The 144,179-nt window shown below is 38.8% G+C and overlaps 3 protein-coding genes across 7 annotated transcripts in view; all 3 read right to left on the bottom strand.

Annotated features, from left to right (window-relative positions):
• Positions 1-17,616: 17,616 nt before the first annotated feature.
• Positions 17,617-60,272, bottom strand: cdca2 (cell division cycle associated 2). 2 transcript variants are annotated; one of them, XM_062051600.1, is made up of 16 exons: positions 59,916-60,272; positions 54,422-54,581; positions 54,191-54,327; positions 49,326-49,491; positions 44,522-44,664; positions 44,208-44,357; positions 40,161-40,284; positions 35,024-35,349; positions 34,793-34,844; positions 34,626-34,700; positions 30,469-30,590; positions 30,304-30,366; positions 28,221-28,289; positions 25,137-25,290; positions 18,690-19,358; positions 17,617-18,428 (listed from the first exon to the last, which is right to left on the bottom strand). In XM_062051600.1, the coding sequence occupies exons 2-16, from the start codon at positions 54,579-54,581 to the stop codon at positions 18,382-18,384; spliced, it is 2,457 nt and encodes an 818-aa protein (XP_061907584.1). In that variant the 5' UTR covers positions 59,916-60,272; the 3' UTR covers positions 17,617-18,381. The 2 variants fall into 2 exon arrangements, with proteins under 2 accessions (XP_061907584.1, XP_061907583.1); XM_062051599.1 differs by having other exon boundaries at positions 17,619-19,358.
• A 1,744-nt stretch (positions 60,273-62,016) lies between these two features.
• On the bottom strand, positions 62,017-105,949 carry LOC133651675 (uncharacterized). 4 transcript variants are annotated; one of them, XM_062049688.1, is made up of 10 exons: positions 105,552-105,941; positions 97,393-97,418; positions 96,020-96,176; positions 95,823-95,938; positions 86,626-86,722; positions 79,295-79,449; positions 73,513-73,680; positions 70,936-71,065; positions 66,538-66,866; positions 62,017-63,134 (listed from the first exon to the last, which is right to left on the bottom strand). In XM_062049688.1, the coding sequence occupies exons 1-10, from the start codon at positions 105,574-105,576 to the stop codon at positions 63,009-63,011; spliced, it is 1,329 nt and encodes a 442-aa protein (XP_061905672.1). In that variant the 5' UTR covers positions 105,577-105,941; the 3' UTR covers positions 62,017-63,008. The 4 variants fall into 4 exon arrangements, with proteins under 4 accessions (XP_061905672.1, XP_061905675.1, XP_061905674.1 ...); XM_062049691.1 differs by lacking the exon at positions 97,393-97,418 and having other exon boundaries at positions 105,901-105,949; XM_062049690.1 differs by lacking the exon at positions 97,393-97,418 and having other exon boundaries at positions 105,686-105,941.
• Positions 105,950-115,460: 9,511 nt separating this feature from the next.
• Positions 115,461-144,179, bottom strand: part of sema4c (sema domain, immunoglobulin domain (Ig), transmembrane domain (TM) and short cytoplasmic domain, (semaphorin) 4C) — a 103,581-nt gene continuing 74,862 nt past the window's right edge. Inside the window, exons 10-13 of the mRNA XM_062051808.1 lie at positions 131,332-131,447; positions 124,539-124,696; positions 122,337-122,428; positions 115,461-117,339 (exon numbers count right to left, since the gene is read on the bottom strand). Of these exons, the coding sequence (XP_061907792.1) occupies positions 116,438-117,339; positions 122,337-122,428; positions 124,539-124,696; positions 131,332-131,447 (1,268 nt within the window). The 3' untranslated portion in view covers positions 115,461-116,437. The remainder of the gene's footprint in view (positions 117,340-122,336; positions 122,429-124,538; positions 124,697-131,331; positions 131,448-144,179) is intronic.

Below are 144,179 nucleotides of genomic sequence, written 5' to 3' on the forward strand. Positions count from 1 at the left end.
GGGGAAATTGCCAACTTCCTGTTGGTTTTTGCCCGAAGATGTGAAATTATGAATTGTAGGTCTAAATGAGACCTACATACAGGTTTTTGTTTCATGTCTCTACGACCTTCCTAGTGGGAGTTACAGGCAGTTTGTTTTTATTTTTTCCTAGGAGGCGCTAGAGCGCAATTTTGATTTTTGGGGTTTGTTTTTTTATTAACTTGCAATTTTCGCAGGTCCTGATGTGTGTGTCAAATTTGGTGAGTTTTGAAGCATGGTAAGTGGGTCAAATTAGAGTTTTTTGTGGCGGCGGAAGAATAATAATAAACATTACAATAACAATAGGTTCCTTTGTACAGGGTACAGGGCGGACCCTAATAATAATAAACATTACAATAACAATAGGTTCCTTTGTAACCAGTACAAAGGACTCCCTGTGGGAGTCCTTTGTACTGGTTACAGGGCGGACCCTAATTAAAGCTGCAAGCAGCGATGGACGGGACCGACTTTGAAGGCTCATAAAATCCAAACCGGAGCAGTAATTAAAACTCTTTCATCAACTTTTAATCAGAAGGGTTCAATCTCTCTCCTGTGCTAATTTGAAGCCGACACGATTAACGCGCTCAGAGGAGATAATGTTTGAAAAAAGGTGACTTTTGTTTTGAGGGGGAATTGCAAACTTCCTGTTGATTTTTGCTGAGGGTTGTCAGTGTATGAAATCTAGGTCTAAGTGAGACCTACATAGAGGTTTTTGTTTCATGTCTCTACAACATTCCTACTGGGAGTTAGAGGCAGTTTTGTCTGTGTTTTCTTCCTAGGGGGCGCTAGAGCGCAATTTTGAGATTTGGGGTTTGGTTTTTTGATTAGATCGCAATTTTCGCCAGTCCTGATGTGTGTGTCCAATTTGGTGAGTTTTGAAGCCTGTTAAGGGGGTCAAATTACAGATCAAAGAGGCGGCGGTATAATAATAAAACACTAGCAATACAATAGGGACTCGGTCCCTAATAAATAGGGATGTCCGATAATGGCTTTTTTGCCGATATCCGATATTCCGATATTGTCCAACTCTTAATTACTGATACCGATATCAACCGATACCGATATATGCAGTCGTGGAATTAACACATTATTATGCCTAATTTGGACAACCAGGTATGGTGAAGATAAGGTCCTTTAAAAAAAATAAAAAATACAAAAATAGGATAAATAAATTAATTGAATAAAAAAGAAAGTAAAACAATATAAAAACAGTTACATAGAAACTAGAAATTAATGAAAATGAGTCAAATTAACTGTTAAAGGTTAGTATTATTAGTGGACCAGCAGCACGCACAATCATGTGTGCTTACGGACTGTATCCCTTGCAGACTGTATTGATATATATTGATGTATAATGTAGGAAGCAGAATATTAATAACAGGAAGAAACAACCCTTTTGTGTGAATGAGTGTGAATGGGGGAGGTTTTTTTGGGTTGGTGCACTAATTGTAAGTGTATCTTGTGTTTTTTAATGTTGATTTAATAAAAAAATAAAAAAAATAAAAAAAATAAAAAAACCGATACCGATAATTTCCGATATTACATTTTTAAGCATTGCCGATATTATCGGACATCTCTAATAATGAACATAAATATATGTATCATCATGTCCTGTCATTTATCTTTTTATACAATACAGTGAAAATGGGCATATTTCACAGATAATTATGAATAGTGATTAATCACAATTAACATATTTTCCGGACCATAGGGCGCACCAGATTATAAGGCGCACTGCTGATGAATCGTCTATTTTTTAGCTTTTTTTTATATATAAGGTGCATCGAATTATAGGGCGCATTAAAGGAGTCATATTATTTTTATTTTTTTTTGTCATAAAGAAATACAATCATGTGTGCTTACGGACTGTATCCCTGCAGACTGTATTGGTTTATATTGATATATAATGTATATATTGTGTTTTTTATGTTGATTTAATTAAAAAAAAATTAAAAAATTAAAATTTATTTTATTTTATTTATTTTTTTAAATTTCTTGTGCGGCCGCGGCCCAGTACCAATCGGTCCACGGACCGGTACCGGGCCACGGCCCGGTGGTTGGGGACCACTGGTCTACATAACATGTGATGGTGGTTCTTTGGTCAAAATGTTGCATAGATGATGTTTTACAGATCATCTTCAAGCCGCTTTCTGACAGTCGCTTCAGGATGCGCCGTTTTGTGGGCGGTCTTATTTACGTGGCTCACCTTCGACAGCGTCTTCTCCCCCGTCATCTTTGTTGTAGCGGTGTAGCGTGCAAGGACGGGAGTGGAAGAAGTGTCAAAAGATGGCGCTAACTGTTTTAACGACATTCAGACTTTACTTCAATCAATAACGGAGCAGCATCTCCTCATCCGCAAACAACAACAAGGCCGGAACTCTCTAATAACTAAAGTTCCTTGGGTGAATAATGTCAACTCACTACACCGGTATGTTTTAGCGCTTTCATGGCGAGTTTACTGACAGATATAAGTAAGAACTTTACACTACTTTATATTAGAAATGGCAACAGCGGAGGATGAATGTCCCATAACAAGAAGATAGAGACAAAGAAGAAGCTTATCGACTACAAAGGCGGACGTGCGCAATTTTTCAGGATTTATGCAGATCCCAAATACAGATCAGCAGGTACCAGAAGGTAAGAAAAGTTGCTTTTGCATAATATTGCGAAACAAAACGCCAGATAATGTCTTACCTTATACACACGCCATAATAATACTCCTATGTTGACGCACATCAAATGACGCAGTCTGCACGTATCTCTTATGTTTGACTGCCATCTACTGGTCACACTTATCATTGCACCATGTACCAAATAAAATAGCTTCGAGGTCGGTAAGCAAAACCAGAATTATTCCGTACATTAGGCGCACCGGGCTGTATGGTGCACTGTCAAGTTTTGAGAAGAAAAAAATATGGTAATTAATTTTAAAGGTGTGATTATTCATTTTACAGCTATTTTTTTAGTGCGACTTCTGCAAATGTGTTTGTATTCCAATGACAAAATGTGTCTTTTCCTGGGAATTCACGCCAATGATCACGAGTCATTCATTTGTCAACCAATCTGATGAAACATTTCAATCATTTGAGAGCCCTAATGGTTTTTATTGCAAAAGCAATGACAATTGATGTATTAACGATTGTAAATATGATTGTAAATATGAAGCCTGCTTCAAAATGATGCACCTGCTTCAGTTTCAGCAGTGATCATCCAAGTGATGGAGGAATGCATTTGCAGGTATCTTCAGTTTTATTATCAGTTCCTGGAACTGCCTTTTTAAAAGCTGGTATTGATGGCTTTCCCAAGGAAGCGCTGACAGGAGTGGAACATTTCCCACGTCTGTCGAGAGTGTTGCGTTCAGGGATGCTAAAACTCTAAAAATGGATACACACACAAACAAACAAATATATACACATTTATACATACAAACCCTGTTTCCATATGAGTTGGGAAATGGTGTTGGATGTAAATATAAACAGAATACAATGATTTGCAAATCATTGTATTCTGTTTATATTTACATCCAACACAATTTCCCAACTCACATGGCAACAGGGTTTGTATATTCACATGCATATGTATACATACACTTGTAAAGAACATAGTGGATCTAACGTAATAGTGAGAGAGTCCAGTCCATAGTGGATCTAACATAATAGTGTGAGAGTCCAGTCCATAGTGGATCTAACATAATAGTGTGAGAGTCCAGTCCATAGTGGATCTAACATAATAGTGAGAGTCCAGTCCATAGTGGATCTAACATAATAGTGAGAGTCCAGTCCATAGTGGATCTAACGTAATAGTGAGAGAGTCCAGTCCATAGTGGATCTAACATAATAGTGTGAGAGTCCAGTCCATAGTGGATCTAACATAATAGTGAGAGTCCAGTCCATAGTGGATCTAACATAATAGTGAGAGTCCAGTCCATAGTGGATCTAACGTAATAGTGAGAGAGTCCAGTCCATAGTGGATCTAACATAATAGTGTGAGAGTCCAGTCCATAGTGGATCTAACATAATAGTGAGAGTCCAGTCCATAGTGGATCTAACATAATAGTGAGAGTCCAGTCCATAGTGGATCTAACGTAATAGTGAGAGTCCAGTCCATAGTGGATCTAACATAATAGTGTGAGAGTCCAGTCCATAGTGGATCTAACATAATAGTGAGAGTCCAGTCCATAGTGGATCTAACATAATAGTGTGAGAGTCCAGTCCATAGTGGATCTAACATAATAGTGAGAGTCCAGTCCATAGTGGATCTAACATAATAGTGAGAGTCCAGTCCATAGTGGATCTAACGTAATAGTGAGAGAGTCCAGTCCATAGTGGATCTAACATAATAGTGTGAGAGTCCAGTCCATAGTGGATCTAACATAATAGTGAGAGTCCAGTCCATAGTGGATCTAACGTAATAGTGAGAGAGTCCAGTCCATAGTGGATCTAACATAATAGTGTGAGAGTCCAGTCCATAGTGGATCTAACATAATAGTGAGAGTCCAGTCCATAGTGGATCTAACATAATAGTGAGAGTCCAGTCCATAGTGGATCTAACGTAATAGTGAGAGAGTCCAGTCCATAGTGGATCTAACATAATAGTGTGAGAGTCCAGTCCATAGTGGATCTAACATAATAGTGAGAGTCCAGTCCATAGTGGATCTAACATAATAGTGAGAGTCCAGTCCATAGTGGATCTAACGTAATAGTGAGAGTCCAGTCCATAGTGGATCTAACATAATAGTGTGAGAGTCCAGTCCATAGTGGATCTAACATAATAGTGTGAGAGTCCAGTCCATTGTGGATCTAACATAATAGTGTGAGAGTCCAGTCCATAGTGGATCTAGCATAATAGTGAGAGTCCAGTCCATAGTGGATCTAACATAATAGTGTGAGAGTCCAGTCCATAGTGGATCTAACATAATAGTGAGAGTCCAGTCCATAGTGGATCTAACATAATAGTGAGAGTCCAGTCCATAGTGGATCTAACGTAATAGTGAGAGAGTCCAGTCCATAGTGGATCTAACATAATAGTGTGAGAGTCCAGTCCATAGTGGATCTAACATAATAGTGAGAGTCCAGTCCATAGTGGATCTAACATAATAGTGAGAGTCCAGTCCATAGTGGATCTAACGTAATAGTGAGAGTCCAGTCCATAGTGGATCTAACATAATAGTGTGAGAGTCCAGTCCATAGTGGATCTAACATAATAGTGTGAGAGTCCAGTCCATTGTGGATCTAACATAATAGTGTGAGAGTCCAGTCCATAGTGGATCTAGCATAATAGTGAGAGTCCAGTCCATAGTGGATCTAACATAATAGTGAGAGTCCAGTCCATAGTGGATCTAACATAATAGTGTGAGAGTCCAGTCCATAGTGGATCTAACATAATAGTGTGAGTCCAGTCCATAGTGGATCTAACATAATAGTGTGAGAGTCCAGTCCATAGTGGATCTAACATAATAGTGTGAGAGTCCAGTCCATAGTGGATCTAACATAATAGCGTGAGAGTCCAGTCCATAGTGGATCTAACATAATAGTGTGAGTCCAGTCCATAGTGGATCTAACATAATAGTGTGAGAGTCCAGTCCATAGTGGATCTAACATAATAGTGTGAGTCCAGTCCATAGTGGATCTAACATAATAGTGTGAGAGTCCAGTCCATAGTGGATCTAACATAATAGTGTGAGTCCAGTCCATTCTGGATCTAACATAATAGTGTGAGAGTCCAGTCCATAGTGGATCTAACATAATAGTGTGAGAGTCCAGTCCATAGTGGATCTAACATAATAGTGTGAGTCCAGTCCATAGTGGATCTAACATAATAGTGTGAGTCCAGTCCATAGTGGATCTAACATAATAGTGAGAGTCCAGTCCATAGTGGATCTAACATAATAGTGAGAGTCCAGTCCATAGTGGATCTAACATAATATTGAGAGTCCAGTCCATAGTGGATCTAACATAATAGTGAGAGTCCAGTCCATAGTGGATCTAACATAATAGTGAGAGTCCAGTCCATAGTGGATCTAACATAATAGTGTGAGTCCAGTCCATAGTGGATCTAACATAATAGTGTGAGTCCAGTCCATAGTGGATCTAACATAATAGTGAGAGTCCAGTCCATAGTGGATCTAACATAATAGTGTGAGTCCAGTCCATAGTGGATCTAACATAATAGTGTGAGTCCAGTCCATAGTGGATCTAACATAATAGTGAGAGTCCAGTCCATAGTGGATCTAACATAATAGTGTGAGTCCAGTCCATAGTGGATCTAACATAATAGTGTGAGTCCAGTCCATAGTGGATCTAACATAATAGTGTGAGTCCAGTCCATAGTGGATCTAACATAATAGTGAGAGTCCAGTCCATAGTGGATCTAACATAATAGTGTGAGTCCAGTCCATAGTGGATCTAACATAATAGTGTGAGTCCAGTCCATAGTGGATCTAACATAATAGTGAGAGTCCAGTCCATAGTGGATCTAACATAATAGTGAGAGTCCAGTCCATAGTGGATCTAACATAATAGTGAGAGTCCAGTCCATAGTGGATCTAACGTAATAGTGAGAGAGTCCAGTCCATAGTGGATCTAACATAATAGTGTGAGAGTCCAGTCCATAGTGGATCTAACATAATAGTGAGAGTCCAGTCCATAGTGGATCTAACATAATAGTGAGAGTCCAGTCCATAGTGGATCTAACGTAATAGTGAGAGTCCAGTCCATAGTGGATCTAACATAATAGTGTGAGAGTCCAGTCCATAGTGGATCTAACATAATAGTGTGAGAGTCCAGTCCATTGTGGATCTAACATAATAGTGTGAGAGTCCAGTCCATAGTGGATCTAGCATAATAGTGAGAGTCCAGTCCATAGTGGATCTAACATAATAGTGAGAGTCCAGTCCATAGTGGATCTAACATAATAGTGTGAGAGTCCAGTCCATAGTGGATCTAACATAATAGTGTGAGTCCAGTCCATAGTGGATCTAACATAATAGTGTGAGAGTCCAGTCCATAGTGGATCTAACATAATAGTGTGAGAGTCCAGTCCATAGTGGATCTAACATAATAGCGTGAGAGTCCAGTCCATAGTGGATCTAACATAATAGTGTGAGTCCAGTCCATAGTGGATCTAACATAATAGTGTGAGAGTCCAGTCCATAGTGGATCTAACATAATAGTGTGAGTCCAGTCCATAGTGGATCTAACATAATAGTGTGAGAGTCCAGTCCATAGTGGATCTAACATAATAGTGTGAGTCCAGTCCATTCTGGATCTAACATAATAGTGTGAGAGTCCAGTCCATAGTGGATCTAACATAATAGTGTGAGAGTCCAGTCCATAGTGGATCTAACATAATAGTGTGAGTCCAGTCCATAGTGGATCTAACATAATAGTGTGAGTCCAGTCCATAGTGGATCTAACATAATAGTGAGAGTCCAGTCCATAGTGGATCTAACATAATAGTGAGAGTCCAGTCCATAGTGGATCTAACATAATATTGAGAGTCCAGTCCATAGTGGATCTAACATAATAGTGAGAGTCCAGTCCATAGTGGATCTAACATAATAGTGAGAGTCCAGTCCATAGTGGATCTAACATAATAGTGTGAGTCCAGTCCATAGTGGATCTAACATAATAGTGTGAGTCCAGTCCATAGTGGATCTAACATAATAGTGAGAGTCCAGTCCATAGTGGATCTAACATAATAGTGTGAGTCCAGTCCATAGTGGGTCTAACATAATAGTGTGAGTCCAGTCCATAGTGGATCTAACATAATAGTGAGAGTCCAGTCCATAGTGGATCTAACATAATAGTGTGAGTCCAGTCCATAGTGGATCTAACATAATAGTGTGAGTCCAGTCCATAGTGGATCTAACATAATAGTGTGAGTCCAGTCCATAGTGGATCTAACATAATAGTGAGAGTCCAGTCCATAGTGGATCTAACATAATAGTGTGAGTCCAGTCCATAGTGGATCTAACATAATAGTGTGAGTCCAGTCCATAGTGGATCTAACATAATAGTGAGAGTCCAGTCCATAGTGGATCTAACATAATAGTGTGAGTCCAGTCCATAGTGGATCTAACATAATAGTGAGAGTCCAGTCCATAGTGGATCTAACATAATATTGAGAGTCCAGTCCATAGTGGATCTAACATAATAGTGAGAGTCCAGTCCATAGTGGATCTAACATAATAGTGAGAGTCCAGTCCATAGTGGATCTAACATAATAGTGTGAGTCCAGTCCATAGTGGATCTAACATAATAGTGAGAGTCCAGTCCATAGTGGATCTGACATAATAGTGTGAGTCCAGTCCATAGTGGATCTAACATAATAGTGAGAGTCCAGTCCATAGTGGATCTAACATAATAGTGAGAGTCCAGTCCATAGTGGATCTAACATAATAGTGTGAGAGTCCAGTCCATAGTGGATCTAACATAATAGTGTGAGTCCAGTCCATAGTGGATCTAACATAATAGTGAGAGTCCAGTCCATAGTGGATCTAACATAATAGTGTGAGTCCAGTCCATAGTGGATCTAACATAATAGTGAGAGTCCAGTCCATAGTGGATCTAACATAATAGTGACAGTCCAGTCCATAGTGGATCTAACATAATAGTGAGAGTCCAGTCCATAGTGGGGCCAGCAGGATACCATCCCAAGCGGAGACAGGTCAGCAGCGCAGAGATGTCCCCAACCGATGCACAGGCGAGCGGTCCACCCCGGGTTCTGACTCTGGACAGCCAGCACTTCATCCATGGCCACCGGACAAATAGTGGAGCACGTGAGCTGCGCCTTAGGGCGTAGGTTGGAACTGTAACTGAGTGCACAGCCCAATACGTCTCTCCTCATTGAGCAAAATTGAACCCCGTCTCTGCATGATTCCTTGCTTCTTGTCTTGTTTAATAAATGTCATCCGTGTTTGAACCTGACACTCACACACTATTTTGTTAGTTCCCTCCCCCTGAGGTCTTTATCCCCGCAGGAGAGATGCCTGAGCAGTCATCAATAATGGAGGAAAGCACCGAGGCGGCGTGACGACTTAAGACCATCGCAGCTACTAATTTACTAATTGAAAGGCCGAGCAGTCAGTAAACGGGCGTGTTGGAATAACTGATGAACCCTCCTTTGCGTCTGAAGCCCGAAGCGCTAATCCCGGTGAAAATGAGACGTCGAATCAAACGTCTCAAATTTGTCAAGATGGACAAAACGATCAAGAATGGACTGATGTGTCTTGAGGAGTTTGAGGGTCGGTCAAAGAGACTTCACACACATGGCGAGGACAACAGAGTCCATTTTTGTCCTTCTCTACAGCTGTCAGGCCCCAGTCCGTGTCCCATGGGGGGGTGGGGGGGGGGGGGGTTGCCACGGTGATAGGAGGCCACATGTCTTAGAGGGTGTCGTCTTGGTCAAAGGACCCAATTGTTTAGGCGCTAAGCCGTCCTCATCCTGCCCGTCTGCCAGGGACGCGGCCTTCAGCCTCACACCGCTTCTACAAGGGTGTGCGCCATTCTGACATCTTGGACTATCAATGTCCTCGATGGAGACTAAAACACGTCCGATCGAGTTGTTTTGAAGAGTAATAAACCATTGTCTCTCACACTAAGTTATCCCTTTGACTACTTCCTGCTGCTTGGTGGTGGATGACAGCCAGAGTCAAGTCAAGTCAAGTCAACTTTATTTATAGAGCACGTTTTCAACAACTTTTAGATTGAACCAAAGTGCTTTACAGGTTTAAAAAAAATAATAAAATAAAATAAAATAAAAAAAAGGTGGGTAGGGTAGCCAGAAATTGTACTCAAGTAAGAGTACTGTTACTTTAGAGATGTATTACTCAAGTAAAAGTAAGGAGTAGTCACCCAAATATTTACTTGGGTAAAAGTAAAAAGTCTGTTGTGAAAAAACGACTCAAGTACTGAGTAACTGATGAGTAACTTGTTCGTTTAATGACGACGGCAACAAATTATGCACAAAAACATAAAAATAGCAATGAGCAAATTCAGAGCCAGGAATATCTCTTAAGCAACTAAAACAATAATATATATTAAATAATAATACATTTACATTAAAAAAAATAAGACAAATTGAGCCACAATAACTTAACAGCACCATAGGCTCAGTAGGCAGAGATTACAAAGGAAAATAACAAGTTAGCCTTTACGCAAACCATAAACTGATAGGTGTGGGCTGCACCTGACAACACACTGTGCATGTGTGTGTGTGTGTGTGCGACTATGTGTGTCTATGAGGCTGCAGTGCGTTAATAAATGTCCCCACACGGTGTACATTTGACAGTGATTCATAGCAGGGAAGCTAACATCAGCCTACGGTGACAGCCAAAATATCTACTCACGTTACTTACCGCCATGTGCTTCCTCAAATTTGACGTTGAGTTCATGTAAGCTTAAGCTTGTTGTTGTTTTGCCGCTGAAACATAAAGAAATTATTTTTTTAAATTTAAACGGGGATAGCAGATCCATTCTATGTGTCATACTTGATCATTTTGCGGTATTGCCATATTTTTGCTGAAAGGATTTAGTATAGAACAACGTCGATAAAGTTCGCAACTTTTGGTCTCTGATAAAAAAAAAAGCCTTGCTCCTACCGGAAGTAGCGTGACGTTGTCAGTTGTTCACTCCCTCATATTTTCCGATTGTTTTCAACGCAGCTAGAGCTATTCGGACCGAGAAAGCGACAATTACCTCATTAATTTGAGCGAGGATGAAAGATTCGTGGATGAGGAACGTTAGAGTGAAGGACTAGAATGCAGTGCAGGACGTATCTTTTTTCGCTCTGACCGTAACTTAGGTACAAGCTGGCTCATTGGATTCCACATTTTCTCCTTTTTCTATTGTGGATCACGGATTTGTATTTTAAACCACCTCGGATACTATATCCTCTTGAAAATGAGAGTCGAGAACGTGAAATGGACATTCACAGTGACTTTTATCTCCACGACAATACATCGACGAAGCTCTTTAGCTACTGAGCTAACGTGATAGCATCTGGCTCAAATGCAGATAGAATCAAAATAAATAAATCCCTGACTGGAAGGATAGACAGAAGATCAACAATACTATTAAACCATGGACATGTAACTACACGGTTAATAATTCTCAGCCTGGCAAAGCTTAACAATGCTGTTGCTAACGACGCTAAGGCTAACTTAGCAACCGGATCTGACAGAGCTATGATAAAAATATTAGCGCTCCACCTACGCCAGCCAGCCCTCTTCTGCTCATCAACACCCGTGCTCACCTGCGTTCCAGCGATCGACGGCGCAACGAAGGACTTCACCCCAACACAGATGCGAAGGCGGCTAGCATCGGCTAGCGCGTCTGCTATCCAAGTAAGTCCTTCTTGTTGTGTTGCTACAGCCAGCCGCTAATACACCGATCACACCTACAACTTTCTTCTTTGCAGTCTCCATTGTTCATTAAACAAATTGCAAAAGATTCACCAACACAGATGTCCAGAATACTGTGGAATTATGAGATGAAAACAGAGCTTTTTTGTATTGGATTCAATGGGGAAGCCATACCTCTCTTCCCCGGGCTACGTCACGCGCATACGTCATCCTCCAAAGGCTTTTTCAACCGGAAATTTAGCGGGAAATTTAAAATTGCACTTTATAAGTTAACCCGGCCGTATTGGCATGTGTTGCAAAGTTAAGATTCCTTCATTGATATATAAACTATCAGACTGCGTGGTCGGTAGTAGTGGCTTTCAGTAGGCCTTTAAGCAACTAAAACAATAATATATATTAAATAATAATACATTAACATAAAAACAATTAAGGCAAATTGAGCCACAATAACTACCATAGGCTCAGTAGGCAGAGATTACAAAGGAAAATAACAAGTTAGCCTTTACGCAAACCATAAACTGATAGGTGTGGGCTGCACCTGGGAACACACTGTGCATGCGTGTGTGTGTGTGTGTGCGACTATGTGTGTCTATGAGGCTGCAGTGCGTTAATAAATGTCCCCACACGGTGTACATTTGACAGTGATTCATAGCAGGGAAGCTAACATCAGCCTACGGTGACAGCCAAAATATCTACTAACGTTACTTACCGCCATGTGCTTCCTCAAATTTGACGTTGAGTTCATGTAAGCTTAAGCTTGTTGTTGTTTTGCAGCTGAAACTTTATGTTTCAGCGGCGAACCATAGGCTCAGTAGGCAGAGATTACAAAGGAAAATAACAAGTTAGCCTTTACGCAAACATAAACTGATAGGTGTGGGCTGCATCTGGGAACACACCGATTGGTGTTTCTATGCATGCGTGTGTGCGTGTGTGTGTGTGCGTGTGTTCATGTAAGCTTAAGCTTGTTGTTGTTTTGCCGCTAAAACTTTCTGTTTCAGCGGCAAAACAACAACAAGCTTAAGCTTACATGAACTCAACGTCAAATTTGAGGAAGCACATGGCGGTAAGTAACGTAAGCTTAAGCTTGTTGTTGTTTTGCCGCTGAAACTTTATGTTTCAGCAGCGGTCACATGTCCAGGCGGTCATGTGACATAAAAAAATACAATCATGTGTGCTTACGGACTGTATCCCTTGCAGACTGTATTGATATATATTGATATATAACGTAGGAAGCAGAATATTAATAACAGAAAGAAACAACGCTTTTGGGTTGGTGCACTAATTGTAAGTGTATCTTGTGTTTTTTATGTTGATTTAATTAAAAAAAACGATATCGATAAAAAAAAACCTCGATACCGATAATTTTCGATATTCAATTTTAAAGCATTTATCGGACATCTCTAATTCCATCCATCCATTTTCTACCGCGTATCCCTTTCGGGGTCGCGGGGGGTGCTGGAGCCTATCTCAGCCGCATTCGGGCGGAAGGCGGGGTACACCCTGGACAAGTCGCCACCTCATCACAGGGCTAACACAGATACACAACATTCACATTCACACACTAGGGACCATTTAGTGTTGCCAATCCACCTATCCCCAGGTGCATGTCTTTGGAGGTGGGAGGGGCTTATCCCCAGGTGCATGTCTTTGGAGGTGGGAGGGGCCTATCCCCAGGTGCATGTCTTCGGAGGTGGGAGGAAGCCGGAATACCCGGAGGAAAACCCACCCAGTCACGGGGAGAACATGCAAACTCCACACAGAAAGATCCCGAGCCCGGGACCTTGGTATTATGATGTTGTATGTTGCCCTAATTATATCAATATAATATGTACATATATATGTATATAACCATTTTTGGACACCCCTGATGGAAGAGGACTACTCTGAGGCAAGCAGTACCTCCTAAGGACCACCAGGTGGCATGCAAGGCCCACTGTGTGCCCTAACAGGAAAGTGAAGAGACAAGACCTTGGCAGCAAACCTCAAGTCCTTCATCCAAGTGACTCTGGTTTGATGTCAAAGTGAGGATCAATAACCACCAATGATGGATTGATCACGTGTCCTCATCTTTGCAGCTGTAAGAACTGAATCTAAAACTTTTCATTTAGCAAACAAAAGGATGGAGGATTAACTATTTTTACCCCCTGAGATTGTTCTTTTTGGGGTATATTCAGGGTTAGCTTACTTATGTTTCCCTGTGATGAGGTGGCAACTGAGGTAGGCTCCAGAACGGGACAAGCGGTAGAAAATGGATAGATGGATGTTTCCTCAAGGGCACACACCCTCCCTTGCGCTCACCAAATTACCAGGCAGGACACATTCACACATTCGGAAATGACAACACTCTTAAAAAATGAACGGTGTTAAGAGAAATGTTCAAATCTCTGAAGGGCCCAACAGGAGGATCCGTGCACTAAGTAAGACCCTCCAGGAGTTTGTTGGCATTTTTGACAGAAAAAAAATAAGACTAAGCCTTAATTTGCAGCAAAAATACCCTTTTTCCCCCCCCAGAAAATATATTGAATTATATTAGGAATGTCTCAAGGTTTTAAGTGTTTCTTTAAAGCATAGGTGTCAAAGTCAAGGCCCGAACGATCTATGGACCCCCCTGGATGATTTTTTTGATTAGTATTAGAACCGGCCCGCAGGCCACAGCCACCTGCTGCTGTTTTGCACGCACCAATAGAATAGAATTTTATTGTCATTATTACAGTGAACAGGTTCAAAGAACAACCAAATTGGAGCAGATCCCCTAAGGTGCATACACAACCATTTGGTAATATAAATAGTAAAAAAGAAGATATGTATCTATATATATATATATATGTATATATCAACATACATATGCATATATATACATACACACATTATAGTCCGGAAAAAAATACTCCATTACTCCATCAGTGTTGGTGCTTGGAATTTTCAAAAATGGGGTCCCAGGGACCCCATCAAGTCATAAAGATGGGGTCCCACGGTAAATGTTTGGGGTCCCACTTTTTTGTAAGCGTTTGGAAAACAAATGATAAAAATTATGCATTATCCTGTTATGTCTCACATTCTATATTGTTTTGGAAAAAGGTTGTCATAAACGTTACTTAATTCATGAAAAATAAAACAAATTTTTATGCATATGTAAATTTATTGTTATATACTCATTTTATTATTTCTTTCATGGATTTAAACTTTACCGCTGCCGGTACCTTTTTTATATTTTTATTGTAATATTTTCAGAATGTGTTTGTTCTATTTTTGGCCAAAGTGAGACAAAGAAAACAATCTAAAGTTGTCTTTATTTTTTTTGTTTTAATGCCATGATTTTAATACCCACAGAATTTTCCTCCATGCGGCCCCTGAGCTAAAATGACTTTGACACCCCTGACTCATACACTGTACATACCACCATATATACACTCATACACTGTACATACCCCCATATATACACTCATACACTGTACATACCACCATATATACACTCATACACTGTACATACCCCCAAATATACTCATACACTGTACATACCCCCATATATACACTCATACTGTACATACCACCATATATACACTCATACTGTACATACCACCATATATACACTCATACTGTACATACCACCATATATTTGACAGTCAAATTCTGGAGACTGAGTTGCCAGGTATTAATCGTAAAATACACAGATTTATATTTACAGTCTATGTAAAAATATGTATTTAACAATAAAATGCATATGCAATTATTGTATACTAATGTAAGGCAGATCCTTACACGTTTATATTCATAAATGATCAACTGTTACAAGTGGCCCTCCAAGGGGAAAGCCATATCTCAATGTGGCCCTCAATAAAAATGAGTTTGTCATCCCTGCTTTAAAGCTTAACCAGTCTGTGGAACGCCCTCCCTGACCACCTGAGGGCACCACAGACTGTGGATGCTTTTAAAAAAGGCTTAAAAACCCTTCTTTTTAAAAAAGCCTTTTTTTTTTTTTTTTTTTAGATATATGCATACTAGTTTTAGCTATTTTGCTGTTCTAGTTTTTTTTTTTTAAATATCTTATTTTATTTTTTTAATACACTGTAGCACTTTGAGGTTGTTTACTCAATGTAAAGTGCTTTTTACAAATAAAATATATTTTTTATTAAAGAGCAATGGATTTCAAGCAAATTGTAACACAAACCCTGACTGTATACTGATCATTTTACTCTTTTATGCCAGACTTAAAAGTAGACAGTAGATGGCAGTAAAAGCACATGATAAAATGTCAGTGACAAATTACTGTACTGTTTTAATGAATTATAACAAGTTACTATAATAATTATAATTATGGCAAGTAATTGAGAGACGAGATTATCATCGCACAACAACATGAAAATCTCTGCTCTTTGTATAATTTTCAGGGATTGGTTTGATTTTGCATGACTTGGTGCAAAAGCGACATCCTGGATGGACTGTAGTACTCCAAACCCTAAAATATGCCTTTCATTGTTTATAAAAATGTTACATTCAGTTGTCGTTATACAATTACAGGCATACAGTAATACTACTTACAGAAACATAGGATAGGACTTTATTGTCATTGCACAAGTACAACAAAACTGTTTTCAGCACAAACCCGTTCAAGATTAGACAAACAAACAGTGTAGAGGGTTACAGAACAGGAACGCTGATGGGTCGCCACGAGGCGCCCCGTAAAAGGTGGGAAAAAGGTAAAACGCTGGGGACGAAGAAGAGTAAAAAAATACAATCTAGACTGGGCTCCTAAGGGGGCCTAGTCTGGAGTGGGAAAAAACCTCCATGCCATGCACACAAACACGTTACATTTAATCACGACAACTCGCAACAGTTGTTGGGACCCTGGAGGTCAACTGCTGCTATGAAGCTCTGCCAGCCATCCATCACCCCGAAGGGCAATCAAGCGGTGGTGAAGGCGTGGGGTGGGGTGGGGGGCGGGGTATATGCCCATTGTCTTGGGTGTGTTGATGTAGTGTTCAGGTTCATAGGCCTGGGGCCGTTCTGCATGAAAGCAAAAGTTCGACTCCAGGTGTCGTTGAGGAGGGAGGGAGGTCAAAAGCGTCCATCATTGAGGTGTCCTCGGGGGTGTTTTCAGAACAGTCTGCTCCTGTTGTTGCAGCGTCAAGGCCATTCGAGGGAGTCAAATCGTAGATTAGGATTTTTGTTTTTCCGCGAGCAGACATTACAATAGCTTGTCTGTTCTATTCGTCCATGCCTTATATCCAATTTTTCCCTTACCAGCTTTTCCATGTGATCCATCTTGCGATTCAGTTCAGTCTGTGATCCCACAGCTCGGCCCAAACTTTCCGTTGCGACGAACAGCCTTTGGGCTCCTTGAGTGGCTGCCATCGTCTTACGAATTTGACGATACACCAGAGCAATGCCCAGCCCAATCTGCAGGTGCCCCGCGATCACGGTTCCAAATAGGTAGAGGTCTTCCACGTCCTCGATGGAAGACTGAGAGGCACATGATTCTCCATTTATCCCAGGAATCTCTCACGTACCCCGCAGCAATGGTTCCATCAGGGCAGCCGGGCTCCCCAGAACCTCTTTTCCTCGTCGAAAAGATTTTGTCAATTAAGTCGAGAGTCCAGCTGATCATTTCCATGTCTGATTTGGAGGACAGCGCTAAGAAGCTCCTGCCTATCTTGCCGATTGTATTGTACCATATGTCCCGGCAAGAAATCTGCGTTCAAAGAACTCCGGCTCATTAGTGATTCCCAGAGCCCAAAAAAAAGTCTGCGGGCTATAGAGCGTTTTCTATTCGGGCTCCAATACTATGGAATGCCCTCCCGGTAAAAGTTAGAGATGCTACCTCAGTAGAAGCATTTAAGTCCCATCTTAAAACTCATTTGTATACTCTAGCCTTTAAATAGACTCCCTTTTTAGACCAGTTGATCTGCCGTTTCTTTTCTTTTCTTTTCTACTCTGCTCTGCTCCCAACCCGGGGTGGACCGCTAGCCTGTTCATCGGATGGGGACATCTCTACGCTGCTGACCCATCTCCGCTCGGGATGGATCCTTCTGGCCCCACCATGGACTGGACTTTCGCTGATGTGTTGGACTTTCACAATATTATGTCAGACCCACTCGACATCCATTGCTTTCGGTCTCCCCTAGAGGGGGGGGTTACCCACATATGCGGTCCTCTCCAAGGTTTCTCATAGTCATTCACATTGACGTCCCACTGGGGTGAGTTTTCCTTGCCTGTATGTGGGCTCTGTACCGAGGATGTCGTTGTGGCTTGTACAGCCCTTTGAGACACTTGTGATTTAGGGCTATATAAATAAACATTGATTGATTGAAGAAAGAGGCTTCAAAAAAGTGTAGACCGGACAAAACAAAGAGAGCAAGCAGGGAGAAGAAGGGAGAGGGGAAAAAATGCGACCGCCCTCACCAGAGGCAAGACAGAATGAAAACATGCAGTCTTTATTAAATTCACAGCCGAAGCCCTCTTTTTCCACCCGCGGTGTGCGCCATCAAACCACTTTCTATTTAACATGAAACAATCCTAAAAATATTTACAGAAAAAAGGAGAGAAATGAGTGAACACGCATGGATGTTATGAGACTTTTACCAAAAGGCAGCTTTGGTTTTCCTGCAGTCCAGAAACAACAAATTTAAACAACGTATTCCCTGAATGTACAGTATCGGTATTTTATTTGAGACAGGGTGTCTTTGGGGCAAAACACAGAACAGTTTGAATGAGACCCAATGCTATTTCCTCTTGCTCACTTAACAAAAAAAAATGTAAATCCAAAACATTTCAGTAAAAACTAACAATGTCCACAATTCTGGCCCTGTATTTATTTGGTATTAAATCAACGTCAAAATTTGCGGAACTACCCAACTCTAAAATATAGTCATTATTCTCAAAAATGATTCAACAGAATTACCTTTTGTAGTAAACAATTAGTGTTCTCCTCCATTGTTGTTTGTTTGGTCCAGCAGCTGGGAAGCTAGCCTGACAGAGGGCGACCGCACTAAGGCCGTCTTCATCTATCCGCTAAGAGAAAGTATCGACTGGTTGAGTCTCCATCCAGCGACTGTAAAAGCGAGGCAGGAAAGTGTGGTTAGATATTGATTGAGAGGAGAAGTGCTCTCGGTGTATTGATTGGCTTGCTTATGGAGACTATAGCAATTATTGGTTAAGGACAGTCGTGTCAGCTCTTTGTTGCTCATGAAACAACAAGTGTGTACTCTGGAATGAATTATATTTAATGGTGGGGGGTCTGACTGTAGCCCACGTGATCACTCGAGTACGTCTTCAGACAAGAGAGGTTGTACGGTAAGTGGAAGAGTAATACCGCATCTACGCCTCAGTGACCTCCTGATGGATTCTCTCCTCCTTTCAGGTGAGACTCGAGGAAACCAGGCCAGGCCTGCGTCGTCTCCGTCCTCCGCCAGGCTTTTTTGGTTCCTCAGGCTGCGACGCACAGACCGCTGCCCTCTGGTGGCGACAGGTTTGAAAACATCCTCAAAATTAAAGTCAGCCTGCCAGGGAGCCAGGTCCTTCTGTCCAGGACCTGAGCTGCCGGGGTCAGGCTGTTCCTCTGTCGGGTTCACAGAGCTTCCTGACACAATTTGGGCCTGCTGGGACGTCAAACCAACTTCTACGATCGTGTGGTCATCATCAGTCAAAGGGCATTCTGCCATTGCGGTTGCTGTGTCGGCAGCTGTTAGTGCGCAATGCGCTTCAGTGCCATCCTGATCTGGCACAGACGAGACTTCTATTGACACGCCTGGAAGTGTCGCCATCTCATCCTTGTGGTTCTCACTTATTTCAAGCTCCACGCAGAGAAGGTCACTGTCTGAAACATTAACCTTCCTCTTCAGTTCCAGCTCTTCGACTCCGGTTCCTGGAGTTCCCCTGTTCTTCTCTGTGGTTCTTTTGCTAATGGACATGGGGAATGTGCTTGCATCTTGAGCCTCTGCCTTCATCGGCCCACCGGCTGTGGACAGGTTCGGACTTCCGTCTAAGAGTAGTGGGAAGGAAACAAACAGCAGGAGAGAAAATTAGGGAAATACATTTACTATTTCAGGCTTTACAAATGTTATAGTTTAAGACTTACAGGTAAGGGTGTAACGGTACACAAACATTTTGGTTCGGTACGTACCTCGGTTTGGAGGTCACGGTTCGGTTCATTTTCGGTACAGTAAGAAAACAACAAAATATACATTTTCTGGTTATTTATTTACCAAAATTTGTAAACAGTGGCTTTATCCTTTTAACATTGCTTTAAAATAGCTGTGTGTGTGATGGATGTGAGCCACCACTAGGCTGATCAGTGCAACAGCAGGCAGTCATGAATGCTAAGCATAATAATAACATACATATACACACAGGGTCCATTGCCAGGGTTCATGCGGTCAACATATATAAAATAAAAACTAATTAAGATAAGGCTCAGAATTGGTTTCTTAACAAAACCTTTCTACATATAAAGTGCAACATTTCCAGGATTGTAAATAATGTAAATAATTCAATGTGATTATCTTGTGTGATGACTGTATTACGATGATAGTATATATCTGATAGTATATATCTGTATCATGAATCACTTTAAGTGGACCCCGACTTAAACAAGTTGAAAAACGTATTGGGGTGTTACCATTTAGTGGTCAATTGTACGGAATATGTACTTCACTGTGCAACCTACTAATAAAAGTCTCAATCAATTAATCAATCCACATATAAAGTGCAACGTTAAACTGCTTCAAGTTGTTGCTCGGATTAAATAAAATGACAAAACTTTTCTTCTACATACAAAAAGTGCAACATTAAACAGTTTCAAGTCAACTCAGCCTCAGATTAACTTTACTTCCCCCCCCCCAGCCTTTAACCCTGGTGACTTTCACTCAATTTTCATGTTTTTTGCCAGAAAAATCAGTTTATCCACATTGTCTGCAGAAAGAGCAGACCTGCTTGCAGTTAAAATGTCTCCAGCTGTGGAAAATACCCTTTGGCTGGGCACGGATGTAGCAGGTATGGCGAGGTAGTGCCTGGCTAACTTGGCAGTAAGAGAATATATGGGCTCATTGTTCTTCCACCATAGAAGTGGGTCAGAATCTAGTTTTTAATGCAATATGGTCTTAAATCTGCTGCTATAAAAACATTTGTTATTGCTTTAGCCCTGCCCGACTCGCCGAGGAGAAGCTGCTTGAATGCGGTGGGAGCTGTGTTTGTTCGTCTTTCTCTTCGTTGAAGCGATGTTATCCATTGTTGTATCGCACCGCGAAGCCGAAATGTTCCCAAACGGGAGATCTTAACGGGGCAAGAGGGTCTTCCAGCTTTGACTTTTTCATGTTGTCGTAGCCCGGTCGTTGCTAGCATGCCATGCGTTGTGCCTCGGTGTGCATTGTTTACACGACATGTGGTGCGCTACTTATTATGTCCGTGCGGAAACTCGTTCGGTACACCTCTGAACCGAACCGAATCCCCCTTACCGAAATGGTTCAATACAAATACACGTACCGTTACACCCTTATGTTCTACGTAACATTTGTCTGCGGTGTTTGTTTTAAAATTAGAGGTTGAGGTTTGATGCAAAAGGCTTACAGTGCAATGCCATAGACTGGTCTAGTAGTACAAAGTTAATCAATATTTGTTTCCACGGTTTGGTGATAAGCCTGTAAACAAAAAGATTTCTTTGTTTTATGGTGATTTTGTTCTTCCATAATTTAACTCATTAAATAATGGTAAAAGTTTAAAACAATTGCAATGCAAATCGTTGTTAGTCTGTCATTGGGATTGTCCATTGTATGACATCATTAAGGTAGGGACAACCTTTATCGTGTACAGTTGCATTGATTTTAAAACATTTTTTCTTCCAAACTTTATTGTTGATTTAACATGCTTCCTTTATGCATGTGCATTTGTATATTAATGTGACTTAATATGCTGTCAAGACCTTTATTTTTGGAGACATGTTCTGTGGTCTGACGAAACTAAAACGGAACGGTTTGGCTACCGTACAATGACTATTGTTACGTTTGTATGGAAAAGAGGGACGCTTGCAAGCCTGAGAACACCATCACGACTGTGAAATACGGTGGTGGCAGCATCATGTTGTGGGTTTGTTTTGCTGCAGGGAGGGACTAGTGCCCTTCACAAAATATATAGCATCATAAAGAAAAAAAAACCTGTGGAAATCCAGAAGCAACATCTGAAAACATCAGTCAGGAAGGTAAAGCTTGGGCACAAATGGGTCTATTGAATGGACAATGACCCGAAACATGCTGGCAAACAGGTAACAAAGTGGAATACGGTGAACAAAATCAATGTTCTGAAGTGGCAATTACAAAGCTCTGATCTCAATCCTATTGAAAATGGATAGGTTGGAGCTGAGAAAGCATGTGTAGGCAAGGCAGCCTACAAACTTGTCTCAGTTACATAAGTTCTGTCAGAAGAAAAGGGCTAAAATTCCTGCCAACTACTGTCAGAAGCTTGTGGAAGGATATCCAACACGTTTGACACATACAGTTTAAAGGCAATGGTACCAAATGCTAATGAAAGGCCTACTGAAATGACATTTTCTTATTTAAACGGGGATAGCAGATCCATTCTATGTGTCATACTTGATCATTTTGCGATATTGCCATATTTTTGCTGAAAGGATTTAGTAGAGAACATTGACGATAAAGTTTTGGTTGCTGATAAAAAAGCCTTGCCTGTACCGGAAGTAGCGTGACGTCACAGGTTGAAGGGCTCCTCACATTTCCCCATTGTTTACACCAGCAGCGAGAGCGATTCGGACCGAGAAAGCGACGATTACCCCATTAATTTGAGCGAGGATGAAAGATTTGTGGATGAGGAACGTGAGAGTGAAGGACTAGAGTGCAGTGCAGGACGTATCTTTTTTCGCTCTGACCGTAACTTAGGTACAAGCTGGCTCATTGGATTCCACACTTTCTCCTTTTTCTATTGTGGATCACGGATTTGTATTTTAAACCACCTCGGATACTATATCCTCTTGAAAATGAGAGTCGAGAACGCGAAATGGACATTCACAGTGACTTTTATCTCCACGACAATACATCGGCGAAGCTCTTTAGCTACGGAGCTAACGTGATAGCATCGTACTTAAATGCAGATAGAAACAAAAGAAATAAACCCCTGACTAGAAGGATAGACAGAAAATCAACAATACTATTAAACCATGGACATGTAACTACAAGGTTAATGCTTTCCAGCCTGGCGAAGCTTAACAATGCTGTTGCTAACGACGCCATTGAAGCTAACTTAGCTACGGGACCTCGCCAAAGCTATGATAAAAACATTAGCGCTCCACCTACGCCAGCCAGCCCTCATCTGCTCATCAACACCCGTGCTCACCTGCGTTCCAGCGATCGACGAAGGACTTCACCCGATCATACATGCGGTCGGCGGCTAGCATCGGATAGCGCGTCTGCTATCCATCTCAAAGTCCTCCTGGTTGTGTTGCTGTAGTCCGCCGCTAATACACCGATCCCACCTACAGCTTTCTTCTTTGCAGTCTTCATTGTTCATTAAACAAATTGCAAAAGATTCACCAACACAGATGTCCAGAATACTGTGGAATTTTGCTATCAAAACAGAGCTTTTTGTATTGGATCCAATGGGGTCCGAATACTTCCGTTTCAACCATTGACGTCACGCGCATACGTCATCATACATAGACGTTTTCAACCGGAAGTTTCGCGGGAAATTTAAAATTGCACTTTATAAGTTAACCCGGCCGTATTGTCATGTCTTGCAATGTTAAGATTTCATCATTGATATATAAACTATCAGACTGCGTGGTCGGTAGTAGTGGCTTTCAGTAGGCCTTTAAATGTACGTCAACTTCTTACTTTGAAGAAAGTAGTAAAAATAATCTGTCATTATTCTGGCATTTAGCGACTATATTGTAAATAATTTTGGAAATCAAAAAAAACAAAAAGTGTATTTTGATTTCATGCCAGACAAGTGAGAAATAATGCATACCGGTATGTATTTTTATATAGTGTATGTACATTTCTTGTTTCAACTGTATGTATAATGTTTAGCCGCAGCCTCGTTAAAAAAAAAATCATGCAAATATTATCGGACATCTCTAGTTAAGATGCCTTTAATATTTACGGCATGTCTTAAAGGCCTACTGAAAGCCACTACTACCGACCACGCAGTCTGATAGTTTATATATCAATGATGAAATCTTAACATTGCAACACATGCCAATACGGCCGGGTTAACTTATAAAGTGACATTTTAAATTTCCCGGGGAACTTCCGGTTGAAAACGTCTATGTATGATGACGTTTGCGCGTGACGTCAATGGTTGAAACGGAAGTATTCGGACACATTGTATCCCAATACAAACAGCTCTGTTTTCATCGCAAAATTCCACAGTATTCTGGACATCTGTGTTGGTGAATCTTTTGCAATTTGTTTAATAAACAATGAGGACGGCAAAGAAGAAAGTTGTAGGTGGGATCGGTGTATTAGCGTCTGGCTGCAGCAACACAACCAGGAGGACTTTGACTTGGATAGCAGACGCGCTATGCGACGCTAGCCGCAGACAGCATCGATGATCAGGTGAAGTCCTTCGTCGCGCAGTCGATCACTGGAACGCAGGTGAGCACGGGTGTTGATGAGCAGATGAGAGCTGGCGTAGGTGGATAGCTAATGTTTTTAGCATAGCTCTGTGAGGTGCCGTTCATAAGTTAGCTTCAATGGCGTCGTTAGCAACAGCATTGTTAAGCTTCGCCAGGCTGGAAAGCATTAACCGTGTAGTTACATGTCCATGGTTTAATAGTATTGTTGATTTTCTGTCTATCCTTCCAGTCAGGGGCTTATTTCTTTTGTTTCTATCTGCAGTTAAGCCCGATGCTATCACTTTAGCTCCGTAGCTAAAGTGCTTCGCCGATGTATTGTCGTGGAGATAAAAATCACTGTGAATGTCCATTTCGCGTTCTCGACTCTCATTTTCAAGAGGATATAGTATCCGAGGTGGTTTAAAATACAAATCCGTGATCCGCAATAGAAAAAGGAGAAAGTGTGGAATCCAATGAGACCTTGTACCTAAGTTACGGTCAGAGCGAAAAAAGATGCGTCCTGCACTGCACGCTAGTCCTTCACTCTCACGTGCCTCATCCACAAATCTTTCATCCTGGCTCAAATTAATGGGGTAATCGTCGCTTTCTCGGTCCGAATCGCTCTCGCTGCTGGTGTAAACAATGGGGAAATGTGAGGAGCCTTTCAACCTGTGACGTCACGCTACTTCCGGTACAGGCAAGGCTTTTTTTTATCAGCGACCAAAAGTTGCGAACTTTATCGTCGATGTTCTCTACTAAATCCTTTCAGCAAAAATATGGCAATATCGCGAAATGATCAAGTACGACACATAGAATGGATCTGATATCCCCGTTTAAATTTTAAAAATTCATTTCAGTAGGCCTTTAAGACTCTATGCGTTTTCATCGTGGTACATAATCCTATTCTAAAGACGACGTCTTTCCATGACAATCTTTTCACATTTTGACGCCCGAGCAGCGTTCCTCCCTATATTTGTTTTAATATTTTCACAGTAAAAGTTAATAAAACAGCAGATAAGAACAAGTGTTCTGTGTGAGCGCAGGCTGGGTGGAAGGGGGATCACGCCCATGTACAGAACAGTACGGACGGCCTCATGCGAGTACACCATAAGGGTCAAATAACGTTTGTCTGGTCAGCTTTTATTCCAAGCTTCAGATCCTAAATACATCTTAGCCATCATATATTGAAGCATATTTTACCTTCGCAGCGACCAATAGGCGTGTGCTGTGCAGCTGGAAACTGGTTTAGGAAGGACTCTGCGATGGGACTCAGGGAAGGATTCTTGGAGGCATATTCCCGACATCCGTACAGAGAACGATTCACCTCCTTTTTCCACCGACGTGCAGTTGCCAACTGTGGTGAGATCATTAGGGATCATACAATTTCCTCATCAACACAAACATACTAACTACATAGGAATCTCTTAATTGTTGCTTTCTGCCTCATTGCGCAAAAACACAACGATCACTGTTCCAAGTCTGTAAAGTGACAACACCACAATATTTTCAGACTGACACGAAAATTTGGTATTTTAAGTAACTGACACAATGAAATTCAGAGTTGATATCAGCAGGTAAATTGCGCAACTTTAACTACTGTATTTTCCTGACAATAATCCGCTACTTTTTCCCTGCGTTTTGAACAAAACAGTGTGGTTAATTTACATATTTTTTTTCACCAAAGGCCATATTTTCAGACTGTCACGAAAATGTATTATTTTAAGTACCGTATTTTTCGGACTATAAGTCGCAGTTTTTTTCATAGTTTGGCTTTGGGTGCGACGTATACTCCAGAGCGACTTAAGTGTGAAATTATTAACACATTATTGTAAAATATCAAATAATATTATTTATCTCATTCGCGTGAGCGACGAAGCAAATGGCAGCCATCGTCACACACACACGTCAACAATCGTCCTTTACACGTCAACCAATAAGAATTCGCCGGGGGCGGGTCATGGCAGAAGTGCATTGTGGGTTTTGTAATGCTAACTGCTATATGCTATATGCTACTGCCGGAGCTATTAAAATGGATCACATCAACGTTGGCGGTAACTTATAAAAACTGAGAAGGACCGAACTAAAATGGCACCGAAAAGTAAATCATATACTGCAGATGACAAGCTGGACGTAGTGAAATATGCAGCGGAAAACGGCGATCGAGCAGCAGAAAGAATGGACGCTAGCGCCGCATACCAGGAGCGACACCGAGGAGGAAGATTTGATGTTATTTAGCGATCGGTAGTGACAGATTGTTTGGTAAACGTATAGCATGTTCTATATGTTATAGTTATTTGAATGACTCTTACCATAATATGTTACGTTAACATACCAGGCACGTTCTCAGTTGGTTATTTATGCCTCATATAACGTACACTTTATTTATTTGAAATTGCCTTTCAAATGTCTATTCTTGGTGTTGGATTTTTTCAAATAAATTTCCCCCAAAAATGCGACTTATACTCCAGTGCAACGTATATGTTTTTTTCTTCTTTATTGTGCATTTTCGGCCGGTGCGACGTATACTCCGGAGCGACTTATAGTCCGAAAAATACGGTAACTGACACCGTGAAATTTAGAGTTGATATCAGCAGGTACCGTAATTTCCGGACTATAAGCCGCTACTTTTCCCCCTCGTTCTGGTCCCTGCGGCTTATACAACGGTGCGGCTTATACACGGCCTGTTCTTCTCCGACACCGACGAAGAGGATTTCGGTGGTTTTAGTACGCAGGAGGAAGACGACGACACAATGATTAAAGACTGACTTTTCATATACCGGTAGGCTGGTTATTTTGATAACGTACAGGCGGGCACTTTGTATTACTTTGCACCGTTGTATTATTTGTACTCTGCACGAATGTTGTTCGCCATGTCAAAGATGTGAAAGTTTGATTGAATGATTGATAGATTTATTGTTAATAAATGGGACGCTTTGCGTTCCCAAACAGTCATCTCTGTCCCGACAATCCCCTCCGTGGTAGCAGGAACCCCTATATACTACGCTAATTACACATCAAAACCCTGCGGCTTATAGTCAGGTGCGGCTTATATATGGAGCAATCTGTATTTTCCCCTAAATTTAGCTGGTGCGGCTTATAGTCCGGAAATTACGGTAATTTAGCAACGTTAACTACCGTATTTTTCGGACTATAAGTCGCTCCGGAGTATAAGTCGCACCGGCCGAAAATGCATAATAAAGAAGGAAAGAAACATATATAAGTCGCACTGGAGTATAAGTCGCATTTTTTGGGGAAATTTATTTGAAAAAACCCAACACCAAGAATACCGTAATTTCCGGACTATAAACTGCTACTTTTCCCCCTCGTTCTGGTCCCTGCGGCTTATACAAGGGTGCGGCTTATATACGGCCTGTTCTTCTCCGACACCGACGAAGAGGATTTCGGTGGTTTTAGTACACAGGAGGAAGACGATGACACAATGATTAAAGACTGACTTTTCATATACCGGTAGGCTGGCTATTTTGATAACGTACAGGCGAGCACTTTGTATTACTTTGCACCGTTGTATTATTTGTACTCTGCACGAATGCTGTTCGCCATGTCAAAGATGTGAAAGTTTGATTGAATGATTGAAAGATTTATTGTTAATAAATGGGACGCTTTGCGTTCCCAAACAGTCATCTCTGTCCCGACAATCCCCTCCGTGGTAGCAGGAACCCCTATATACTACGGTAATTACACATCAAAACCCTGCGGCTTATAGTCGGGTGCGGCTTATATATGGAGCAATCTGTATTTTCCCCTAAATTTAGCTGGTGCGGCTTATAGTCAGGTGCGGCTTATAGTCCGGAAATTACGGTAGACATTTGAAAGGCAATTTAAAATAAAGAATAGTGAACAACAGGCTGAATAAGTGTACGTTATATGAGGCATAAATAACCAACTGAGAACGTGCCTGGTATGTTAACGTAACATATTATGGTAAGAGTCATTCAAATAACTATAACATATAGAACATGCTATACGTTTACCAAACAATCTGTCACTCCTAATCGCTAAATCCCATGAAATCTTATACGTCTAGTCTCTTACGTGAATGAGATAAATAATATTACTTGATATTTTACGGTAATGTGTTAATAATTTCACACATAAGTCGCTCCTGAGTATAAGTCGCACCCCCGGCCAAACTATGAAAAAAACTGCGACTTATAGTCCGAAAAATACGGTACTGTATTTTCCATAGCGGCATAGATGACATGAGACGAAGGTGAATTGACTTTTCTGAAAAAACTGATTTGAAACATTTGTTCGTTAACTCACCTTAAACTTCTCGGATGGCTGGGTGGCAGAGCGGGTCAACCTCTTGACAGGTTTGCTCTCTTCGGGCAACTATATGAAGAAAATGATATACATGATATTATCTTTTGAACAATCATAAAGTGTATACACAGAGAGGCAGCTGCATTTGCATTTCATGGATTTAACCGAAAGGTATCAGACGTATTAAAGTGAAGGAGCAGTGAAGGCAAACTTTTTTTTTTTAGCATCAAAAGCCAAAAACTGACAGTGTTAAAAAAATGTGTGAAGAAGAGAAAGCGTTTGCCAACATCAGTCTGCTGAGGAATACTGTGGCTAAGAGGATTTTGGAACAATCATCAGAACTGGTCAGCCAATTGAAACAAAGTCATATCTAACAAATCAATTGTAACTGATGAGCGCACCGACATCGCTTAACAGTCCATATTTATTTGTGGAGTTAATGAGACATCGACCGTCACTGAGATGTTCCCTGACATCAGCTGTAGTGCACACATGTCAATAAACAACTTGCACAAACTTGTCTTAGGAAATCTGAGGTTGTCCATGACATGTTTTGTAAAAGTACAGTGCATAACTATAAGCATTTTCTTCATAGGATAGGGATAGGACTTTATTGTCATTGCACAAGTACAAAAAAACTATGTTTTCAGCACAAACCCGTTCAAGATTAAACAAACAAACAGTGTACAGGGTTACAGAACAGGAACGCTGATGGGTCGCCAAAGGCGCCCCGTAAAAGATAAGAAAAGGTAAAACGCTGGGGAAGAAGATGAGTAAAAAAAATACAGTCTAGACTGGGCTCCTAAGGGGGTCTAGTCTGGAGTGGGAAAAAACCTCCATGCCATGCACACATAAACACGTTACATTTAATCACGACAACTCGCAACAGAGGGGCGGGGAGTTGGGGCCCTGGAGGGCGACTGCTGCTATGAAGCGCTGCCAGCCGACCATCACCCCGAGGGGAAACAAGCGGTGGTGAAGGCGTGGTGTGTGTATGTGCCCATTGTCTTGGGTGTGATGATGTAATGTTCATAGACTGAGGCCGATCTGCATGCAAGCAAAAGTTCGACTCCAGGTGTCGTTGAGGAGGGAGGGAGGTCAAAAGCGTCCATCATTGAGGTGTCCTCGGGGGTGTTTTCAGAACAGCTTGTTCCTGTTGTTCACAGCGTCAAGGCCATCCGAGGGAGTCAAATCGTAGATTAGGATGTTCGTTTTCCGCGAGCAGACAATACAATGACTTGTCTGTTCTATTCGTCCATGCTGGCTGCTCTCATATTCAATTTTCCTTTTCAGCAAGCTTCTCCATGATGTGATCAATCTTGCGATTCAGTTCAGAAATCGCCACAGTCTATGATCCCACAGCCTGGCCCAAACCTTCCGTTGCGACGAACAGCCTTTGGGCTCCTTGAGTGGCTGCCATCGTCTTACGAATTTTGACGATACACCAGAGCAATGCCCAGGCCAATCAGCAGGTGCCCCGCGATCACGGTTCCAAATAGGTAGATGTCTTCCACGTCCTCCATGGAAAGGACTGAGAGGCACATGATTCTCCATTTATCCCAGGAATCTCTCACGTACCCCGCAGCCATGGTTCCATCAGGGCAGCCAGGCTCCCCCGAACCTCTTTTCCTCGTCGAAAAGATTTTGTCAATTGCGTCGAGAGTCCAGCTGATCATTTCCATGTCTGATGTTTAGATTTGGAGGACAGCCCAATGAAAGTGGCTTCAAAAAAGTTCAGACAAGACAAAACAAAGAGCAAGCTGGAAGAAGAAGGCAGCGGAAAAAAATGCGACCGCCCTCACCAGAGGCAAGACAGAAGTTCATGTACTGCTTGGTACTAAAACAGAGAAAAAATATGGACTCTTGGTAATTATGCTATGATTTACTGGTTCCAGCCCACTTAACACTACTAATTGTAAGTGCACTCTGATTTAAAATTAGTTTGACATTCCTAATTTAAACAATTGATCAGACAGAAAATGTTATGACCCCCGACTAATAAAAAAACAAAAAACTTACACAACTGCTGGATGGCACTTTCTACAAGTAAGATGAATGTGAAAGCATTTGGCAGGCGTACTACCTTTCTTTTCCGACTCCTGGGGCTCGCTCGGAGTTCAACAATGGATTTGGGCTTGGCCACGTCCTGCAGTTGGAGAAACGGAAAGATTTGTGCTAATCCGTTAATTGGCCATAATCTATCCCAGTAAGAAAAATACAACTGAAAACACGATCGACGTGGGCATACCTTTTTCTTGCGGTTCCTTAATCTAGATGGAGCTTCCGAGACGGCTACAGGCAGTGCCTCTTCTGACAAGGACACCGTCTCATTCAGGACATTCACATGAGTGGCTGGATTAGTCCCTGATTCTAGGTGGGGCGTAGGGGAGAAACAAAGTTTTTAAGATTACTTCTATGCACCAAGAAAGACAACCGTGCTCCACAGCAGAATGGTTATGTGCAAAATAAAGAAGCCTTGTTTCCATTACTGAGAGTTGCAGCCAAAATGTTTAATGCTGGCTTCATCAGAGCAGAAAATCACACTTTTCATAGTGTGGTAGTCCTTCAGCGCTAATTTCTATTTCACAACATTAGGTTTAGAAAAGTGGAGGACTGCAGTGGTGGGAGTGGGTGGATTATTATTATTTTGCACTATTTATTTTGTTCAAACATTTGACTATAAGAAAGGGAAAATGTGTATTAAATATTGTTAAAGTGTTCACAAATAAATCAGTTCTAAACGTGTTTGTGTCTGCCGAAAATCTTTGTGCTGTGTTTTATTGGGGTTATTATTCATGATTTTGAACAATTTTAAGTAAAATGTATCGCTTTTGGCTTCAGCAATACTGGCCATATATTCACTTGTTTTGCAGCCCTAATGGATATCCCTTAGGGCAGGGGTCACCAACGCGGTGCCCGCGGGCACCAGGTAGCCCGTAAGGACCAGATGAGTAGCCCGCCGGCCTGTTCTAAAAATAGCTCAAATAGCAGCACTTACCAGTGAGCTGCCTCTATTTTTTTAAATTGTATTTATTTACTAGCAAGCTGGTCTCGCTTTGCTCGACATTTTTAATTCTAAGAGAGACAAAACTCAAATAGAATTTGAAAATCCAAGAAAATATTTTAAAGACTTGGTCTTCACTTGTTTAAATAAATTCATGAATTTTTTTACTTTGCTTCTTATAACTTTCAGAAAGACAATTTTAGAGAAAAAATACAACCTTAAAAATGATTTTAGGATTTTTAAACACATATACCTTTTTACCTTTTAAATTCCTTCCTCTTCTTTCCTGACAATTTAAATTAATGTTCAAGTACATTTTTTTTTATTGTAAAGAATAATACATAAATTTTAATTTAATTCTTCATTTTAGCTTCTGTTTTTTCGACGAAGAATATTTGTGAAATATTTCTTCAAACTTTTTATGATTAAAATTAAAAAAAAAAATCGTTCAATTAAGTGTAAATATCATTAATTATTAATAACATAGAGTTAAAGGTAAATTGAGCAAATTGGCTATTTCTGGCAATTTATTTAACTGTGTATCAAACTGGTAGCCCTTCGCATTAATCAGTACCCAAGAAGTAGCTCTTGGTTTCAAAAAGGTTGGTGACCCCTGCCTTAGGGTCTGCCGAAAATCTTCGTCCTGTGTTTTTTAGGATTATTATTCATGATTCACCCTAATGGATATCCCTTTGGACTTTTCATTCATTTCCACACAGGATGCCTCAAACTCAGCCTGTCCCCCACAAAAGCTCTGGTCTTCGGATTGCCCACTGTGGTCTGGCGCAGGTTACCTGGACGTAATTATGGTCATGGGACGATTTAGTGCTGCATCATTTTGGAGCCTTTTCCCAATCCTTTCTCTGATTTGATCAAATTGAAATTAACACAAACAAAATGTTAAGTCTCAAAAAAAAGTTTGCAGGAAAAGAAAGGACAAACTTCACATGTCACACAGGGACAGTGTTCGGACTAACGTGTTACTGTAACGCCGTTATTTTCAGCGGTAACGAGTAGTCTAACGCGTTATTTTTTATATTCAGTAACTCAGTTACCGTTACTACATGATGCGTTACTGCGTTATTTTTTATATAGTATCGGCTAGAAACTGAGAAGATCTGAGTGTGTTTTATTGGAGAGTTGCAGTGTCGTCCTTCTGATTCTTCCTGTGTCACAAGAAAGAGAAGAGGCACGACAAGACATGGCGGAACCGAAGCCGAGTTTCTTAACATGGAGATATCCTCACTACTTTTCTTTTGTTGAGCACAAAGAAAAGAACATTTTAGTTAAATGTAAATTGTGTCTTGGATCAAAGATCCCATCTACTGCCCAAAACAGCAATTCAAATCTGCTGAAACAGCTACAAAAGCAACATGCTTCGGCGAAGCTAGTAAAGAGAGACACACCTCACCTAAGGATTTTAACGGAGGGACTGCTAGCCAGGACAACATTGATAGAGCCATTGCAGTGTATGTGGTAGAAGACACGCAGGCTATTTCTACAGTGGAGTCACCCGCTTTCAGGCAGCTAATTAGCATGATACCGGGCATCAAACAGCAAATGGCACAAAAACATTTTGGCACGAAAACATTTTGATATCGGAATCGGTAATTGAGAGTTGGACAATATCGGAATATCGGATATCGGCAAAAAAGCCATATCGGACATCTCTAAAATGAAGTCAACTTGTTTTTCCACTGTACTGGTACTTAAAGGCCTACTGAAAGCCACTACTACCGACCACGCAGTCTGATAGTTTATATATCAATGATGAAATCTTAACATTGCAACACATGCCAATACGGCCGGGTTAACTTATAAAGTGCAATTTTAAATTTCCCGCTAAACTTCCGGTTGAAAACGTCTATGTATGATGACGTATGCGCGTGACGTCAATGGTTGAAACGGAAGTATTCGGACACATTGAATCCAATTCAAAAAGCTCGGTTTTCATTGCAAAATTCCACAGTATTCTGGACATCTGTGTTGGTGAATCTTTTGCAATTTGTTTAATGAACAATGACGACTGCAAAGAAGAAAGTTGTAGGTGGGATCGGTGTATTAGCGTCTGGCTACAGCAACAAAACCAGGAGGACTTTGACTTGGATAGCAGACGCGCTATCCGACGCTAGCCGCCGACTGCACGGATGATCGGGTGAAATCCTTCGTCCTTCCGTCGATCGCTGGAACGCAGGTGAGCACGGGTGTTGATGAGCAGATGAGGGCTGGCTGGTGTAGGTGGATAGCTAATGTTTTTAGCATAGCTCTGTGAGGTCCTGTTGCTAAGTTAGCTTCAATGGCGTCGTTAGCAACAGCATTGTTAAGCTTCGCAAGGCTGGAAAGCATTAACCGTGTATTTACATGTCCATAGTTTAATAGTATTGTTGATTTTCTGTCTATCCTTCCAGTCAGGGGTTTATTTCTTTTGTTTCTATCTGCAGTTAAGCCCGATGCTATCACGTTAGCTCCGTAGCTAAAGTGCTTCGCCGATATATTGTCGTGGAGATAAAAGTCACTGTGAATGTCCATTTCGCGTTCTCGACTCTCATTTTCAAGAGGATATAGTATCCGAGGTGGTTTAAAATACAAATCCGTGATCCACAATAGAAGTAGGAGAAAGTGTGGAATCCAATGAGCCAGCTTGTACCTAAGTTACGGTCAGAGCGAAAAAAGATGCGTCCTGCACTGCACTCTAGTCCTTCACTCTTACGTTCCTCATCCACGAATCTTTCACCCTGGCTCAAATTAATGGGGTAATCGTCGCTTTCTCGGTCCGAATCGCTCTCGCTGCTGGTGTAAACAATGGGGAAATGTGAGGAGCCTTTCAACCTGCGACGTCACGCTACTTCCGATACAGGCAAGGCTTTTTTTTTTTTTATCAGCGACCAAAAGTTGCAAACTTTATCGTCGATGTTCTCTACTAAATCCTTTCAGCAAAAATATGGCAATATCGCGAAATGATCAGGTATGACACATAGAATGGATCTGCTATCCCCGTTTAAATAAAACAATTTCATTTCAGTAGGCCTTTAAATGTACTTTTGAGCGCCGCCTTCTTGCTTTCTTTGGCATGGAAAATAGTAACATTACTAAAAGGCAAACCCGGCAGAGTCCGCTCTGAGTGCTTAACTGCTTGTTTTCCGGCCAACTGCTTGAGCCGGTGCTGAGGGTGCGGACGGATGAGACATCGAGTGCAAAAAAAAGGTATCAAAATATGGCACTGCTTGATTTGACGACCGTTGGTCGGTAACTATAGTAGTACCAACTTTGGTACCCATATTTAATGTCACAGCAAAGTCTGAATACCAGTAATGTGGTATTTCAGCTTGTCTTTTCAGATACATGTCGAGGCGTTCCACGTTACTGAAAGTTGATTGACCAGTAAACAAAAGAGACTTCACCTGTCGTCTCCACTGTAGAAAGAAGTTCCTCATGGAATGCATTATTTAAATTCAGCTGGGTCGTACAAAAAAATTCTGTGAGGAAAAAAATGAAAATCAAGTTATGCATTTTTAGCATTTGACTGCACACTGTGAGCAATCGGTTTCACTCCAATGCAATAACCAACCTGCATCGCTAATTTCTGCAAAGTCACTGTCTTTTATGAAAGGAAAAAGGTTCTAGAAGCAGAAATAAAAGACACAATATGAATAATGTGGACCAAATTGCGCCAAGGGCAATGTATGCCTATAATAAATCTTGCTGTCATAATGAACACTATACTGTGTGACATTTGCACTATAACAATCTCACCGGTATCATATTATGTTTTAATCTTAATAAATGGCAGGTACCATACCTTTTCGCTCTCGTTCGCTCCATCTTCTTCTATATAGATGCATTTGCGAGGTATTGCAAGAACCGGGGAGGCACCGAACTCAATGGGACTGCTGAGGTCTGGTTGGTCTACTGGGGTGTGACGCTCGTTCCTCTGAGGTGTTTTTAACACAGAGCACAGTTTTAAGACCCCACCTGGTGTGGGGCCTCGAACTGGTGTCCCTCCTTTGTGCAACGGGGTGCTGGGAGGCAGGTTTCGATCGTAAACCTCAGGAGAAAGAGCACCTCCAAAATGCACTCGCCTCTTGTTCTTCTTTGCAGCAGGGGTCCCGGAGGAGTTTTCCTGTCCTGTGCAGCCAAAAAACTTGAATGAAAGACTCAGTGGCATGACACATGTCATATGTTATCTTTTAGGGTTGGACAATTACTACAAAATACTACAATCAGAAGAATCCACTGATGAGCCACGCAACGTACGCACAAATTCCTGAGCTAGTCACAGTGAAACGGCTGAAACCTTAATTGTTAGAAATCCCACTGTTTATATTAAACATACTTCACTGATGAGTATTTGACGAGTGTTGTTTTGTCCTACTAATTTCAGTGATCCTTGAACTCACCGTAGTTTGTTTGCATGTACTACTTTCTCCGATGCTGCCACAGAAACACGTGTTTTATGCCACTCCTTTGTCTCATTTTGTCCACCAAACGTTTTATGCTGTGCGTGAATGCACAAAGGTGAGCTTTGTTGATGTTATTGACTTGTTGGAGTGTTAATCAGGCATATGTGGTCAATGCATGACAGCAAGCTAATTGGTTGTTAACATGCTAAATCGGCTAGCTGTATGTACATATTGCATCATTATGCCTCATTTGTAGGTATATTTGAGCTAATTTAATTTCCTTTACTTATGTCCTCTGTGTATTTAATTTATTTTTGCATTTCTGTGTTGTTTGTGTGCCATGTTGTTCCAGACCACAGCAAACGTTACCCAGCTTGCAAAGATTGTAATAAATCCATTAGAAGAAGACAGAATGGCGTTTCTTTAAACTTGGACACACACATCTATACCTTTGGCCATTATAAGCCAGTAATTTCCAGAAGTTATCTCATCCTGTGAAAAGTCTCCATTTTACTATTGATTTCCAATGTTGCAAACATTTGTAAAATAAAAATACAACATTTCTGTCAACGAAGATTTGCGTCAGCCTTTGACAGTAGGCTAATATAGTTAATATAGACACTTACATCATGTGTTGCCTTCATTATAACACTTATATAAGGCTTTTAATTTTTTGCAGCTCCAGACAGATTTTTTATTTTTATTTTTGGTCCAATATGGCTTTTTCAACGATTTGGGTTGCCGACCCCTGGCCTAGTCAATAATCACTTAACTCAACAAAAAAACTAAGGCCATATGATTTCCGTGTCAATGTAACTGCGGACGGAGCCATAGAATTGGCCCCAAAACAGAATCCACTGTTAAACGCAGAATATCACCAAAATGTACATAAATGTGACTGGAATGCGTTCATTGTGAGGAGAAGGAACATTTGTTCGGGAAAATTATGTATTCCACTTTACAACTCGTTTTTGAAAATTATGCATATTTTGTGTTCTCCCATCATAAAAAATGCTTGTTTTTTTGCAAAAAGAGCATAAGACATATAAAACAATACCACTATATAAAAACTGTATATCTATGGATAGGTCAGAAGCTGTTGAAGATTATGACACTGACCATTTTTCGGCTAAATTGGGATAGTGTGAATTTTTGGGAAAAGCTCCTGGTTTTTCACCAATTTAACATGCTAAAATTAACAAAGACAGCACCATTTGAAGAACATTTTTTTAGTGTTTAAAGACATGAAAACATCATTAATAGAACATACATAACCCAATTATCCTAATGAGTCACTGTATATGGTTCAGTCTCAACAGTATTTAGTCACTAATATTTACATCTTGTGTTCATTTCACATCCACAGGTGTCACATTGATCAGTGTTATTATCTACAGTTTATTTACAGTATTACCACATTACTTCAGTTCATGTAACAGTTCCAAAAATAATAGTGCATAAAATGAGTGTTGTAATGAATGATTGACATACTAAGGGCTGTAATTACCTCGTCTAAAGTATTCCACTTTGCAACCCGTTTTTATTTTCGGAGTATAAGTCGCACCGGCCGAAAATGCATAATAAAGAAGGAAAAAAACATAAGTCGCACTGAAGTATAAGTCGCATTTTTTGGGGAAATGTATTTGATAAAAGCCAACACCAAGAATAGACATTTGGAAGGCAATTCAAAAATAAATAAAGAATAGTGAACAAAAGGCTGAATAAGTGTACGTTATATGAGGCATAAATAACCAACTGAGAACGTGCCTGGTATGTTAACGTAACATATTATGGTAAGAGTCATTCAAATAACTATAACATATAGAACATGCTATACGTTTACCAAACAATCTGTCACTCCTAATTGCTAAATCCCATGAAATCTTATACGTCTAGTCTCTTACGTGAATGAGCTAAATAATATTATTTGATATTTTACGCTAATGTGTTAATAATTTCACACATAAGTCGCTCCTGAGTATAAGTCGCACCCCCGGCCAAACTATGAAAAAAACTGCGACTTATAGTCCGAAAAATACGGTATATAAATATATACATTATATATATAATATATATATGTATATATATATATATATTATACATATATATATATACACACACACACACACACACACACACACACACACACACACACACACACACACACACACACACACACACACACACACACACACACACACACACACACACACACACACACACACACATACATATATATATATATATATAGTTTTGAGCGGGACCATTTTTCGTCGCTTTGGAGAGATAGTGTGAGTGTTTTGGAAAAAACTGTCAAAGTTCCAAAAATAATTCATCACAATCAGTTTTGTTATGAATTATTGACTTATTAAAGGCTAAAATTACCTTAACTAAAGTATTCCACTTTGCAACTTGTTTTTGGAAATTATGCATATTTTGTGTTTTTTCCACAATAAAAACGTTAGTTTTTTTTAACAAAAAGAGCATAAAATATAAATAGAAAAACAATACAAATATAGAACAATTTTATACCCATGGATAGGTCTGACGCTGTTGAAGAATTTAAAGCATAGAAAGTTTAAAAAAAAAAAAAAAAAAAGGTTTATAACACTTTGAGCGTGCCCATTTTTGGTCGCTTAGGAGGACTGACAGTTTTGAATTAAGTCGACTCCAGGGTTAAAATAACAGCACTGTGCGCAACATCCAATCTGATTGCGCAAACAAAAAAAAGTTTAAAAAAATACCTTACACAAGACAAATTTACTTAAAGCACATTGATACATTTACAAAATTATTATGCTTTGAATTAAAATACTGGCCAAAATTGTCATAAGATGTATAATATTGCAACAATAAATGTGAGGATTTTTGCATTTGAGTAACAAACATATTACATTTTATTTATGACACAAATAGCACACACTCACGGAATTAAAAAGAAAAAGAAAAAACTGGATTCTATTTTTTTTATATTGCTATCTGTGGGGAGGCGTGGCCTGCAGACCTGCAGCGAAGCGGGGTGTGCCAGGACCGGCTTCGAGATCAGCGACAGGTGCGTAGATGGCCCATCTGGGCGCGTTTATCTAATCACCTGTCGCTCTGTTAAAGGCAGCAGCCGGGAAGGAGTGAGGAGAGAGTTGTTGGTGGATGACGAGCACGAGACGAGACGAGAGAGAGCGAGATTGACAGATACGAAAGACATTTGCTGAAAAGCATAAAAGAGACGGATATTGAGAAATAAATCTAGTGTTCTGAAACCTGAATGTTGCTGTCATGTCGCTGATTGGTGGTCCGAGGAACCCGGAGGAAAGAGTACTCCACACTATCATTTTAATTTATTGATGTAACTATTATTTTTTTATTTGACTTGTTTGAGACTAATTTATATCAGCTGTTCTTTTAAATTATATCTAAAGTTTAACTTTGATGGTAGAATAAAGACTTTTCAAATGAATGAATTATCAGGTTATTAATCGTGATTTCAATACTGTAAAATTGTTGATAGGGATGTCCGATAATGGCTTTTTGCCAATATCCGATATTGTCCAACTCTTTAATTACCGATACCGATATCAACCGATACCGATATCAACCGATATATGCAGTCGTGGAATTAACACATTATTATGCCTAATTTGGACAACCATGTATGGTGAAGATAAGGTACTTTTTAAAAAAATAAATAAAATAAGATAACTAAATTAAAAACATTTTCTTGAATAAAAAAGAAAGTAAAACAATATAAAAACAGTTACATAGAAACTAGTAATTAATGAAAATGAGTAAAATTAACTGTTAAAGGTTAGTACTATTAGTGGACCAGCAGCACGCACAATCATGTGTGCTTACGGACTGTATCCCTTGCAGACTGTATTGATATATATTGATATATAATGTAGGAACCAGAATATTGATAACAGAAATAAATGGGGGGAGGGAGTTTTTTTGGGTTGGTGCACTAATTGTAAGTGTATCTTGTGTTTTTTATGTTGATTTAATAAAAAAAAAAAAAAAAAAAAATAAAAATAAAAAACGATACAGATAATAAAAAAACCGATACCGATAATTTCCGATATTACATTTTAACGCATTTATCGACATCCCTAATTGTTGACAAAATTTTATGATGGTCAGATTTGTGCTGCTAACAGGATGTTGAACAGATGACCCTAAAGTATTGGATCTCTAAAAAAGTCATTGTACTGTTGTTGTAGCCTTCAAAGCCCTCTAAAACAACTTCAAATGCCTCCATCAATGTTTTATATACACACTGCAAGTACATATATATAATGTAGTAACATATACGTTCATATCAATATGTTAGACTGCAAAATTTTTTTAAAAAACATATCTTCTTGTCTATCATGTGGATTGTGAACAATAGGCACAATTCCCCTTTAATTAGCAAAAGAAAAACAATTGAAGTGGCCTGATTTTCACATCGCATTCTGTCTGGATGCAGCCTCCGAGGCGAGTTTGAACTCAGATAAAACACAGGTTACTGGCGCATGACTAACAGAGGAGTGGGTGTTTTACCTGCTGGCTTCATCTCCAGTAGTGGCGGGAGAGATGAGATTTGGAAAGCAGAGGAAGACTCATCTGTTGAATCTGAAGTAGGGTCACAGCTACCACGGGGGATTTCAAATTCAACAACGTTGTCCTGTTGAGAGAATACGTGACTTTTAGGAGTTCAGATGTCTTCAAACACATGGGTGTGCAAACTTTTTCCACCGAGGGTCGCATACATTAGAATACCGGTAGCTAAAACTAATCCAGTGTGGCTCAAAATAGGCTTAATCCAGCTAAATAAAAAAAACAACCATCCACATTTTAGCTTTGATTTATTGATGACAAAGCAAATTAGTCTAATATCTACTAATATATCTAATACAATACGTAGAGTCTAAAAAAAAAATGGGCTTGGCTCTCGGTTGACCCCTGACATACCAGCTATACAGCACACAGTGCAAAGGTCGTAGGTAGGGGTGTAACGGTACGTTTATTTGTATTGAACCGTTTCGGTACGGGGGTTTCGGTTCGGTTCGGAGGTGCACCGAACGAGTTTCCACACGAACATATTAAGTAGCCGCCTCCGCTTCCTTCTGCCTCTGTTTCTGTCAAGACTCTACACAGCACCCAGCATTGTCCCACCCACACAACCATCTGATTGGTTACAAACAGAGCGGTAACAGCCAATCAGCAGTGCGTATTCAGAGCACATGTAGTCAGTGCTTAGCGTTTAGCAGGTAAGCATCAGGCAGCGGACTCTCCCCAAATGATAATAAACACCTCCCAGTCAACTACTAGTAACATCACTATGAGCCCGTTGACCTTCTAGAAATATAAAAGGCAGCTCAGCTCGCTCGCAATTTTGGCTTGAGGTGAAGGCTAATTCGCTTTTAGCGTAACGTTAGCTCATTTTGCGGTGTGTGTGTGTGTTACGGACAGCAAAGCCCCGTCTGTCTGATATTTCACTTTACCTTTTTCTGTGTTGATTGAGCTGTGTTGAAGCAGCAAAAAAGGACATTATGTTAAATGAAGAGTTTCTGTCTCTGATAGTTGATATAATAATGTAACTGCATCATTAAGCCTTTGATAAAAATATAACATTTACATAATAAAAATCAACTACAGGCTTCCCAAATGCTGTAATAAAGTAAGCATGATGAGTTGACTTGAAACTGTTTCATGTTGCACTTTGTATATGTAGAAGAAAAATGTTGTGATTGTATTTAATCTGCGCAACAACTCGAGGCAGTTTAATGTTGATTAACGTGGGCAGAATTATTATAGTGTTCCCAAAGTTAAAAGGATAAAGCCATTGTTTACAAATTTGGTAAATAAATAACCAATGTATATTTTGTCGTTTTCTTACTGTACCGAAAATGAACCGAACCTTGAGGTACGCATCGAACCGAAATTTTTGTGTACCGTTACACCTCTAGTCGTAGGTCATCATGCTGTAGTAATCTTCATCAAAACCGCACATTGTAGGACAGAAACAGTTTGGGAGTTAATGCAAACCCAATCTTGATTCAAATGTAAGACTAGAGGTGGGTACCGATACTCAGTGCCATTATGGTACCAACATCAACGGTAATCACCACAGTGAAAAACTAAGTAGCTCAGAGTCAGAATCAGAAAGACTTTATAAATCCCGAGGGGGAATTAAGATTTTCAGCACAATTCCATTCAAGAGCAAACAAACATTACAGGGAGACAGAACATGATCGCTCTCAGTGCTTTGTTTCGGTATTAAATGACTGCAGACTCAGCCAACAACAGCAAGTGCTTGAAGGTAACGTTGTAAAAACATCTTGTAAGTAATATAGCATACCGGCAGAGGCAATCAGTCGGACACTCTTTATTGCCAGCCTTAAAGGGGAACTGCACTTTTTGGGGGTGGAATTTTGCCTATCGTTCACAATTATTATGAGAGACAAGAACACACGTTTTTTTGTTTATTTTTATGATTTTAAAGATGATAAAAAAAGGTTGGAAGATGCGGCTAATGGGAGTCACCGTTGTAGCCTTCATAGCCCTCTATACCGTAGTTTTCGGAGTATAAGTCGCACCGGCCGAAAATGCATAATAAAGAAGGAAAAAACATATATTAGTCGCACTGGAGTATAAGTCGCATTTTTTGGGGAAATTTATTTGATAAAACCCAACACCAAGAATAGACATTTGAAAGGCAATTTAAAATAAATAAAGAATAGTGAACAACAGGCTGAATAAGTGTATGTTATATGAGGCATAAATAACCAACTGAGAACGTGCCTGGTATGTTAACGTAACATATTATGGTAAGAGTCATTCAAATAACTATAACATATAGAACATGCTATACGTTTACCAAACAATCTGTCACTCCTAATCGCTAAATCCCATGCAATCTTATACGTCTAGTCTCTTACGTGAATGAGCTAAATAATATTATGTGATATTTCACGGTAATGTGTTAATAGTTTCACACATAAGTCGCTCCTGAGTATAAGTCGCACCCCCGGCCAAACTATGAAAAAAAACTGCGACTTATAGTCCAAAAAATACGATACTAACTGCAAACCCTCCATCAAATTGTCCAAAGCTGTATTGAATCAATAAATGTGACAGATTTAGCATTTAATTAACAAACATTTTACACAATTTTATTTGACAGAAAAAGCACACACTCTATGATGGTAAAATAAGTGTAAAAGTAAGAAATGGAACTAAAAACAATTACAATGCAAAAACTGCATTTTATTGTTTTTTATATTGCCATTGGTATTTTAATTTATTGTTGCTATTATTATTTTACTTGTGGTTTATTTGTTGATAATTTATATCTGGGTTTTTTTTTTTATTTAACTATAACTAAAGTTGAGTTTTGATGGTACAATAAATACTAGAGATGTCCGATAATATCGGACTGCCGATATTATCGGCCGATAAATGCTTTAAAATGTAGTATCGGAAATTATCGGTATCGGTTTCAAAAAGTAAAATGTATGACTTTTTAAAACGCTGCTGTACGGAGTGTTACACGGACGTAGGGAGAAGTACAGAACGGCAATAAACCTTAAAAGGCACTGCCTTTGCGTGCCGGCCCAGTCACATAATATCTACGGCTTTTCACACACACAAGTGAATGCGAGGCATACTTGGTCAACAGCCATACAGGTCACACTGAGGGTCGCCGTACAAACAACTTTAACACTGTTACAAATATGTGCCACACTGTGAACAAACACCAAATAAGAATGACAAACACATTTCGGGAGAACATCCGCACCGTAACACAACAGAACAAATACCCAGAACCCCTTGCAGCACTAACTATTCTGGAACGCTACAATGTACACCCCGCCAACCTCAACCTCCTCATGCTCTCTCAGGGAGAGCATGTCCCAAATTCCAAGCAGCTGTTTTGAGGCATGTTAAAAAAAAATGCACTTTGTGACTTCCACAATAAATATGGCAGTGCCATGTTGGCATTTTTTTTCCTTAACTTGAGTTGATTTATTTTGGAAAACGTTGTTACATTGTTTAATGCATCCAGCGGGGCATCACAACAAAATTAGACATAATAATGTGTTAATTCCACGACTGTATATATCGGTATAGGTTGATATTGGAATCGGTAATAAAGAGTTGGACAATATCGGCAAAAAAGCCATTATCGGACATCTCTAATAAATACTCATGTTTTCAAATAATGGTGTAATTAATCGAGATTACAATATCAATCAAAATAATTGTGTTGTGTATTGCTGTTGGTTTTCAAGTGGTGATTATGATTAATTGTGCATTTTATTTCATATTGGTGAATTTATTACTTATTTATAATTTTATCATTGTATTTAAGTTACTAATCTTCTCGATTTGCAAGTCAAACAATTACAAAAAGTAAATTAAAAAAAACATACTTTTGGAAGAAACTGAATTTTTGCCTTTTGTTGGTCCCCTGCAGTGTGAACATAGCTATGGAGTAAAGATTGGAACATAAAAATGACCGGTTTGTTGACACAATTAAAAAGTGAAGATTGTCACGACGTGTCTCTTGCGCATTGTATCAAAGTGACTGGAACAGAATATCACCTGTCGATGTGGAGTGAAGAATGTGGGTGGCTTATGTTCAATATGCAGCAGCGGGGAAAGAAGCAGAGGACGGGTGGCTTCAGTCTCGCTTGATGGCAGTCCCTCTGTGGTGACGTCATCACTGCATTCTTTCACTGCTTTCCTATTGTCCTATAGACATGAGAAGATTTAACCAGTGGTAGAAGAAGGAAAACATTTCAGTGCAAAGAATAACACAGATTTAAAAATACGGTATACCTTCCATTGACTTAATGGCCAAGAGGCAGAGACTGAGCCGTCAAGAAAGTGTATAGTCAGAGAGATAGTACAGGTACCTCCTTGTCACGTAAGCTCAAGTAGAGGTATGAAGCATGTTCTTCTCCAATCTTCACTTGACAGCCCACACGCCGCCTCTTGCTGGGCGTAGGTGACATTACCGGAGTGTGGTTCTCTTTTCTTTCTTCCTGGTCGTTCACGTCTGAGACAACAGAAAGCGCCAATCAAAAAACGCACGTTAGAAAATTGCTTTGTGCTTAGCTTAAACCTTTTAAAATGGTAAGAGAGCAGCATGAGAGGGTAATGGTCAACATTTTTCTTTTATAATCCATTAGTTGCAAAGAGAGAGGTAAGCAGTTCATCAATTAGAAGGGGAGATTAAAGGCCTGCTGAAAGCCACTACTACCGACCACGCAGTCTGATAGTTTATATATCAATGATGTAATCTTAACATTGCAACACATGCCAATATGACCGGGTTAACTTATAAAGTGCAATTTTAAATTTCCCGCTAAACTTCCGGTTGGAAACGTCTATGTATGATGACGTATGCGCGTGACGTCACGACGGCAACGGAAGTATTCGTACCCAATGTGTCACCATACAAACTGCTCTGTTTTCATCGAACAATGCCACAGTATTCTGGACATCTGTGTTGGTGAATCTTTTGCAATTTGTTTAATGGACAATGGAGACTGCAAATAATAAAGTTGTAGGTGCGATCGGTGTATTAGCGGCGGACTACAGCAACACAACCAGGAGGTTGTGTTTGAGCTGGATACAAGACGCACTACCGTGAGTACAGCTTTGGCTTCCAAACATTTGATCGCTTGCCCGTACGTGCGTGTCGCTATGTGCATGTCACGTACGTAACTTTGGGGAATTATATGTTTCTTGCCGACCCTGATGGCGGCCGGGGTGTCGTCGAAAGCTACAACGCCCGCCGCCACAGTTAGCTTCAATTGTTAAGCTCCGCCAAGCTGGAAATTATTAACCGTGTATTTACATGTTCATGGTTTAATAGTATTGTTGATCTTCTGTCTATCCTTCCAGTCAGGGTTTTTTATTTTATTTTGTTTCTATCTGCATTTGAGCCTGATGCCATCACGTTAGCTCCGTAGCTAAGTTAGCTTCAATTGTTAAGCTTCGCCAAGCTGGAAATTATTAACCATGTATTTACATGTTCATGGTTGAATAGTATTGTTGATATTCTGTCTATCCATCCAGTCAGGTTTTTAAAAAAAATGTTGTTTCTATCTGCATTTGAGCCCGATGCTATCACGTTAGCTCCGTAGCTAAAGTGCGTCAACGATGTATTGCCGTGGAGATAAAAGTCACTGTGAATGTCCATTTCGCGTTCTCGACTCTCATTTTCAAGAGGATATAGTATCCGAGGTGGTTTAAAATACAAATCCGTGATCCACAATAGAAAAAGGAGAGTGTGTGGAATCCAATGAGACCTTGTACCTAAGTTACGGTCAGAGCGAAAAAAGATACACCCTGCACTGCTTCTCTAGTCCTTCACTCTAACGTTTCTCATCCACGAATCTTTCATCCTCGCTCAAATTAATGGGGTAATCGTCGCTTTCTCGGTCCGAACCTCTCTCGCTCCATTGTAAACAACGGGGAATTGTGAGGAATCCTTCCTCCTGTGACGTCACGCTACTTCCGGTATAGGCAAGGCTTTTTTTTATCAGCGACCAAAAGTTGCGAACTTTATCGTCGTTCTATACTAAATCCTTTCAGCAAAAATATGGCAATATCGCGAAATGATCAAGTATGACACATAGAATGGATCTCAGTGTTTCCCATAAACTGCCAACATACCTGTGGCGGTGGGGGCGTGGCTATGGGCATGGTCACCATGACATCAGAGTAATTTGCATAACTTACTACAATGATACGACTTTCTCTAAAAAGGCTCAAAAAATGTATACTTACTAATTAATAATAACAGTTTTGTTTTAAACGTCCATCCATCCATTTATAATATAATTACAACACTTTATGTACATATTTATATACAGATTTGAACAATAACTTATTCACTGAAATATATTTATTAATTGTGGTTCTTACAAAAAATATATCTTATAAAAATATAAAAGCTAAAATGTCTCTTAAAGCTCTGCCCCTTTAATTAGTGCATACTAAATCATTTAACTTTAGCCTACTACTACAACCATATTATTTACCAGCAACATAAAGTGAAACAGAGGCAGAGGTGTCCTGCCACAGTCAGTAACAAATAAACAGAAAACAGTAGTGGTGGTAGATAGACACAGAGCTTCATCAAACATCTGATCCACTGAACAAAGAGCTCCAAAAATCTTGATCCTACACTTCTTTTTTGTAAAGTAAATCTGAACAGCCGATATGGGCATCTACATCAACTATATGATTTGCCTGAGAAGCTGGACAGGACAAAAAAAAAAAAAAATCTATTTGTGGCAGCCGTAATTCTTTCGTGGCGGGCCGCCACAAATAAATGAATGTGTGGGAAACACTGGATCTGCTATCCCCGTTTAAATAAAAAAATGTCATTTCAGTACGCCTTTAACATATTGTAGAAACAATTTTCTTTAAACTCTTCAAAATAAAAACACCCCATGATTAGTACATTACTTTAAAACTGATGGAGTTTCATCTGCAATAATTTAAAGAGGTCAAATGCTGCTCATTTCAGGTGCCTGTAAAATGCTATTGATCCCAGTGGAGCGCTACAGTTAGTTTATCTTAATAAAATACTCAATAAAGCTCAGGTTGTACACAGGGTAAACCTGCATTTCTCCCCACAGGAAAAAAAACACAACACTTTCTGGCAAGTTCTCATACTGTATGGACTTCCTGAAGTGATGTGAGGAATGAAAAAAGAAAACATGTGTTGATGTTCTCGTACGCAACCGTTCACAAGATATAAAAGTGTCTTAAAGGCCTACTGAAATGAGATTTTCTTATTTAAACGGGGATAGCAGATCCATTCTATGTGTCATTCTTGATCATTTCGCGATATTGCCATATTTTTAGTAGATTTAGTAGAGAACATCGACGATAAAGTTTGCAACTTTTGGTCGCTGACAAAAAAAGCCTTGCCTGTACCGGAAGTAGCGTGACGTCACAGGTTGAAGAGCTCCTCACATCTGCACATTGTTTACACCAGCAGCGAGAGCGATTCGGACCGAGAAAACGACGATTACCCCATTAATTTGAGCGAGGATGAAAGATTCGTGGATAAGGAAAGTGAGAGTGAAGGATTAGAGTGCAGTGCAGGACGCCAGGGTGTATCTTTTTTTGCTCTGACCGTAACTTAGGTACAAGGGCTCATTGGATTCCACACTTTCTCCTTTTTCTTTTGTGGATCACGGATTTGTATTTTAAAACACCTCGGATACTATATCCTCTTGAAAATGAGAGTCGAGAACGCGAAATGGACATTCACAGTGACTTTTATCTCCACGAAAATACATCAGCGAAGCTCTTTAGCTTCGGAGCTAACGTGATAGCATCGTGCTTAACTGCAGATAGAAACAGAAGAAACATGCCCCTGACTGGAAGGATAGACAGAAGATCAACAACACTATCATTACTTCTACTATCAGGAGACACCGAACCAAACCCTGGACCTGTAACCACACGGTTAATTGTCCAGCCTGGCGAAGCCTAGCAATACTGTTGCTAACGACTCCATAGAAGCTAACTTAGCTACGGGACCTCGACAGAGCTATGCTAAAAACATTAGCTCTCCACCTACGCCAGCCCTCATCTGCTCATCAACACCCGTGCTCACCTGCGTTCCAGCGATTGACGGCGCGACGAAGGACTTCACCCGATCATCGGTGCGGTTGGCGGCTAGCGTCGGATAGCGCGTCTGCTATCCAACTCAAAGTCCTCCTGGTTGTGTTGCTGTAGCCAGTCGCTAATACACCGATCCCACCTACAGCTTTCTTCTTTGCAGTCTTCATTGTTCATTAAACAAATTGCAAAAGATTCACCAACACAGATGTCCAGAATACTGTGGAATTATGCGGTGAAAACAGACGACTTAAGCTGGCCACCGTGCTATTCCAAAATGTCTGCTTCAACCCGTGACGTCACGCGCAAACGTCATCATACCGGGACGTTTTCAGCCGGATATTTTGCGGGAAATTTAAAATTGCACTTTATAAGTTAACCCGGCCGTATTGGCATGTGTTGCAATGTTAAGATTTCATCATTGATATATAAACTATCAGACTGCGTGGTCGGTAGTAGTGGCTTTCAGCAGGCCTTTAAAAATGAAACCAGGGTCGTTTAACACATACAAAAACCTCATGACATTACATCATGCAGAAGAAAATAAAGCTGAAAAAAAGATGTATACATCCTGGGTAAAGAAAGGTGTCCAAGCAGTAAAATGCAGTTCAGCATGATACAACGCATAGTAACACTGTTTTTTATTGGATGGATAGACATCAAAGTATAGACCAATAAATATAAATTATATATTGGCAGTCTAGGGGAAACCCTGATATTCTTAGGTTTACATTTCCATACTGATGTAAAAATGACCACTGCAGAGGACACTGCCTTCCATAGTGTAAAAGGTAATACACCAAAGTGTTTTACACATTTTATGTGGATGTTTACATTGTCACTTTAAAGACATCAACTGTAAGTTTTTCTTTCTAATATTCGCTTGAAACAGCAGGCGTTCCTGCACAATTATTTGCACATAAAAATACATGTTTGTAGTAAAAAAATATGATGCTTTCAGAGTTAGTCTTGCGTTGTTGATCTGTTTTTGTGTGAGGCTCAATACATATGGAACTTCTACTGAAGGACCCCTGTTAAACTTTTCATCTTGTAGCAATGTCGCAGACTCACCAGACAGATTATCTCTTGTCATGACGCATCCTCCAGTGCTGCCATTCTGCCTTGGCATTGGATCACAGGCTTCACTCTCCTCCAAATTCAACAGATTCTGGAAGGAAGCCATTTTCTGCGTCAGGGTGGATGCTATCCGGGGAAGGTTGGGGCTGCCTCTGACATGCTGGGAGTTCAGATGGCAAAAAATACAAGTTGACTAGAATGAAGCAAGTCAAATAAATCATCCATGTAAAATTGAAGCTCTGACTTAGAAGCAAGCGTCACTCAGAGATCCTTAAAGAATACAAAGAACTTTAACCCTTGTGTAATGTTCATATTGTTGTTATTCAGCCAGCGTTTGTGGGTCTGATGGACCCGTTGCATTTTGTGGCTTTTAATGCCTCACAATTAAACACTTTTTGTTAAAATACTGAACAGATGTTTACCTTATCCCAATAAACATCTGTTCAGTATTTTAACATAAAAGTGTTTAATTGTGAGGCATTAAAAGCCACAAAATGCAACGGGTCCATCAGACCCACAAACGCTGGCTAAGTAACAATATGAACGTTGCACGGAAAATTTCTCTGCCAGTTTCTGCATCCCACAGGGATTCTTCTTTTGTGTTTCTGCACCTGCGGTTCCCACACAAGGTTGCAACATTGTTTGTCAACACTGTCTGCTCTCATTTTCTCGCACATTTGACCCTCTGATGTTCTGTGTACCTACACTCTGTCCTCCTCCTGTCAAGGCCTGCTGTGTGTGTGTGTGTGTGTGTTAGGGGTGTAACGGTACGTGTATTTGTATTGAACCGGTTCGGTTCGGAGGTGTACTGAACGAGTACACATGCTAGCAGCGACCGGGCTAGGACAACAAGCCAGAGCTGGAAGACCCTCCTGCCTTGTTAAGATCTCCCGTTTGGGAACACTTTGGCCGCGCGATACAACAATGCAGGACGGAGGTTTGCCGACATTGTTCAGCAGCTGCTTCTGACAACACGTCAAACATGTGTTGCACCTTTCCTGCTTCCGACTCCCAGACCGTAGTCGGGGAGCGCAGGGGGGGACACTCCTCCAGGGCCGATGTATTCTCGGGGGCAACACCCTTCACTCTAGCCGGCAGCGGGTCTCCACAGCTCCGGACTCCAGGGTAAATGACGAGTCCGGCGATTAGTTGCAAATCGTGGCTTTATTGAGGTCTTGCACACAGCCAATCCAACAAAACACTAGCCACTCCCCGCACTCACGCTACCGCTCCCTCACCTCGCTCGCCCACACACTCACCTCACATGCTGTCACATATTAAAGGGCCACACACACACATACGCTACTCTCATAACACATGCTAACCCATTCGAAGCGTCACCACCGTATTTAAGCAGCCTCTCCTCTGCGAGTCAGGCAGGGCTAAAGCAATAACAAATGTTTTTATAGCAGCAGATTTAAGTCCATATTGCATTAAAATCTAGATTTTGACCCGCTTCTATGGTGGAAGAACAATGAGCCCATATATCCTCTTCCTGCCAATTTAGCCAGGCTGGGGGGGGGAGTTAATCTGAGGCTGAGTTGACTTGAAACTGTTTAATGTTGCACTTCTTATATGTAGAAGAAAAGTTTTGTCATTTTATTTAATCTGAGCAACCACTTGATGCAGTTTAATGTTGATTAACGTGGACTTAAACAAGTTGAAAAACTTATTCGGGTGTTACCATTTAGTGGTCAATTGTACAGAATATGTACTGTACTGTGCAATGTACTAATAAAAGTCTCAATCAATCAAAAAAAGCAGTTTATATGTAGAAAGGTTTTGTTAAGAAACCATTCTGAGCCTTATCTTATTTATTTTTTATCTTATATATGTTGACCACATTAACCCTGGAAATGGACCCTGTGTGTATATGCATGTTATGCCATTGTTTACACATTTGGTAAATAAATAACCAAAAAATGTATATTTTGTTGTTTTCTTACTGTACCGAAAATGAACCGAACCGTGACCTCTAAACCGAGGTACGTACCAAACCGAAATTTTTGTGTACCGTTACACCTCTAGTGTGTGTGTGTGTGTGTGTGTGTGTGTGTGGTACACAGAACATCATTTTCCACACTTCTTTTAGTCCAGTGGACCCGGACATCTTATATGTAATAGAAATGTGTAGGGGGGGTGTATGGTGTGTGGTCATTAAATATTAATTCTGATATATGCTCTTCACAGAAAATTAGCCAAAAGTCAGTGAGTCTCAGTTTGAAAAATTAATTAATTGTATCATTTTTATTTTAATAAAAAAACAAAAACGGGTGCCACAGACCCGAACACCTGTTTGCAGCATTTACACAGATACCTGACCGACGGCAACTTTTCAATGTATTTTACACAGTATATCCCACCCTCTTACGGCTCCTCGTGCGTAAACGCATTACATTTTCCGTATTTTCCGCACCATAAGCCGCACCTAAAAAACAGAATTTTTCTCAAAAGCTGACAGTGCGGCTAATAACCCGGTGCGCCTTATATATGGATTAATATTAATATTTATTTTCATAAAGTTTAGGTTTCGCAACTACGGTAAACAGCCGCCATCTTTTTTCCCCGTAAAAGAGGAAGCGCTTCTTCTTCTACGGTAAGCAACCGCCCCCATAGAAGAGGAAGCGCTTCTTCTTCTACTGTAAGCAACCGCCAAGGTGAGCACCCGCCCCCGTAGAAGAAGAAGCGAGCGGATATTACGGTTCATTTCATTTGTGTGTTTCTGTAAAGACCACAAAATGTCTCCTACTAAGAGACACACGCGTAGAAGGTTCCACTGACTTCTGATATTCATGTGAACCGCACTGTGGATACAACGGGAACACGTACGGTGAATATTCGCACCACAGGGAATGAGAAGTCGTCCTTCACCGTGGTTCTAGCTAGCCATGCTAACGGCCAGAAACTTCCACCCATGGTGATATTCAAAAGGAAGACCTTGCCAAAAGAGAACTTTCCAGCCGGCGTCATCATAAAAGCTAACTCGAAGGGATGGATGGATGAAGAAAAAATGAGCGAAGAGACCGGGTGACTTTTTTCACGCAGCTCCGTCCCTGTTGATCTACGACTGCATGCGCGTCCACACCACAGATGGTGTCAAAAAACAAGTGAAGCACACCGAAGATGAATAATTTGAGGGATTTGTGGATGAGTAATAACTTCAGAAAGTGAGCTTTAAATGTTTATTTTGTGTGTTGTGTGACACTAACGTTCGAGCAACGTTGAGTTATTGATGTTGCTATTGCTCTGCACTATTTTGAGTGTTACTATTTTTGTGATTGCACATTTGCACATTACATTTTGGGAGTGAACAGAGTTGTTAGAACGCTGGTTTGTGATATATTATTAAAGTTTGACTGACCTATCTGACTGTTTTTTTGACATTCCCTTTAGCGTAGCGTAGGTGCGGCTAATAACACGGGGCGGCTAATAGGTAAACAAAGTTTTGAAATATGCCATTCGTTGAAGGTGCGGCTAATAACACGCCGGGGCGGCTTATGGTGCGGAAAATACGGTAGGTGTTGTTAGCTGATGATAACGATTTGGATAGCTAATCATTTAATATAGAATTTTTTTTAAATGCATTCTAAATATTAGAAGGGTTTTTGTTGTGGCAGTCGATTTGTGAGTGGAATGTTATCAAAATATAATTCCTAGCACCAATGAAAACTAGGGATGTCCGATAATGGCTTTTTGCCGATATCCGATATTGTCCAACTCTTTAATTACCGATACCGATATCAACCGATATATGCAGTCGTGGAATTAACACATTATTATGCCTAATTTGGACAACCATGTATGGTGAAGATAAGGTACCGTAATTTCCGGACTATAAGCCGCACCTGACTATAAGCCGCACCAGCTAAATTTAGGGGAAAATACAGATTGCTCCACATATAAGCCGCACCCGACTATAAGCCGCAGGGTTTTGATGTGTAATTAGCGTAGTATATAGGGGTTCCTGCTACCACGGAGGGGATTGTCGGGACAGAGATGACTGTTTGGGAACGCAAAGCGTCCCATTTATTAACAATAAATCTTTCAATCAAACTTTCACATCTTTGACATGGCGAACAGCATTCGTGCAGAGTACAAATAATACAACGGTGCAAATTAATACAAAGTGCTCGCCTGTACGTTATCAAAATAACCAGCCTACCGGTATATGAAAAGTCAGTCTTTAATCATTGTGTCATCGTCTTCCTCCTGCGTACTAAAACCACCGAAATCCTCTTCGTCGGTGTCGAAAAAGAACAGGCCGTAAATAAGCCGCACCCTTGTATAAGCCGCAGGGACCAGAACGAGGGGAAAAAGTAGCGGCTTATAGTCCGGAAATTACGGTACTTTTAAAAAAAAATTAAAAAAATTCTTGAATAAAAAAGAAAGTAAAACAATATAAAAACAGTTACATAGAAACTAGTAATTAATGAAAATGAGTAAAATTAACTGTTAAAGGTTAGTACTATTAGTGGACCAGCAGCACGCACAATCATGTGTGCTTACGGACTGTATCCCTTGCAGACTGTATTGATATATATTGATATATAATGTAGGAACCAGAATATTGATAACAGAAAGAAATGGGGGGAGGGAGGTTTTTTGGGTTGGTGCACTAATTGTAAGTGTATCTTGTGTTTTTTATGTTGATTTAATAAAAAAAAATAAAAAAACAAACAAAAAAAACCCGATACAGATAATAAAAAAAACGATACCGATAATTTCCGATATTACATTTTAACGCATTTATCGGCCGATAATATCGGCAGGCCGATATTATCGGACATCCCTAATCAAAACTAGAACGTCTTCATAACACGCGACAAGGAAAATATTTATTTGCTGTGACTGCTTCTCACCTGTGGAGTCCGAAGTTTTGGTGAGTCCTTCATTCTCTGCTGGGCAATAAATCGAATGAGAGAATTGGTTTCTGGGGAGCCCCTCGCACCGACATTGGACCTTCTTCTTGCCTTTAATTGTGCCAAACGAGACTTTTCTGGTGGAGGAGGCAAAAACAGTGGTCACATTTGCATGAGTCTTTTTAAAAAAAAAAAAAAAAAAAGCAGATACACCTGTGCCACAATGCTCACCTGTGTGTCCTGATGAGGTCGGGGTGAAACTTTGGACAGAAATACCAAACTGTGACGGTGTATGAAAATTAAGAGGGGCTGGACTATTCCTTAAAACAGGAGCAGAGTCATCTTGGGAAGGCTGCAACATTTTCTCCTTCTGGTCCGTCTCTTTGGCCATCTTCATAAAGCAATATGTGGGTTAATGTCAACACAGGATGATAAACACTTACCATAATTAACTCACAATATACAGTCGTGGTCAAAAGTTGACATACACTTGTAAAGAACAATGTCATGGCTGTCTTGAGTTGCCAATCATTTCTACAACTCTTTATTTCTTGATTGGCGCACATACTTGTTGGTCACCAAAAAACATTCATGAAGTTTGGTTCTTTTATGAATTCATTATAGGTCTACTGAAAATGTGAGAAAATGTGCTGGGTCAAAAGTATACGTACAGCAATGTTAATATTAGCTTACATGTCCCTTGGCAAGTTCCACTGCAATAAGGCACTTTTTGTAGCCATCCACAAGCTTCTGCTTGAATTTTTGACCACTCTTCTTGACAAAATTGGTGCGCTTCAGCTAAATGTGTTGGTTTTTCTGACATGGACTTGTTTCTTCAGCATTGTCCACACGTTTAAGTCAGGACTTTGGGAAGGCCATTCTAAAACTTTCATTCTAGCCCGGGGGTCGGCAACCCGCGGCTCTAGAGCCGCATGCGGCTCTTTAGCGCCGCCCTAGTGGCTCTCTGGAGCTTTTTCAAAAATGTATGAAAAATGGAAAAAGAGGGGGAAAAAATATATTTTTTGTTTTAATTTGGTTTCTGTAGGAGGACAAACATGACACAAACCTCCCTAATTGTTATAAATCACACTGTTTATATTAAACATGCTTCACTGATTCGAGTATTTGGCAAGCGCCGTTTTGTCCTACTAATTTTGGCGGTACTTGAACTCACCGGCGGTACTTGAACTCACCGTAGTTTGTTTACGATGTATAACTTTCTCCGACTTTCTAGGACGTGTTTTATCATTATGCCACTTCTTTTTCTGTTTCATTTTGTCCACCAAACTTTTAACGTTGTGCATGAGTGCACAAAGGTGAGTTTTGTCGATGTTATTGACTTGTGTGGAGTGCTAATCAGACATATTTAGCCACTGCTTGACTGCAAGCTAATCGATGCTAACATGCTATTTAGGCTAGCTATATGTACATATTGCATCATTATGCCTCATGTGTAGGTATATTTGAGGTCATTTAGTTTCCTTTAAGTCATCTTAATTCAATTTATATCTCATGACACACTATCTGTATGTAAAATGGCTTTAAATTTTTTGCGGCTCCAGACAGATTTGTTTTTGTATTTTTGGTCCAATATGGCTCTTTCAACATTTTGGGTTGCCGACCCCTGTTCTAGCCTGATTTAGCCATTCCTTTACCACTATTTACGTGTGTTTGGGGTCATTGTCCTGTTGGAACACCCAACCGCGCCCAAGACCCAACCTCCGGGCTGATGATTTCAGGTTGTCCTGAAGAATTTGGAGGTAATCCTCCTTTTTCATTGTCCCATTTACTCTCTGTAAAGCACCAGTTCCATTGGCAGCAAAACAGGCCACCATGCTTGATGGTAGGAATGGTGTTCCTGGGATTGAAGCCCTCACCTTTTCGCCTCCAAACATATTGCTGGGTATTGTGGCCAAACAGCTCAATTTTTGTTTCATCTGACCACAGAACTTTCCTCCAGAAGGTCTTATCTTTGTCCATGTGATGTCAGATGGAACAAAAATTAAAAACTGTTTGGCCACAATAAAAATAATAATAATAATAATGAATTAGATTTTATATCGCGCTTTTCTATTATTAGATACTCAAAGCGCTCACAGAGGGAACCCATCATTCATTCACACCTGGTGGTGGTAAGCTACATTTGTAGCCACAGCTGCCCCTGGGGTAGACTGACGGAAGCGAGGCTGCCAGTTTGTGCCTACGGCCCCTCCAATACCCAGCAATATGTTTGGAGGAGAAAAGGTGAGGCCTTTAATCCCAGGAACACCATGCCGACCGTCAAGCATGGTGGTGGTAGTATTATGCTCTGGGCCTGTTTTGCTGCCAATGGAACTGGTGCTTTACAGAGAGTAAATGGGACAATGAAAAAGGAGGATTACCTCCAAGTTCTTCAGGACAAACTAAAATCATCAGCCTGGAGGTTGGGTCTTGGGCACAGTTGGGTGTTCCAACAGGACGATGACCCCAAACTAGGGGTGTAACAGTACGTGTATTTGTATTGAACCGTTTCGGTACGGGGGTTCCGGTTCGGAAGTGTACTGAACGAGTTTCCACACGGACATATTAAGTAGCGTAACGCACATTGTGTAAACAATGCACACCACACGGCATGCTAGCAACGACCGGGACTGACCATACGTCCTATTTTCACCGGACATGTCCTCTTTTGCAGGGCTGTCAGGGCGGAGTTTCTTAAATGCCTCAAATGTCCGGCATTTTGAGTTAGGGTTGCGTGTATTTTCAATGTACGTTCAGGGTTAAGAAGGGGTTGAAAACAAAACAAATTCTGCGCGCAGCAGCATTGGTGAGGGAGGGGCAGAGACAGAGAGAGCGAGAGTAGTGATGGGTCCGGCAACACCGATGCATCGGCGCATGCGTCGAGCTCATAGAGCAAAACCCTGTGTCGGTGCGCGTACCGCTTTTAGAAAGTCACGTGACCGATACGCGAACGGTGTCGCACTGACGCCTCCTCTGTGCCCTGTGAGCGGGTCTTTTCTACAGCCGGAGAAATAATAACTAAGAAGAGAAATCGTCTAAAATTGAATACGTTGGAAAAACTGGGTTTTTTTAAATAAAAATGTGTAAAAATAAAGATTAAAAAAATTCCCAGTCCACAAGCATCCTCATTCACAACACGTTCTCTTAGATTTCCATGTTATGATACATGTTCACATTATTTATTGACTGTATCTAAAAAAGATACAAATATATTTGTATTTAAATGAATATATGAAATAATCCTAAATGGCTTGGTTTATATTATTGTATATACTAGGTCATAAAATCAGTGTTAGTTGAGTCAGTCCATAGGCTGCCTGTAGGGATTTTTAATGTCCAGCAGATGTCAGTATTTAGTGACACAGTATCGACACAGTATCAATACAGTTTTGCAATGTGTCGAAACTAGGGATGTCCGATAATGGCTTTTTGCCAATATCCGATATTGTCCAACTCTTTAATTACCGATACCGATATCAACCGATACCGATATCAACCGATATATGCAGTCGTGGAATTAACACATTATTATGCCTAATTTGGACAACCAGGTATGGTGAAGATAAGGTCCTTTTTAAAAAAAATAATAAAATAAAATAACTAAATTAAAAACATTTTCTTGAATAAAAAAGAAAGTAAAACAATATAAAAACAGTTACATAGAAACTAGTAATTAATGAAAATGAGTAAAATTAACTGTTAAAGGTTAGTACTATTAGTGGACCAGCAGCACGCACAATCATGTGTGCTTACGGACTGTATCCCTTGCAGACTGTATTGATATATATTGATATATAATGTAGGAACCAGAATATTAATAACAGAAAGAAATGGGGGGAGGGAGGTTTTTTGGGTTGGTGCACTAATTGTAAGTGTATCTTGTGTTTTTTATGTTGATTTAATAAAAAAATAAAATAAAAAAAACGATACAGATAATAAAAAAACCGATACCGATAATTTCCGATATTACATTTTAACGCATTTATCGACATCCCTAGTCGAAACGCTTCATGACGCCTCATCAACCCATCACTAAGCGAGAGAGTTATGACAAACGCGCATGCGTCGCCAGGCTCTGCTTTTTATCCATAGATTTATCTGATTTATCTTTTTATTATCTATAGCAGGGGTGTCAAAAGTGTGCCCCGGAGGCCATTTGCGGCCCACATCTAATGTTTTAAAGGCCCACGGCACATTCTAAAAATACTATTAAAATAAACAAAAACATAACAAAAGTAAAATAAAAAAAGCTTAAAGGTTAAATGTAATTTAGAAAAAGTTGCAATGTTGACTAATAAAACAAAGCTGTTTTTTTTCTTCTTTCAAACTGTCATTGCTCAAAACATAATATTGAATCAAAATCAATGTTATTGTGAATTTTTGACCTATCTAAGGTTCCCATTACTTCACATCAAATATTCCACTAAGAAAAATATATTTGGTGAAAGATTTTGCAAATTTGGTAAATAAATAACCAAAAAATTTATATTTTGTTTAGAGATGTCCGATGGCCGATAAATGCTTTAAAATGTAATATCGTAAATTATCGGTATCGTTTTTTTTTAATTAAATCAACATAAAAAACACAAGATACACTTACAATTAGCGCACCAACCCAAAAAACCTCCCTCCCCCATTTACACTGATTCACACAAAAGGGTTGTTTCTTTCTGTTATTAATATTCTGGTTCCTACATTATATATCAATATATATCAATACAGTCTGCAAGGGATACAGTCCGTAAGCACACATGATTGTGCGTGCTGCTGGTCCACTAATAGTACTAACCTTTAACAGTTAATTTTACTCATTTTCATTAATTACTAGTTTCTATGTAACTGTTTTTATATTGTTTTACTTTCTTTTTTATTCAAGAAAATGTTTTTAATTTATTTATCTTATTTTATTAATATTTTTTATAAAGGACCTTATTTTTATCATACCTGGTTGTCCAAATTAGGCATAATAATGTGTTAATTCCACGACTGTATGTATCAGTATCGGTTGACATCGGTATCATTAATTAAAGAGTTGGACAATATCGGAATAACGGATATCGGCAAAAAGCCATTATCGGACATCCCTAATTTTGTTGTTTTCTTACTGTACCGAAAATGAACCGAACCGTGACCTCTAAACCGAGGTACGTACCGAACCTACATTTTTGTGGTCAAACACACGTCAAAAGTGGTAAAGGAATGGCTAAACCAGGCTAGAATGAAGGTTTTAGAATGGCCTTCCCAAAGTCCGGACTTAAACGTGTGGACAATGCTGAAGAAACAAGTCCATGTCAGAAAAACCAACACATTTAGCTGAACTGCACCAATTTTGTCAAGAGGAGTGGTAAAAAATTCAAGCAGAAGCTTGTGGATGGCTACCAAAAGTGCCTTAAAGCAGGTAAACTTGCCAAGGGACATGTAAGCAAATATTAACATTGCTGTATGTATACTTTTGATTTGCTCACATTTTCAGTAGACCCATAATAAATTCATAAAAGAACCAAACTTCATGAATGTTTTTTTTTTGTGACCAACAAGTATGTGCTCCAATCACTCTATCAAAAAAAAATAAAGAGTTGTATAAATGATTGGGAAACTCAAGACAGCCATGACATGATGTTCTTTACAAGTGTATGTTGCAAAGATTGCTAGAATATTCGAGGCTAAGTTGCCATTGTTATTGATATGCAACAGTAGCGAGCATGAAGTGATACGAATTACTTACCGCTCAAACAAAGGGAAAGTCGTGTCGGTGAAAAAAAAGAGTTGTCACTAATTAATGTGATGTAAAAAAAAGACAAGTTAACGTGTAAGGTCAAATAAATAAATATATATATACACTAAACTATTTCCGTGTGCGGTTCAAATGACGCTCCACAACTAACGCCGTCAGTGGGCTACATTTGGATTCGTCCGCATTACGCGTTCACACTTCCAAAACGCGCTCTCATTTTACTCCCAAAAACGTAAATATATCGAGCAGGAACACAGCAAATTGGTGTTTTAAATACATAAAAGTGGAGAATGCACGGCCACTTAACGTCCAAACGTCGCGGTTCCGAACAAGAAATAGCGCGGTACGAATTGTCCAATAGAAATACGGCAACGTACCTCGTGACCGGAAAATCCAGCTCGGCTTCCGGTTCTTTTTATTTTATTTTTGTTTAATTTTATAAACCTTTATTTATAAATTGCAACATTTACAAACAGTTGAGAAATAATAATCAAAATAAGTACAAAAAAAGTACAAAAACAGTACAGAAACAGCGCCAGGTGGTTGTAAACTCAAGAGTAACACATTTTAAAAAATATATATATATATATATAAATATATATATATAACAAACAAAGTGCAAAGTCATAGGCTCACACAATTTCAGTAAATAATTTCAAATTTTGGTTGTTAGAGGCATAGACATGTTATAAGTAGACGCAGCATTGGCTGCTGTGACGCGAGAAATTGGGCCGCCATCTTGAAGTGGTGACGAGGAGTCGGCGAGCAGCCTGCCCTAAACTGACAGTTGACAGGTTTTTTGATTGATTGATTGAAACTTTTATTAGTAGATTGCACAGTACAGTACATATTCCGTACAATTAACCACTAAATGGGAACACCCCAATACGTTTTTCAACTTGTTTAAGTCGGGGTCCACGTTAATCAATTCATGGTAGAATTATTATTGACAAATAGTAATGTACAAAAACAGTACAAATCAGCGGCAGGGGGTTGTAAACTCAATAAAGTAACTAAAATAGAATGCAAAATATATACACATATCTGAGGCTCCAGCACTCCCCGCGACCCCAAAAGGGACAAGCGGTAGAAAATGGATGGATGGATCTTTACACAAAGTAACTAAGAATGATATTAATAGAGTAATATACTATTTTTTTTTACATTTATATTTGAAGGCTATGGCTGTATGGTTGGTAGAGTGGCCGCGCCAGCAACTTGAGGGTTCCAGGTTCGATCCCCGCTTCCGCCATACTAGTCACTGCCGTCGTGTCCTTGGGGCAAGACACTTTACCTACCTGCTCCCAGTGCCACCCACACTGGTTTAAATGTAACTTAGATATTGGGTTTCACTATGTAAAAGTGCCTTGAGTCACTAGAGAAAAGCGCTATATAACTATAATTCACTTCACAAGGCTATGATTCGGTAGTGACGAGTTTGGGGAGAGGACAAACATTCCCAAAAATTCTGAAAATACAATTTGACTGTTCTTTCTACAGAAATGTGTACTTCAGATATTGTACAATATAGTTTTAAAAATATAACTTACAAAACTTTGAATCAATTTGGTTGATTGGCCCATATATTTTTTCTATCGATTTCAATTTGAACTATTTTTTGTCCTTTTTCTGTTGCTGCCAGAGACGCCTTATATTCCCCACGAGGATGAATTAAGTTTTCTGAATCTGAATCCATCAGTCAAAGAGCAGAAACTACAACAGTTAACTGCTAAAAAAACCCCTCAAATAACATTATTATTTTATATCCAGTCATAGTATTAAATGGGACACCAGGCTTTCTTCTCCGCCGCTCCCAGTCTGTGGAACGCTCTCCCTGACCACCTGAGGGCACCACAGACTGTGGATGCTTTTAAAAAAGGCTCAAAAACCATTCTTTAAAAAAAAAGAAGCCTTTTTTTAGATATATGCATACTAGTTTGAGCTATTTGGCTGTTATAGTTTTTATTTTTGTATTATCTTTTTATTTTTTTAATACACTGTAGCACTTTGAGGTGCTTTTTACAAATACAATCTATTATTATTATTATTATTAAACAAAAATGAAAAAAATGATAGTCAGGAGCTTGTCAGGCCACAACACTTTTTATTGGCCAGTGGGACATTGTAGTTAAACAATTAGGCACAATGTAAATAAATAAAGACAGCTGACATGTTGATACTATATAATAAATGACAACTGGGAATCTTGACAAAAAGAGGTGCAATACCATAATATGCAACTTTGATTCTCAGGGTATTTCACGTTATGAAGTGACATAACCTCGTCTACCAGCGCTGTCCTTTAAAAAGTTAATTTTTTTTTTACATGACTTATTGTGATACACTGAGCCGCTTTCACAAGCTATGTTCCTACTGACATGAACACCAAGTACATTAGCACACCAAGTTTTTCAAAAAAGACATTTGTAGACAAAACATACAGACAAATAATGTTGGCAAGTGGGTATCTGAAGCGAAACAATGCAATCATGTCTCATCCTTAAACAAAAAAATCCAGGTTTTCCAAGTAGAAAACATTTTTTTTTACATATCTACTGCAGTACATATGTAATATTTTTAGGGCTGCAACAACTAATCGATTAAAATCAATTATAAAAATAGTTGCCGATTAATTTAGTCATCGATTCGTTGGATCTATGCTATGCGCATGCGCAGAAGCTTTTAAAAAAAAAAAAATATATATATATATATATATATATATATATATTTTTTTTTTAATAAACCTTTATTTATAAACTGCAACATGTACAAACAGCTGAGAAACAATTATCAAAATAAGTATGGTGCCAGTATGCTGTTTTTTTTTCAAAAAAATACTTGAAAGGATAGAAATGTAGTTTGTCTCTTTTATCCGATTATTAATCGATTAATCGAAGTAATAATCGACAGATTAATCGATTGCCAAATTAATCGTTAGTTGCAGCCCTAAATATTTTATTAAAAAATGATCAATCAGAAATATCCATTTAGTGATAACCTAAAATGTACTGTCCATTTATTGTCCATTATGCAAAATTAGCATCATACGTAGAGATGACAGGGTTGTTTTGGCCAAAGGGTCATTTAAATGTTCCATATTTTTTTCAGCACACGGTACACAGTAGTTAAAAACGAAGTATTAAATCTTCCATTTTCCTCTTGCTTTGCTGCTCCGGATCTTACACAAACGTCCCAAAAATAAAACCCACTCTGTAAAGACAAAAGAGAACATATTTTTAAACAGTGAGAAAAATTCACAAATAATATTTAATCTCCAGCTGATTTCCAAACACCCCAAAAGTGCATATACATGTAAATTACATGTACTTGAATATGTTTTCATGCTTATGTTAACAACACACCTGTTTTGTTTTTATAAACAAACATTTATCCACAATAATTAATGTGCCGTTATTAACCTACTCAGTGGCCTAGTGGTTTAGAGCTAGGGATGTCCGATAATGGCTTTTTGCCGATATCCGATATGCCGATATTGTCCAACTCTTTAATTACCGATACCGATATCAACCGATATATACAGTCGTGGAATTAACACATTATTATGCCTAATTTGTACAACCAGGTATGGTGAAGATAAGGTACTTTTTAAAAAAATGAATCAAATAAAATAAGATAAATAAATTAAAAACATTTTCTTGAATAAAAAAGAAAGTCAAACAATATAAAAACAGTTACATAGAAACTAGTAATTAATGAAAATGAGTAAAATTAACTGTTAAAGGTTAGTATTATTAGTGGACCAGCAGCACACACAATCATGTGTGCTTACGGACTGTATCCCTTGCAGACTGTATTGATATATTTTGATATATAATGTAGGAACCAGAATATTAATAACAGAAAGAAACAACCCTTTTGTGTGAATGAGTGTAAATGGGGGAGGGAGGTTTTTTGGGTTGGTGCACTAATTGTAAGTGTATCTTGTGTTTTTTATGTGGATTTAATAAAAATAAAATAAATAATAATAATAAAATAAAAAACCCCGATACTGATAATAAAAAAAACGATACTGATAATTTCCGATATTACATTTTAACGCATTTATCGGCCGATAATATCGGCAGACCGATATTATCGGACATCTCTAGTTAGAGCAGTGGTTCTTAACCTTGTTAGAGGTACTGAACCCCACCAGTTTCATATGCGCATTCACCGAACCCTTCTTTAGTGAAAAAATAAATTAAAATAAATTAAAATTCAAGACAAAGTTATGTTTTTGGTAACACTTTAGTATGGGGAACATATTCTAAGTAACAAAGACTTAATTTAGAGTTTTTGGTTAGGGTTAGGGCCAGGGTTATAATAAGGCCATGCCGAATAAGGCATTAATAAGTACTTAATAATGACTAGTTAAGAGCCAATATGTTACTAATTTGCATGTTAATAAGTAACTAATTAATGGTGAATATGTTCCCCATACTAAAGTGTTCCCATGCTTTTTTTACTGGTGCATAAAATGAACCGTGTATGAACATCACCTTGTTCAAAGAACAAAACCAACAGTGCATAAACTCACAACAAATTACACACCTGCAAACCAGTCAGCTGTTGCCATATCCGTAACACGCCGATAGGGAGAACTTTGTATTTACACTATGAGTCGGGTGTGTCTTGACCTCCGCCGAACCCCGAGCCTGACTCACCGAACCCCTAGGGTTCGATCGAACCCAGGTTAAGAACCACTGGGTGAGTTCAACCCCCGGTCGAGTCATACCAAAGACTATAAAAATGGGAGCCATTACCTCCCTGCTTGGCACTCAGCATCAAGGGTTGGAATTGGGGGTTAAATCACGAAACATGATTCCTGGGCACTGCTGCTGCTCACTGCTCCCCTCACCTCCCAGGGGGTGAACAAGGGTGATGGGTCAAATGCAGAGAATAATTTCGCCACACCTAGTGTGTGTGTGTGTGTGACAATCATTGCTACTTTAACTTTAACTTATATTCCTCCTTCCTGTTCTCTGGGTGTGTGTGCTAAGTCAGGAGAGCACATCCCTGACCATAAAAGGAGAAGTTAGTGTATAAGTGTCTGGAAAACAACTGCTTTGAGTCATAACTCAAATGTTGGCATTGCACTGCAAAAAGTGAAATCTAAGTAAGATTAAATATCTCAAATAAGGGTGATATTTGCTTATTTTCTGTCTGATAAGATAATTCTTCTCACTAAGCAGATTTTATGTTAGAGTGTTTTACTTGTTTTAAGGGTTTTGGTCCTAAATGATCTCAGTAAGATATTACAGCTTGTTGCTGAGATTTGATGACCTATATTGAGTAAAACATGCTTGAAACTAGAATATCAACTGTTGCAAAGCTGTGTCATCAACACTCACAAGTATAAAACTACCGTAATTTCCGGACTATAAGCCGCTACTTTTTCCCCTCGTTCTGGTCCCTGCGGCTTATACAAGGGTGCGGCTTATTTACGGCCTGTTCTTCTCCAACACCGACAAAGAGGATTTGGGTGGTTTTAGTACGCAGGAGGAAGGCGATGACACAATGATTAAAGACTGACTTTTCATATACCGGTAGGCTGGTTATTTTGATAACGTACAGGCGAGCACTTTGTATTACTTTGCACCGTTGTATTATTTGTACTCTGCACGAATGCTGTTCGCCGTGTCCAAGATGTGAAAGTTTGATTGAATGATTGAAAGATTTATTGTTAATAAATGGGACGCTTTGCGTTCCCAAACAGTCATCTCTGTCCCGACAATCCCCTCCGTGGTAGCAGGAACCCCTATATACTACGCTAATTACACATCAAAACCCTGCGGCTTATAGTCGGGTGCGGCTTATATATGGAGCAATCTGTATTTTCCCCTAAATTTAGCTGGTGCGGCTTATAGTCAGGTGCGGCTTATAGTCCGGAAATTACTGTACTTTTTTAAAGTAATAATTTCTTAGGCATGAAAAAAAAAATCATGATGCCGAACGCATATCATTATTTCAAGATAATGGCACTAGCATTCACTTAATTTAAGAATATTTTTCAACATATTGAGCAAAAAGGTCTCATTTTTTTTCTACCAAGAAAAGTGCACTTGTTATTAGTGAGAATATACTTATTTTAAGGTATTTTGGGGTTCAATGAGGTTAGCTAATTTTACTTGTTTTGGAAAGTCTTGACAAGCCGCATTTTCTTGTTCTATTGGCAAATAATTTTGCTTAGTTCAAGTAAAATACCCCTAATTTTTTTCTTTTTTTTTTAACACTGACTTTTTGCAGTGTGAGCTAGACAGGTAGTCTTTTCTCAAGGATATGGTTATCACTTTTGCATTCTGAAGTCCCAATTAGTCCCTGCGAATATCAAACTGTGTGTGACTATCATTGGTACTTTAACTTTAATGTGCTATTTTTAAGTGTGCACAATACTTGTCGGTTGAATACTTCATGCTTTTTTTGTGCTCAAATTTCTGATGGAGAGTTCCAACATGTGGCTTAGCGTCTTCCATATTGTGATGTTTGGTTGTGCAGCCTGTCACTACCGCATCATTCTAGGTTAAATATGTTACATTCTTTAAATCAGTTAAATTACAATGATGAATTAATCACATTCATTTTGACAGTCCTACTTTTAGTAAACCACATATACCTTTCCTTTGTCCTCCACTCGGTCTGCTGCCAGAGAGGGCATTCTGCATCTGCGAGGCATTGCAAGAACCGAGGAGGCTCCGAACCCCAGGGAACCGCCGAAGTCTGGCGGGTCTTGTGCGGCGTGAGGCTCATTCCTCTGAGGTTTCCTTAACACAGAGCGCAGCTTTAAGACTCCACCTGGTCTTGGGCTTTGAACTGGTGTCTCCCCCTTCTGCAACGGGGTGCTGGGAGGTAGGTGCTTATCATACAACTCCGGAGAAAGAGGACCTCCAAAATGCACTCGCTTCCTTTTGTTCTTTGCAGAAAGAGTTCCACAGGAATCTTCTTCTGTATGGACAAAAAAAACATGCCAGTTGTCAAATTAAAAACATTAAACTAGATCAGGCCTGGGCAATTATTTTGACTCAGGGGGCCAAATTTAGAGAGAGAAATGTGTCTGGGGGCCGGTATATCTGATTTGTAGGAAGACTAATACAAAACCTCACAATAATGTTTGAGTGAATGCTAAAAACGTCAAATGCAGAGGACAAATTTCACCACACTTAGTGTGTGTGTGACAGTCATTGGTACTTTAATTTTAACTTGACAGACTGCCTTAAAAAACGGAATGGAATTTTACATTTTTTTTAACTGAATGAGACACCCAGAATGTACAAAGAATGTGGGATTTACAATATTAACTATGAACGATAAAACACTGAATATTGACAACATATGAACGTCACACCCCCTCTTGATCGACATATTTTACAATCAAGCGAAATAGGAAAGTGAAGGAAAAAAAAACAAAAAACACCGACAATCTGATATATCACTAAGCCTTAGAACTTTGCTGTAAAAATCTCCTCCCGCGTCTGTCCCTGACACCCACATTTCAGGCTGCCCGCTCTAGAAACACTCTGTGGAAACGCTCTCCACCCCACATTGCTTGGTCCCTCGTCTGAGCTGCTGTGACTTAGATTACCATAGTAACTAATTAGACTACCATAATAACTAGTTGTGGAGGGAGAGTGTGATCAGCGCGCTTGCAGGAGCAAAAGTCACCGCCTCTGTCAATGCTGTTGAGGGCGGAGCACCATTGGCTAGGGGCGGGGCTTGTGCGGGATGGCGAGACACAGCTGGCAGGTGATTAGGGCTGCAACAACTAATCGATTAAAATCGATTACCAAAATAGTTGGCGATTAATTTAGTCATCGATTCGTTGGAACCATGCCGTGCGCATGCACGGAGGCTTTTTTTTTTTTTTTTGGTTCTTTTTTCGTTGTTGTTTTTTTTTGTTTTATAAACCTTTATTTATAAACTGCAACATTTACAAACAGCTGAGAAACAATAATCAAAATAAGTACAAAAACAGTACAAATCAACGCCAGGGCAGCGCTGAGGCTACGTCTCATGAGGTGGCGTAAGCTAGCCAATGATGTGTCATGTGCAGCTCACGTGACGACGGCGTCTCCTTTGCTGGAAAAATTAGAAAAATGGCGCGAGGAAAACACTACCGATAGTTTAGCGGAGAAACATCTTGAGGTTATTGCTTCAATGGAGAAAAGTGTACGACTTAAGTCGTCACTTTAAAGACTTCAAAGAAGACCGTTTCCTGCAAAATGGCACGGAAGTACAACATTGCTTCAGAAGCACCTGAAAAGGAAACATGTTGGAGCCATGGATGAAGGGAAGAACTCACAGTACGTAACTTTTTAAGTCCATAGTGGCAACAAGCATTCATGAGTTCAGCTTTTTTGTGAGTAACGTTAAAGTTATGCCTTTGTTGCAACGCGGGGCTGATAATGGGTCTCCGGCACATTTGACTCCGTTTTGAGAGAGAAAACACACGGTTACCAATTTGGAAATAAACGTAACGGACAGAAATATCTCAGGTTGGTTTCATAATGGATCAATGTAGCCGGGCTGATAAAGCTATATAAATATATTTAGATTTGAGTGACGCTTTAGTATAACTAAACGTTATGAAGGTGCTGGAATATTTCATGCTATTATTCAGAGGCAGCCTAAAATGAATCCTTTATTATTCACAACAGAAACGTGTACAATATCTGATTCAGTTCTGATGAGTTACATTTCTGTGTTATTATTGCTGTATGCTGCACCCCCAATGTCCACAACATGGTGCCAGTATGCTGGGTTTTTTCAATAAAATACTGGAAAGGATAGAAATGTAGTTGGTCTCTTTTATCCGAGTATTAATCGATTAATCGACGTAATAATCGACAGATTAATCGATTATCAAATTAATCGTTAGTTGCAGCCCTACAGGTGATTAGATTTCACAGGTGGTACGTGGTGATCTAATCACCTGCTGTCTTTAACAGTGAGCGGCCAGCGGAGGAGAGAGGGGGAGAGTCTGGAGAAAAGACATTTAAAAAGATTGTTCTTGGCATTACATGTACATTAAAGGCCTACTCAAAGCCACTACTACCGACCACGCAGTCTGATAGTTTATGTATCAATGATGAAATCTTAACATTGCAACACATGCCAATACGGCCGGGTTAACTTATAAAGTGCAATTTTAAATTTCCCGGGAAATATTCGGCTGAAAACGTGTCGGTATGATGACGTTTGCGCGTGACGTCACGGATTGAGCGGAAGTATTGGGACACCATTGTGTCCTAATACAAACAGCTGTTTTCATCGCAAAATTCCACAGTATTCTGGACATCTGTGTTGGTGAATCTTTTGCAATTTGTTTAATGGACAATGAAGACTGCAAAGAAGAAAGCTGTAGGTGGGATCGGTGTATTAGCGGCCGGCTGCAGCAACACAACCAGGAGGACTTTGAGTTGGATAGCAGACGCGCTACCGTGAGTACGCAGCTTTCTTCCAAACATTTGATCGCTTACCCGTCCGTGCGTGCCGCTATGTGCATGTCACGTACGTAACTTTGGGGAAATATATGTGCTGTATGAACTTTGCAGAAGTGAACTGTACTTTGGGCTGTGGGATTGAGTGTGTTGTGCGGGTGTTTGAGTTGTATTGGCGGGTTATATGGACGGGAGAGGGGAGGTGTTTGTTATGCGCAATTAATTTGTGGCATATTAAATATAAGCCTGGTGGTGTTGTGGCTAATAGAGTATATATACCGTAATTTCCGGACTATAAGCCGCTATTTTTCCCTCTCGTTCTGGTCCCTGCGGCTTATACAACGGTGCGGCTTATATACGGCCTGTTCTTCTCCGACACCGACGAAGAGGATTTGGGTGGTTTTAGTACGCAGGAGGAAGACGATGACACAATGATTAAAGACTGACTTTTCATATACCGGTAGGCTGGTTATTTTGATAACGTACAGGCGAGCACTTTGTATTACTTTGCACCGTTGTATTATTTGTACTCTGCACGAATGCTGTTCGCCATGTCAAAGATGTGAAAGTTTGATTGAATGATTGAAAGATTTATTGTTAATAAATGGGACGCTTTGCGTTCCCAAACAGTCATCTCTGTCCCGACAATCCCCTCCGTGGTAGCAGGAACCCCTATATACTACGCTAATTACACATCAAAACCCTGCGGCTTATAGTCGGGTGCGGCTTATATATGGAGCAATCTGTATTTTCCCCTAAATTTAGCTGGTGCGGCTTATAGTCCGGAAATTACGGTATGTCTTGTTTTATTTACTGTTTTAGTCATTCCCAGCTGAATATCAGGTCCCACCCGCCTCTCACAGCATCTTCTCTATCTGAATCGCTTCCACAGCCCTCTAATCCTTCACTTTCACTTTCCTCATCCACAAATCTTTCATCCTCGCTCAAATTAATGGGGTAATCGTCGCTTTCTCGGTCCGAATCGCTCTCGCTGCTGGTGTAAACAATGTGCAGATGTGAGGAGCTCCACAACCTGTGACGTCACGCTACTTCCGGTACAGGCAAGGCTTTTTTTTTTTACCAGCGACCAAATGTTGTGAACTTTATCGTCGATGTTCTCTACTAAATCCTTTCAGCAAAAATATGGCAATATCGCGAAATGATCAAGTATGACACATAGAATAGACCTGCTATCCCCTTTTAAATAAGAACATCTCATTTCAGTAGGCCTTTAAAACTGTTAAAACGGCACGCCTGGCTCCTGTGACGTGGTATCCGTGGAACGGGTAGGGAACGACGTCCACACTAGTACATCATGCAAAAGCGCAGATTCCAACCATTGAAATACTTTGTATAGTTCAAGACTTACGGCCATTTGAAAACATCACTGCACATCATAATGGCAGCTGCAGTTTACATATTAAAAAACTAAAACAATTATTTGGGAATGTCCGGCGGGTCAGATTGAAAAGCTTAATTTGCCCAGGCCTGAACGAGACATACTATTGTAATGTAGAGTCAGCTTTAACAGGTTTTAACCCAGATGGAAGACGACCAGAGAAGAGTGGGTGTTTTACCTGCTACTTTGATGTCTAGGAGAGACTGGAGAGACGAGATTTGAAAAGCTGAGGAAGACTCATCTTGTAAAGCTGACGTAAGGAAACTGGACCGTGCTTGGACGGGTCTTTGAGGTTCACCCACATCGTCCTGTTGAGAGAGAATATGTAAGTCGTTTTTTTTTGCACTTTCTCTATGTTTTGTATTGTTGCTGGTTTTGTTGCAATAATTATATCAGTTGGTTGTGGAATTTAATTATCGTTTTGAATCTATTACTTAGTTCTAATTTAATTTACATAACGGAGGTATTTCAACTACTAGTCTGCGCAAATTAAAAGTGACAAAATTCCATAAAAATAATTTGCATGTTTTCCATTTTTAAGTACCAATTCGGGCACCGTTCAAGCCCCGTTTCATAATAAATAATAATAATAATTACAGATGTCCGATAATATCGGCCGATATATGCGTTAAAATGTAATATCGGAAATTATCGGTATCGGGTTTTTTTATTGTCGGTATCGTTTTTTAAATTTTTTTTTTATTTTTTATTTTTTTTATTAAATCAACAAAAAACACAAGATACAATTAGTGCACCAACCCAAAAAACCTCCCTCCCACATTTACACTCATTCACACAAAAGGGTTGTTTCTTTCTGTTATTAATATTCTGGTTCCTACATTATATATCAATATATATCAATACAGTCTGCAAGGGATACAGTCCGTAAGCACACATGATTGTGCGTCCTGCTGGTCCACTAATAGTACTAACCTTTAACAGTTAATTTTACTAATTTTCATTCATTACTAGTTTCTATGTAACTGTTTTTATATTGTTGTACTTTCTTTCTTATTCAAGAAAATGTTTTTAATTTATCTTATTTTACTAATTTTTTTAAAAAGTACCTTATCTTCACCATACCTGGTTGTCCAAATTAGGCATAATAATGTGTTAATTCCACGACTGCATATATCGGTTGATATCGGTATCGGTTGATATCGGTAATTAAAGAGTTGGACAATATCGGAATATCGGATATCGGCAAAAAGCCATTATCGGACATCCCTAATAATAATAAATTTGACTTACACTACCGTTCAAAAGTTTGGGGTCACATTGAAATGTCCTTATTTTTGAAGGAAAAGCACTGTACTTTTCAATGAAGATAACTTTAAACTAGTCTTAACTTTAAAGAAATACACTCTATACATTGCTAATGTGGTAAATGACAATTCTAGCTGCAAATGTCTGGTTTTTGGTGAAATATCTACATAGGTGTAAAGAGGCCCATTTCCAGCAACTATCACTCCAGTGTTCTAATTAGGGATGTCCGATAATGGCTTTTTGCCGATATCCGATATTCCGATATTGTCCAACTCTTTAATTACCGATACCGATATCAACCAATACCGATATCAACCGATATATACAGTCGTGGAATTAACACATTATTATGTCTAATTTGGACAACCAGGTATGGTGAAGATAAGGTACTTTTAAAAAAAAATTATAAAATAAAATAAGATAAATAAATTAAAAACATTTCTTGAATAAAAAAGAAAGTAAAACAATATAAAAACAGTTACATAGAAACTAGTAATTAATGAAAATGAGTAACATTAACTGTTAAAGGTTAGTACTATTAGTGGACCAGCAGCACGCACAATCATGTGTGCTTACGGACTGTATCCCGGCAGACTGTATTGATATATATTGATATATAATGTAGGAACCAGAATATTAATAACAGAAAGAAACAACCCTTTTGTGTGAATGGGGAGGGAGATTTTTTGGGTTGGTGCATTAATTGTAAGTGTATCTTGTGTTTTTTATGTTGATTTAATTAAAAAAAACCACAAAAAAAACGATACCGATAATAAAAAAAACGATACCGATAATTTCCGATATTACATTTTAACGCATTTATCGGCCGATAATATCGGACATCCCTAGTTCTAATGGTACAATGTGTTTGCTCATTGGCTCAGAAGGCTAATTGATGATTAGAAAACCCTTGTGCAATCATGTTCACACATCTGACAACAGTTGAGCTCGTTACAGAAGCTACAAAACTGACCTTCCTTTGAGCAGATTGAGTTTATGGAGCATCACATTCGTGGGGTCAATTAAACGCTCAAAATGGCCAGAAAAAGAGAACTTTCATCTGAAACTCGACAGTCTATTCTTGTTCTTAGAAATGAAGGCTATACCACAAAATTGTTTGGGTGACCCCAAACTTTTGAACGGTTGTGTATAACGCGCCTTTCTGGGCGCTCAAAATCAAAACAATAAAATCAATTAGATAAAAACAACAACAAAAACAAAGATTGATAATATTTACAATGAATAAGCAGTCAGGAATTGGTGTGTTTTAAGTCTTGATTTAAAGAGGGATGTTGAGTCTATGTTACGAAGGTCTGGTGGTAATGATTTCCAAAGATGTGGGGGCTGAGCGGCTGAAAGCTCAGGCACCCATGGTGGACAGTTTAAATAAGGGGAAATATTTGTACTAGTATCGCTTAAAATGTACACAATACCATCATTAGTCAAGCGTGGTACAAACTACCCAGTGTGATTCTGGGAGGAATTTAACCTGTTGGTGGTTTGTTGATGAAAAGTCTTGTAGCTCCAACATGGCTCGCTCACTGTCACCATGGAGAGGTGCAGGAAGAAGCACAGGCTGGGCCTCTTCTTCAATATCACTTGATGGCAGTGCATCAGTGGTGATAGTGTCACTGCATTCTGTCGCTTCTTCCTTATCCTGTAAACGGGAGGGAAGATTTTGAATGCTGCACCTGCAGAAAACCTGTAGCGCTCACAGAAAACAAGTGTAAACATAAGTTTAAAAACATTCAAAATAACACAAAAAGTCTCTCACAAACGCAGAGTACAACCCTCATATTTCAGCAACCATTTTCCCAAAGAACATTTGGGTAGTCGGTGTACATCGTCATTGTCTAATTTGCCATGATGCATGTATAATTTCTATGGCCGCTGTGGGGGGAGATAAAATATGCAGCAAAGGACCATAAAGAACAAAACAAATGAATGTTGAAGAGGTTCATTCAGCCTACTGATGTGTATTTATAAATGGTTGATTTATATAGGCTAGTAAGGTAAAATTTTGTACCTGACATGTTTCGGCTATCTTGCTTCTGCAGCCTTCATCAGAGGTGTCACGCATACTTGCCAACCCTCCCGATTTTCCCGAATCTCTCCCGATTTCCACCCGGACAACCATATTGGGGGCGTGCCTTAAAGACACTGCCTTTAGCGTCCTCTCTCACCTGAAACGTTCACCCCCTTAACAGCCGAATACTGTCCAGGCGTCCGCTTTTCCTCCATAAACAGCGTACCGGCCCAGTCACATAATAATGTAGCGTTGGACGGGTTTAACAATGGTCTTTACTCGAAGATGTCAAGTAATGCTGACACGTTGTATGATCTTTTAACTAGATTAATGATAACGCAAGACATACTTGGTCAACAGCCATACAGGTCACACTGAGGGTGACCGTACAAACAACTTTAACACTGTTACAAATATGCGCCACACTGCGAACCCACACCGAACAAGAATGACAAACACATTTCGGGAGAACATCCGCACCGTAACACAACATAAACACAACAGAACAAATACCCAGAATCCCTTCCAGAATTAACTCTTCCGGGACGCTACAATAACATCTACGGCTTTTGGAGCGCAGCGCACAACTGCACACACAAGAAGAAGGAGACGAGGCAGAAGAACAAAGAAGAGACATGGCGACGACGAGTAAGAAGAAGAAATACGCTTGCAAGTTCCAAAATGATTGGAAAAAAGAATTTCATTTCATCCAGAAAAGTTAGAAGGGGAAGGGGTATGCTGCCTGCACCCCAACCCCGCCCATCTCCCGAATTCGGAGGTCTCAAGGTTGGCAAGTATGGTGTCACGTGATGTTAGCGTGACGAGACAAGGTAGCCGAAACTTGTCAGGTACAAAACTTTACCTTACTAGCCTATATAAATCCACCATTTATAAACAAAACAAATGTTTAGAAAAACAAATTAACTTTCTTCGGTCTCTTCCGTTGTTGGGGGGCTCACAGCAGGGCCGGCAGCTTGTTGAGAAGAGCAATATGTGCTTTATAAGACCAGGAAAAGGGGCTAAATTTGTCGCTAATCGCTGTTTAGAAAAAGATAAAAGTCTGAAATAATAGATGGCAACACTGATTCCTCCTGCAACATCTTTTTCTCTGGCAGACAGGTGTGTATGAGGTGTGTTAAGTTAAGAAGCAGAGGCAGAGTTGAGCTTTTACAGTACATAAACCTATGTATGGTATGGTATTTTTGTATTTATTTTTTTGTCCTAAAGAAATACAATCATGTGTGCTTACGAGGCCTACTGAAAGCCACTACTACCGACCACGCAGTCTGATAGTTTATATATCAATGATGAAATCTTAACATTGCAACACATGCCAAAACGGCCGGGTTAACTTATAAAGTGACATTTTAAAATTCCCGCCACACTTCTGGTTGAAAAACTCCTTTGGATATGATTTATGCGCGTGACATCACAAAATCCACGGAAGTGGTTGGACCCATCGGACTCGATACAAAAACCTCTTGTTTTCTTCGACAAAATTCCACAGTATTCTGGACATCTGTGTTGGTGAATCTTTTGCAATTTGTTTAATGAACAATGGAGGCTGCAAAGAAGAACGTTGTAGGTGGGATCGGTGTATTAGCGGCTAAGTACAATACTTACTGCAACACAACAAGGACTACTTACTACGCCTAGCCGATGCTTGCCGCCAAACCCACGGATGAAGTCCTTCGTCGCGCCGTCGATCGCTGGAACGCAGGTGAGCACGGCTGTTGATGGGAAGATGAGGGCTGGCTGGCGTAGGTGGAGCGCTAATGTTTTTATCACAGTTCTGTGAGGTCCGGTTGCTAAGTTGCTAAATTAGCCTTTGCGTCGTTAGCAACAGCATTGTTAAGCCTTACCAGGCTGAGAATTTTTAACCGTGTAGTTACATGTACATGGTTTAATAGTATTGTTGATCTTCTGTCTATCCTTCCAGTCAGGGGTTTATTTATTTTGTTTCTATCTGCATTTGAGATAGATGCTATCACGTTAGCTCATGCTACAGAGGTTCGTCGATGATGGGTGTCCTTCGTCGCGCCGTCGATCGCTGGAACGCAGGTGAGCACGGCTGTTGATGTAACCGTGTAGTTACATGTACATGGTTTAATAGTATTGTTGATCTTCTGTCTATCCTTCCAGTCAGGGGTTTATTTCTTTTGTTTCTATCTTCATTTGAGAACGATGCTATCACGTTAGCTCAGTAGCTAAGTGTGTCACCGATGTATTGTCGTGGAGATAAAAGTCATTTTAAATGTCCATTTCGCGTGCTCGACTCTCATTTTCAAGAGGATATAGTATCCGAGGTGGTTTAAAATACAAATCCGTGATCCACAATAGAAAAAGGAGAGAGTGTGGAATCCAATGAGCCAGCTTGTACCTAAGTTACGGTCAGAGCGAAAAAAGATACGTCTATCACTGCCTCTCAAGTCATTCACTGTAACGTTCCTCATCTACGAATCTTTCATCCTCGCTCAAATTAATGGGGTAATCGTCGCTTTCTCGGTCCGAATCTCTCTCGCTCCATTGTAAACAAAGGAACATTTTGAGGAATATTACCTCCTGTGACGTCACGCTACTTCCGGTACAGGCAAGGCTTTTTTTATCAGCGAGCAAAAGTTGCGAACTTTATCGTCGATTTTCTCTGCTAAATCCTTTCAGCAAAAATATGGCAATATCGCGAAATGATCAAGTATGACACATAGAATGGATCTGCTATTCCAGTTTAACTAAAAAAAATTTCAGTAGGCCTTTACGGACTGTATCCCTGCAGATTGTATTGATATATATTGATATATAATGTAGGAACCAGGAATATTAATAACAGAAAGAAACAACCCTTTTGTGCGAATGAGTGTAAATGGGGGAGTGAGGTTTTTTGGGTTGGTGCACTAATTGTAAGTGTATTTTGTGTTTTTTATGTTGTTTAATAAAAAACAAAAAAAACAAAAAATTTTAATTTCTTGTGTGTACCAATCGATCCACGGACCGGTACCGGGCCGCGGCCGGGTGGTTGAAGACCACTGGTGTAAAGCACGTTGCCACTGGACTCTAGAGCAGTGGAGACGCCTTCTATGGAGTGATGAATCACGCTTTTCTATCTGATGGACCAGTCTGGGTTCGGAGGTTGCTAGGAAAACGCTAGATTTCGGACTGCATGGTGCAGAGTGTGAAATTTGGTGGAGGAGGAGTTATGGTGTGGGGTTGGTTTTTCAGGAGTTGGGCTTGGCCCCTTAGTTCCAGTGAAAGGAACTTTGAATACTCCAGGAAACCAAAACGTTTAGGACAATTCCATGGGATGGCACTTCAAGTTCATATGTGAGTAAAGGCAATATAGTGTAGACTGTTAAGCTTTTCAATCTGGCCCGCCGGACATTCCCAAATAATTTTTTAGATGTTTAAGATGTAAAGTGTAGCTGCCAATATAATGTGCAGTGATGTTTTCTAATGACCGTAAGTCTTGAACTATACAAAGTATTTCAATGGTTGGAATCTGCGCTTTTGCATGATATACTAGTTACTATGCTAATCTAATTAGTTACTATGGCAACTGACGACACAGCAGCTCAGACGAGGCACCAAGCAGTGTGGGTGGGGAGCGTTTCCATAGTGTTTCCAGAGTGGCTTTGATTGATTGATTGAAACTTGTATTAGTAGATTGCACAGTACAGTACATATTCCGTACAATTGACCACTAAATGGTAACACCCGAATACGTTTTTCAACATGTTTAAGCCGGGGTCCACGTAAATCAATTCATGGTAAAGCCAGCCTGAAATGTGGGTGTCAGGGACAGACGTGTAAGGAGATTTTTACAACAAAGTTCTAAAGCTTACTGATATATCAGATATATCAGATTGTATATGTTTTTTTACCCTTCGCGTTCATATTTCGCTGTGTTTGTTGCATTTTTTTTTTGTGTTTCGCTTGATTGTAAAATATGTGGATGGAGAGGGGGGGTGTGACGTTCATATGTTGTCAATATTCAGTGCTTTATCGTTCATAGTTAATATTGTAAATCCCACATTCTTTATTTTCATGTACATTCTGGGTGTCTCATTCATCCATCCATCCATCCATCCATCCATCTTCTTCCGCTTATCCGAGGTCGGGTCGCGGGGGCAGCAGCCTAAGCAGGGAAACCCAGACTTCCCTCTCCCCAGCCACTTCGTCCAGCTCTTCCCGGGGGATCCCGAGGCGTTCCCAGGCCAGCCGGGAGACACAGTCTTCCCAACGTGTCCTGGGTCTTCCCCGTGGCCTCCTACCAGTCGGACGTGCCCTAAACACCTCCCTAGGGAGGCGTTCGGGTTGCATCCTGACCAGATGCCCGAACCACCTCATCTGGCTCCTCTCCATGTGGAGGAGCAGAGGCTTTACTTTGAGCTCCTCCCGGATGACAGAGCTTCTCACCCTATCTCTAAGGGAGAGCCCCGCCACCCGGCGGAGGAAACTCATTTCGGCCGCTTGTACCCGTGATCTTGTCCTTTCGGTCATAACCCAAAGCTCATGACCATAGGTGAGGATGGGAACGTGGATCGACCGGTAAATTGAGAGCTTTGCCTTCCGGCTCAGCTCTTTCTTCACCACAACGGATCGATACAGCGTCCGCATTACTGAAGACGCCGCACCGATCCGCCTGTCGATCTCACGATCCACTCTTCCCTCACTCGTGAACAAGACTCAGAGGTACTTGAACTCCTCCACTTGGGGCAGGGTCTCCTCCGTAACCCGGAGATGGCACTCCACCCTTTTCCGGGCGAGAACCACGGACTCGGACTTGGAGGTGCTGATTCTCATGTCTCATTCAGTAAAAAAATTTAAAATTTCATTCCGTTTTTTAAGGCGGTCCGTCATAACGTTTTTAGCATTCAATCAGACATTATTGTGAGTTTTTGTATCAGTGTTCCTAAAAATCGGATATACCGGCCCCCAGACACATTTTTTTCTCTAAATTTGGCCCCTGAGTCAAAATAATTACACATACAGGCAGAAACATTTTCTTGTATACATTTTACATTTCTCCATGCTTCTGTCATGAAACGAACCAGACCAGACATCATTTGTAGATGGACTGTGTCTCAACTCTCAACAGTCTTGGTATGTTTGCTTGGTGTGCACCAGGCTTTGGATGATAGCGTGTAGACTTACCAAACAAACACACCAAAGTACAAGTTAACCCCGTGCAAACAGAGACATGACTTAATGAAAGCAGTCAATAAAGTCGACATGGTCAGAGAGATAGTACCTCCTTGTCGCTCCAGTTTAAGTGGAGAAATGGGGCATGTTGGTATCTAATCTTCCCTTGACAGCCTTTGAGGGGCCCCACACGCCGCCTCTTGCTGGGTGCAGGTGACATCACTGGAGGGTGGTTCTCTTTCCCTCCTTCCTGGCTGTTCTTGTCTGAGATAGCACAAACACCATTAAGAAACAGGTTATACATGCAAACAGAAACAATACTAAATGACATCAAATCAATCATTTCAGGAATATTACACATTACGGACACTGCAAGTCTTTATTTTTTCATCAGACTTTGCTATGGTGCCACAACACATCAATGTTTGCATTTTTGTTCCCATCACAACTGATAAAATGCATTGAACACGTCTTTAATCGATGAACTCGATTAGAGATGTCCGATAATATCGGCCTGCCGATATTATCGGCCGATATATGCGTTGAAATGTAATATCGGAAATTATCGGTATCGGTTTTTTTATTATCGGTATCGTTTTTTTTTTTTTTTTTTAATTAAATCAACATAAAAAACACAAAATACACTTACAATTAGTGCACCAACCCAAAAAACCTCCCTCCCCCATTTACACTCATTCACACAAAAGGGTTGTTTCTTTCTGTTATTAATATTCTGGTTCCTACATTATATATCAATATATATCAATACAGTCTGCAAGGGATACAGTCCGTAAGCACACATGATTGTGCGTGCTGCTGCTCCACTAATAATACTAACCTTTAACAGTTAATTTTACTAATTTTCATTCATTACTAGTTTCTATGTAACTGTTTTTATATTGTTGTACTTTCTTTTTTATTAAAGAAAATGTTTTAAATTTATTTATGTTATTTTACTAATTTTTTTAAAAAGGACCTTATCTTTACCATACCTGGTTGTCCAAATTAGGCATAATAATGTGTTAATTCCACGACTGCATATATCGGTTGATATCGGTATCGGTTGATATCGGTATCGGTAATTAAAGAGTTGGACAATATCGGAATATCGGATAGCGGCAAAAAGCCATTACCGGACATCCCTAAACTCGATCTGTGAAAGGAGCAGCGATATGTCATAGCATTTCAAGCATCATAAATAGAAACTGTGCTACGGATTTTGTGTAGTACAATAAATTGAGTTTACACTGCAAAAACTGAAATCTAAGTAAGATGAAATATCTCAAATAAGGGTGATATTTGCTTATTTTCTGTATGATAAGATAATTCTTCTCACTAAGCAAATTTGATGTTAGAGTGTTTTACTTGTTTTAAGGGTTTTGGTCCTAAATGATCTCAGTAAGATATTACAGCTTGTTGCTGAGATTTGATGACCTATATTGAGTAAAACATGCTTGAAACTAGAATATCAACTGATGCAAAGCTGTCATCAACACTCACAAGTATAAACTACTTTTTCAAAGTAATAATTTCTTACTTCAAGCATGAAAAAAAAAAATCATGATGCTGAGCGCATATCATTATGTCAAGATAATAGCGCTAGCATTTGCTTAATTTAAGAGTATTTTTCAACATATTGAGCAAAATGGTCTCTTTTTTTTCTACCAAGAAAAGTGCACTTGTTATTAGTGAGAATATACTTATTTTAAGGTATTTTGGGGTTCATTCAAGTTAGCTAATTTTACTTGTTTTGGAAATTCTTGACAAGCCAAATTTTCTTGTTCTATTGGCAGATAATTTTGTTTACTTCAAATAAAATACCCCTAATTTTTGTATTATTTTTTTCTTGTTTTTGAACACTGACTTTTTGCAGTGTATATAATTATAAAAGTGGTGGCAAAGCAAGAAGAGAAGGAAAATAAGAACTGAGAGATCATTGAAAATGCTTTTCTAGTATCTGCACCTAAATGCATCTTTTTAAAAACGTCAGAGAAGTGGAACTTTGTCACTTTTTAGCTCTAAATTACTGCTCTTAAATTTAATTTGTGCTTACTGACTAAGGCTGCAAAATTATTGGAAAAAATGTGAATCACGAATTAGAACCGAGATGGCGATTGTCTGGGACGAAATACACACACACTTGTCCTACCCTGGCTCGGGCAGGTAAAAGGAGTGGCAACAGGAGCTGTAAGCACATTTCTCCTGAGTCTCCTGGCTGTTCTTTCCTCCACTCTCGGATGCCAGATGTTCAGGTCGGCAGCAACATCCTCCATGGCCTTTACATATCCTTAATGCTGTTTTTAGCTGCTCTTTGTAGCGCCTCTTCTACCCTCCAGCAGAGTGCAGATGAAAGTGAAGTGGGCCAAAAAGCAGCATCCTACGAGGTGGCCGGTTTGTAGGCGTCCTTATCACACGCCAGCCATCGCACCTTGTGCTGGGTGTTTGTTGCCTAATACCACTAGAGTTGGTCCTTCAGAGTATTTCAGAATGAGGCATGCAAATATGTCAGGTGATTCGTACGCATATGTGGAACTGCTCTAGGATCCTTGTGTGGCATCTGTAAGTTAACCCGGCTGATGCAGATGGCTTGATTTGACAGCAACTGTGCTCTCAACTGAGCTGAGACGAAGGCTTTTATTCTGAAAAGACCCAACACCAGAGTCTTATAGCTGATGCCTGCTTGACCCTGTTCTGGACATTTGTGTTGTCTTCAGAGAGAACGCTGCCCAGGTATTTACAGAATGGGACAATAGACTCTTGTTCACCAGCAAAAGTGAAGGTGCGTGGTGAAGTTTGGAGGTAACATTATAATCCATCCATCCATTTTCTACCGCTTGTCCCGTTCGGGGTTGCAGGGGGTGCTGGAGCCTATCTCAGCTGCATTCGGGCGGAAGGCGGGGTGAACCCTGGACAAGTTGCCACCTCATGGCAGGGCCAACACAGATAGACAGACAACATTCACACTCACATTCACACACTAGGGACCATTTAATGTTGCCAATCAAACTATCCCCAGGTGCATGTCTTTGGAGGTGGGAGGAAGCCGGAGTACCCGGCGGGAACCCGCGCAGTCACGGGGAGAACATGCAAACTCCACACAGAAAAATCCCGAGCCCTGGATTGAACTCAGGACTACTCAGGACCTTCGTATTGTTCAAATCACAAAATGTAAATGGAATATTGTTGGCGGTTTTAGAATGGTTATTTATTGAGTTTATTTGGCAAAATAGAAGAGCTCCCATTGGCTCAGCTGTAAGCAGACTTTTATTTACGTTTATTTAATATTTAGAATGCTTTAAAAAAAAAAAATCCTTCCGTCATCATGTCTTTCATAAGGATTGTGAACAATAGGCAAAATTCCAAAATAAAGTGCAGTTCCCCCGAGAAAAAAACAGTAACAGTATAAAGAAAACCTGAATGTTGGTGTTGGAAAAAAATATCATAGTACAAAACATTTATTTTATAATTTAAAATGTTTATATTTCTGATTTCTACATTTTACATTGGCGACACTTGTTTCGTGTCAATGCCACATTTTCTTTTCAACATCAAAATGTACTCTCTTCTAGATCCATAGGAACCCAGCAATTACTTGATTAATATGAATTAATATGACACACCGCAGCCTGATAAGCAGCGATGTGAACCGGAAAAATACAAAGAAACCTCAAACCTGAACAGCCACTACCCCCAACAATGCAACGAAAGGCTTTGAAAGCCCAGAATTTCCCCAAGGTAATTTCACAAACCCCAAACCTTTTATTTTCACATGATAAAACATATTTTGTGATTGTGAATAATATTTCTCATGAGTATTTAGTTTTGCAGTTGTAGTTGGATTGTAAAAAATAAGTGTCTTATCTAGTCTAAACAAACAAAATTGCACTTGAATAAAACATTGAGGTGAAGAAATTATTTTTCTCATTTGGGGAAACTGAGTTGAATTGGTTTTTGTTGCCACCACTTTCAAACTAATTCGACATAGTGTATCTAGGGGTGTAGCAGCAAATGCACACATGTAAAAACCTGAAAACTTTGACTTTTTAAAGATGGTATTAACATATCAAAAACATATCTATTTAAACCACTTCACTAAATAATTTGGTTTAGGACTATTCAATTAAATATGATTTTAAATATGTCAATTTTTGTCAGAAAAATTGTATTTAAATTATCAAATAAACTTTCCGTTCTGAGTTTCCAATGAACAGACAAGAAGCTGTCTTTGTTGCACCAAGCCAAACGCTTGGAAGATTCCGCTGTGTACGGTGGAATGAGACGGGAGGGGTCATCCATTGTCCTCAAAAACCTGCCAAAGCTGAATCCACGACCAGCCCAAGCCCGAGGGATCTTCTTCTTTTGTCTTCTAATGTGACCGAAAACAAGGACTGTTTACATACTACCCATTCCTGTTGAGAAATGTGTTGTTGTGTAAACATTGAACATCTAAATAAAAGAGAAGACAAAAACCTTCTTCGTCAGAGCGTGGTGTAAGACTGTACAGAGAGTACAGTGGCCATGTCTCTCCTCAATTGAGTCCAAATTTAATTCTGTCTCTGTTTGATTCTTTGCCTCTTGTCTGATTAATAGATGTCAACAGTGTTTAAACCTGACAATTTTTACTTTACTTCAGAGTGTAAAGTAGAGATTATCTGAAACATTTGGGATTATTAACTGTGGGTAAAACAAATCAAAATAATACATTATTATTATGAATATATTATTAGTGCATCTGCTGGGTAGTTCAAGTGGGGTAGTGGGGCGGTATAGCTCGGTTGGTAGAGTGGCCGTGCCAGCAACTTGAGGGTTCCAGGTTCGATTCCCGCTTCCACCATCCTAGTCACTGCCGTTGTGTAAGTGGGCAAGACACTTTACCCACCTGCTCCCAGTGCCACCCACATTGGTTTAAATTTAACTTAGATATCGGGTTTCACTATGTAAAGCGCTTTGAGTCACTAGAGAAATGCGCTATATAATTCACTTCACAGCGTCAACATCGACATAACCCCTGTGAGCGCTTGCGACGCTTCTATTTCTCGACGCGTGCAGCTTTTCTCTCTTTTGCCATTTAGGGGCGGGCATTCAATTCATGGCCCGGCAACTCCCTTCCTTTCCGATTGGTCACTTTTAACTAGAGATGGCCGATAATATCGGCCGGCCGATAAATGCTTTAAAATTTAATATCGGAAATTATCAGTATCGGTTTCAACCTCCCGATTTTCCGGGGAGACTCACAAATTTCAGTGCCCCTCCCGAAAATCTACCGGGGCAACCATTCTCCTGAATTTCTCCCGATTTCCACCCGGACAACATTATTGGGGACGCTACAATATACACCCCCCGCTACCACCAAACCCGCCACCCTCAACCCCGCCCACCTCAATCTCCTCATGCTCTCTCATGGAGAGCATGTCCGTCCCCCCATATCCCGAATTCGGAGGTCTCAAGGTTGGCAAGTATGCTCTGTGTGCCTTCATTGTTTTTGTAGCTGTTGATTTGAGGCATGTTTAAAAAAATAATGCACTTTGTGAAAGTCAAAGTATAGTATTTCCCATAGTTGTAGTGGGTATTAGGATGATCTCAGGGAGAGAGCATGTCCCAAATTCCAAGCTGCTGTTTTGAGGCATGTTAAAAAAAATAATGCACTTTGTGACTTCAATAATAAATATGGCAGTGCCATGTTGGCATTTTTTTCCATAACTGGAGTTGAAGTTGTTCTCTTATTTTGGAAAACCTTTTTTTTGATTGATTGATTGATTGAAACTTGTATTAGTAGATTGCACAGTACAGTACATATTCCGTACAATTGACCACTAAATGGTAACACCCGAATAAGTTTTTCAACTTGTTTAAGTCGGGGTCCACGTTAATCAATTCATGGTAAAGTTACATTGTTTAATGCAGTGTTTTTCAACCTTTTTTGAGCCAAGGCACATGTTTTTCATAAAAAAAATACAGAGGCACACCACTAGCAGAAAAAGTTACAAAAATGAAACTCCACCAGGTTGTCTTGCCTTATTTTGAGTTTGTTGTTGTTTCCTGTGTGTAGTGCTTTACTTCCTGTCTTGCGCTGTTATTTTGGTGACCTTTCCTGTTTGGTTCTTCTGTAGCAGCTTCACGCCTTCCTTTGAGTGCTATTGCCCGCACCTGCTTTGTTTTGGCAATCAAGACTATTTAAGTTGTGCGTACGCTATCCTTCTTTGTGGGGACATTGTTGATTGTCATGTCATGTACGGGATGTGCTTTGTGGACGCCGTCTTTGCGCCACACGCTGTAAGTTTTTGCTGTCGTCCAGCATTCTGTTTTTGTTGACTTTGTAGCCAGTTCAGTTTTACTTTTGTTTTACATAGCCATCCCTAAGCTTCAGTGCCTTTTCCTATTTTTGGTTTAAGCTTTACATATCTTTTTACCTGCACGCTGTCTCCTGCTGTGCTCTGCATATTGGGATCACAACAAACCATCCTTGACGCGTTCCCACTTCTACAAAGCAATGAACTACCTGCTGCCACCTACTGGTATGGAGTATTACAAGATTACCCTGCCAAGCTCTACACAGCACAGGCACTAGACAACGGCACATTATTATGATTAGTGATTTGCAAAAAATATTTTTTGGACCAATTAGGTGAAGTTGCATGATTTCCCATGGCACACCAGACAATATCTCACGGCACACTAGTGTGCCGCGGCACAGTGGTTGAAAATCACTGGTTTAATGCATCCAGCAGGGCATCACAACAAAATTAGGCATAATAATGTGTTGGTTCCACGACTGTATATATCGGTATCGGTTGATATCGGAATCGGTAATTAAGAGTTGGAAAATATCGTATATCGGCAAAAAAGCCATTATCGGACATCTCTACTTTTAACGCCTACTGTCTCCAGGTCAGAGCCAATGTGCGGTAAACGGAACATTTATACAACTTCACCTTGCCTTGCCGAGGCTGACTTCTGCACTGTTTATAGTGGCTGTGCCTCCCCCCCCCCCCACATAGTCAAATAGAGTAGATGACAAGCGCATTCATCGTATTCCCGCTATGGAACAATCGTAGCCAGATTTTAAAACCGATGCACTCTCTTGTTGGCTGTTTGAAGGCGAGACGTGCACAATCCAGTTAATTTTCATCAATCTTTAGATTGATTATCATCCCATGCCTACAGGCAGCGACCCGCCCACAACACCAATCCCCCAAATAAATACCCTTGGATTATTTACATTATTCACAGGAATTACCATTTTGGCTGAAAAAACAAAACAAAACAAAACCACAAAAAAAAACATGAATTCCCGGAAAGAAGGATGGATCACATATTTGAATAAAACAAAGGAGAAACCCCATTAAACAACATCTGATTTTCCATGTCATTAATCAACTTTTTAAACCTACAAACTGACTGTTGACAAATGAAACTTTAAATATCGAGGCGCTGACTTACCAGACAAATAATCTATTGCGGTGATACGTCTTCCATTGTTATCGTCCTGCCTTGGCATCGGATCACAGCCCTTACTCTCCTCCACATCCATCAAACTCTGGAATGCAGTGGAAGGAGAGTTCAGATTGAAAAGCACAGACAAACGTCCTCAGTGCTGCAGCTGAATGTTTTGACAAATTAGTTTTTAAATGACTCAAGTTACGTCACTTAAAAGGAAGAAAGTCACTTAAGTGCACATAGTGTAAATGACTCAAGGTACGTCACTTAAAGGAAGAAAGTCACTTAAAGGCCTACTGAAAGCCACTAGTACCGACCACGCAGTCTGATAGTTTATATATCAATGAGGAAATCTTAACATTGCAACACATGCCAATACAGCCGGGTTAACTTATAAAGTGCAATTTTAAATTTCCCGCTAAACTTCCGGTTGGAAACGTCTATGTATGATGCGTATGCGCGTGACGTCACGACGGCAACGGAAGTATTCGTACCCAATGTGTCAGCATACAAGTCCTTCGTCGCGCCGTCGATCGCTGGAACGCAGGTGAGCACGGGTGTTGATGAGCAGATGACGGCTGGCTGGCGTAGGTGGAGCGCTAATGTTTTTATCATAGCTCTGTGAGGTCCGGTTGCTAAGTTAGCTTCAGCGTCGTTAGCAACAGCATTGTTAAGCTTTGCCAGGCTGAGAATTATTAACCGTGTAGTTACATGTCCATGGTTTAATAGTATTGTTGATCTTCTGTCTATCCTTCCAGTCAGGGATTTATTTATTTTGTTTCTATCTGCATTTGAGCCAGATGCTATCACGTTAGCTCAGTAGCTAAAGAGCTTCGCTGATGTATTGTCGTGGAGATAAAAGTCACTGTGAATGTCCATTTCGCGTTCTCGACTCTCATTTTCAAGAGGATATAGTATCCGAGGTGGTTTAAAATACAAATCCGTGATCCACAATAGCATACTTGCCAACCTTGAGACCTCTAAAATCGGGAGGTGGGGGGCGGGGGGCGTGGTTATTTACAGCTAGAATTCACCAACTCGAGTATTTCATATATATATATATATATACATATATATATATATATATATATATATATATATATATATATATATATATACATATATATGAAATACTTGACTTTCAGTGAATTCTAGTTATATATATATATATTTTTATTTTTATTTTATTTACATAGAAAAAAAAAAAAATACTTGAATTTCAGTGTTCCAGTGGCTATCCATTAGATGGCAGTATTGTCCTGTTTAACTTCTCCGTTCATGATGAGTATATCATTTCGGCTGCCATGTCTGTAATTTCCTCGTTCTTCTGCTTCGTCTCCTTGTTGTGTGCGCAGTTGTGCACTCTATAAAAGCCCTAGATGTTATGACGTCTTTGGGCAGGCAAACTGCTAATTTTGTGGGAAAGCGGACGTGAGAACAGGCTGTCCCCACTCAGTCTCAAGTCCGCATTGAGCTGGGGGGGGGGGCGTGGCCTCCAGCTCCGGCTGAATACCGGGAGTTTGTCGGGAGAAAATCTCTGCCGGGAGAGGTGCTGAATATCGGGATTCTCCCGCTAAAAACGGGAGGGTTGGCAAGTATGACAATAGAAAAAGGAGAGTGTGTGGAATCCAATGAGACCTTGTACCTAAGTTACGGTCAGAGCGAAAAAAGATACACCCTGCACTGCCTCTCTAGTTCTTCACTCTAACGTTCCTCATCCACAAATCTTTCATCCTCGCTCAAATTAATGGGGTAATCGTCGCTTTCTCGGTCCGAATCTCTCTCGCTCCATTGTAAACAACGGGGAATTGTGAGGAATTCTTCCTCCTGTGACATCACGCTACTTCCGGTATAGGCAAGGCTTTTTTTTTTTTATCAGCGACCAAAAGTTGCAAACTTTATCGTCGTTGTTCTATACTAAATCCTTTCAGCAAAAATATGGCAATATCGCGAAATGATCAAGTATGACACATAGAATGGATCTGCTATCCCCGTTTGAATACAAAAATGTCATTTCAGTAGGCCTTTAAGTGCACAAAGTCAGGAGTAATACACTTAGTGAAATGTTCATTTAACACATAAAAACAGGCTTTGACATGAGTAAAGCTGTATACAAGCAAACCTTCTGGATATTGCGGCTATTTATGTGATAACCAGCTGCAAATTTGTGAACCCCCCCCATCTTGCTGACTTGCTTGTTTACACACAATGCTGGCGTTATGCTGCCCAAGGAACTTAATGCTACAATTTGGTGTTTTATGAAAACAAGGTGCTTTAATGACCAGCTGTGCCACGAACACAGACATAAAATCACTACCTGCATAGCTGCTTCATTTATTTGCATGTATTACGTTACCTTAAGGGCGAAATAATCCATGTATAATTGCCAGGGCGGCATTCTCTAAGGGGCGCCACAACTATGAGGGATATTTATTTTTATCTTTAGTTGTGCTCAGCGCTTATCAGGTAAGAATAAGTCAATCAATTTAAACTTTATTTATAAAGCGCTTTTCAGACATAAAAGAAATGCAATGCAAAGTGCTTTACAAGGTTAAAAACAATACCCCGGTGACCTATCCACCATTATCACGCACAGACACAGATACCAAGCACAAACACACACACACACGCACACACACACAACATACACACATATGCAACTATATGGACCAATGATTGCATGGATGAGTACAGAGGAGACATGTGAGTAAACACTATCACGGGAGCCATCTGCACCAGGAGGTCATCAGGCCATGGCCACCAGGACGCTGACACAAAAGCGCCCCCACAAGCACGGCTGATAACCCCTGAAGCAGATGGCTCATCTGAGGAACCTTGGAAAATAAAAATAATAAAACTTGTAAAATAGTAAGAACCATGTGTAGAGATAAAGAATAAAATACAAGTATTCTATTAATATGAAGATTAATAGAGAGAAAAAAATAATAAAAATACATGTGTCATGGCCGCCCTTGACAGGTGGGCAACAATGTTGTCACCCATACTGCTCAGATGATATACAAATCCAGCCGTAGGGAGGTCTCACCCTGGGCGGCATCAAGGCTAGCACTACCACTGATTACATCATTCTGTCTCTGTGCAGTTTTTACAGTGTCAGGGGCAGTGCAGTTTATAACATAACAAAACATGATCCGGGGCAGTGCAGTTTATAACATAACAAAACATGATCCGGGCCACGGATCATGACATACCCACTTCTCTAAAGTGGGCTGGCTCAGGGTGGAGGACAGAGTTAAACGACTTGCACTGAGCCTAGTCTATAAAATCCGCTACACCTCCCTGATACCGAAGTACATGTCAAACTACTTCCTTAACGTAAATGACCGCCATAACCACAACACCAGGGGGAGCTCCACTAAACACGTTAAACCCAGATTCCGAACTAACAAAGGTCTTAACTCATTGTCTTTCTATGCCACATCAATGTGGAATGTGCTCCCAACAGGTATAAAAGAAAGGGCATCTCTATCCTCCTTCAAAACCGCAATAAAAGTTCACCTCCAGGCAGCTACAACCCTAAACTAACACCCTCCCCGGATTGCTAATAATCAAATGTAAACAATCAAATGCAGATACTTTTTCTTTTTCTTATGCCTTCTGATCTCTCTCTCTCTCTCTATATATATGTCCACTTCTTGATGTCCATATCCCCCCCCCCCTTCCACACCCCTGATTGTAAATAATTCAATGTGATTATCTTATGTGATGACTGTATTATGATGATAGTATATATGATAGTATATATCTGTATCATGAATCAATTTAAGTGGACCCCGACTTAAACAAGTTGAAAAACTTATTCGGGTGTTACCATTTAGTGGTCAATTGTACGGAATATGTACTTCACTGTGCAACCTACTAATAAAAGTCTCAATCAATAAATCAATTATCAGTCTTTTTTGCCACTTGTGCCAGCTTTTTTGAAACATGTTGCAGGCATCAAATGCCAAATGAGCTAATATTTGCAAAAAATAACAAAAGTTTACCAGTTCGAACATTAAGTATCTTTGAGTTGAGTTTTGAGTTTGAGTTTTGAGTTTATTTCGAACATGCAAGCATACAACATGATACATCACAATTTCCAGTTTCTTTTCAACATGTTCGAAAAGGAGTAGGAAGAAGCAGAGCTTATTTAATCCTACCCCCTTTCTTTACATAACAGTTGCAAAACTTTTTGTTCACTTCCTGTTCACAATTTTTTCACAATAAACTCCATAAGTAATCACAATAAAAATAAATAAATAAATAATAGTAAGAATTTAATAATAATAATTGGTGAAGTAAGTCATATTTCATATGATGAGATAAGTAAGATTACTTTAAGAATGAATGAATGGATGGATGAAATAAATTGAGAATGTTTGTCATGGTTCTTCTTCTTTGTACTTTGTAAACACTTTAAGTTTGAAGAGTTTCTTGAAGTGGATCATATTAGTACATTGTTTGATTGCTTTGCTTAATCCATTCCATAATTTAATTCCACATACTGATATACTGAAGGTCTTAAGTGTTGTACGTGCAAACAAATGTTTTAAATTACGTTTTTCTCTAAGATTATATTTCTCCTCTTTTTTTGAGAAGAATTGTTGTATATTCTTGGGTAGCAGGTTATAGTTTGCTTTGTGCATAATTTTAGCTGTTTGCAAATTCACTATGTCGTGGAATTTCAGTATTTTTGATTTAATAAATAAAGGGTTTGTATGTTCTCTATATCCAACATTATGTATTATTCTAACTGATCTTTTTTGTAACACCGTTAATGAATGAAGTGTAATTTTGTAATTATTTCCCCATATTTCTACACAGTAGCTCAGATATGGTAACACTAGTGAGCAGTAGAGAATATGAAGGGATTTTTGGTCTAGAACATGTTTTGCTTTATTCATTATTGACGTGTTTCTTGCAACTTTATGTTGTATATTTTTTACGTGAGATTTCCAGTTCAATTTATCATCAATCATTATACCTAGAAATTTGGTTTCGTTTACTCTTTCAATTTCTATTCCGTCTATTTGTATTTGTGTTTGACTTTCTCTTCTACTGTTACCAAATAGCATTATTTTAGTTTTACAAAGATTCAACGATAGTCTGTTTTTGTCAAACCATCTTTTTAATTTGTTAATTTCTTCTGTTATTATTTGTATTATCTCCTGTGTGTTCTCTCCTGAACAAAACGCTGCTGTATCATCCGCAAATAATACTAACTTTAAATCTTTTGTAACTTTACAAATGTCATTTATATAGAGATTGAATAATTTAGGTCCTAATATTGATCCCTGAGGTACACCACAGGATATATTTAGCGTTGTAGACGTGTGTTCGCCTAGCTTCACGTATTGTTTCCTGTTCGTTAGATAACTTCTTATCCAGTTTAAGACTAACCCTCTGATGCCATATCGTTCTAGTTTTTTGATTAAAATATTGTGATTAATTGTGTCAAATGCTTTAGTTAGATCCATAAAAACCGCTGCCGCACATTTTTTACTATCTATTGCATTGGTAATTTCTTCTGTAATTTCAATTAAAGCCATTGAAGTTGAAACATTAGCTCTGTATCCATATTGGTTCTCTTCGAGTATTCTATTTTTATTTATGAAACTTTCTAATCTGTTATTGAACAGTTTTTCAATGATTTTAGAAAATTGTGGAAGTAGAGAAACAGGTCTATAATTTGTAAATTGATGTTTGTCTCCAGTCTTATAAATTGGTGCAACTTTAGCTATTTTCATTTTGTTTGGAAATGTACCTGTTTGAAATGATAGGTTACTAATATACATTAATGGTCCTGAGATCTCTTCAATAACCTTTTTTATCGTTTCCATATCAATTCCGTTACAATCAGTTGAAGTCTTAGATTTACATTTTTTCACGATTGTAACTATTTCCTCCTGTGTCACATTACTGAGGAACATGGAGTTGGGATTTCGCTCTATGGTATCATTATAGTCCTCAATTGGAACTGGGTCTGGAATCCTTTCTTCCAATTTTGGTCCAATATTTACAAAATAATTATTGAAGCTTTCAACTACTTCCTTTATGTTGTCATTTTTTTTATTTTCATCTAAGAAGTATCGAGGGTAGTCCCTCTTAGTTCCATTTTTAATAATGCTATTGAGGATGCCCCATGTTGCTCTCATATTATTTTTGTTCCTGTCCAATAATTCACTGTAATATTCTTTTCTACATGATCGTAGTATGTCTGTTAACTTGTTTTTATACTTTTTGTACTTAATTTCTGCCTCTATAGTTCTTTGTTCTATAAATTTTCTATATAGTGTATTCTTCTTCTTACAAGCATTTTTTAATCCTTTTGTCATCCATGGTTGATTATTCTTTCTCTGCTTGTTACTGAGTTGTATCCATGGACAATGTTTGTCATAAAGTATTATGAACTTGTTTAAGAAATGTTCATATGCTTCATCAACCTCTTTTTCATTATACACATTGTCCCAATCTTGCTTTTGTAGCTCAATTTTGAAAGCAGTCATCCTCTTCTCTGTGCACAGTCTTCGAAATGTCCTTTTGTCTTCCATGTTCTTCTTGTAGTTTCCATCATATATTGTAAAAACTGGCAGATGATCACTAACGTCGCTTATAAGTAGACCACTTGTAGTGTTATTATCAAAATCATTGGTAAAAATATTATCAATAAGCGTGGCACATTGTCCTGTGATTCTGCTTGGCTTTGTGATTTTAGGATATAGACTGATGCTGTACATTGTATCAATGAAGTCATCAATAGACTTTTGCTTGTTGGGGTTCAATAAGTCAATATTAGAGTCACCACATAAGAACATTATTCTTTGACCATTGTCCATGTAAGTTGCCTTGATCCATTCTTCAAATGTTTCTATACTTGACTTAGGTGATCTATATATACAACTGATGAATATGTTTTTGCTTTTTTCCTGACATATTTCAATGGTTATACATTCTAAGATATTATCTATGGCAAATGACATGTTTTTTACCACTTTGTAGTTCAGGTTCTTCATCACGTACACAGCTACTCCTCCTCCATTTTTGTTGGTTCTGTTGATGTAGTTTAGTTCATATCCCTCCAGATCAAAATCTATTCCTTTTTTATCATCAATCCATGTTTCTGTGACAGCAATCACTTTGAAGGGTTCGTTGATGTGTTCCAAAAAGTTCTTAATGTTGTTGTAATTTGCATACAAGCTTCTACTATTAAAATGAATAATTGACAATTTGTTGTGACATTCAATGTTGCTATTATATTGATCATCTGTATAATAAAAACAATTATTACTGATGTGGGAGAAAAAATTTGTATCTGGATCTATATCATTTTCCAAATCCTGGTTTTTGTGATCTTTGTTGCAGAAATTTTTTAGTTCCATATTTTCTTGTTCAACAAACTTTGATGTTGTTTCAATAATCTCAATAAGTGTAGGTGGATGCAATCCTGAATCTAGGTCCTCTTGTTTAGTCGTCCCTTGGAACATAGTAGTGCCGATGCTGAATTTAGGTGCTTGTTTTCTGTCAGAGTCCATTATCATCGTTGTTGTGGTAGCTGTGTAAACTTTAAAAATTGTCCAGGTCCTTGATGTCATGGACAACAATTACTCTTGCTTCTGGACTTCCATTCAGCTTGATGTAGATTTTACAGTTGGTGCTCCAAGTTCCCTGGATTTTTCCCTGCCTTCTCAAGTCGCGTGCTTTCTTGGCGATTCCAGCATTGCGTTTTGTGAGATGCTCATTCATGTACACATTTGTTCCCTTCAGCTTCTTTCCCTGTCTCAGCAATGCCATTTTAGATTTTCTGTTTACGAGTTTCACGAGCACGACTGGAGTGGCGTTGTTGTTTCTTCCGTTCAGTGGGATGCATGTTTCGATGGTATTAATGTCAATTTCAATTTCTTTTGATTGCAGAAAGTTGACCACTTGCTGTTCTGCTGAGATCATATCCATTTCATCTGGTTCACCTTCATTATTCACAGCTTTCGCATAGGATCTTGGTTTAATTCGGTGCCCTGTCACGATGATATCATTCATTCGTTTATCCTGATCCATTTCATCTATGATGTTCCTCAGCATGTTGTTGTCTTCTTGAAGGATCGTCATTTGTTTGCTCATTTCAGTGGCTTCTTTATTTCTGGAGTTGTTCTCTTTTTTCATTTCTTTAATTTCTTCTTTCATTTCTTTCATATCCTCTTTCCATCCATCCATCAATTCTTCCAATTTTTCTATCATTTCTTCTTTAAATTCCTGGAGTATTTTTTGTAGTATCCCTTCTTGAATCCCATCATGTCCTGTGCCCAGCTTCAAATCAGTCTTTCCAGTCAATCCTTTAACTTTTGGCATCGCGGCAGTCACTGACGTCAGCGCCTCTTATGTCTTAAGGGCAGTTACCTCTTTAGCGACTTGCGGCACTTTTAACTTGTTTTTTCAACAATTTCGTACCTTGCGCCGTTCAGATATCAATTTGAGGTGTCAGCCTGTCAACTTATATCACTCTGCGACGTCGGGATCACTTTAAAACAGCTGTAAACTCGCCGTAACTTTTGGTTGCTAGGCAACCGCTTTGAACTGCGGGAGGCGCCTTTGGCTTGCGGCTAACGGCTCTTCCACTCGCCTTATTTCAGCGTATCAGTGCCTCTCAACTGACCAAAATCAGATCGAAGATGCCAGGTGACTCTCCTGTGGCTGTGATCGCAAATCAGTGGTCAAATCAGTGGTCAAAATCTTCAGACTTAACAAAAACTCCGGTAGCAGAAGCGGAGCTTTTCTTCTTTGCGTCCTTTCTCATTGACGCTTGACCTTCTTGTCTTTGCAGTCAATTCAATTGAATATAAGTTCAAAAGGATTTGAAAATCATTGTATTCTGTTTTTATTTACCATTTACACAACGTGCCAACTTCCCTGCTTTTGGGTTTTGTAAATTGAATTGAAAATTGTTTAATAAACAGTAGTTTGTTGATAATGTATTTATCCTGTGTTTTACTATAATCTTGATCAACAAATTAAATGCAAAATCATACCCAACTAAAACATAATGTCAGTTCTCTGCAATGCTGGTCTTCTATTTGCTCCGTATCAAAATGATACCAAATGTGTAATATCATTCTCGCCGTGCTGCCACTGTGGTTGATGGCTACAATAATAGTCATTGATGGACAACAATAAACTGCTGAGCTGCGTCTGGATACATGTCTCACCTCAGGACTTTGACAGCTTAATAGATTCTTCATTTTCTGTTGTGGAGTGTCACAGAACTCTACCGAGCTGACGCTTGACCTTCTTTTTATCTTTATCCGGGTAAGACCGGACTTTACTAGAGCAAAATACAGAGAAATGATTTGTTAAATGCGATTACTTTTTCCCATTAACTTGATTATTGTACCCGAATGCTCACCTTTGTTTGGGGTAAAACTTTGCAAGGAAATGTCCAAATCAGAAGGCGTGAGAAAATCAAGAGGGGCAGAACTATTCCTTAAAACAGGAGCAGAGTCCTCTTCTGAAGACAGCAACATTGTGTCCCTCTGGTCTGTCTCCTTGACATCAATGGACATCTGAAATATCACATCAAAATAAACAATATTACGATATTTTCCGGACCATAGGGCGCACTGCCGATGAATGGTCTATTTTCCATCTTTTTTCATATATAAGGCGCACCGGATTATAGGGCGCATTAAAGGAGTCATATTACAAGTTTGTATTATTATTTTCCATTTAAAACACGTCCTTGTGGTCTACATAACATGTAATGGTGGTTCTTTGGTCAAAACGTTGCATAGATGATGTTTTACAGATCATCTTCAAGCCGCTTTCTGACTGTCGCTTCAGGATGCGCCGTTTTGTGGGCGGTCTTATTTACGTGCAGTGTTTCCCATAAACTGCCAAGATACCTGTGGCGGCGGGGGCGTGGCTACGGGCGTGGTCACCATGACATCATCAAGTAATTTGCATAATTTACTACAATGATTTGATTTTCTCTAAAAAGGCTCAAAAAATGTATACTTACTAATTAATAATAACAGTTTTGTTTTAAATGTCCATCCATCCATCCATCCATCCATTTTACAATATAATTACAACACTTTATGTACATATTTATATACAGATTTGAACAATAAGTTATTCACTAAAATATATTTATTAATTGTGGTTCTTACAAAAAATATATCTTATAAAATATAAAAGCTAAAATGTCTCTTAAAGCTTTGCCCCTTTAATTAGTGCATACTAAATAATTTAACTTTAGCCTACTACTACAACCCATATTATTTACCAGCAACATAAAGTGAAACAGAGGCAGAGGTGTCCTGCCACAGTCAGTAACCAATAAACAGAAAACAGTAGTGGTGGTAGATAGACACAGAGCTTCATCAAACATCTGATCCACTGAACAAAGAGCTCCAAAAATCTTGAACTTTAGACTGCCATCAGTTTTACTCCCTACACTTAACCATGTGTTTCCTACTGCCTGCAGACTTTGCACCCTTTGTTATATACACATGTTGTGTTTCTAATATAAATACATTTAATAAAGTCAAATACAAATAAGGCAACAAGAGAAGTATCCTACATTTCTCTTTTGTAAAGTAAATCTGAACAGCCGATATGGGCATCTACATCAACTATATGATTTGCCTGAGAAGCTGGAGAGGACAAAAAAAAAAAAAAAAAATGTTTTTAAATTTTTTTTATTTGTGGCGGACGTAATTCTTTCGTGGCGGGCCGCCACAAATAAATGAATGTGTGGGAAACACTGACGTGGCTCACCTTCGACAGCGTCTTCTCCCCGTCATCTTTGTTGTAGCGGTGTAGCGTGCAAGGACGGGAGTGGAAGAAGTGTCAAAAGATGGAGCTAACTACTTTAATGACATTGAGACTTTACTTCAATCAATAACGGAGCAGCATCTCCTCATCCGGAAACAACAACACCGGGGAAATGTGTCCCGTGAAAAACCGTTGGACCGGAACTCTCTAATAACTAAAGTTCCTTGGGTGAATAATGTCAACTCACTACACCGGTATGTTTTAGCGCTTTCATGACGAGTTTACTGACAGATATAAGTAAGAACTTTACACTACTTTATATTAGAAATGGCAACAGTGGAAGATGAATGTCACATAACAAGAAGATAGAGAAAAAGAAGCGTATCGAGTACAAAGGCGGGACGCGTGCAATTTTTCAGGATTTATGCAGATCCCAAATACAGAACAGCAGGTACCAGAAGGTAAGAAAAGTTGCTTTTGCATAATATTGCGAAACAAAACGCCAGATAATGTGTCTTACCTTATACACACACCATAAGATTACTCCTATGTTCTCTCTTCATAGCTTACCAAAGTCGTACCAAACTATTTTGACAGATTTTTGAGCGCCGTGTGTAATGTTCTATATTTTCAATGGAACATATAAAATGTTGCTGTTGTTTACTTGAGTCATATCGCCATCATAGTGCAGTCTACGCGTATCTCTTATGTTTGACTGCCATCTACTGGTCACACTTATCACTACACAGTGTACCAAATAAAATCGCTTCGAGGTCGGTAAGCAAAACCAGAATTATTCTGTACATTAGGCGCACCGGGTTATAAGGCGCACTGTCGAGTTTTGAGGGAAAAAAAAGGATTTTAAGTGCGCCTTGTAGTCCGGAAAATACGGAAACGGTCAAGAAACACTTCAATATTGAATAAAGCAAAACACTTTCAGGTCCGAACAATATACTTACATATCTAAACTATTGTAAATTATATGTTTTTATATTACATACATATATACATATATACATATATATATATATATATATATATATATATATATATATATATATATACATATATATATATATATATTAGGGATGTCCGATAATATCGGCCGATAAATGCTTTAAAATTTAATATCGGAAATTATCGGCATCGGTTTAAAAATTATCGGATATCGGCAAAAAAGCCATTATCGGACATCTCTAATATATATATATATATATATATATATATATATATATATATTATATTTATATTATATGTTATATATATATACTAAATTATATGTGGAAATAACAAGAAAGGTACCCTTCATTTATTAACTGTACTACAAAAAAAGAGCAGTTAGGAATAGGGCTTTGACGATTTTGTCGAGTAAATATGTTATTTTTGACTAGTCGCTTAATAGCAATTACCGTTTGGCTATTCGGCTAATGGAAAAAATAATTGCTGACGAGTGGACTGTTTATATAATGGTTAGTTGCTGCCCTTGCTCGGATAATACAAAGTGCTGGTCATGGGAGAAAACTAATGTATACCTAAATTTACAAATAATGAAATTCAGTAATCAGGCTAAAGACAAAGCAAACAGCCTCCTACCCAATAATGAATATAATGTATTTTTTTCAAAAAGAGGACATATTCAATCTTGGGGAAAAGATCATTTACATCTGACCAAAGTGTTTTAGCATGCATATTGCATAACATTAGCAACATATAATATGATTATAAACTTTCAATTAGGGAAGCGCTTCTCAGTTATTTAATGTCACGACCCCACTGGACGACAGGAATGTACCCATCAATTTAATTACCATTGAAACACGATCATATTTATCTGTACTACACGCTGTGTGAGTACATTCTTTATCCTCTACGTGCTGACCTCAACTCCTTTATGCTTTTCATTCCTGTCACAAACGTCTCAATGTCATCGCCTCCGTTAGCTCTGTACACATGCTCCTGTTTACTCACTACTTCTACACTGCAAAAAGTGAAATCTAAGTAAGATGAAATATCTCAAATAAGGGTGATATTTGCCTATTTTCTGTCTGATAAGATCATTCTTCTCACTAAGCAGATTTTATGTTATGTTACTTGTTTTAAGGGTTTTGGTCCTAAATGATCTCAGTAAGATATTACAGCTTGTTGCTGAGATTTGATGACCTATATTGAGTAAAACATGCTTGAAACTAGAATATCAACTGTTGCAAAGCTGTGTCATCAACACTCACAAGTATAAAACTACTTTTTGAAAGTAATCATTTCTTATTTCAAGCATGAAAAAAATAAATCATGACTTTGACACAATTTTTCAGATAAATTCTTTAAAATTACAATAAAAATGTTTTGGGCCGGGGGCCGGGCTGTATATATGCGCACTAATTGACTGAAAGAGCATGCACTTGGCGCGATGATGTCATGTTATCCATGGAAAAATGCATTTTTTAGACAATATGATTTGCCTGAGCGGCTAGGAGACCCCGAGAGTAACAAGCGGTTGCCTTGTTGTCTTTCCATTAAGAACAATAAACTAGTTTTTAGCATAAGTTTGCTGGTTTCAAGAAATGTAATGCCCAGCGCATATCATTATGTCAAGATAATGGCACTAGCATTTACTTCATTTAAGAATATTTTTCAACATATTTAGCAAAAAGGTCTCTTTTTTTCCATCAAGAAAAGTGCACTTGTTATTAGTGAGAATATACTTATTTTAAGGTATTTTTGGGGTTCATTGAAGTTAGCTAATTTTACTTGTTTTGGAAAGTCTTGACAAGACACATTTTCTTGTTCTATTGGTAGATAATTTTGCTTAGTTCAAATAAAATACCCCTCATTTTTGTATTTTTTTTCTTGTTTTTGAACACTGACTTTTTGTAGTGTACAGGCAGCCTGTTGATTAGATTGAGCAATGCTGCCACCTACCTGCAAGCTTGTGTATTGTTCTAACACGAATATTGGAATTTAGTCAAATAACAAAAAAAATCCCCCAAGAAACCTCACCACGCCGACGCCCCAGGGGCTACCGACCTACTATTTGAGAAACGTTGAATTAGGGCATTATTTATAGTGGTGTCCCGATACTATTTTTCCACTTCCGACACAATACTGATAATGGAGCCTTGCGTGTTGGCCGATACGATATCAGCAGGAATCATAGTACATACTTTTATTTTGTCGTGTGGAACGTGGGAAAAGGTTTGTTCAAGTGAAATGAGTCAGTGCTTTATGGGACATTAATGCTTTTGAAGTGGAGTGTTACATTTTGGCGACACCCGGTGGTCAAAATAAATCATTAAATTAAGGGCATGATGCAGGAAGTTGTATGATCCAGGGGTGGGATACTTTCTAGTAAATTTGAATTAACTTTGAATGTATTTAATCTGGTATGGTTTATTTGTTTCACGCATGCTGTATACCAAACCTTTTCCTCGAGGGCCGCGTAACAAAATGTCAAATTTTTAAATTTTGTTGGCACAAAACATAAGTCGTAAAAAAACCAGTAAAAAGTTTTCAGAAAAAAAGCAGCAAGACGTAATAAGAAAAAGCTGACATTTTGATACGTATACTTAGTAATAATAATGTGTCACCTGTAACCCTATACTGTACATATATTATGTAAATATTACGTATATATGTTATATTTTATATTGCTTTTAGTCTATTTTATACCTGCATTGTCCTTTCCATTATTGTAACTGAGCTACTGTGTGGAACAATTTCCCTTGTGGATCATTAAAGTTTGTCTAAGTCTAATAATTGACACTAAGTTGTGATAAATAGTGTATGTTAGTAGCATTTTTTTTATTTTTTTTAAATAAAGAAAATATCAAAACGGCCTTTGCAAATTGTGCCTTCAAAATGTGGACACTTCTGTGTAGGGTTGTCCGGTATACTAATTAATCATATTCGGTACTATACCGACTCTGAAAAGTACCGGTCCCGCAACCCCCCGTCGTCGTCGTCACGTCGAGTCATTGCTGGTTTTACGAGCAGAGGAGCATGTTCGGCAGCGCGCACACACGGAGTACTTACAAGCAGACACAGTGTGTAGACAGAAAAGCGAAAACGGACGCATTTTGGCTTAAAAATTAAAGATAAAGGTGAAGTTATAACACTGAAACGCCCTCAGGAAGAGGTGCTTTAAGACATGGCTAGTTAGCTAGCGGCTAACGTCCATCCGCCGTCGGCAGTATTTAAGCTACTTCTAAATCACTAATCCTCATCTCCATGGCGACAAATAAAGTAAGTTTCACTGCAGGACGAGAAATAGCTAAACATGCTTCACTACACACCGTAGCCAACCGGCGTCACAATGTAAACAAACGCCACGGGTGGATCTACACCTGAAATCCACTGTAATGATGCCAAGTACAATAGCGTATCTAGTCGATACTATGATTACGTTGATATTTTTTGGCATCACAACATCTTTTGTTTTTTTTAAATGTATATTATATTTATAAATTCAGGAAATACGTCACTGGATACATGAGGACTTTGAATATGACCAATGTATGATTCTGTAACTACTTGGTATCGGATTGATACCCAAATTTGTGGTATCATCCAAAACTAATGTAAAGTATCAAACAACAGAAGAATAAGTGATTATTACATTTTAACAGAAGTGTAGATAGAACATGTTAAAAGAGAAAGTAAGCAGTAATTAACAGTAAATTAATACATTTTTACAGCTTGTCCCTCATAATGTTGACAAAATAATAGGTAGATAAATTACGCAATATGTTACTGCATATGTCAGCAGACTAATTAGGAGCCTTTGTTTGTTTACTTACTACTAAAAGACAAGTTGTCTTGTATGTTCACTATTTTATTTAAGGACAAACTTGCAATAAGAAACATATGTTTAATGTACCCTAAGATTTTTGGTTCAAATAAAGCCAATAATGCCATTTTTTAGGGTCCCCTTTATTTCGAAAAGTATCGAAATAATTTTGGTACCGGTACCAAAATATTGGTATCGGGACAACACTATTTCTGTGGGTCAGCTATTTTTTTCTTACATTTTATTTTACTGTGCTGCAGTCCCCAAATGATCCCCGGGGCCGCACTTTCGACACGCCCGCTTCAATACATTACATCAGGCTTGGGCAATTATTTTGACTCGGGGGCCAAATTTAGAGAATAAAAATGTGTCTGGGGGCCGGTACATCTATTATTTTAGGAAAACTAATACAAAACCTCACAATAAAGTCTGATTGAATGCTAAAAATGTTATGACAGACCGCCTTAAAAACGGAATGGAATTTAAATTTTTTCTATGAACGATAAAACCCTGAATATTGAGAACATATGAACGTCACACCCCCTCTCAATCGACATATTTTACAATCAAGCCACACCCACACTGCTTGGTGCCTCGTCTGACCTGCTGTGACGTAGATTACCATAGTAACTAGTAGGATTGTAGGATATACGGGTATTAGTATGGTACCGCGATACTAATGAATCATATTCGGTACCATACCGCCTCTGAAAAGTACCGGTCCGCCACACCCTAAGATTTTTTGTTAAAATAAAGCCAATAATGCAATTTTTTTCTGGTCCCCTTTATTTAGAAAAGTACCGAAACGTATAAAAAATAATATTGGTATCAGGACAACACAAGTCACTAAAATATCATGCAAAAGCGCAGATTCCAACCATTGAAATACTTTGTTTAGTTCAAGACTTACAGTCTTAGCTACACTTTCCATCTTAAAGATCTAAAAAAATTATTTGGGAATGCCTGGCGGGCCGGATTGAAAAGTTTAACGGGTCACATGTGGCCCCCGGGCAAATTAAGGCCCTTAATTTGCCCAGGTAAGCATTACATCAGGGGTGTCCAAACTTTTTCCACTGAGGGCCGCATTCTGAAAAATCAAAGCAAGCGGGGGCCATTTTGATATTTTTTATTTTAAAAACCTATATACAATATATGTATAAAAAATATACATTGAGGCCTCCACTCAGGCTTGATCCCGGGGACCCCAAAGGGTTTTGGTCAAAAAAAAAATTAAAAATGTGTCATTATTCAGTATTATTATTATTCAAGTTTTAAATCTCTAGATCAACATTAGGTCTATCTGTCAATATAACGGTTTTAAAGATTTAAGTTGTATGCTCTTGTTGTCAAAGAAAACCCTGTTTTTTTATGGAAAAAATACAAAATATGCAATATTTTCACACAATAAAATTTTTAAGTGGAATATTTGAGATTATATAATAATTGGAGCCTTAAAAAGGTCAATAACTCATAACAACATTGATTTTAATTCATTATTATTTTTTGAGCAATGACACTTAAGAACAAATCACACTAAAATTTAGGGGCTGCAACTAACGATTAATTTGATAATCGATTAATCTGTCGATTATTACTTCGATTAATCGATTAATAATCGGATAAAAGAGACAAACTACATTTCTATCCTTTCCAGTATTTTATTGGAAAAAAAACAGCATACTGGCACCATACTTATTTTGATTATTGTTTCTCAGCTGTTTGTAAATGTTGCAGTTTATAAATAAAGATTTAAAAAAAAAAAAAAAAAAAAAAAAAAAAAAAAAAGTCTTTACGCATTCGCAAAAGCATAAATCCAACGAATCGATGACTAAATTAATCGGCGACTATTTTTATAATCAATTTTAATCGATTTAATCGATTAGTTGTTGCAGCCCTACTAAAATTATTGGGGATCCAAATAATTATAGTGTCAAAAAATAAATTCTATTTTTTTTTTTACTGTTTAATTTTAACACAATAATCTCGAGATCAACTCAAGATCTATCCGTCAATCATACGTTTTATTGTTGTTTATGTTTTTCGTTTGTTCGTTTTAGGCCCTTCTTTATAAAAAACAGCTCCGTTTTTTATATGGCAAACACCAAATATGCAACATTTTCCCCCAAAATATCTCAGATGTGACGTAATTTGTTGCCTTAAATAGGCATACTTGCTAACCCTTCCGTTTTTGGCGGGAGAATCCCGGTATTCAGCGCCTCTCCCGACAAACTCCCGGTATTCAGCCGGACCTGGAGGCCACGCCCCCTCCAGCTCAATGCGGACCTGAGTGGGGACAGCCTGTTCTCACGTCCGCTTTCCCAGCAGCTTGCCTGCCCAACGACGTCATAACATCTACGGCTTTTAGAGAGTAGAGTGCACAACGAGGAGAGAGAGTTCTTGGTTTCTTATGTGGGTTTATTGTTAGGCAGTTTCATTAACGTCCTCCCAGCGCGGTAACAACACACGACAACAGCAGTCACGTTTAGTCTACCGTAAAGCAGTTCGTCTGCAGTAAACAGCAATGTTGTGACACTCTTAAACAGGACAATACTGCCATCTACTGGATAGCCTGCAGAACACTGAAATTCAAGTATTTTATTTATATGTATAATAAAAAAAAAAAATTAAAAAAAAAATTAAATAATAAATAAATTTAAAAAAAAATAAATATATATATATATATATATATATATATATATAGCTAGAATTCACTGAAAGTCAAGTATTTCATACATATATATATATATATTAAAAAAAAATGAATTAAAAAAAAAAAATATATATATATATATATAGCTAGAATTCACTGAAAGTCAAGTATTTCATACATATGTATATATAATATATATATGAAATATTTGATTTGGTGAATTCTAGCGGTAAATATATTCTCCTCTTAACCACGCCCCTCCCCCACCTCCCGATATCGGAGGTCTCAAGGTTGGCAAGTATGGTTATTAGAGTATACATTGCGACATTTTCTTGTTACATTTCACCTGTTTGCCCTTTTATACCACTTGTCATGTTTATAATTGTTTTCAATCGTATTTTTAAAATGTGCCGTGGGGCCGTTAAAAAATGACCTGCAAATGGCCCCCGGGCCGCACTTTGGACACCCCTGCATTACATGAAGGAACATCACGTGGTTACATTTGAGAGGTTCACGTAACCTCGGCAGGTGCGTTCAAAGACACGGCACGTTCTATGAGTAAGGAAGAAAAACACGCACATTGACTGTACTTGGTGAACTAAAAACATTAAAAAGAAAAACAATCATTCCATTTTCTACAGCAATGGTCGAATTCAAACGCCAAAAAAAGAAAAACAGTGAATTGTTGCTATTCTAATGACTAGTAGAAAGGCGACAGTTAGTACTCACCCTTCAGGCTGACAGTAACGGCCATTGTTTACTTCAAAAAACAACCCCAATATAATAATTGTGCTGAAAGTATTTTACCCCGCAAAACCAACCACTTTTTTTTTATTGAAAACAACAACAACATAAATACTAACCGCACGATTCAAACTACGATCACAGTACCGACGTCTGCGCGTGCCCGCATCCTTCCGCGACAAACGTTTGTTTCAAACGCTTACAACACTTCAAAAAAACACAAGAGTCTCCCGTGCTGGTAAAACGTAACGACCTTCGTCAGACTCATTGCCGACACGTCTTACGTCCATTACAATCTCACTTATTATGTCCACTATGTTCATTACAGACTCACTTAGTAGTGATGCGGCCGCCCCACTTTCAAAGGAGCGGGAACTGCCTCCACATTGGATTGTCCAATAAGAATGCGAGGATATACCACGTGGTATAAACCACTTGTCTCTCTTGTCCAATAAGAATGCGAGGATATACCACGTGGTATAAACCACTTGTCTCAATAAGAATGCGAGAATATACCAACTGGCCTAAACCACGTGTATGTCTCGTCCAATAAGAATGCGAGAATACACCACGTGGCCTAAACCATAGACATCTTATTAGGGAAAGCAGCATTGAGCGCTACTGCCTACTGGCGCTGACGAGACGCGGGGCCGCCATCTTGGAGTGGTGATCCTCTCCACTCAGTGCAATTCATTTGGCATTTATTTCATCTTACCTCACTAATAGTAAATAAATACCACTGATTTTCACGCGTTTTTTTGTCATACGTGTAGCTATGATAAAGGACACATGTTTTGGCGTGTTTTATTATTCATAGTTTGCTTAACAGTAATAGAATATTCTTATATGCTGTAAGTGAGCAGACGTCCGAGATCAAAACTGGACGGTCAGTTATTTTTAAGTTGATATGATTAGGTTATATATACATGTTTATATCCTACATAAACAATTTATGAATACAATAGATATCTTAGGGACCTATAGACTGTATCTCTGTTGCTGCAGCAGCAGAGAGTTTATTCTGTCTTGACACTTTGGTATTGATATTTTGTATTACATTCTTCCCTTAAATGATAATGTTTACAGTGATTGTTTTATATGTATTTTTTATGTATGTCACTTTGCATAAAAGCGTCTGCCAAATACTTAAACATATATAAACACCTGAAAGTCTTTATATCAGCTAAAACCGCCAATCTGTTTCACTGGATTCAGAATAAAACCAAATTCTGTTTTACAATCTTTATCTTCATCATTTATTTCAACATTATGGTATTCAAGTATGACATTTTTAAATTTAATTAATTTAATTGACAGGCAATTCTATTATGGTCATACTCGATTTCAGTACTATTGAAGATCTACCCAGCAATATGTTTGGAGGACAAAAGGTGAGGCCTTTAATCCCAGGAACACCGTACGTATCGTCAAGCATGGTGGTGGTAGTATTATGCTCTGGGCCTGTTTTGCTGCCAATGGAACTGGTGCTTTACAGAGAGTAAATGGGACAATGAAAGAGGAGGATTACCTCCAAATTCTTCAGGACAAGCTAAAATCATCAGCCCGGAGGTTGGGTCTTGGGCGCAAGTTGGGTGTTCCAACCGGACAATGACCCCAAACACACGTCAAAAGTGGTAAAGGAATGGCCACACGTCAAAGGAATGGCTAAATCTGTCATGATCTGTGGTCTGGATCATGAGTTTTGTTATTTTTTGGACTCTTAGTTCCTGTTTGCGCTTCCTTGTTTGTTTTGTCACCATGGCGACTCATTAGTTTCACCTGCCTCATTTGTTCGGGACACGCACATGCTTTAATCAGGAGAGTATTATTTAAGCCTGTGGTTGCCAGTTAGTCGGTCTGGCGACATTGCTCCGTTCTGACTTGTTTTATGCCATAGTTCATGCTGATAGTTTCATGCTTATACTCATGCGTTTGCTTTGTTCATACTGCTCGTTCCACGCCTTGCCAAGTAAGTTTTGTTTATTCATGCCACAGTTAGCGAGTTTTTGTTTCATGTCCATAGTTCACGCTAAGTGTTAGTTTTTGTTTCCTTCGCTAAGTTGTGCCTTCGCCTTGTACGCCTTTTGTCTGTCCCTCTTTGAAAGTCAAGATTAAATGAATGTTCCTACCTCCAAGCCTTGTCCGGTATAGTCCGATCGCATCCCAGGAGAACAAATCTCGCAGTAAGCTGCGAAAAAACCCAGCGTCCTGACAAAATCAGGCTAGAATTAAAAGTTTTAGAATGGCCTTCCCAAAGTCCTGACTTAAACGTGTGGACAATGCTGAAGAAACAAGTCCATGTCAGAAAACCAACACATTTAGTTGAACCGCACTAATTTTGTCAACAGGAGTGGTCAAAAATTCCACCAGAAGCTTGTGGATGGCTACCAAAAGTGGCTTATTGCAGTGAAACTTGCCAAGGGACATGTAAGCTAATATTAACATTGCTGTATGTATACTTTTGACCCAGCACATTTTCAGTAGACCCATAATAAATTCATAAAAGAACCAAACTTCATGTTTTTTGTGACCAACAAGTATGTGCTCCAATCACTCTATCACAAAAAAATAAGAGTTGTATAAATAATTGGGAAACTCAAGACAGCCATGACATCATGTTCTTTACAAGTGTATGTCAACTTTTGACCACGACTGTATTTTCACAGCCAAAATGTGTAAAAACAAGAACAACAACAACAAAACCACACACACAACTTATGTAGTTCTTTTTTTATTTGTGTATATATGCATATACACACATATAAAAAATAAGGGCCTATGTACAGTGATAATAAATATCAACATGTTTGTACAAGAAATAAGTTACTTAACATTACTTTAGGAACATTAAAGACATGTCAAACTGGGTCTTATTAAAAACCCTGGTGAACACAAATAAAAAAAAACGTGAGCGGAAAAAAAAGAACAATTTAAAGCCTTGAATGATGGAAGTTATGACAAAACAAATGTGAAATGTGATGTAATGAGTTATATTACACATGCATTCTTCTTTAGTAAGCATTAATGTTGTTGTTGAAGAAGTAAAGCCTTATAATGGAATTCAAAAAGACATAACCAAGTACCAGTGTATAAAGATAAGGTGTTTTAACTTCACTGTCGAGGTTATCGATACAATGAAGTGCACATTTTTCCCACTGATATGTTCGTATTTGGTTTTGAGGGGAGAAGAAATTACTTGCAATGTTTTTGGTTCAATGGCAATTGAAGAGGAAATAAAATGGGAAATAAGGAGATCATGTAAACAGGACACAGGAAGTTACGGAGCCCTTAAAGGGACATGGGGGAAATGTATTTTTGTATATATATATAAATAATAATAATTTTTTTTTAGACATGTATCTCGTGCGCACGAGAAACTTTTTCTAAAGCTATTAAAAAAATAATAATAATAATAATTTTTTTTAGACATGTATCTCGTGCGCACGAGAAACTTTTTCTAAAGCTATTAAAAAAAAAATAATAATTTTTTTAGACATGTATCTCGTGCGCACGAGAAACTTTTTCTAAAGCTATTAAAAAAAAAAAAAAAAGTAATAATTTTTTTTAAACATGTATCTCGTGCGCACGAGAAACTTTTTATAAAGCTATTAAAAAAAATAAATAATTTTTTTTAGACATGTATCTCGTGCGCACGAGAAACTTTTCATAAAGCTATTAAGAAAAAAAAAAAAACAATTTTTTTTTAGACATGTATCTCGTGCGCACGAGAAACTTTTTCTAAAGCTATTAAAAAAAAAATGTAATACTTTTTTTTGAGACACGTATCTCGTGCGCATGAGAAACTTTTTATAAAGCTATTAAAAAAAATTAAAAATTTTTTTTTTTTAGACATGTACCTCGTGCGCATGAGAAACTTTTTATAAAGCTATTAAAAAAAAAAAAAAAAATTTTTGACATGTATCTCGTGCGCATGAGAAACTTTTTATAAAGCTATTAAAAAAAAAATTAAAAAAAATTAATAATTTTTTTTAGACAAGTATCTCGTGGGCACGAGAAACTTTTTCTAAAGCTATTAAAAAAAAAAAAAAAAATTATAATTTTTTTTTAGACATGTATCTCGTGCGCACGAGAAACTTTTTATAAAGCTATTAAAAAAAATAATTTTTTTTAGACATGTACCTCGTGCGCATGAGAAACTTTTTATAAAGCTATTAAAAAAAAAAAAAAATTTTTTTTTTAGACATGTATCTCGTGCGCACGAGAAACTTTTTATAAAACTATTAAAAAAAACATTTTTTTTTAGACATGTATTTCGTGCGCACGATAAACTTTTTATAAAGCTAAAAAAATTTTAAAAAATAAATATTTTTTTTAGACATGTATCTCGTGCGCACGAGATAGTTTCTCGTGCGCACGAGATACATGTCTAAAAAAATAAATAAAATAAAAAATTATACAATATATATATATATTTTATAACTTTATAAAAAGTTTCTCGTGCGCACGAGATACATGTCTAAAAAAAATAAAATAAAAATAAAAATTATAAAAAAAAGAATTTCCCCCATGTCCCTTTAGGAAGTCCATTACTTAGGCTTTTTTTTTTTGCTGCAGCCTGCTAGAAGTTACAAAACGGACGGACAGCTCATCAGATCGAAAATAATTTAAAACAAACAAAACAAAAACATCTGCAGTCTATTTTGGCTTATCCGAAGATGACGTGACAGGGAAAAAGTCAATCCTGTACAATCTTTCAACCATAAAATAAAACTTTTTTTTTTCTTCCAAAGAGAGCATTTCACAATATTTTTCATATGTAAAAATTCCAAAAAATGCTCCAAGTCAAAAAAGATGCATTTGTACAAGGGCGATGAAAAAATATTCTGTCCATTTGCCGTTTGGTCATGCAACATTAGGGGCTGAACTTTTTGACGACAAACAACATTTTCTAAGCCTTCGGTCCGCAGTTTGTAATAAACAACATTTTCTTTTTCTTTGATATTTCTTTTTGCGTTGCTCTTCGGCGTCTTTTCTGGCACGTCCCAAAAGTAAAACCGCCCTGTTTGAAGAGAGAGAAGACACTGAGTAAAGTCAGCACACACATGCAATCCATCTAACACAGGGGTGTCAAACGTACGGACAGGTTTTATCCGGCCCGCGAGATGAATTTGCTAAGTATGAAAATTATCTGACATTTTTGAATGTTCTGTAACTGGATCTGTGTACTGTTATTTGTATTTATTCTTATTTTGAGAATTTTTTCTTTTTTCCTTTCTTGTATTATAACTGGATCTGCGTATGTTCTGTAACTGGATCTGTGCATTGTTATTTGAATTTATTATTATTTTGAGAATGTTTATTTTTTTCCTTTCTTTTATTGTAACTGGATCTGTGTATGTTCTGTAACTGTATCTGTGTATTGTTATTTTTTTTATTATTTTGAGAATTTTCTTTTATTTTTTCCTTTCTTTTATTGTAACTGGATCTGTGAACTGTTACAAACTGTATTTTTATTTATTATTACTTAAGAGAATTTTTTTGTTTTGCCTTTCTTGTATTGTAACTGGATCTGTGTATGTTCTGTAACTGCATCTGTGTACTGTTATTTTAATTTATTTGGAGATTTTTTTTCTCTCCTTTCTTTTATTGTGACTGTATCTGCAAATTTTCTGTAACTGGATATTTACTGTTGTACTGTTATTTATTTATTTTTTTCTCCTTTCTTCTATTGTAACTGGATTTGTATATTATTATTTTACTTTTAAACTTTGTTCTGTATGTTCTGTAACTGTATCTGTGTACTGTTATTTTAATTTATTATTATTTTGAGAATTTGTTCTTTTTTCCTTTCTTGTATTGTAACTGGATCTGCTTATGTTCTGTAACTGGATCTGTGTATTGTTATTTTAATTTATTATTATTTTGAGAATGTTTGATTTTTTTCCTTTCTTTTATTGTAACTGGATCTGCGTATGTTCTGTAACTGTATCTGTGTATTGTTATTTTTTATTATTTTGAGAATTTTCGTTTATTTTTTCCTTTCTTTTATTGTAACTGGATTTGCGTATGTTCTGTAACTGGATCTGTGAACTGTTACAAACTGTATTTTTATTTATTATTATTTTGAGAATTTTTTCTTTTTTCCTTACTTTTATTGTGACTGGATCTGCAAATTTTCTGTAACTGAATCTGTGTACTGCTTTTTTTGTTTTTTTCTCCTTTCTTTTATTGTAACTGGATTTGTGTATTATTATTTTACTTTTAAACTTCGTTCTGTATGTTCTGTAACTGTATCTGTGTACTGTTATTTTAATTTATTATTATTTTGAGAATATTTTTTTCCCTTTCTTTTATTGTAACTGGATCTGCATATATGTTCTGTAACTGGATCTGTGTACTGTTATTTTTATTTATTATTTTGAGAATTTTTTATTTTTTCCTTTCTTTTATTGTAACTGGATCTGTGAACTGTTATTTTCATTTGTTATTATTTTTTCCTTTCTTTTATGGTAACTGTGTCTGTGTTCTGTAATTTTTTTTAAAATTATTTTGAGAATTTTTTCTTTTTTACTTTCTTTTATTGTAACTGGATCTGCGTATGTTCTGTAACAGGATCTGTGTACTGTTATTTTTATTTATTATTTAGATAATTTTATTTTCTTTTTTTCCTTTCTTGTATTGTAACTGGATCGGCATATGTTCTGTAACTGTATATGTGTACTGGTATTTTTATTTTTTAAATTATTTTGAGAATTTTATTTTTTCCTTTCTTTTATTGTAACTTGATCTGCGTATGTTCTGTAACTGGATCTATTTACTGTTATTTTTATTTATTATTTAGATAATTTTATTTTTCCCCTTTCTTTTATTGTAACTATCTGTGTACTGTTATTTTTTTAATTTATTATTATTTTGAGAATTTTCTTTTCTTTTTCCTTTTTAACTGGATCTGTGTATTATTATTTTACTTTTAAACTTTTGAAAAGGACCCCGGGAAGACTAGCCTGGCGTTTGTGCGTCGGCTAATGGGGATCCTCAATAAACAACAAACAATTCTGATGGATTAAAATGTTACGCCAATAAGAGCATTTTAAAACTCTGCCAGACTGACCTATTTGACTGATGAACATTATCACATCATTTATTCAGAAATGATAAATCACGACAAATGCAGATAGACGTAGTCTAAGTGTAAAAAAACAACAACATTATGATTTGTAAGTTTTTCAGATTGTGCTTGTTCTATTTTTAAACAAAGAAAACAATCTGAAGTTGTCTTTATTTTTAAGTTATCATGCCGTGATTTTACCAGTTGGGAGTAGATTTTCCTCCACGTGGCCCCCGATCTAAAATGAGTTTGACACCCCTGATCTAACATGACCTGAAAAATTACCTTGGACCGAGTCGATCTTCAGCCTGTCAGCGTGGGAGTGATCAGTCTGTCCGCCACGATCCTCCACGTCCGCTTCACAAGTCCTTCGCCGCCATGTCCGAGAGCGAGTCCTGTCACAAAACCAGTCCGGGGGGGTAGGGATCGTTCGACATTCAAAGCGTTTTTTTTAAGTGTGTGAGCGAGCGTCTTTTGCAGTGCAAGTTGCCGGCGTCCTCAAAAGGTTGAGACGTGTAAAAAGCACTTCTAGAAACATCCACAGCAGTCGCAAACTACATTCTCCATGCGCGTTGTCTTGGTGCCACCACCAGTTTTTTGTCTTATTGCCTTTTTTCTTCTTCTTTTTTTTCCATTCCATACAAAAGAGTTCAACCACATTTGCAAAAAAAAAAAAAAAAAAAAAAAAAAAAAGAAGTGGCATGGGGTGCACTTTTAGGACATTGAAGGTGCTTTTGAAGATCACCGCACAGCCAGGAATGTAAGAACGTGCTCACCAAAATGTAGTCGCTTGACAACCACTTAAACACTGCAGTGGTTCTGAAGAAATATATATATAAAAAAACCTTCCTATTTCAAACCTATCGTCACAACAAACTGGGATTCTTAGGGGGGGAGCAAAACATCATGTGTCTTTCATTCAGAAAGTCCCGTTTCGGTCATTCATTTTTTCACTTTCTCGCGTCTTCTCTAGGGTTGCAAAATGCCGGGAATATTCAAAGTTGGAAACTTTCCATGGGAATTAATGGGAGTAAACATTGAATGCAACATGCTAGATCTTGCAGCGTGATTATTAGCTAAAACAACCTGATTTAAGGCTAATTCAGTTGAATTTCAACCCTGCACTGTGCATTCCTCAATCACATGTGCGGTGCATTCTTCCATCACATGCACAGATAATTCCCAGCACACTACAAGCCACACTAGTATTTGAGCCCCAGGACTTCATCCGGTCAGGTAAGTTTAGATGATATTACTGGGGTAAATATATTTAATCTATGGTATTTACGTTTAATAGAGGTGTAATTGCTTGTTACTGTATGACTGTAGACTACTCTGGCAGACTTCCGCTCAAGCTCGCTAGCTGTTCCTGTATTTGTTAAATGATTTTGGGGTCAATATCTCTAGCTAGCTAAGTTTATGTACCACCACCAGTCTCATAATGAACCAAAATGTATTTCTCCGCTAGCCGTGATGCTAATTTTCTCTATGTTAAATCCCATTCATTTATGCTAACAAGGTTAGCGATCCGAATTTAAAGCAAATACTAAATCAAAACGTGTAGTTTCCTCTGCCTTCTGTTCTGTATGGAGCCCCTAAAGGGACATGGGGGGAAAAAAATGTTTATAATTTTTTTTACATTTTTTTTTTTTTAGACATGTATCTCGTGCACACAAGAAACTTTTTATAAAGTTACAAAAAAAAAAAGTAAAAAAATTATAATTTTTTATTTTTTTTTGGAATTTTTTTTAGACATGTATCTCGTACGCACCAGAAAGTTTCTCGTGCGCACGAGAAACTTTTTATAAAGTTACCAAAAAAAAAAAAAAAAAAATACATTTTTTTATTTATTTATTTAATTTTTTAGACATGTATCTCGTGCGCACGAGAAACTTTTTATAAAGTTATAAAAAAACAAAAAAAAAAAAACAACATTTTTTTTAGTATTTTTTTGGGGGAATTTTTTTTAGACATGTATCTCGTGCGCACCAGAAACTTTCTCGTGCGCATAAGAAAGTTTTTATAAAGTTAAAAAAAAAATATATAAATGTATTTATTTATTTATAGACATGTATCTCGTGCGCAGGAGAAACTTTCTCGTGCGCAGGAGAAACTTTCTCATGCGCATAAGAAACTTTTTATAAAGTTAAAAAAAAAATTAAAAAAATTATACATTTATTTATAGACATGTATCTTGTGCGCAGGAGAAACTTTTTATAAAGTTATAAAAAAAAAAATCAAAAAAATTATAATTTATTTTTTAGGAATTTATTTTAGACATGTATCTCGTACGCACCAAGAACTTTCTCGTGCGCACGAGAAACTTTTTATAAAGTTACAAAAAAATAATAATAATAATAATAAATTTATTTATTTATTTATTAAATTTTTTAGACATGTATCTCGTGCGCACGAGAAACTTTTTATAAAGTTATAAAAAAAAAATAATACATTTTTTTTAGTATTTTTTTTGGGAATTTTTTTTAGACATGTATCTCGTGCGCACCAGAAACTTTCTCGTGCGCATAAGAAACTTTTTATAAAGTTAAAAAAAAAATTAAAAAAAATTATACATTTATTTATTTATTTATAGACATGTATCTCGTGCGCAGGAGAAACTTTCTCGTGCGCACCAGAAACTTTCTCGTGCGCACGAGATACATGTCTAAAAAAAAAAAAAAAAAAAATTATAACATTTTTTTTGTATTTTTTTATAACTTTATAAAAAGTTTCTCGTGCACACGAGATACATGTCTAAAAAAAAATAAAAAAAATAAAAAAATATATAATTATAATTTTCCCCCATGTCCCTTTAGGGGCTCTGTAGTTCTGCTAGCCATTCTGTTGTCATACAAGAATGTAGGTTATAGTTTGATTCAGCATGCTGATTGAGTGTTCATGTATTCATCTAGCCTATTTCTATTCATGTGTCCATCAGTAAAATATTTTTAAAGACTACTCCAATTGTTTAGCTGACTATTTATATCCGTGTGTGGCATTGCAGTAGTGTTTTACAAGCTTCTCATCTTATTCCAAAGAATAAGATGGACAGTGTCCAACTTTGAATAATCAAAAAATGGTCAGCTTAACTTCCCGTGGTAAATTTCCGGTAACTTTCCATGGGAACTAACGGGAATATATGGGAAATTAATGGGAATAAACATTGAATGCAACATGCTCGATCTCGCAGCATGATTATGAGCTAAAACAACCTGATTTAACGCAAACTCAGTTGCATTTCAACCCTGCACTGTGCATTCCTCACATTTACCGGAAACTGTCCACCCCTTTGAAACCCTAGTTTTCTCACACAAAATATGATTGTTGCCTTGCTTCAGCATGACTTAGTCTTCTCTTGGCTCACCAATAATAAAAAAAAAAAGAAAAAAAAAAAAAGGGAAGACTCGCTTCCAGTTTTAAGTGCAGTAAAAAGCTGACAAAAGTCCCCCAGGCCATCCCGTCCGTCAAGTGGCGTCCGGACAACAAAGTGATGCCGTTTGCTTGATTACCTCGCCTACGGGGGTTCTTCTCTGCACTCCTGTTCCAATCACAGTTGAGACAAATGGCCGTTGTGCACAGTGCAAGCAGAGAAAGTCCGAGACTTTGCGGTGCGGAGCCGAGAAGGGGTGTGAGCGTCTATATTTAACATGCCGTCAAAGTCTACAGTGAGCCAAACAGGCATTGGCAGGGCGAGAGACAGACGTGACCACGTGTCACTGGAAAGGAGGGCAGGCATCCTCGAAAAGAGGGAGGTAGCTCGGTTGTTTTTTTGTTGTTTTTTTCCCTTCCAGGAGGAGAAGCCTTAGACGGACGACTCCTCGGGATTTGCGTCGGGCAGCACGCTCCTCTGCTGCAGGGTGCGCCTCAGCTCCTCCTTGAAGGGGCCCGAGTAGTCGTTCCCGCCCACGCCGAGCCCGCCCAGCCCGCCGCCGCCGCCGCCAGCGCAAGCCCCGCTAGCCCTTTCCTCCCCCGCCGTGCTCAGGTTCAGGCGGACGTAGCCGTTGCTGCCGGAGCCCCTGATGTTGGTGAGGCTGAGACGGCTGGGGGAGTGGATGGGCTGGCCCGGGATGGCGCTGGGTGACGCCGTGCCGCCCACGCTGGCGGGCCCGATGGCGTGACCGGGGACGATTTTAAGCGAGCCGTCTGAGTAGTAATAATTGGCGCCCGTCTCCCAGAAACGGTCTTCGTCGGTGGGCATTTTGCTGGGCACAAACGTGGGCGGCTCCTTGGGTAAGGTGATGGGGTAGACCAGGGTACTTTCGAGAGGCTTCATGTCGGCTCCTTTCCCGAGAGCCAGTTTCAGTCTCCGGCGGAGGTACAGCGCCGCCACCAGGAGCAGCAGACACGCCGCGCCCAGGGTGATGACCAGCACCCAGAAGAGCCCCATGCTGCTGTCCGGAGCCCGGGCTTCCATGAAGACGGGCGCACTGGCCACCACCGTCACCTGGTAGCGCTCGGTCTGGAACTTCACGCCCTGCTCCTCGGAATAGCAGACGTAACGGCCGGCTTGGATCTGACCCGCTTCGGGGACGACGAGGGCCTTGAGGGTCTGGTCGAAGCGTGGCCCTCCGGCCTCGGGGTCGCCCAGCAGGAGCTCGCGGTCGTTGACGACCCAAAAGGGCTGAGCGAGGTTGGAGATCAGCTGGCAGGGCAGCACCATGTCCGAGCCCACCACCACCGTCACGTTCCGCAGGCGGGAGTGCTCTGCGGGAGAGACCGGGAAGAGGGGAGAAAAGGTTTTTAATAGGGATGTCCGATAATGGCTTTTTGCCGATATCCGGTATGCCGATATTGTCCAACTCTTTAATTACCGATATCGATATCAACCGATATATACAGTCGTGGAATTAACACATTATTATGCTTAATTTGGACAACCAGGTATGGTGAAGATAAGGTACTTTTTAAAAAAATGAATCAAATAAAATAAGATAAATAAATTAAAAACATTTTCTTCAATAAAAAAGAAAGTAAAACAATATAAAAACAGTTACATAGAAACTAGTAATTAATGAAAATTTGTAAAATTAACTGTTGAAGGTTAGTATTATTAGTGGACCAGCAGCACGCGCAATCATGTGTGCTTACGGACTGTATCCCTTGCAGACTGTATTGATATATATTGATATATAATGTAGGAACCAGAATATTAATAACAGAAAGAAACAACCCTTTTGTGTGAATGAGTGTAAATGGGGGAGGGAGTTTTTTTGGGTTGGTGCACTAATTGTAAGTGTATCTTGTGTTTTTTATGTGGATTTAATTTTAAAAAAAAAAAAAAAAAAGAAAAAAAAACCTGATACTGATAATAAAAAAAACGATACCGATAATTTCCGATATTACATTTAACGCATTTATCGGCCGATAATATCGGCAGACCGATATTATCGGACATCTCTAGTTTTTAAGTGTCATTCAGAATCATTCAAATCAGTGAAGTGAATTCTGCCGCTTTTTGTCCGCTTCACATTGAAAACCATGTGACCTACGCTTTAAACTACAAACCCCGTTTCCATATGAGTTGGGAAATAAATAAAAAGATAGTACAAATTTAAAAACTAGAACAGCCTAATAGCTAGAACTAGCACGCATATATCTAAAAAGAAAATACTTTTTTTTAAAAAGAAGCGTTTTTAAGCCATTTTTTAAAAAGCATCCACAGTCTGTGGTGCCCTCAGGTGGTCAGGGAGAGCGTTCCACAGATTGGGAGCGTTTTTTTTAATCATATTTTTCACTACAAACATGATCTTTAAGTGCAAAGAATTGTGCACGAACTTCCCCTGTTTCAAGCAAATAAAAAAAAATATATAAAAAATTACAGTTGATGTCTTTAAAGCAGGGGTCACCAACGCGGTGCCCGCGGGCACCAGGTAGCCCGTAAGGACCAGATGAGTAGCCCGCTGGCCTGTTCTAAAAATAGCTCAAATAGCAGCACTTACCAGTGAGCTGCCTCTATTTTTTAAATTGTATTTATTTACTAGCAAGCTGGTCTCGCTTTGCCCGACATTTTTAATTCTAAGAGAGACAAAACTCAAATAGAATTTGAAAATCCAAGAAAATATTTTAAAGACTTGGTCTTCACTTGTTTAAAAAAATACATTATTTTTTTTTACTTTACTTCTTATAACTTTCAGAAAGACAAATTTAGAGAAAAAATACAACCTTAAAAACGATTTTAGGATTTTTAAACACATATACCTTTTTACCTTTTAAATTCCTTCCTCTTCTTTCCTGACAATTTAAATCAATGTTCAAGTAAATGTATTTTTTTTTATTGTAAAGAATAATAAATACATTTTAATTTAATTCTTCATTTTAGCTTCTGTTTTTTCGACGAAGAATATTTGTGAAATATTTCTTCAAACTTATTATGATTAAAATTCAAAAAAATTATTCTGGCAAATCTAGAAAATCCGTAGAATCAAATTTAAATCTTATTTCAAATTCTTTTGAATTTATTTTAAAATTTTTGTTCTGGAAAATCTAGAAGAAATAATGATTTGTCTTTGTTAGAAATATAGCTTGGTCCAATTTGTTATATATTCTAACAAAGTGTAGATTGAATTTTAACCTATTTAAAACATGTCATCAAAATTCTAAAATTAATCTTAATCAGGAAAAATTACTAATGATGTTCCATAAATTATTTTTTTTAAGTTTTTGTCTTCTTTTTTTCGGTTGAATTTTGAATTTTAAAGAGTCGAAATTGAAGATAAACTATGTTTCAAAATTTAATTGTCATTTTTTTCGTGTTTTCTCCTCTTTTAAACCGTTCAATTAAGTGTAAATATCATTAATTATTAATAATAACATAGAGTTAAAGGTAAATTGAGCAAATTGGCTATTTCTGGCAATTTATTTAAGTGTGTATCAAACTGGTAGCCCTTCGCATTAATCAGTACCCAAGAAGTAGCTCTTGCTTTCAAAAAGGTTGGTGACCCCTGCTTTAAAGTGATCCAGTGTAGATAAATATAAACGGAATACAATGATTTGCAAATCATTGTATTCCGTTTATATTTACATCTAACACGATTTCCCAACTCATATGGAAACGGGGTTTGTACATGTACACGCGTTTGGGAGAGTGGCCGTGCCGGCAACCTGAGGGTTCCCGGTTCGATCCCCACCTTCTACCAACCCGGTCACGTCCCTTTGTGTCCTTGAGCGAGACACGTCACCCTTGCTCCTGATGGGTCGTGGTTAGGGCCTTCCCCGCCGTCAGTGTGTGAATGGGTGAATGTGGAAATAGTGTCAAAGCGCTTTTGAGTACCTTGAAGGTAGAAAAGTATAACCCATTTACCATTTACACCAGTGGGAGCGACGCTGAGAGCAAGGGGGGGGCGAAGTGTCTTGCCCAAGGACACAACGGCAGTGACTCGGATGGCAAAAGCTGGCACACGCAAGTTTTAGGATGGCGGCTCTACCATCTGAGCCACGCCGCCCCCAAATTAAAAGTCTCCACAAGCAAGATTCCATCCACTTAAATCCGGACTACAAGATGCTACTTCTTTCCCCACGCTTTGCACCCTGCGGCTTACAAAACAGTGCGGCTAATTCATGGATTTCTCTTTGCTAATGGCCACAACGTCATGTATTCAATACGTAGTTTTTCATATTACAGCGACAGACACACTGAAAAGGTGTGTTTTTGTCCGGCCTTCTGGATGGCCTTGCGTTGAACGTGACATTTACGCGTAAGACAGTACCACATAAGATATGTTTCAATTGCTGACGCAGGTTTATTGTGTTTTAAATGCGGCAGAAAATAACCCGTTTTGTACAGTGATCATATCATACCGTGACATTTTGATACCGTTACATCCCAGTGGCGGGCCGTGCGTTTCCCACCTAGGCCTTTTAGTGATGTCCGAGTTCAATGATTACCTCTCAAAATACCACCAGTGACGTCACCGCACGTGACCATTGCTGGAGAAATACTATACAGTAACCCACTAACCCACCAGTGCCTCCATGGAAATGCCCCCACTCTACCTCAAAGAACTGCTCACCCCCAAATCCTCTGTGGAACACTCTCCCTGACCACATAAGGGCACCACAGACTGTGAATGTTTTTAAAAAAGGCTTAAAAAGCTTTTTTTTTTTTTTTAGATATATGCATGCTAGTTCTATTAGGCTGTTCTAGTTTTTATTTTTTATTTTTTTTATTATCTTTTTATTTTTTTTAACACACTGTAGCACTTTGAGGTTGTTAGCTCAATGTAAAGTGCTTTTACAAATAAAATTCATTAGTATTCAAATTCATTATCAGGAACACATTACACAGGAACGCTCTCCCTGACCACCTGAGGGCACCACAGACTGTGAATGCTTTTAAAAAGCCTTTTTTATTATTTTTTTTAGATATATGCGTGCTAGTTCTATCTATTAGGCTGTTCTAGTTTTTTATTTTATTTTTTATTTTTATTATCTTTTTATTTTTTTAACACACTTTGAGGTTGTTAGCTCAATGTAAAGTGCTTTTACAAATACAATTCATTAGTATTCAAATTCATTATCAGGAACACATTACACAGGAACGCTCTCCCTGACCACCTGAGGGCACCACAGACTGTGAATGCTTTTAAAAAGCCTTTTTTTTTTTTTAAGATATATGCGTGCTAGTTCTATCTATTAGGCTGTTCTAGTTTTTTTTTTTTTTTTTAATTTTTATTATCTTTTTATTTTTCTTTAACACACTGTAGCACTTTGAGGTTGTTAGCTCAATGTAAAGTGTTTTTACAAATAAAATTCATTAGTATTCAAATTCATTATCAGGAACACATTACACAGGGACGCTCTCCCTGACCACCTGAGGGCACCACAGACTGTGAATGCTTTTAAAAAGCCTTTTTTTTTTTTTTAAGATATATGCATGCTAGTTCTATCTATTAGGCTGTTCTAGTTTTTAATTTTTTTTAAAATTTGTATTATCTTTTTATTTTTTTAACACACTGTAGCACTTTGAGGTTGTTAGCTCAATGTAAAGTGCTTTTACAAATAAAATTAATTAGTATTCAAATTCATTATCAGGAACACATTACACAGGAACGCTCTCCCTGACCACCTGAGGGCACCACAGACTGTGAATGTTTTTAAAAAAGGCTTAAAAAGCTTTTTTTTTTTTTTTTTTTAGATATATGCGTGCTAGTTCTATCTATTAGGCTGTTCTAGTTTTTATTTTTTTTAAAATTTTTATTATCTTTTTATTTTTCTTTAACACACTGTAGCACTTTGAGGTTGTTAGCTCAATGTAAAGTGCTTTTACAAATGAAATTCATTAGTATTCAAATTCATTATCAGGAACACATTACACAGGAACGCTCTCCCTGACCACCTGAGGGCACCACAGACTGTGAATGCTTTTAAAAAAGGCTTAAAAAAACCCTTCTTTTTAAAAAAGCCTTTTTTTTTTAGATGTATGCGTGCTAGTTCTGATTGGATACAAACTAACAACTAACAATAGCACTGGAAGGAGCATAATATGACATGAAGAGAGTGTGCATACTTTTAGATATTTAGGGAAAGTAAATTAATTTTATCTTTAAATATGATCATGATTTCTGCACTGCTACACCCCTATTTGATTGTAAAGCTTGCCAGCCAACGTCTAGTACATTTGCTTGCCAGTCCTGCGCCAGCATCCAACCCCCAGTTGGGGTCACTGCTGAGGCATTATGCCCTCCCATGATACCTTCACTCACCAGGGCTGGGGATGGAGACAGGTTTATCAAACTTGGCTTTCCCCCGGCTGAACCTTTCCAGCATGAGGTCTTGTGACAGGGAGGAGGTGGACCTGCAGGAGGGAGAAAAGAACAACTTTTGCTAGAATGTACTATTGACAACGCGGGATCCATTATGTATGTGGACTCTAGACTCAGGAGATGTTATACCCGTGTCTTTCCACTGGGATATGCAGTATTGTCTATTTCTGAGTAAATAGAATACATCAAAGTCTTTACTCAGCATTAGGTTGATCATTACACCCGGCTTATACGCTAATTATTCACAAGTGGCTTTTTAGAAATGATTTATTACCTAACTGGTCAGGCTTTTGTGTGTTTTTAGCAGCAACTAAAAGTATCATCCATCCATTTTTGTATACTGCTTGTCCTCATTATGTGGGCTCTGAACCGAGGATGTCGTTGTGGCTTGTGCAGCCCTTTGAGACACTTGTGATTTAGGGCTAAATACAAACCCCGTTTCCATATGAGTTGGGAAATTGTGTTAGATGTAAATATAAACGGAATACAATGATTTGCAAATCCTTTTCAACCCATATTCAATTGAATGCACTACAAAGACAACATATTTGATGTTCAAACTCATAAACTTTATTTTTTTTTGCAAATAATAATTAACTTAGAATTTCATGGCTGCAACACGTGCCAAAGAAGTTGGGAAAGGGCATGTTCACCACTGTGTTACATGGCCTTTCCTTTTAACAACACTCAGTAAACGTTTGGGAACTGAGGAGACACATTTTTTAAACTTCTCAGGTGGAATTCTTTCCCATTCTTGCTTGATGTACAGCTTAAGTTGTTCAACAGTCCGGGGGTCTCCCTTGTGCTATTTTAGGCTTCATAATGCGCCACACATTTTCAATGGGAGACAGGTCTGGACTACAGGCAGGCCAGTCTAGTACCCGCACTCTTTTACTATGAAGCCACGTTGATGTAACACGTGGCTTGGCATTGTCTTGCTGAAATAAGCAGGGGCGTCCATGGTAACGTTGCTTGGATGGCAACATATGTTGCTCCAAAACCTGTATGTACCTTTCAGCATTAATGACGCCTTCACAGATGTGTAAGTTACCCATGTCTTGGGCACTAATACACCCCCATACCATCACACATGCTGGCTTTTCAACTTTGCACCTATAACAATCCGGATGGTTCTTTTCCTCTTTGGTCCGGAGGACACGACAGTTTCCAAAAACAATTTGAAATGTGGACTCGTCAGACCACAGAACACCTTTCCACTTTGTATCAGTCCATCTTAGATGAGCTCAGGCCCAGCGAAGCCGACGGCGTTTCTGGGTGTTGTTGATAAACGGTTTTCGCCTTGCATAGGAGAGTTTTAACTTGCACTTACAGATGTAGCGACCACCTGTACTTACTGACAGTGGGTTTCTGAAGTGTTCCTGAGCCCATGTGGTGATATCCTTTACACACTGATGTCGCTTGTTGATGCAGTACAGCCTGCGGGATGGAAGGTCACGGGCTTAGCTGCTTACGTGCAGTGATTTCTCCAGATTCTCTGAACCCTTTGATGATATTACGGAGCGTAGATGGTGAAATCTCTAAATTCCTTGCAATAGCTGGTTGAGAAAGGTTGTTCTTAAACTGTTCAACAATTTGCTCACGCATTTGTTGACAAAGTGGTGACCCTCGCCCCATCCTTGTTTGTGAATGACTGAGCATTTCATGGAATCTACCTTTATACCCAATCATGGCACCCACCCGTTCCCAATGTGCCTGTTCACCCGTGGGATGTTCCAAATAAGTGTTTGATGAGCATTCCTCAACTTTATCAGTATTTATTGCCACCTTTCCCAACTTCTTTGTCACGTGTTGCTGGCATCAAATTCTAAAGTTAATGATTATTTGCAACAAAAAAAAAGGTTTATCAGTTTGAACATCAAATATGTTGTCTTTGTAGCATATTCAACTGAATATGGGTTGAAAAGGATTCGCAAATCATTGTATTCCGTTTATATTTACATCTAACACAATTTCCCAACTCATATAGAAACGGGTTTGTATTTCTGTCCTGCCAAATATTAATTCAGGATGTCCTATTATGCAGCTCGTTTATTTCACTAGTTTTTTTGTTTTTTTCCCCCACTAAAATCTAGTCTTTTCATTTTGATATTTTTGACAGTTCTTTCTGTAGCGTGGTCTCACCCTCGATGGAGGTCGATGCGTACACAGGCTCGGCCCTCGCTGTCCCAGGCGCAGTAGGGGTCTCGGGCCAGCAGACAGTCTGGCTGGGACTGATAGCGGCTGCAGTTGGCTAAGGGCAGCTGGAGAACCTCTGATCGAGAGCCGATGTACACGTACTTCTGATGGGGGACAATGAGAGCGGGAGAAAAGGGCGGGTAGATTAGAGACGGTTGAATAGGGAGACGGAAGATAAACAGACAGAGACAGAGAGAGAGAGACTCATTTCAGGGGCGGAGGAGATAATGGGATAATCGCTCTCAATTACAATAACATTTAGCCCGCGACGCTCCTTCCCGATCCAATCTGGGTTGCACTCTTTTCACCAAAGCCGAACAAAAAAAAAAAGTGCAGGCTTGTCCGCAAAAGGACGTATCGATACACTGCAAAAAGTCAGTGTTCAAAAACAAAACAAAAAAATACAAAAATGAGGGGTATTTTACTTGAACTAAGCAAAATTATCTGCCAATAGAACAAGAAAATTCGGCTTGTCAAGACTTTCCAAAACAAGTTAAATTAGGTAACCTCAATGAACCCAAAAATACCTTAAAATAAGTATATTCTCACTAATAACAAGTGTACTACTGTCAGAATAATTGTATCTAAGTTATAACAAACTTTGTGTTTCAATTAGTTCCCGGCGACAAGACAAAAGCCGTCTTTGATCTTACCAATCAAAAGGCTTGTAAAACTCCACTGTGTAGGATGGGAAGCGACATGAAGGTGTGGGTTTCTTTGAGCTATTGTAATCCACAGGAAGATTTTGTCTTGACCCGAGATCCACAAAGCGGAGAGGAAGCAGGACCTGACCCCCCCTCCAGGCACCTTTTCTTTGAACTGTTTTGGTAACCAAAGGCGACGGCTGTTTACGACCCCCCTCCCTTTAGAAACAGCTGTTGCCATGTAATCAGGGAAAGTCCAAATAAAAGAGGATGTGTACAATCTTTCGTCAGAGCGTGGTGGGACACCGTACAAGGGTGTATACAGGTCTACACGTTTCTCCTCATTGAGCCAAATTTGATTCTGTCTCTGTTTAATTCCTTGCTTCTTTGTCTGTTTAATAGATGTCAAACAAGTAAAATTAGCTAACCTCAATGAACCCAAAAATACCCCAAAATAAGTATTTTCTCACTAATAACAAGTGCACTTTTCTTGGTACAAAAAACTAATACGAGACCTTTTTGTTCGATATGTTGAAAAATATTCTTAAATTAAGTAAATGCTAGTGCCATTATCTTGACATAATGATATGCGCTCGGCATTACATTTCTTGCATTTTTCCATCGATAACATGACATCATCGCGCCAAGTGCGTGCTCTTTCAGTCAATATATATACAAGCGGTAGAAATTGGATGGATGGACGGATATATATATATGTATATATATATATACACACACTACCGTTCAAAAGTTTGGGGTCACCCAAACAATTTTGTGGAATAGCCTTCATTTCTAAGAACAAGAATAGACTGTCGAGTTTCAGATGAAAGTTCTCTTTTTCTGGCCATTTTGAGCGTTTAATTGACCCCACTAATGTGATGCTCCAGAAACTCAATCTGCTCAAAGGAAGATCAGTTTTGTAGCTTCTGTAACGAGCTAAACTGTTTTCAGATGTGTGAACATGATTGCACAAAGGTTTTCTAATCATCAATTAGCCTTCTGAGCCAATGAGCAAACACATTGTACCATTAGAACACTGGAGTGATAGTTGCTGGAAATGGGCCTCTATACACCTATGTAGATATTGCACCAAAAACCAGACATTTGCAGCTAGAATAGTCATTTACCACATTAGCAATGTATTGAGTGTATTTCTTTAAAGTTAAGACTAGTTTCAAGTTATCTTCATTGAAAAGTACAGTGCTTTTCCTTCAAAAATAAGGACATTTCAATGTGACCCCAAACTTTTGAACGGTAGTGTATATATATATATATATATATATATATATATATATATATATATATATATATATATATATATATATATATATATATATATATATATATATATATATATATATATATATATATATATATATATATATATATATTTATATACAGCCCGGCCACCAACCCAATTTTTTTTTATTGTAATTTTGAAGAATTTATCTGAATGTGCATGAACTATTTCTGTTCAAAATTGTTTGAAATGTCACATGTTAAAGGCCTACTGAAACCCACTACTACCGACCACGCAGTCTGATAGTTTATATATCAATGATGAAATCTTAACATTATAACACATGCCAATACGGCCGGGTTAACTTATAAAGTGACATTTTAAATTTGCCGCTAAACTTCCGGTTCGAAACGCCTCTAAGGATGACGTATGCGCGTGACGTAGCCCGGCGAACACGGGTATGCCTTCCACATTGAAGCCGATACGAAAAAGCTCTGTTTTCATTTCATAATTCCACAGTATTCTGGACATCTGTGTTCGTGAATCTGTTTCAATCATGTTCATTGCATTATGGAGAAGGATGCCGAGCAAGCAAAGAAGAAAGTTGTCGGTGCGAAATGGACGTATTTTTCGAACGTAGTCAGCCACAACAGTACACAGCCGGCGCTTCTTTGTTTACATTCCCGAAAGATGCAGTCAAGATGGAAGAACTCGGATAACAGAGACTCTAACCAGGAGGACTTTTGATTTGGATACACAGACGCCTGTAGAGAACTGGGACAACACAGACTCTTACCAGGATTACTTTGATTTGGATGACAAAGACGCAGACGTGCTACTGTGAGTATGCAGCTTTGGCTTTTTTTTGCGTATGTACGTAACTTTTTTTAAATATATAAGCTTTATGAACCTTGGGTTAGGTGAACGGTCTTTTGGGCTGAGAGATTGTGTGTGTTGATCATGTGTTTGAATTGTATTGGCGTGTTCTATGGAGCTAGGAGCTAGCAGAGGAGCTAGGAGCTAGCATAACACGTACCGTACCGTACGTGCGCGTCACGTACGTAACTTTTAAAAAATATATAAGTTTTATGAACCTTGGGTTAGGTGAACGGTCTTTTGGGCTGAGTGATTGTGTGTGTTGATCAGGTGTTTGAATTGTATTGGCGTGTTCTATGGAGCTAGGAGCTAGCAGAGGAGCTAGGAGCTAGCATAACAAACACGCAGGTGTTATTATGCAGGATTAATTTGTGGCATATTAAATATAAGCCTGGTTGTGTTGTGGCTAATAGAGTATATATATGTCTTGTGTTTATTTACTGTTGTAGTCATTCCCAGCTGAATATCAGGTACCGTGAGTATGCAGCCTTGGCTGCTAAACATTCGATAACTTGACCGTATGTGCGCGTCACGTGACGTACGTAACTTTTTAAAAATATATAAGCTTTATGAACCTTGGGTTAGGTAAACGGTCTTTTGGGCTGAGTGATTGTGTGTGTTGATCAGGTGTTTGAATTGTATTGGCGTGTTCTATGGAGCTAGGAGCTAGCAGAGGAGCTAGGAGCTAGCATAACAAACACGCAGGTGTTTTTATGCAGGATTAATTTGTGGCATATTAAATATAAGCCTGGTTGTGTTGTGGCTAATAGAGTATATATATGTCTTGTGTTTATTTACTGTTGTAGTCATTCCCAGCTGAATATCAGGTCACCCCCGGCTCTCACAGCATCTTCCCTATCTGAATAGCTTCAACTCCCCACTAGTCCTTCACTTGCACTTTACTCATCCACAAATCTTTCATCCTCGCTCAAATTAATGGGGAAATTGTCGCTTTCTCGGTCCGAATCTCTCTCACTTCATGCGGCCATCATTGTAAACAATAGGGAACTTTGCGTATATGTTCAACTGACTACGTCACGCTACTTCCGGTAGGTGCAAGCCTTTTTTTTATCAGATACCAAAAGTTGCAATCTTTATCGTCGTTGTTCTATACTAAATCCTTTCAGCAAAAATATGGCAATATCGCGAAATGATCAAGTATGACACATAGAATAGATCTGCTATCCCCGTTTAAATAAAAAAAATTCATTTCAGTAGGCCTTTAAATGTTTAAATATGTGTTTTCTATTGTTTCATTGAAAATAAAACAGCAAAGTCCATTTGGCTGTCATCTGTTTTAATTATGAGACACAATTGTGTCAAAGTCATGATTTTTTTTTTTTTCATGCTTGAAATAAGAAATTATTACTTTAAAAAAAGTAGTTTTATACTTGTGAGTGTTGATGACACAGCTTTGCAACAGTTGATATTCTAGTTTCAAGCATGTTTTACTCAATATAGGTCATCAAATCTCAGCAACAAGCTGTAATATCTTACTGAGATCATTAAGGACCAAAACCCTTAAAGGCCTACTGAAATGAATTTTTTTTATTTAAACGGGGATAGCAGATCTATTCTATGTGTCATACTTGATCATTTCGCGATATTGCCATATTTTTGCTGAAAGGATTTAGTATAGAACAACGACGATAAAGATTGCAACTTTTGGTATCTGATAAAAAAAAGGCTTGCCCCTACCGGAAGTAGCGTGACGTAGTCAGTTGAACATATACGCAAAGTTCCCTATTGTTTACAATGATGGCCGCATGAAGTGAGAGAGATTCGGACCGAGAAAGCGACAATTTCCCCATTAATTTGAGCGAGGATGAAAGATTTGTGGATGAGTAAAGTGCAAGTGAAGGACTAGTGGGGAGTTGAAGCTATTCAGATAGGGAAGATGCTGTGAGACCCGAGGGTGACCTGATATTCAGCTGGGAATGACTACAACAGTAAATAAACACAAGACATATATATACTCTATTAGCCACAACACAACCAGGCTTATATTTAATATGCCACAAATTAATCCTGCATAAAAACACCTGCGTGTTTGTTATGCTAGCTCCTAGCTCCTCTGCTAGCTCCTAGCTCCATAGAACACGCCAATACAATTCAAACACCTGATCAACACACACAATCACTCAGCCCAAAAGACAGTTTACCTAACCCAAGGTTCATAAAGCTTATATATTTTTAAAAAGTTACGTACGTGACGCGCACATACGGTCAAGTTATCGAATGTTTAGCAGCCAAGGCTGCATACTCACGGTACCTGATATTCAGCTGGGAATGACTACAACAGTAAATAAACACAAGACATATATATACTCTATTAGCCACAACACAACCAGGCTTATATTTAATATGCCACAAATTAATCCTGCATAATAACACCTGCGTGTTTGTTATGCTAGCTCCTAGCTCCTCTGCTAGCTCCTAGCTCCATAGAACACGCCAATACAATTCAAACACCTGATCAACACACACAATCACTCAGCCCAAAAGACCGTTCACCTAACCCAAGGTTCATAAAGCTTATATATTTTTAAAAAGTTACGTACGTGACGCGCACGTACGGTACGGTACGTGTTATGCTAGCTCCTAGCTCCTCTGCTAGCTCCTAGCTCCATAGAACACGCCAATACAATTCAAACACATGATCAACACACACAATCACTCAGCCCAAAAGACCGTTCACCTAACCCAAGGTTCATAAAGCTTATATATTTAAAAAAAGTTACGTACATACGCAAAAAAAAGCCAAAGCTGCATACTCACAGTAGCACGTCTGCGTCTTTGTCATCCAAATCAAAGTAATCCTGGTAAGAGTCTGTGTTGTCCCAGTTCTCTACAGGCGTCTGTGTATCCAAATCAAAAGTCCTCCTGGTTAGAGTCTCTGTTATCCGAGTTCTTCCATCTTGACTGCATCTTTCGGGAATGTAAACAAAGAAGCGACGGCTGTGTACTGTTGTGGCTGACTACGTTCGAAAAATACGTCCATTTCGCACCGACAACTTTCTTCTTTGCTTGCTTGGCTTCCTTCTCCATAATGCAATGAACATGATTGAAACAGATTCACGAACACAGATGTCCAGAATACTGTGGAATTATGAAATGAAAACAGAGCTTTTTCGTATCGGCTTCAATGTGGAAGGCATACCCGTGTTCGCCGGGCTACGTCACGCGCATACGTCATCCGCAGAGGCGTTTCGAACCGGAAGTTTAGCGGCAAATTTAAAATGTCACTTTATAAGTTAACCCGGCCGTATTGGCATGTGTTATAATGTTAAGATTTCATCATTGATATATAAACTATCAGACTGCGTGGTCGGTAGTAGTGGGTTTCAGTAGGCCTTTAAAACAAGTAAAACACTCTGACATAAAATCTGCTTAGTGAGAAGAATGATCTTATCAGACAGAAAATAAGCAAATATCACCCTTATTTGAGATATTTCATCTTACTTAGATTCCAGTTTTTGCAGTGTACGAGGTGTGGTGTAGACATTGTCCACGGGAGTGAGAAAAACAAATATAGGATACGGCTCGAATTGTAATTGTAATTAATGTTTTTGTGTGAAGAAGGTTTTGGGTTCATGAGGCAACAGTCGATGGAACAAATGGCCATGTTGATGAACGGAAACAAGGAAATTGCTGAACAGAGCATGGTGCTTGTCAAAGCATATACCATTATTATAGTGTCACGCAAAAAAGGGTAATAACAGACATTGGGGATAAATTGGACTTTTCTTCATCATTGAGTACTAACAACATTCATTTAGAAGGACAAAAACCACGACATTGTAGTACCTGCGCTACACTTTGCTGATAGTATTTACCAACATATGATAATACAACAACAGTAGAAATGTGATTAAAAACGTATCACTCTATCAATGTATTATTTACCAGTACATCTTTACTAACACCACATAGGATCCACGTGGACGTTTGTGGGAAACCTTCACAAACTCTTATTTACCTTGGAGTGGGAAATGGTCAGGCTGTCAACAGGCTGGGCAGTTTCAAACAGCTGGATTTCTTCTATCACGTGAGCGTCCGAGCCCAGGATGACCACCCTCTGCATCCAGCCCTCAGCTGTCACACACACAAAGGGGGGATACAAGAGTCAGTACACAACTGGAACTCACATTCATAAATAAGACAATCTAATAAACATTCAACCATGCATACAGACAGACTTTGGACATCATCAGAGTTGAATGATTATTTCAGTCTATCTATTTACCAGTATTTTTGTAGTCTGTTGTAAGTTGTCAGGGTTGACTTATGCAATATAAAAGATAGACATGTTCTGCTTGCGACACATATTCATTTTGATAGTAGGCTAAGTTTCATCTGACATCACATGGACAAAGATAAGACCTTCTGGAGGAAAGTTCTGTGGTCAGATGAAACAAAATTGGCCACAATACCCAGCAATATGTTTGGAGGAGAAAAGGTGAGGTCTTTAATTCCAGGATCACCATACCTACCGTCAAGCATGGTGGTGGTAGTATTATGCTCTGTGGCTGTTTTGCTGCCAATGGAACTGGTGCTTTACAGAGAGTAAATGGGACAGTAAAAAAAGGAGCATTACCTCCGAGTTCTTCAGGGCAAGCTAAAATCATCAGCCCGGTGGTTGGGTCTTGGGCGCAAGTTGGGTGTTCCAACGGGACAATGACCCCAAACACACGTCAAAAGTGGTAAAGGAATGGCTACAGTGTTTCCCATAAACTGCCAAGATACCTGTGGCGGTGGGGGCGTGGCTTTGGGCGTGGTCATAATGACATCATTGGGTAATTTGCATAATTTACTACAATGATATGATTTTCTCTAAAAAGGCTAAAAAAATGTATACTTACTAATTAATAATAACAGTTTTGTTTTAAACTTCCATCCATCCATCAATCCATCCATTTTACAATATAATTACAACACTTTATGTGCATATTTATATACAAATTTGAACAATAAGTTATTCACTGAAATATATTTACCAAACTTCATGAATGTTTTTTGTGTGACCAACAAGTATGTGCTCCAATCACTCTATCACAAAACAATAAGAGTTGTAGAAATGATTGGAAACTCAAGACAGCCATGACATTATGTTCTTTACAAGTGTATGTCAACTTTTGACCACGACTGTATATACACATACTGTACATATACATTCACTATACAAACATACTGTACATATACATACATACACTCATGCACATAATCACGTTTCATCAAACATATATTAACGTTGTTGCCCTAGGGCAGGGGTCGGCAACCCAAAATGTTGAAAGAGCCATATGGGTGAGGGCGGACCTACGTCACTTCCGCCTACCAATCCCCTAGCAACCGGGAATTCGTTGAAAACAAACCAGCTCACAGCGAACACAGCATTGACAGAAAAAGCATTTAACGAGCGTTGTGGCTTGGAAGTCGGCGTTAAATCCTTCATTTACGCATTTTTACTTATTCGCATATCGTGTGAGAAAACGAAAATGTATTATTTGCGTCAGACTCGTCTCAGTGAACTTTAAAGCTTCTCAGGCTTAGCTTAGCTTGCTAGTTAGCTTAGCCTGCGCGCTACTAAGAAAGAGACGCGGAAGTTATCAACAACAAGATCAAGTGTTAGTGTATGAAATATTGAGAGATTTGAGGGCTACATGTATTGTTTAAGTACAACAAAGGAGAGTTTGAACAGAGAAGGGGGAGGTGGCAAAATAACCTAATAAGGAAAGTAATACCAAGATTACGGGTAAATAATACTGGAATGTCCGGCAAAAAACCCCAAAAGAAAGCAGACGGACCCCTAGTAGCCCGGTCCTTGTAAGTTGTAGCCTTATGAAGGCGCAGTACAGCAGGCGAATAATGTACAAAATATGTCTTTGTATTGAAAAGTCTTGCAGACAGCATTTTGCGACTGTCTTGAAAAGTTGATTAAATGGCAACATGAAAATTATAGGGTTTATTGGTTTTTAAAAACCCAACTGTTAAGTGCAAATTTAAACGAAACCGGTTTTCGAAAATAGCTAGCTAGGCTATAGACTATATAGTATATACCGCATGTTATTTTTGTACAACAACAACTTCAGCTGTCGAACGTTATAAGGTACAAATTCAACAAGTACAACGTTAGCACGGACGGTATAGCCAAGTTGTGGTTAAGAAGGTGGATTTTTGTTCCTTATATTTACCAGAAACGAAGTGATCCGAACACACGACCCGGGACTTTGGGGGACTCCAGTGAGAACCGTCCTCGTTTTCCCAGTGTAAAGCTGCGAGCCATTTGTCTCGTCTCTGTGGGCTTTTATCACGCTTTGGCAGAACAAAATACAACCTTTGTTTTCCCTGTTTCCAGTTGTGGTTAGCACAACCAAAAACAACACAGTTTTTCGGCATTTTGGAGGCAGAATGACAGGTTTAACCAGCGTAGGTCGACAGGTTAAAGAGTAATGGCAACGGTTTGTTTTCAACACCAGTCTGGTTGCTATGGCTCGAAGAACCCGTATGTAGCTCATTTGCCCGGATGTCGGCCCTCACCCATTGGACCAAAAATACAAAAACAAATCTGTCTGGAGCCGCAAAAAATTAAAAGCCATATTACATGTGTCATGAGATATACATTTAATTAAGAGGACTTAAAGGAAAGTAAATGACCTCAAATATAGCTACAAATGAGGCATAATGATGCAATATGTACATATCGCTAGCCTAAATAGCATGTTAGCATCGATTAGCTTGCAGTCATGCAGTGACCAAATATGTCTGATTAGCACTCCACACAAGTCGATAACATCAACAAAACTCACCTTTGTGCACTCACGCACAACGTTAAAAGTGTGGTGGACAAAATGAGACAGAAAAAGAAGTGGCATAAAACACGTTCTGGAAAGTCGGGAGACAGTTGTACATGAAAACAAACTAGACGGTGAGTTCAAGGACCGCCAAAATTAGTAGGACAAAACGGCGCTCGCCAAATACTCGAATCAGTGAAGCATGTTTAATATAAACAGTGTGATTTATAACAATTGAGGAGGTTTGTGTCATGTTTTTCCTCCTACAGAAACCATACTAAAAGAAAAGAATAGATTGTTTCCCCCCTCATCTTTTTCCTTTCTTCATGCATTTTTGAAAAATCTCCTGAGAGCCACTAGGACAGGGGTCGGCAACCCAAATTGTTGAAATAGCCATATTGGACCAAAAATACAAAAACAAATCTCTCTGGAGCCTCAAAAAAATAAAAGCCATTTTACATGTGTCATGAGATATACATTTAATTAAGAGGACTTAAAGGAAACTAAAAGAGCTCAAATATAGCTACACATGAGGCATAATGATGCAATATGTACATATCGCTAGCCTAAATAGCATGTTAGCATCGATTAGCTTGCAGTCATGCAGTGACCAAATATGTCTGATTAGCACGCCACACAAGTCAATAACATCAACAAAACTCACCTTTTTGCACTCACGCACAACGTTAAAAGTGTGGTGGACAAAATGAGACAGAAAAAGAAGTGGCATAAAACACGTTCTGGAAAGTCGGGAGACAGTTGTACATGAAAACAAACTAGACGGTGAGTTCAAGGACCGCCAAAATTAGTAGGACAAAACGGCGCTCGCCAAATACTCGAATCAGTGAAGCATGTTTAATATAAACACTGTGATTTATAACAATTGGGGAGGTTTGTGTCATGTTTGTCCTCCTACAGAAACCATACTAAAACAAAAAAATAGATTTTTTTCCCCCTCATCTTTTTCCTTTCTTCATACATTTTTGAAAAACCTCCAGAGAGCCACTAGGACAGGGGTCGGCAACCCAAATTGTTGAAATAGCCATATTGGACCAAAAATACAAAAACAAATCTGTCTGGAGCCGCAAAAAAATAAAAGCCATATTACATGTGTCATGAGATATACATTTAATTAAGATGACTTAAAGGAAACTAAATGAGCTCAAATATAGCTACAAATGAGGCATAATGATGCAATATGTACATATCGCTAGCCTAAATAGCATGTTAGCATCGATTAGCTTGCAGTCATGCAGTGACCAAATATGTCTGATTAGCACTCCACACAAGTCGATAACATCAACAAAACTCACCTTTGTGCACTCACGCACAACGTTAAAAGTGTGGTGGACAAAATGAGACAGAAAAATAAGTGGCATAAAACACGTCCTACAAAGTCGGGAGACAGTTGTACATGAAAACAAACTAGACAGTGAGTTCAAGGACCGCCAAAATTAGTAGGACAAAACGGCGCTCGCCAAATACTCGAATCAGTGAAGCATGTTTAATATAAACAGTGTGATTTATAACAATTGGGGAGGTTTGTGTCATGTTTGTCCTCCTACAGAAACCATACTAAAACAAAAAAATTCATTTTTTTTCCCCCTCATCTTTTTCCTTTCTTCATACATTTTTGAAAAATCTCCAGAGAGCCACTAGGGCGGCGCTAAAGAGCCGCATGTGGTCATACTGGGTATAACACATGGCACACTGACAAAGCTTAACCTATTGTATAACAATCTACAAGGTTAATATAGTTGGCTTCTCTTTCTTCCCCTCCATGTATCTGCTTTCTTTTGTATCTGTAGTTATCATTACATATATGTATTGTTGCATTTGAAACAACTGTATTGTTGATAATAGATGCAATTATTAGAGATGTCCAATAATATGGGACAGCCGATATTATCCGCAGATAAATGCTTTAAAATGTAATATCGGAAATTATCGGTATCGGTTTCAAAAAGTAAAATGTATGACTTTTTAAAACGCCCTACGGACGTAGGGAGAAGTACAGAGCGCCAATAAACCTTAGAGGCACTGCCTTTGCGTGCCGGCCCAGTCACGTAATATCTACGGCTTTTCACACACACACAAGTGAATGCAAGGCATACTTGGTCAACAGCCATACAGGTCACACTAAGGGTGGCCGTATAAACAACTTTAACACTGTTACTAATATACGCCACACTGTGAACCCACACCAAACAAGAATGACAAACACATTTCGGGAGAACATCCGCACCGTAACACAACACAAACACAACAGAACAAATACCCGGAACCCCTTGCAGCGCTAACTCTTCCGGGACGCTACAATATACACCCCCGCTAATCCCTACCACCCCCCACCTCAACCTCCTCATGCTCTCTCAGGGAGAGCATGTCCCAAATTCCAAACTGCTGTTTTGAGGCATGTTAAAAAAAAAAAAAAGCACTCTGTGACTTCAATAATAAATATGGCAGTGCCATGTTGGCATTTTTTTTCCATAAATTGAGTTGATTTATTTTGGGAAAACCTTGTTACATTGTTTAATGCATCCAGCGCGGCATCACAACAACATTAGGCATAATAATGTGTTCATTCCACGACTGTATATATCGGTATCGGTAATTAAGAGTCGGACAATATCGGAATATCGGCAAAAAAAAGCCATTATCGGACATCTCTAGTTTTACCCTTTGAAATCGTTTTTAGTCATATTTATTTTTATATTGTTTTTATATTTATTTATTTTTGTTTTTATTTCAGTCATTGGTGGAGCTAAGGATAATATTTGAATATTGTTTTTAATATCGTTGTGCAGCACTTTGGAAACATTTTTGTTGTTTGAATGTGCTTTATAAATAAAGTGGATTGGATCGGATATGAGCTGTACTTTTTCAGCACTCGGTAGACGCAAAGGGACGCACCGCAACATGCACGTGACCACGTGCCCCTCTCTCGCTTTCCTCATCCGATATTGCTCTGTTGCAGCTCGTAGCTAATCAAGCCCGTGGCCCAATTGGCACAGTGAGCGCAGGTCTGCCGAGGGGCCCCGTTGAGTCTGTGCCGTGAAGCACGACTGCACTTTGGCTCAGGGAAAAGCCAGCACGTATCACGCGTGCACGTACTAATGCGAGCGTGCTCGGCCGAGTCCGCCGCCGCCGCTCCGCAGTCACGCGCCGTAGTCACTTCACCGCTGCGGTGACCTGAATGGTAAGTAGCAGTTCACCCCCTTGCATTCAAAGTCACACGGACCCGGAATTCAGCCGTCCGAGCTGCACTGCAAAAAGACAGTGTTCAAAAACAAGACAAAAAAAATACAAAAATGAGGGGTGTTTTATTTGAACTAAGCAAAATTATCTGCCAATAGAACAAGAAAATTCGGCTTGTCAAAACTTTCCAAAACAAGTAAAATTAAAGCTGCAAGCAGCGTTGGTCGGGTCCGCATTTTGGCTGGTGCTAGTCCTAGGTGTCCCAATACTTTTGTCCAGTGGTAGTCCTGAGTGAGACCTACATAGAGGTTTTTGTTGCATGTCTCTAAGATATTCGTACTGGGAGTTAGAGGAAGTTGTGTCTGTGTTTTTTTTCCTAGGTGCTGCGGCACAGTGGTTCTTTTCTTTGAAGGCTCGTAAAATCAAAACCGTAGCACTTATTAAAAGGCTTTCGCCAGAGGGTTCAATCTCTCTCCTGTAGCAGTTTGAAGCCGAAACGACAAACGCGCTCAGAGGAGATAATGTTTGATGTTTGGTGACCGCTTTTTAAAAAAAAAATTTGTTTTGAAGTGGGGATATCAAACTTCCTGTTGATTTTTGCTGAAGGATGTCAATCTGTGAAATGTAGGTCTAAGTGACACCTACGTAGAGGTTTTTGTTTCATGTCTCTAAGACGTTCCTACCGGAAGTTACAAGCAGTTTTGTCTGTGTTTTCCTCTGAGAAGCAGTTTTGTCTCTGTTTTATTCAAAAATTGCGCTAGAGCGCAATTTTGAGTTTCGGGGTTCGTTTTTTTTTAGATCCCAATATCCACCAGTCCCGATGTGTGTAAAAAGTTTGGTGAGTTTTGAAGTATTTTAAAGGGGTCAAATTACAGCTCAAAGAGGCAAAAATTATTGTTTTTAGTCATTTTTTGTGTTGAAGGGGAAATTGCCAACTTCCTGTTGGTTTTTGCCCGAGGATGTGAAATTGTAGGTCTACATACAGGTTTTTGTTTCATGTCTCTACGACCTTCCTAGTGGGAGTTACAGGCAGTTTGTTTTTGTTTTTTTCCTAGGGGGCGCTAGAGCGCAATTTTGATTTTTGGGGTTTGTTTTTTTTTACTAAAGTGTGCTGTCCCAGTTTTTGTATGTGTGTAAAAAATTTGGTGAGTTTTGAAGCATGTTAAGGGGGGCAAAGTAGTGCGCAAAGCTGCGGAATAATAATCAACATTACAATTTCAATAGGTTCCTTTGTACAGGGTACATGCGAACCCTAATTAAAGCTGCAAGCAGCGTTGGTCGGGTCCGCATTTTGGCAGGTGCTACTCCTAGGTGTCCCAATACTTTTGTCCAGTGGTAGTCCTGAGTGAGACCTACACAGAGGTTTTTGTTTCGTGTCTCTACGATATTCGTACTGGGAGTTAGAGGAAGTTGTGTCTGTGTCTTTTTCCTAGGTGCTGCGGCACAGTGGTTGTTTTCTTTGAAGGTGCGTAAAATCACAGCAGCGGAGCAGCTTTAGTGCTGCGGGTCTTTGAAGGCTCGTAAAATCAAAACCGGAGCATTTTTTGAAACGCTTTCGTCAACTTTTAATCAGAAGGGTTCAATCTCTCTCCTGTAGCAGTTTGAAGCCGAAACGACAAACGCGCTCAGAGGAGATAATGTTTGATGTTTGGTGACCGCTTTGTACAAAAATTGAGTTTTGAAGGAGGGATATCAAACTTCCTGTTGATTTTTGCTGAAGGATGTCAATCTATGAAATGTAGGTCTAAGTGAGACTTACGTAGAGGTTTTTGTTTCATGTCTCTAAGACGTTCCTACCGGAAATTACAAGCAGTTTTGTCCGAGTTTTCCTCTGAGAAGCAGTTTTGTCTCTGTTTTATTCAAAAATTAGCGCAATTTTTGAGTTTTGGGGTTCGGTTTTTTTTTTAGATCGCAATTTCCACCAGTCCCGATGTGTGTGAGAATTTTGGTGAGTTTTGAAGTATTTTAAGGGGGTCAAATTACAGCTCAAAGAGGCAAAAATTAGTGTTTTTAGTACATTTTTGTCTTAAATGGGAAATTGCCAACTTCCTGTTGGTTTTTGCCCGAGAATGTGAAATTATGAAATGTAGGTCTAAGTCAGACCTACATAGAGGTTTTTGTTTCATGTCTCTACGACCTTCCTAGTGGGAGTTAGAGGCAGTTTTCTTCCTAGGGGTAAAGTGGTTGGGGCACGTTTTTCTATGTGTGTGTCAAATTTGGTGAGTTTTGAAGCATGTTAAGGGGGGCAAAGTAGTGCGCAAAGCTGCGGAATAATAATAAAACCTTACAAATTCAATAGTGTCCTTTGTCCATGTACAAAGGACTCCCTGTGGGAGTCCTTTGTACATGGTACATGCGGACCCTAATTAGAGCTGCAAGCAGCGATGGACGGGACCGACTTTTGAGGGCTCATAAAATCCAAACCGGAGCAGTAATTAAAACTCTTTCATCAACTTTTAATCGGAAGGGTTCAATCTCTCTCCTGTGCTAATTTGAAGCCGACACGACAAACGCGCTCAGAGGAGATAATGTTTGAAAAAAGGTGATTGTTTTTACTCAACTTTTGTTTTGAAGGGGGAATTGCAAACTTCCTGTTGATTTTTGCTGGGGGTTGTCAGTGTATGAAATCTAGGTATAAGCAGGGCCGGCCCGTGGCATAGGCCGTATAAGCAAATGCTAAGGGCGCCGTCCATCAGGGGGCGCCACGCCAGTGCCACAAATGTTGGAGAAAAAAAAAAAAAAAAGTTGGTACTATTATTTCTAAATACAAAAAATAATCCCACGTTAATTAAAATGCAAAGTAAAGCCTATTTAATAGAAATATTATTTGTTTATGTTTATGGACGTCACCACATCAAAAAATAAACACAAGATGTCAAAACGGCCAAAACTGTCAGGTGCCCAGGGAAGAAAAAAGAGAAAAGAAGAGGAGGCGAAACGAGAAAAAGACAGAGGTAGCAGCGAGGTAACGTTAGCCTACATGAAATTATTTGTCTGTTACAGAATGTGATAGTAACCTGGCTTTTTAGCATTAAGCTAATGTTACATGATTCGGCAATTGCTAATCAATAAATAGCTAGTTCTGTTTTAACGTCGGGTTAATATTGTTTAGGGGGCTAAATTGTTATGGAAAATAATAATGTAACGTTAGGTAATTACAGTACTCCTACCTTACATTCCTCAGGGACATTTGTATTAGATCTTTTAAGCAGGTGTTTTTTGTTTACATTATTATTGCCTTCTGGTTAGCTAATGTTTTCCCTGCAGGTAATAGTCACTTTTCCACCCCTTTATATGTTAGGTACAGTTGTAAGCCTAGTTGTTAAAGTGCACATCATTAATGTTAATTAAGCAATATCACATGACAGGGAATGCTGTTTTTTAATTTGAGCAGTGCTGTGATTCGGTTAAAGATAATCATAACATAACATTCTCATATAATATGTTAATTTGCTTTCTTTAAGTAAAAAAAAAGGTCAACGACAAATAAAATCTTGCCTAGGGCGCCAGATTGGTTAGGGCCAGGCCTGGGTATAAGTGAGTGGTTTTTGTTTCATGTCTCTACGACATTCCTACTGGGAGTTACAGGCAGTTTTGTCTTTGTTTTCTTCCTAGGGGGCGCTGGAGCGCAATTTTGAATTTTTATTTTTTTTATTAGATCGCAATTTTCGCCAGTCCTGATGTGTGTGTCCAATTTGGTGAGTTTTGAAGCTTGTTAAGGGGGTCAAATTACAGCTCAAAGAGGCGGCGGTATAATAATAAAACGCTAGAAATACAATAGGGTCCTCTGTCCCAAAGGGACTCGGTCCCTAATTAGCTAACCTCAATGAAGCCAAAAATACCCTAAAGTAAGTATATTCTCACTAATAACAGATATCACAAAACTTTGTGTTTCAATGAGTTCCCGGCGAGCAGACCAAAAGCCGTCTTTGATCTTACCAATCAATTGTGAAACTCCACTGTGCAGGATGGGAAGCGACATGAAGGTGTGGGTTTCTTTGAGCTATTGTCATCCACAGGAAGATTTTGTCTTGACCCGAGATCTACAAAGCGGAGAGGAAGCAGGACCTGACCCCCCTCCCAGGCACCTTTTCAATCAATGTTTACTTATATAGCCCTAAATCACAAGTGTCTCAAAGGGCTGCACAAGCCACAACGACATATAAACAAAACAAACGATTCCCTTAACTAAAAACAGCAAAAACTACTTACTACTGGCCCTCATTCAAATACTTTTTGCCCTCCTATTACCTGAATATGTTAAAGTAATACAATGTAACAACACAAAATATTTGTGAACATAGAAAGAAGCCTACAATGCAGATCAACAGAACTTTACTAATGCTATAATGATTCTGTATTACGATGCTGGGGTCTCCAGCTTCAACTGCATTGACTGGTTCCTGATCCCCACCACCACAACGGCAATGATTGAGGACGTCTCCAAAACGGCGAACTGTTTGTTGACCAAAGGCGACGGCTGTTTATGACCCCCTTCCTTTAGAAACAGCTGTTGCCATGTAATCAGGGAAAAGTCCAAATAAAAGAGGATGCGTACAATCTTTTGTCAGAGCGTGGTGGGACACTGTACAAGGGTACAGGTCTATGCGTTTCTCCTCATTGAGCCAAATTTTATTCTGTCTCTATTTAATTCCTTGCTTCTTTGTCTTGTTTAATAGATGTCATCAGTGTTTGAACTGGACAACTACTATATGAGTACGTATGTTCTATTGTTTCATTGAAAATAAAACAGCAAAGTCCATTTGGCTGTCATCTGTTTGAATTATGAGACACAATTGTGTCAAAGTCATGATTTTTTTTTTTTTTACATGCTTGAAATACGAAATTATTACTTTGAAAAAGCGGTTTTATACTTGTGAGTGTTGATGACACAGCTTTGCAACAGTTGATATTCTAGTTTCAAGCATGTTTTACTCAATATAGGCCATCAAATCTCAGCAACAAGCTGTAATATCTTACTGAGATCATTTAGGACCAAAACACTTAAAACAAGTAAAACACTCTAACATAAAATCTGCTTAGTGAGAAGAATTGTCTTATCAGACATAAAATAAGCAAATATCACCCTTATTTGAGATATTTAATCGTACTTATTATTTTTTTTAATCCAAGCAACAGCAGGACACACACTGCAAAAAGTCAGTGTTCAAAAACAAGAAAAAAAAATACAAAAAGGAGGGGTATTTTATTTGAACTAAGCAAAATTATCTGCCAATAGAACAAGAAAATTTAGCTTGTCAAGACTTTCCAAAACAAGTAACATTAGCTAACTTCAATGAAGCCCAAAAATACCTTAAAATAAGTATATTCTCACTAGGGATGTCCGATAATGGCTTTTTGCCGATATCCGATATTCCGATATTGTCCAACTCTTTAATTACCGATACCGATATCAACCGATACCGATATCAACCGATATATGCAGTCGTGGAATTAACACTCTATTATGCCTAATTTGGACAACCATGTATGGTGAAGATAAGGTGCTTTTTAAAAATAATAATAAAATAAGATAACTAAATTAAAAACATTTTCTTGAATAAAAAAGAAAGTAAAACAATATAAAAACAGTTACATAGAAACTAGTAATTCATGAAAATGAGTAAAATTAACTGTTAAAGGTCAGTACTATTAGTGGACCAGCAGCACGCACAATCATGTGTGCTTACGGACTGTATCCCTTGCAGACTGTATTGATATATATTGATATATAATGTAGGAACCAGAATATTAATAACAGAAAGAAACAACCCTTTTGTGTGAATGAGTGTAAATGGGGGAGGGAGGTTTTTTGGGTTGGTGTACTAATTGTAAGTGTATCTTGTGTTTTTTATGTTGATTTAATAAAAATTAAAAAAAACAACAAAAAAAACCCGATACAGATAATAAAAAAACGATACCGATAATTTCCGATATTACATTTTAACGCATTTATCGCCCGATAATATCGGCATGCCGATATTATCGGACATCCCTAATTCTCACTAATAACAAGTGCACTTTTCTTGGTAGAAAAAAAAAAGTGACCTTTTTGCTCAATATGTTGAAAAATATTCTTAAATTAATTAAACGCTAGTGCCATTATCTTGACATAATGATATGCGCTCGGCATTACATTTCTTGAAACCAGCAAACTTATACTAAAAACTAGTTTATTGTTCTTAATGGAAAGGCAACAAGGCAAGCGCTTGTTACTCTCGGGGTCTCCTAGCCGCTCAGGCAAATCATATGCTCTAAAAATGCATTTTTCCATGGATAACATGACATCATCGCGCCAAGTGCGTTCTCTTTCAGTCAATTAGTGCGCATATATACAGCCCGGCCCCCGGCCAAAATACAATTAAATTGTAATTTTGAGGAATTTATCTGAATGTGCATGAACTAAATTGTTTGAAATGTCAAATGTTAAAATATTAACTGTCAGTTTACTGTACTGTGCCATCTGTACTACTACATGAGTACGTATTTTCTATTGTTTCATTGAAAATAAAACCGCAAAGTCCATTTGGCTGTCATCCGTTTTAATTATGAGACACAATTGTCTCTTTCATGCTTGAAGTAAGAAATTATTACTTAAAAAAAGTAGTTTTCTACTTGTGAGTGTTGATGACACAGCTTTGCAACAGTTGATATTCTAGTTTCAAGCATGTTTTACTCAATATAGGTCATCAAATCTCAGCAACAAGCTGTAATATCTTACTGAGATCATTTAGGACCAAAACCCTTAAAACAAGTAAAACACTCTAACATAAAATCTGCTTAGTGAGAAGAATTATCTTATCAGACAGAAAATAAGCAAATATCACCCTTATTTGAG

Source organism: Entelurus aequoreus, linkage group LG06, assembly GCF_033978785.1.
Source record: "Entelurus aequoreus isolate RoL-2023_Sb linkage group LG06, RoL_Eaeq_v1.1, whole genome shotgun sequence".
Taxonomy (NCBI): domain Eukaryota; kingdom Metazoa; phylum Chordata; class Actinopteri; order Syngnathiformes; family Syngnathidae; genus Entelurus; species Entelurus aequoreus.

Coding starts and splice junctions, on each gene's coding strand:
- cdca2 (XM_062051599.1), bottom strand. CDS start 54,581: ATGGCCAAAGAGACGGACCAGAAGGAGAAAATGTTGCAGCCTTCCCAA. Junction 30,367..30,468: donor TAAGGAACCGCAAGAAAAAG/GTATGCCCACGT, acceptor CTCCAACTGCAG/GACGTGGCCAAGCCCAAATC. Junction 28,290..30,303: donor CCAGGAGTCGGAAAAGAAAG/GTAGTACGCCTG, acceptor TTCTTCATATAG/TTGCCCGAAGAGAGCAAACC.
- LOC133651675 (XM_062049688.1), bottom strand. CDS start 105,576: ATGGCCGTTACTGTCAGCCTGAAGG. Junction 97,419..105,551: donor CGTTACTGTCAGCCTGAAGG/GTGAGTACTAAC, acceptor GCTACAACAAAG/ATGACGGGGAGAAGACGCTG. Junction 95,939..96,019: donor AAGTTTTACCCCAAACAAAG/GTGAGCATTCGG, acceptor ATTTTGCTCTAG/TAAAGTCCGGTCTTACCCGG.